The sequence below is a fragment of the Gastrolobium bilobum genome, unplaced genomic scaffold (assembly GCF_033153095.1).
Source record: "Gastrolobium bilobum isolate Gb01-03AN ecotype WA unplaced genomic scaffold, APGP_CSIRO_Gbil_v1 utg187773, whole genome shotgun sequence".
Taxonomy (NCBI): Eukaryota; Viridiplantae; Streptophyta; class Magnoliopsida; order Fabales; family Fabaceae; genus Gastrolobium; species Gastrolobium bilobum.
This window is the reverse complement of record NW_026897680.1, coordinates 1-109,123: the sequence shown is the minus strand read 5'-3', so window position 1 is coordinate 109,123 and position 109,123 is coordinate 1. Positions and strand designations below refer to the sequence as shown.

Sequence of the window (109,123 nt, the reverse complement as noted above, 5' to 3'; positions counted from 1 at the left end):
AAGGTTGTAGACGAGTTTTATGATTGGAAGAACACATTCGAACAAGAAAAGTTACAAGAAGTGCTGGAAGAATGCTGTAGGATAGGGATCGAGTGGACCGTGACACCCCAACAACATATGTCCTTTTCAAGAACCACACTCAAGCCCGAAGCTAGAGTGTGGTATCATTTTCTGAAAAATAGACTGATGCCCACGTCTCACACTGAGACGGTATCAAAGGATAGAGCAGTCCTGCTCTGTTGTCTGTTGGATGGAAGGCCTGTTGACGTAGGCCGAATTATTCATTCTGAAATCTTGGCTTGTGCCAAGGCTGACAGTGGTTATTTGTGGTTTCCAGGTTTGATAACTCGTTTATGCAGGGAAGCCAAAGTGCCAATTGGAGAGGAAGAGGAGAAAATCAAAATGAATGGAGAAATCTCCCCTGCTGCTGCAAAGAGAATATCAAAGAAGGCTGAAAAGTTAGCACAAGGCAGTGCTACTGCAACTCCTCAGAAAATTGATGACACAGCACCACTGCTGAAGGTGCTGAATCAATGGAGAGGATTGATAAGAGGCTGGACAAAATAGAGAAAGACCAACTGGAGACAAGGAAACTTGTGATGAACAAGTTGAAAGAAATAGACAAATTCATTTTAGGCCAGTTGGGGTTCCTCAACTATGCACATCTAGCCTCAGATGCAGCAAGGGAGTGATGATGAAGAAGAAAAATAAGAAGAAGAGGAAGAGGAGGTTGAGCAAAAAGACGAAAATATGGAAGACAACCCCTCGGACCAAGAAGAGCAAGATGAAGACTAGATCATAACTTGTAATAGTTTTGATTTAGAAGAAAAATATCTAGGTTGTATTGCTCTTTTATTTTTCTTTTTTGCTACATATGTAATCCCCTGCATCACTTAGAAAATTAATGAAAAAGAGGAACATGTTTGCTAATTAGATAGTTAGATTCGGTAAATTTAATTTCTGTTTTGTATGAATAAAAAAGTTAGGTATATGTTACAACATGAAATTAAGAAAAAGAGTTGGAAGAATAGCCTCGATAAGGGTAACAAGAAGTTAGAAACTAATGTTGCATCAACAAGGTGAAACAGATTGCATCCTTAGCTATGTTGTTATGATCCCTTTTGCTGTAGCAGGATGGCAGTAGTTACGAATGAGTGAGAGTAAGTGTTTTTCAAGTTGAACTTGCAAAGCAATAGAGGCGTGAATTGGAGGCTGACATGATCAAAGCAGAAAGCAAATGAAGTGATTGAACATGCAAGCACAAAGAATGAACTTGAAAGCAAAAGAAGCCGAAGGAGTTGATGGCGGATGAGGACTTAGGATTCAAGGTTTGATGGATTTGAATCTTACCATATGAGTAAGTCTTGAAGGCTATAAGGGTGAAAGAAGCCGAGCTAAAGCAAGTGCAAAAGCATGAGTGAAAATAAAGCCCCTTACAAAAAGAAAAATCAAGTCAAAAGCAAAAAAATAAAATAAGTGCCAATGCACATGAGCAAAGCTCACAAAATAAAAGAGGGAGCCAAGGTCAAAAGATAAGCAAGCAAGGTGGACACTCGTTCCTTCAATTCTCTACACATGGGTTTTGATTCAAGTTTGGCAAAGTATGGATACAACAACTAAGTCTTATGATTCTTAGTTTGATGCTCTCAAGTGGATTAAGCCAACAAGGAAGTTCTTTACACACACACTCAATACTTTAGAAGCAAAAAGCTAAGAGAAGTAAAGCTAACAAGGATCCCAAAGTTGAAGTGTAAGCCAAGGTTGAAAGACAACTCTCACGTGTACATTGCTGTTGAAATGCTACATCAGAACTGCTCATCTCAGTAATTGTCATTGCTGCAATTATGCCACCAAATTTATGCAGACCAATCAATCAATTTCTTATTTGTTACTCGGGGACGAGCAACGTTTTTAGTTTTGAGTGTGATAACTCTCCCATATGAGAGTTAATTTGTTATTTTTATGATGAATTTGTTGCATAAATTCCATATAAGTTAGCCACTTTGCATGATATTTGAGCTAATTATTGTATATTTATGATTAAGTGCTTTGAGATGACTAAGTATGGAAAATAAGACAATATCCCTTGATTTTGCGTAAGAAAAGATGACTTGTTGAATGTTTGTCTTCGCAGGAAAAATTGACGTAGGAATGCTGTAGCAGAGAAGCTGACGAAGTAATGATATAACAAGCGCTACAACATGACAGCGTAGACAAAGGGACAACCGAACTTTTGAATTTCAAAAGTTAGTTATTCTTCAACAATACACCAGCAAGCAAAGGAAGTTTCTGGAGATTTAGTTCAGAAATCACAAGGGTCAAAAGACAAATTCAAAGATTGAATCTTATCCAATCCCCAATGAACAAGGACAACAACCTTGATTCGGTCAACAACATTGACACAAGAAAACCAAGAAGATAAAGATCTTATCCAATTAAGTGCCAACAAATCCGAAAATCCCAAGGATCAAGGACGATTTCAAGGATTGAGTCTTATCCCAAAATCCCAAAGAACAATGACAACAAAACTCTTGTTCGGTCAACAACAATATTGGCACAAGATAATCAAGAAGATTAAGATCTTATCCAATCAAGTGCCAACAACCCAAGAATTTAGGGGTAAGATAAGGCTGCAGCAACCGGATTCAACAATATCCACTTTTAACTCCTAAAACTCAAAGCCCAACTATTTTTCCTATTTAAGAAGAGCTCCTCCACGAGAGAAACACAATTCGAAACACAGTTAGAGAGGTTCAAGGTTCAGAAGGTCAGAAGCAAGGAGGAGAGTTTTAGAGGGAGATAATGGGGTTCTTGGAAGAGGAAGAGTAGTGCTGGAGCAGTGCTGGAGCAAGGCAGTGACGACGTCTTTCTACAGCAATTGTTTTCAACTTCTTTTCTGTTTTCCAATGAATTCTTTCTTTATTTTCTCTGTTTTATTTAATTTCTTTATGAGCTAAATTGCTCCATAGGTTAGGTGATAAAGTACCTATGCTGTAACATTGAGATGTATGCCTAAACTTTGTTTATGTTAATGTTTAATTAGTTATTCAACGAGTTTGCTTAATCTTATTCATGTGTGCATGTCGAGAGATACATATGTGATATTGAGGAGGTTGGGGCCGAGAGGTTTCCGAATCCAGACCCTTGTTGAATAGTGTGGATTAATCGAGTTAAATTAACTTAATTAAGTTGTGGGTAGAGCGATCATTCACACCACATGACCTAGAACTTGAACTTAACAATTCAGTGATTAGTTTGGCCATAGAGATGTGGGAATTAGTTATTGGGTATATATGTTAGGTTGGCCAAAAGCCCCAACATACATTAGTGTTTGGTTACTAGTTAAACATCGATATAGCATTGTTAAAGCATCAGATCAGTATTGTTGTATCAGGGAAATTGATCCTGACCTATATCTCATCCATTATCTTAATACCTATTATTTTAGTTTCTTGTTTTCTTATTATTAGTTGCCTTTTCTTTTACAAAACCAACAATCATAATCAATCACTTTTCTCACTTTCTTCACCTAAATAATCATTACTTTACACTTATCTCCGTGGGAACGATACTTGGACTCACACATCCCTTTATTACTTGTGACACGTGCACTTGCGTATTTGTGTGATTAATTTAATTGATTGCAAATTGCACAACATTAATTCATTTGTACATATGTGACTCTTATATAGAAGAGTATAACTAGAAAAGAGAAAGATCTAGAATATCTCAATTAAAAATAAAATAAAATATTTATATCTCTAATATAAAGCTAAAAATAAGATTTCTCAAACAAACGCTAAGTCAGATCCATATAAACCCTCATTTGCAAGTGATAGTATGATGACTTTAGGCCTTCTTAAGTCTAGGAAGGTAGGGTTTGTCCTTATGTAAGATAGAAAGGTAATTGCTTATGCGTTTAGAAAACTTAGACAACATGAAGAAAATTACCCTACCCATGATTTAGAGTTAGCAATAGTAGTGTTTATATTGAAAATTCGGAGAAACCACCTATAAAGGGGTAAGATATGAGATATTTAGTAGCCATTAAAGCAATTGATACCATTTTCATTATAAAGAATTGAGTATACAACACAAGAAGTGGATACAATTCTTAAAAGAATACGATTTTGAATTAAATATCATCCATACAAGCTATAATGGTTGACGCTCTTAGTATAAAATTCCTACTCATGTTTCACATGATCATCATATTATGATTATTGACACGGAGATGGTGAAGAAATTAAGGGATTTAAATCTCTCAATGACCATGCCAACTTATAACTTAAATTAGGAAAATACTAGCTACGTGCCATTTTTCACAATTTTTAAAGGGAAAATCATTGATGCTTCTAAAGCAGAAAAAATGATTTCTGCCATTGACTCATTTCCTCTTCTTCTCTCTCATTTTCTCTTTCTCTTGCTTTTCTCAGTGGCAGAGGGATGATTTCTGCCACAACTGCAGAAATCATTCTCCCATTCCTGAAAGATCAAAACTATTTCAACAGGGCAAAAGATGAAATCATTCTTTATCAAGGAAGATTATGTGCCCCTAAAACAACACTTTCAAGTGACAAGAGTTTAGAGAAAGCTAAGGATATGCATAACAACTTTTCCATAGATGTTTTATTTTAATAGTCTTGGGCAACAAAAATGGTTAGAAATAATGTTTAAATAAATCTAGTTTATTTTATTTTCTAGAAAATGAATCGATTGCTCAAAACACAAATTGGTAGAAATAAAAAAATGTTTTACTTCTCTTATGTAGTAGGAGAGAAGTTATCTTGTGGGACCTACTAATTTTTAAAAAAAATAAGCACATCTTTTACGTGAGTGTAACATGAGAGAAAAATCTTATACAACATGACAGTATAATTTTCCAATAAAAAATTATTTTTTCTTATCATAGAATGTGTAAACAACATAAAATACACATTATTTATAAAAATAGTATTTATTGAATACACATTCTCTCTCTCGTAAGCCACATTCTCTCTCTTTTAATATAAAAATAAGTTGTGTTATGAAACATTATTTTTGCTTAAAATTTTTATCTCAAGGATATAAATAAAAAAAATATTTATTTTCAGATATAGTGTCAAAACAAAATTATTATTACGCATACCCTTATATACCTGATGCAACTTAGATGTGTCAAGATATTAGAAAAATGTAACAGTGATCCGGGATGGAATTTTTTTTCCAAATAATTGTGTCATGAAAATCTAGCAATAAAGTATATTTTCACAGAAGATTTACCTATAATACTTTACAAATAATAACTAATTGTATGGTTTTATTTTCCTAATTAATAATAAATTAAAAAATCATCAATTGTATTCCTAACACGAAATCACAGTCGACATCAATTATCACTAACACTTAGATGACACAAATAATTATGTAATATGTATTCATATTAACTAAGGGCCAACTAAATCCTACAATCGGGTAAAAAAAAATCAACATAACATTGCCAAAACAGTCAAGGTTTTATCAAGAGATAACAAAAAAAATTATCATTCACCAAAAAAAAAACTTACTACTAAACTCCATAAAAAAAATCTATTCCTTACTCTACAATTAACTTTCCCGACTATGCAGTGTTTGTGCTCTAACTGCTTCCCCTTTTATGACTGTACCGTTGCCTTTTAAGAATTGACATTAAAACCCTGATATATTCACAGCCCAACAAAATATGAACGTGATAGCTTCTTTAACTTCATTTAATTATGGGCCCATATCATATGATGTGAAACCATGGGCTAGCATACCCATTCAAATTTTTTTTTTAAGTATAAATTTTTCCTATGTTTTTATTCTTCTTTTATTTGACTGTGGGTCACAATTGGTATAAAGTAATTTAACCAATTTCTTCCAGATCCAACACTTGTATGTGCACCCAGCTTTTTGACTTCATCATTTTAATTCTATGGGAAATCATTCTCTTATTTTATATATGGGTATTTGGTAGAGGAATTTTTTTTAGATATCCAAAAAAGTGAGGATGAGTTTCCAAGAAGACCATATTTGGTATCATATTTCAGAAAATTTATTCAGGAAAATGATTTACCTGGGAATTCGTTTTGTGTATAAATTGTGAATGAAAATTCCATCCAACAATACTACCCAGAGCTGGGAAAATAGAAAAAAAGTAGGTGAAAAAGCTAACAAAAATCTTATCAAATATTCCCAGTATTATTTTTTACCTACCAAACAACATTTTGGTAATATTTCCGAAAAGCTCACTTTTATATCATATTTCTAGGAATTATGATTCCCGGATAATTTTTTTTCTCTCTCTACCAAACGCCCCCTTAAATATCTAACATATTTTTTGGATACAAAGTGTCTACAAATATCAAAATTAGAACCCTAATTAAAGAATATATTTCAACCATAAATAATTCTTGTGAGTGTCACACTCAACGGAAGAATATTCCTTTAAAAAATGTGTCACTCACTAATAAGTATTAGTGACTAGATTTGTTGGTAAAAATTGAAACAAATATCTCATATATAAAATACACGAAAGAAGATCATGAAATAAAATGAATAATGCTTTATAAAAAGATGTCAAGATAAAACTTTACATCATACTTCAAGATCAATTATATACACAATAGTGTACGAGGGAGGGGCTAAGATGGGCACTTGCCTCCTCGAAACTTGTACAAACCTTTAATTATGAGCATCTATGTTGCACTGATATTGGCACGGGACACGTGACACGATACGACATGACATTCCGACAAACTTAATTCTAAAAAATGTTAGATTTCGATACGTTAGGACACGTTTTAATATTAAATAATATTTTTAATTTATGTAGTGTATTTTATATTTAATATTCAATAATTTAACAAAAAAATGAAACTAAACTTATAATATTCATTAATTTTGCAAAGAAACATAAGATATCCCATATATTTATATTAAACTTAATAAAATGGTAATCGTAATCTAACAAATCTAATAGTTAGAACTAAAAACTCAACGTAACGTAACCTTTGAACCTTTTTTTGAATTTCTATAACGCGTGTTGAAGTGTCGGGGAGTGTCGAACACGACACGTCAGGATTTTTGAAGTGTTGATGCTTCATAGATGAGCATCATTAGAGAATTGTTAGCAATGATAATAATGTAACTATTAATCTATCATGCATTATCCTCATCCAATCTTTAAAAGACTTTGCACACTCATAAGCATCATTAAGAGTTCCTGTTTTTTGAGAATATGTTTACTTTCGAGTCTTATCCAACTCAAAATTAAGATGCTTAATAGCCTAATATGCTTTAGGTTCTAACTCAGCAAGGAGATGACATACCTTATCATAATTAAAGACTGTATGGAGATATTCCATAAATGACTTAAACGTTGTGTAGTATGCCAATGTGCGTCATCTAGAGGTAAAGACTAAACAAGTCTATATATGTCCATACATAATTATGATCATGTAATTTACCAGTTTATTAGTCTAGTGATCTTGTTACTTGCCATTTTGTGATGAACTTTTTTTTAGTTTTATACTTGTCGTTTTGGATGGCAGGAAATTACTTTACCTCGTGAGGCAAGAAAAACGATAATTCCGTAGAATAAATCATGTACTCATTAATTAGATTATGGATCAAAGGTTAAATTATGATATTAAACAATGTAATCATACAAGATGTCCAACCCAAAGGTTGATCAAGATATCATATTTAATTTCATTGGCCCTAAACATATAGAATGCAAACAATTACAAGCAGTAACATGAAATAAAAGTCTTAATCTTGTTGTTCAATAACTTTTGTATGTCAACCATTTCTTTTTGCACTGTTTTGAAAGTAATATGTTTACACGCTCTGTACTCAATTTTAAAAAATAAATCAGATGATTGAAGTGATCAAATTGCAAATCAAATATATTTTTCGACTCAAACATTATATGATTTAATCACAAATCTAATTTTAGTTAAACTAATAGAAACATAGAAGGTTCTATTTTAAGTTCAATTTTTAAAACATTACTTTAAAATGTTATCTAGCTCGAAGGAACCAAGTTGAAAACTTATTCCTTTGGTAAAAAAATCTTATCATCATTTGTACCAAAAAAAAGAAAAAAGAAAATACTTTTTGGGTCCCTAACAAAAAACATGGTCTCTACTTTAGTTCTTTATAAAAAAAATTAGTCGGTTGGTCTCTATAAAATTCAAAGTTGATCCATTTTAATCTTTTCGATGAACTAATATGGGTCTTTCTTGAATTTGTGAGAGATCACAATTTCAATTAAATGAGTCTAGTTTGAATTTCTAAAGGACTTCAAGACTAATTTATTTTTATAAGGGACTAAGACGAGTATCGTGTTTTTTTGTTATGTACTGAAAGATATTTACTCAAATTTTTTTTTGTCTTACCTTATTATATTTTGAGGTAGGATATTCATACTATTAAATTTTTCTTCTAACATTTTACTATAACACCGATCACCATTGAATTAGAGGAAACGTTAAACGAAGATAGAGAAAAAGAAAAGAACTTTTAAATTGAACGGTGGTGAGAGTGGTACGCAGTTAAATCCACCATACCATACTATAGAGAAAGAGTTGCCACTTCAATTCTGCTAAGCTTTATTTGCAATCTGAATTCATGTTCTCTTGCTACTACACAACAAGGTAAGGTTTCACTTGATCTCTTCATTGCTTCAATAGTTTTTATTCTCTTAGTTTAAAAGTCAACGCTTGTTCTTCCTTTTATTCAGTTAGTTATTTATAACTCTAATCACTCCCTATATTAAAGTTGGGTTACTCTATATATTTCAAATGCAATCATTCAAACAAACAAAGCAATGATCCTTTTTTTTTCTCTCTCTTCAATCTTAGGTCTCAGGGAACTAGGAAGTTTGTATGGACAGTGAAAGGGAAGAAAACAAATGGCTGAAACTGAAACTTGTTGGTTCTCTCAGTTCAAGTTTTCTGCTTTGTCTTTTCTTTGAATCAACATGAACCTTCTTGTTGTTGTAGTTGTTATAGTTGTCCTTGTTTTATATTTGGTGAAAATTTTGCACTCAATTTTCTGGGTCCCATGGAAAATCCAGAGTCACTTCAAGAAGCAGGGGATATATGGCCCTGGCTACCGTCCGATCTTTGGGAATTCATCAGAGATCCGACGGCTGTATGCAGAAGCTAAATCAGAGGCAACCCCATTTGACCATGACATCTTAAAAAGTGTGGTTCCTTTCTACCACAGGTGGTCTTGCATGTATGGGAAAGTTTTCTTGTACTGGTTCGGGTCAAAGCCCCGGTTGGCAATATCTGACCCGGATATGATTAAGGAGGTGTTGATGAACAAGGGTGGTGAATATGGGAAAGTTCCCTACAATCCACAATCTAAGTTGCTTTTTGGACAGGGACTTGTGGGGTTGGAGGGTGATCAATGGACATTTCATAGAAGGATAATAAACCTGGCCTTTAACATGGAGGTTGTTAAGGTGAGACTACATCTTATGTTTTGGGTATAAAGGACTTATGTTGGTGTCTGTGTGTAAGGATTTGACATCATTAATGACAGTGTCATGGAAACTGTTGTAGGGGTGGGTGCCAGATATTGTGGCAAGTGTCACTAAGATGCTGGAGAAATGGGAAGATGAAAGAGGAGGAAGAGATGAATTTGAGATAGATGTGCACAGAGAGCTTCATGATCTTTCTGCTGAGGTTATATCAAGGACTGCTTTTGGCAGCAGTTATGAAGAGGGCAAGCATATTTTCACCTTACAGGAGCAGCAGATGCATCTTTTCTCACAGGCTGTTAGAAGTGTCTATATCCCTGGATTTAGGTAACTATACAAACTCTTTTTAGAAAGGAGATTTTTTTTTTTTACCAAAAAAAAGTAAATTATTATTACATTAAAAGCAATGAGGAGTGGAACGACTGCTCCTTTGTGACTAAAAAGTCACAGGTTTGAAATACAAAAATAGTCTCTTTGCAAAAATGGAAGAATAAGGCTTCAATTAAGGATTTTCTCATCTATACTCTCTCAAGTTGGGGTTTCGTGGGAAGTTGGTTTTTTATTATTTCAGGTTATTATTTCAAGTTATGGTCTCACAGATTGACAATCACTATAAACTACCATAGGCAAATTTACAGTGATGCAGTATGCATGCTAACCACCATATGAATTAGTACAAGTACAAATAACTAAATACCAAACAAGAACAGTAGGTGGGTGCATGATACTTACTCTATCAAAACTAGGATCTTATGCCCACCCCTTTCCTTTCCTTTCCTTAGAACCAATCTTATTAATCAAATTAGGTAATAAAAAACCACTCCCCATAAAACCCGACTAGTAAGTGGGGGATGGAGTCAATCCTTGTACGCAGCCTTACTCTTACATAATTGCAGAAAGGTTGTTTCCTGGATTCGAATTCATGACTTTTCAGTCATAAAGGAACAACTTTACCACTGTTCCGGTTCGCCAATCAACTTAGGTAATAAATAAGAAAAAATCATCATAACTAAAGATGTTGTCCTAATAGACCAACTGCGGGTCATTTCTTGATTTATAATATAAGTGCCATAAATTTGAAACAATAGTTTATAACTTGTGGATTGTTCCATTCAATCTCTTTTTTATGCTAAATATAAGATGAGAAATACTGCAACATATAATTTATTTGTCGCAGGCTTTAAATGCTGAACTGTAAATCAAAAATCTCAATTTGGTTATAGATGTCTCCAAATAAAGTCTATGGCATACCTGGTCTATTTTGCCTCCTTGACTATAAGATATTGAGTTTCACCCTTTTTTTTCCTGAAATTCTGATAAAAATAATAGATATGTGCCAACTAAGAAGAACAGAGATAGGTGGAGGCTAGATAAAGAAACTCGTGAATCAATTGGCAAGCTGATTGAGGCCAAGAGCAATGAGAGAGAAAATACAAGAAATGTACTAAGTTCATTGATGTGTTCCTATAAGAATGAAGTTGGTGGAGAAGACAAGTTAGGGGTGGAAGAAATTATAGATGAATGTAAAACTATCTACTTTGCTGGAAAGGATACAACAGCTAATTTGTTGACTTGGGCACTTCTTCTATTAGCAAAACATCAGGAATGGCAAAGTAAGGCACGTGAAGAAGTTCTTAGTGTCATTGGACATAATGGACTTCCAGTTACAGATAATTTAAATAACCTTAAGATTGTAAGTTCAATTTTCATAATCTGACTTGCCTTATCATGTTACATAAGAGAATCAGTAGAATGCATCTTTTTATATCATTGTTAGCATGAACATTACAGTACATTGAAGTAATATTTTTCTGCATTGTATAAATAAACAAACAAACAATCGATCGAGTTCATAGACTAATCCAGTGCTCATGTAATATGATTGAATACAAAATTCTGTTGTACTTTTTTTATTGATTATTATTGGTTTATATTTTCCAACAGGTTAGCATGATAATTAATGAAACACTTCGGCTTTACCCTCCGGCTGTAATGCTAATGAGGCAAACCTCTAAAAATGTGAGGTTAGGGAGCATTGATGTTCCTGCTAAGACTCAACTCTACTTGGCATTGACTGCAGTTCATCATGACAGAGAGATATGGGGAGAAGATTCTCATAAGTTTAATCCAATAAGATTTAGTGAGCCTCGGAAACATTTAGCTGCATTCTTTCCTTTTGGATTAGGCCCTAGAACCTGTGTTGGGCAAAATTTGGCAATGGTTGAGGCAAAGATTGCTCTTGCTTTGATAATTCAACGTTATAGTTTTGTGCTATCTCCAAGCTATAAGCATTCTCCTATACTGCTTATAACATTGCAGCCTCAATATGGTGCACAAATCTTCTTTAGAAGGATTTCATATTGATGATTTGCCTTTTTCATTTTGTGTGTGTCTGTAATTTTGAACTTTGCATGTGGTAAATCATTGTAGCTATAAACTTTGACATGTAAAACATGTGAAATCTGTGTTGATAACTGGTGAAAGTTTTTCAGGTTATAGCAGCATAATTTTTATTGGCTCATCAAATGTATATATAGGTTTGGTTCGTATATTTACTCTTCCACTTTACTCCTTTGAAGGGTTTGTATAAGGAGGTGAAAAGAACATAAATTGGTCCAACTTAAATTGGTCGAATGCTTCCATCTGTCGAAGCATAGCCATAATTTAACTACGCACATTCAGACAAGTCCACATATGTACATCAGCAAATATCTTGTATAGGAAAAAGGAACAAAATGTCTCAAATGGTATCTCTTAAAAGGAACGAGTAATGACCACACATGCAGCTTGTAATTGCAGAAGCTAAAAATAACTAAAAAATTTAATTTATTTTCCAAAATACTCTAAATTTTTAGATAACTTGAGCAATAATTCTTGAATCATTTTTGAAAGCATTCTCAACAATGTTTGTAGACTTTTTCATTTTTTTCTTTTTAATATGGAAACTAGGTGGCAGTGGCAGAGCCACTTAGGGGCAGGGTGGGACCTTAGTCCTAGCTAAAATTCAAAAATTAACTACATTTTTAACGTTACTAAACAACTGTGACTAAATTCTGAATAAAATTTAGTGTTATGTCTCACCTAAATTTTTGTTGGCCTTAGCTCAATAAATGAGTTGGCTCCGCCACTCTTAGGCGGAACACTTTTTTAAAATTACTCTCAAATTTTTCTCACCAGGTATGTCAATTTGTTTATTGTGAATAATTGCCATGAATTATGGCATCATTTTCTAGTTTGTTGAAAATAGCTTTCGGTGATGTTATGCCAATTTGTTTGTGATCCTAACATTTACTTGACATAAGATCTAATGTGTGAGAGCGAATTAACTCTTAGAATAAATATCATTTTTGGTTCTAAAAAAATTTCACGATACTCACTTTAGTTCCTAGCAAATAAAAAGGCCCATCGTGATCCCTAAAAAATTCAAAATGGACTCATTTAGTTGAAATCGTAGTCTCTCACAAATTCAAAAAAGACTCATATTAATCCTTAAAAGGACTAAAATGGATCCGTTTTGAATTTCTTAGGGACCACGATGGGCATTTTTATTTACTAGGGACTAAAACGGGCATCATGAAATTTGTTGAAGATAAAAAAGTGTATTTACTCTAACTCTTATAGGACTCTAAATTTCCGTAACTTAAGAGATTCTGACGTTGAAATGCTCAAATAACATAAATGTTAAATGTAAAACAACAAAGGAAAGGAAATAGTGTCTAACTGTAGAGGTGCTTGAAAGTAAAGAAGAAAAATAATAAAAAGTGCTTGAATATGAAGTGCGGGAGAGAGAGACTAACTTGATAGTAATCAATAATTTCTAACCAAAATCCAATTCTATGTTGAAAAAGTACAGTTTTTTTTTTTTTTTTTTTTTTAATTTCCTTGCTTTTCTTTTCTTTTTGGGTTCCCCAAAGTAAAATTGCTGTTACTACTAAGGAAGCAACAAATATCCAAAAGAAATAGCTTACCAGTGAAAATTACATGGTACAGAAGGAAACTTAAACCTGCTAAGAAACTAATGCCAACAGACAGATTTCCATTTTCATTTCCTTTGAAATTAGTAAAGTTAGTAACCATATAATTATTCAAATCCCAACTAGGCAACAGCTTAAAAGTTAATTTCCCTTCTCTCAGCAAAACATTTTCCTATGATTGTTTGGTCAGACAGAAGGGCAAGCCATACACCAGTATCAGCTCCTTCCTCAACAGTATTATTCCCTGCATAACCTGTAAGAGCTGTCTTCACCCAACCTGGGCAATAGCAGTTAATATAAATCTTCTGACCTTCTGGTCTCTCTGAAAGCTTCCTTGCCATAAGCCTTGTATAAGCATTAACTGCAAGTTTTGACAGTGAGTAATCAGTATATACTTGAGGCCACCCACCTGATGTCCAAGTTCCATCTTCTACTTGTTTTAGAAAAGTAGATAAAGTCCTTTCAATCAGTTCCTCAGAAAGGGTCTCCACATCACTTAGTTGCTCCCTCAAAGCTATGTTGCTGATTCTCTGTCACTCAAGCAACACATTATCAGTTTTACATCTAGCAGAAGTCATATAGGGCACAATGGATCAGATACAATCTTAATGCAGCTAATAAAAATCTTTTACCACAAACTCTATGTTTTAATGAATTGTTTAACAAATACATCACTAGAGAATGTTAGAAGGAATTGCAACAATTCAAAGGATTTTTCATTTAATTCAAATAAGAATATAGATCTAATGGTAGGAATTTTGGTCCAATATATGCAATTCAGAGTACAGTTTCTGTAACCAACTATTTCACCATATTATACCATTTATCTCAGAAAGCAATTTTAAGCGATAATACCGTCCAAAAGGAAAAATGTTGTGCATTTTTATATTTCAGAACGTGAACATTTATGTGTGAAAAACATGTTCAGCTTATCCCCTATAAGAACACAGTGAGATGCTTTTTTACTTTAAAGAATGCAGCAGGAGAAGCCTGAGCAAGAAAATGAAAGAACCGTGTATACACAAGGGAAAGAACCAAAGATCAATTTTTTTTTATATACATTGTTTATTGATTATATGAATATATTTTTTTAGCAAACAGTGTTAAGAGATTTTACTTACATTTCGTCTTCCATTTATTCGACCTAGACGTGAGCTTACATTTACAATACGAGCACCAACAAGTGATGGTTTCATCAATGGAATAATAGCTTCAGTCACACTCTTGGTGCCATAGAAATTGGTTTCAATAACCTTATGAGCATTTTCAACTGAGTTATCAGACCCCAGATTGAAATTAACGCCAGCATTGTTTACCTACAGGTAAAGATAGTGCTTAGAACTTACAAGCATAAAATAAGGAAATGTTTAAACCACATTCTATACACTTCCTTGTAATATCTAATTCAGTATCTTTTGTATTCAATTTCATGTTTAGGATATATAGATAAAAATAAACAAATTTATTTTGTGAATATAGTAGAAGTTGACATAGAAAAGGATAAAGATAAGCCAGAAGTAATCAAAATGTATAAAACTATTAGATAGATCCCAACAGCACTTGATAATTTAGTTAAAATCAGACTATGAGGAAAGAAAGCACATTTTAGAAACTGACCAGAATATCTAAACCACCATAGTTTTCCCGTAACCACTCAACAAACTGGTTGATGGATGAATAGTCTACTATGTCAAGTTGATGATAAATCACATCCAGGCCACCTTCTTGCAAAACCTTAATTGATTCAACACCAGCACTAGCATCTCTTGATGTCAGTATAACAGTCAATCCATGAGCAGCAAGTTGTCTAGAAATCTCAAACCCAATTCCTCTATTTCCACCAGTAACTACAGCAACGGTTTCCTTGGACCACCACCTATGTAGGTATGCTCAAAATTAACAAAAATCATAACAAGCAGATACGATTTGATCAAGCAAGATGTATGAAAGAAAGAGAAGTAGGGAAATATTGCCAAGTGCTGAGTCAGCAGGAAGTTTCTTAACAAAGAATGTTCCAGAAGCTGGTAAACTGAATTATGTTAAATGGGGAGATTGAAAATGCTTGGGAGTGGAAATGCGGGAATGTCCACACTACCCGAGTTGAATCAGATACAATTTGAAGGATTTTGTAGGTTCATTGATCGGGGTTTAACAGAAGAACTTGCTATTTGACTCGAATGATGCTTATTCCCCGGATACCGTCATTGTTTCTTTTCCGGGAAAAGAAGTTCACGAAGGTTTGGAAGTGGTGGGAAGAGTGCTGGTTAAGTAGGAAAATGGGGTATTGCATGGTCTTGGGAGAGTCCAGAGTCTCTCCAATACTCTGGGTTACCATTTTCTTTTATGCAATTTTCATATTCTGAAATTTCCTTTCTTCGTTAGCGTCTGTACTGTTCTTGATGATCCATACAAGAATCAGTCATAGTTAATACAGATTCCTGTTTTCAATTTTTTTTTTAATCTGTTCTGGTATTGGTTGGATCCTATCACAAGCTATGAAGAATAGTATTCTGTAATTCCATAAACTATGGATGGTTAAAGGCTGAAACAAACAACAATCTTAGTCAAAACACATGCTGAGAATTACATGCTTGCCAAGTGGCAAACGACAATATTCTCAGTTTGAGTATCCCATGTAACATTTGGACATTCACTTGAAGCTAAACAATAGTTTTTTCCTCATGACGAGAGGGTCTGTGGCAAAGGTCATAACTAAGAAGCCTAACTCAGTGTGAGTAGGTATAAAAATTTGTAGATTTCAAAACCCAAAAAGGTTTTTAAAATTCATAGGGGGAATTCAACAATCGTAAAAATCTAAACATCAGAAGGGATAATTAGACAAAAAAAGATAATTGCAAAATAAAACGATATAAACCTCTGTTCATCAGAATAGGGAATGGTCCTTAGAAGCCTTATCTCTTGTTGCCTCTTTTCTCTTCGTTCCTTTGCTTTTTCTTTGTTTCCCATCTCTCATCTCTCTCTCTCTCTCTCTTCCACGACTCTGGCAACTACGCAGCAATAGTGTTGCAGTCAAGTGAAGCACAAGGGATGAAGTGCATTTTAACATTAAATCACAAATTTATTTTTAAGCCTCTTTTTTATTTACGACTGTTAAATCAAAATTCAAATCAATAGCTATTATTTAATATTATTTTATAATTATAAGTATAACTTCTTTTATTATATTATTATTCAAAAATACTGAGTAAAATATTTATAATTTTAAATGAGATATTACTATATCATTTTAACTGAAACGCTGCCTTTCAATTTAAAAGTCATTCATATCCCTTTTCTCGATATCTCTTCCCGATCCAAATATCTTTTCATTATGTTCATATTCTTATTCTTTCTTACCAAACTTAGAAAGTGTTATGTTTTTTTCCCCCATAAAATTGTTTTGTAAAATAATTAATAAAATAAATGTAAGTTTCACTTTTTCTAGAGTCAATATAGATAAGTTATCTACATTAAACCCAAAACAACGTCGTTTTGAGACGAAAATCAAAGTATTTTTGTAATTATAATTTATTACAGGGTTATAATAGTCTTTTTCATTATCATTTTTTAATTTTTTAACCCAAAACGACGTCGTTTTGGGAGCGAATATAGATAACTTATTTACATTCAGTTTAAAAACGTTAAAGCCATAAAGGTATTATGAGTCTTTTGTATTTTAAAAGTTAAAAGTTAAAATATAAAACAAAAATATTCTAAGATATATTATTTAAATGAGGGAGGTTATACTTACTATCTATAACATTTCCCTATTTAAATTTGATTTTAAAAACTAAAAAATAATTATAATTTTTAAAACTATTTTTATAAAACAGACTTTATCAAATATTTTTTGTTCTTAAAATAAAAGAAATTGTTTTTGAAAACACAATTCAAACATGTCCTTATTTTCTCATCTTTCTCTCCTCCGTTCTTAATTCAAACTATTTTCTCATCCTTGTAGCCATCACCAAGTTCTATTTTTGATCTATTGAATCATGTAGATAATCTCTATTCAATCACAAAATGCACCAACAAATATTTTATTCAATCACAAAATGCACCAACAAATATTTTAAAAGGTAGGATCATACCTAATAAATTTGTCATCAAATCATAACTAGGGGTGCTAAACGAACCAATGGCCTTTGCCTCGACTCGTAGAGGCCTGAGCTTACATGTTTAAAATTAGTTGTTGACATCAGGCTTGAACTTGTATAAAAGCTCGTTTAATATAAAGTCTTCAGGCTCCAATTCAAAAGCTTGGCATTAGAGCCTTTCAGGTTGACCTAGTATATTATTATTTATTTATTTTTACAATTTTTATACTATTTGTAATAGCTCTCTCTTTTTCCTCAATCCATTTCACCCCATTTTATTGATTAAACAGAGTTTTTGAATGATTTTGTTCTATATTATGTTGTTTGAATATACATTGAATTTATGAATATTTATAGAATTATTAGTGTTGTTGATTGTATATTCTGTTTAGATAAATTTTTGTTGTCTTATTTTTTTAATAGGCTAAATCAGGCTTTTATTTTTTGTAAATAAGGCAGGCCTCATGCCGATAATTATATTTATAACAGGTAACAGACTTGGTCAGGCTAACACATTTAAACACAGGCTTAGCCTTTTAAGACCAAAGCTCGACTCGGCTCGACCCATTATCACCTCTAAACATAACAATTAAGTTTTTGTTGTGCTTCATTGAAACGGAAAAGAATATGTTTTTCTTGGAGTAATTTTTTTTTTCATTCAGACAATATATAACCAAGCTTGCTGGCTTGGTGAGCAAATAATTTTCTCATATATGTTTTCCTTTTCACCTTGGTAATAATATAAAACAGTGTTTTAAAACCTCGCCCCTCCCCAAGATGGACCGCATCGGGTCACTGACCCCCCTCTCTCTAAGGATTCAGATTAGTAGTTAGACCCTACTTGCAAATTGACCCCTCTAAACCCCGAAACCCCCTTGTTGAACCTGTGACTTCCGGGTCAAAATGGTCACTGCATTTTTAAAAAAATAATAATAATTATACACAAAATGACATCATTTGATGTGTAAAAAAAAACACACTACTGCCTAGATTTAGAACTAGATCTGAAATCTGAATCGTTCTTCATATGATTTTCTAATCTTCTATCCCAGACCCAGACTCAGTCTCTCTGATCCAGTGATCTCCTCCATCATACTGGTTCTTCTCTCCACACCGTTAATTTATTGTGCCGTCGCCACTCCTCCGTTATTCTCTATTGGGTAAGGGATCTCTTTTCACGTATTGTTGTAGGTGCATGAGAAGGACAAGAAGGGCATGAGTTTGATGATATAAATTTTTATTAACTCCGTTGGATTGTATGTTTGATACTTTGATCGTTTGATACTTTGATTAGCTTGTGAATATTGACGTGTGGATGTAGTTGGTTGAATTATGTTAAGTATATTTCGAATCTTTAATGATTTGTGGTTTGAATTTTTCTTATAGGATATATATTTAGATTTTTTAATGTATAAAATCGGGTAAGTGAAGTGACCCCGTGACCCCCTGGTTGAACCTATGACCCCTGACCTCAGCCGAGTCGATGGTCGGGCCGGATTTTTAAACACTGATGTGAACAAGATCATGTTCATATTAATGCAAGGTTGATTGAATGACGATACCAATATTTTTTTTATAAATACTTTAACGCCATGGAAACCCGCCAGAAGTCTAGCTAATTAGTAACGGAGGCTATTGGAAAAGTAAAGATTTAAATAGTGACATAAACACTACTTCATCTTCTTTTATGCCCCATTAAAGTCATAGTTGACATAAACACAAGCCAAAAAAACTCAGTGATGGGGTCTTTATAAGAATGTTGCTCTTTTTGAATATTTTTTATAGAATCTTTGAATTGAGGCCTTCTGCGCTTGTTGACAATGAATGTTGTGGCCAAGTATCATAAAAAGTGTGGAGCACTAGTTAGGATTGCATTTAGATACCTGGAAATGAGATCGTATCTTGGATAAACCAACATTACAAATACTAAACCCATAAGATGCAAGAAGAAAGTGACCCCAAATGAAGCATTTGACCAGTTTGATCGAGATAAAGTATAACAACTAACAAAAATCCTTTAAGTAAGCAATGGCATTCAAGGAAATAAGAGATAAATCAACAAGGCATACTTGTCCTAATTAAATAGATCAATTATCTGTGATCTTCCATTTTTATGGTTGAAAAAGATGAACAGACTCCAATGCATCAACTATTTTCTCCTTTGCACTTGATTCGAAGGTGATGTAAAATTCTGCAACAGAGTTCACTGCTAGTGAGTTTATTATAGAGTTAGATCTTAAATACAACAAAATGCAAACTTCCATAAGAAAAAACAACAAAAAGAAATACTAGAAAAACAAACTAATCAGTTCAACTCAAAGTTGGCTGGGCCTAATCACACCCAGTTGACGTGAAAAGATATTGATGAAGAGAATGAGAGATGTGTGTATTGTTGCTGAGATGCTGGGGTGCTTGGCGAGATGGAGGAATGCTTTGCAAGATGGTTGGACAACACTTTGTGTATATGGGCAATTTGAGAGCGACTAGGGGTATCAACAAAGGCACTTCGACGCTCAAGTCAGTTTAGTATTCAAGGAGGTTCAAGTATTCAAAGAAAGATATCATATTGGGCTAAAAACCTCTGTATTTATAGTGCTTGAGCGCCTTTGTTTCTCACTGTCTTTCATAAGACGATGTTCACGTTTATTGGTGAAGAAGGGTGCCCTCTCTCAGGCTATTTCTTGGTGCACAAACCTATATTCAGTAGATATAGTGGCAAGCATGAATTGTCAATCATTCAATGGTTCCCGATGATGGCCAACTTGCCTGAGCTACTGGTCTCGGCAATGATGGTTCCTTTCAGGTTAAGTCACGTTTGGCTTGCTGGCCAAGTTAGTGAGATCCCACACTTCCTATGTGAGATGAATTTGCCTTGATGGTTAAGTCACATGGGTTTTTTGGCCTCTTGGGCCTTTATATCGCATGTAGTAGGTACAGATCACAAACTTTTTGTAACAAACAATGTAAGGACAATTCTACGATACTATCTCAGTTTAAAGTGGGATTATATATATGTGTGTGTGTGTGTGTGTGTGTGTGTGTGTAAAAGAACAGTTAAATATCCCAAAGGTCTCAAGTTAGTTACTGTGTCTCCTCCAAACATACAAATAACTAACTTGTTAAATCACAAGACAATTTCTTGTGTTGTACTTGTTTGATAACTGTTACTTGTTGTGATCATTGCAAGTATACTAGTCGTACAAGTAATAAAGTCAGTGAGTAGAGTTATCGTTCTCATGAGAATTGATTTATCAAGCAATAATTTATCTATGCGATCAAAGTTGGATTGACCGAAAAAGTTGTTGGGAATATGATTGAAATATAAAACGCAAGCTAAAACTAACAATTAATAAACAAGAACAATAACTAAGAATGATGTGAAATCAAGAATGTAAAACATAGCTAGGGTGTCGGTTTCTCCAACGTCTTTCTAATGAATCTACCATTTCCTATAACTAGCATTCAATTCATGTTATTGACAATTCTTTCTAACAATCCCTTGGCAATTCATTCCTTTACCCTATTCAAAATCATATTCCTTTAGTGATCTTTTCTAGGGCAAACATTAGGGCAAGTTTGAAGTGATGTATAAGGCTTGATAGTATAAACTTATACTATATGTTATGATATTTTTATTTGTTTGGTGTGACCATCATATAGTATAACTTTATTCATTATAATTTCTTAATACGTTAAAATGATGTATAATCTAATCAAGTATTGGAAGATGGGATTAGACTTGATAAGAAACTGATGTATTAAACTAACCCATTCCTCTCTTTCTCTTTCCCATTGTAACCCCCCATTCTCCTTTCTTCCCCACTGTAACCCTTATTTCTTCTTCTTCCCTCTTCCAAGTTTGTGTTCAACGTTGAAGATAACGAGCCTCGATCAAACTCGCACCACACATAGAGACACCAATGATTCCAATCGAACCATAGCCATGGTCATATAGCTTCACTTGGATTCCGTGGCTGCTTCAATCGTTCTTCGGTTCCTTCTCTGCTTCGTCGCCACCATTTCCTTCAGCTTCCTATGGTAGTTCGTTCTCGTCGCCTCCCCAAAAACCTTTACTCCACCGCCGTCGATATTTTTTGTAAGAACCCGCACCGTTAATTAAGGAATTTAATTAATTAATTATGCAAAAATAGAAAATGATTTCATAATTGACCCTAATAATTATTATAAGGCTTATATAAATATAGTAAGTGGTTAATTATGCTGAAAGTCGCTTTTCGGAAGAAAAGTGCAGATACCGATTCTGCTAGTCGGTATAAATGCGTACCGAAAAAGTATCCCGGAAAATTATTATAAGTGCATGATAATTACTAGAATAATATATAGGACTTGTAAAACGATTTTCAAGTCCAAATAATGAGGACTGGTGCCAGGAACTGATATTGGCTATGAAAAGCGCGTACCGAAAAGGTGCTCCGAAAAATATAATAAAAATATGATAATTCTTGTAAAATTGTGTAGTTTAAGAATCCTGAGTGTGGGATTAAAATGCTAAGCATAACTGTTAATGTTAATACTGTGTGTTGGTAGTTAAGTGGACTATAAATAAGATCTTTGCACAAAACCCTAGGCCATGTGTGATGTGCCTACGTGAGTGTTTGCTGATTTTTCTTCAGCCTTGAGCCTCCCATTGCCACCTTCACCTTCCTTCCCTCTTGTGAGCCAAAGGTGTCACCTTTCTCCTTGTTCATGCCACTTAAATACTTGTGTATTGTGTGAGGTAGCCTTGGTGGTGAGTTGAGAAGCATTTCTGAGTCTTTGTTGTTGTTGGTTGGGAGTGTTTTGAGGTTGTGTTGCTGAGTTGTGAGGGAGAGACCTTGTCATGGCATTTTGTGGTGCCAAGAAGTGATCTTTTGGCTTAAAAGACCAAGCTTGGTGTGCCATTTTCGTGTCTTGCTTTAGTCTGCACCTTGGTGCTGTGAAGAGTGCTCCATTTGTGTCTCATTTTTGGAGTTGTGAGCCTTTGAGGTATACCATGATCACCTCTTTGTCATTTTGGAGTTTAAAGCTTGTTTAATCAATTAAAAAGAGGAACTTTAACCATTTGAGTAAAAGAATGTGTTGTTGGGTTCATAACTTATTGGTGATTATCTGTTTAGGGAGTCATTGGACTCCCAATCGCTTTTGGACCTTTAAATTTGGGATTATGCAGAAGTTGGCTCGAATTTCTGCATTCTGTTGAAGGAGTATTCGAATACTTTTCGTGTAGTATTTGAATACTTATTCATCAGGTAGTCGAATACTCATTGCTGGAGTATTGGGATACTTTCTGGGAAGAAAGTATTCGATTACCCTTGCAGAAGTAGTCAAATACTTAATAGTATTCGAATACTTGGGGTTTGGTATTCAGATACCTTGTGGTATTCGAATACTGGAGTGAAATTATTCGGATACTTTCTGGAGAGCTGGAGTATTCGAATACTACTCGTGGAGTATTCGAATACCTCCTGCAGAAATAGCATGTAATGAGTTAAAATGAGTAAGAAAGACTTAATCACTTAGTGTAATCTGTGCTATGATTATTGATGATTAATTATGGTATGGGCAGATTGTGATTGTGTTGTTTGTGGGCCTTGAGATAGTGTGGACTCTTGGCTTGGATAGCTAGCTTGCAAGGTAAGCTTTCGTATCCTTGGTTTAGCCATGTTGTGGTTCCACCATGTCCCATGGGGGTATGGTTATATGCGTGATGTGTTACATGCTTTTGATGTTTTGGAAATATTGTTGAGTTGTTATATGCTAGTGCCCTTATGATATACATGTGGTGTTCCACCTATACGGTAAGCCTGAGTATGTGGTACATACAAGATGGTGAGGCTGTGGGTGAGGTGCAAGCGGTGTTCCTTGTACTACGTGTGGATAATAGACGTATTTCTGCATTTCTCTGGCCAGTAGAATAGTTTAAACACACATGACATGAATATCTGTTGCACTGCATAGTTTTGGAACTTATATTGATATAAATGCTTTTAGGACTTATATTGCACATGTAAGTGAGCTTGGGGTGGAAGATCTTTGAGGACCCCTTGTCTTACTGAGATTTCTTGTTAGAGATCTCACCCCACGTTTGGGGAATGCTTATTTCAGGGTCAGGTAATGATGAGACCTCAGGCGGCAGAAGGCCGGAGCTGAGTTAGCTAGTGATGACATTATATGCTGACATGTTGGATGCTGGATATGCTTGCTGTTTCTATGCTTTTGCTTCATGTTATGATTTTGGATTATCTTGTTGAGACGCTGTTGATTTGGTGAGCATAGGGATTGTCCATGCCAGGTAGACTTGTTATGTTTTGCTTTTATTAGAGTTGTATTAATGTATCAGAGTATTGTCCGGATTACGTGATGTAATACCGTGACTTACATACTCACTTTATTTTTATATTGAGGTATTTCAGTAGATGTCTTATTGCAATTTACATTCAGGCGATATTTTATGAAATTGATTAAGTAATCAAGTTGGTAATTGATGATGACGTCATAATTGAAAAGAAAAAGAATATTCCGCATTTTTAATTAAGCGTAGCTTAATACGATGTAATGATAACACTACCGGATATATACAGGGTGTTACATTTTACTCTCTCACCTCTGTATTGGTTATTGTCTATGCTGTGGGAGTCTCTTTGTTGGTCCAGTTTAGGGTAGATGGGGTTTGCAAATCGATCATAGTGGTGGGTGTGATTTGGTAAAATAAATCATTTCACTCTTAGTATCTTTTTACCTCAGATTCTTTATTTTTCTTTTGTTATTTTAATAATTCATGTAATGGATTCCTCAATTCGCGACTCTAATTTTACTGATTAATTTCAATATGCACCCTTTCAATTTTTTTGTATATGGATGAGTTTCTTCATTTGTTTGGTGATGTTCATCTTTTTAATTATTTTGTAGAATTAAATTTATATTGCCTAGTATGGTTTAAAGAATAGGAACAAACAGGAACTGAACTAACAGAAGCTGAGATACACAAAGATACACAAGTACTAAGGGGGTGTTTGGTACAAAGGAAAATTTTAGAATCCTGGGAAAGTTGAATTGGGAATGTTATTTTCCCACGTTTGGTACAAGGAAGAGTAAATTTTTTCCAGGAAAATTAGATTTCCTGAGATTCCAATTTGTGAAGTAAAATTCCAAGTTAGAATACCACCGGGTGCGTGGTATTTTTGAATTCCCACCTGGTGGGAATATTGAACAAACTTTTTCGGACAAATCTACCCTGTCTTGTTGGCCCAGCCCTAAAAGATCTTCTCTATCTTCTTTTTTATCTTCATTTCCCTGATAATGTTTGGGATATTGAGGCCAATAGAGAAACGCTTAGTTGGATAATCAATGCCATAAGGGTATGAATCGACACAGGTTGTGGTTATTGGGTAGTTATTATTGCCATTATCAACAAGCAAATTGCCAAAAACAAAAAATGCTCGAGCCTCAGCTTCTGGAGCAACAATGCTCAGAGTGATCAAGATAAGAAAATTGGATAAAAAATTAGATTTAAACACGATAAAAGTTGTTTTGTTTTTTAACTTATTTAGAATTAGGATTTAGAAATTAGATATAAAATAAATTTAAACATTTTTACATAATAGCATCATGTTTATGATTTGTGATATTGAATATTATTTTGAAATGTTAGATAGAGAATTGAATATGAGAAAATTTATTTAAAGAATGAGATTCAATAATATTATTTATTATTCGAAATGAATTGACTCAAACAATAAGTTGATTTGTTAAAAAATTTATATATGTTTTTGGGATTCATGTTAGAATCTCGTAGCCATTACCGGGGATAACTGTCTAGGTGCACTTAGTTTGATATATTGATACTTTATTCCGGGAGGAGAGAGCTATCCGTTTGATGGACCCGCCTCAAGGGAAAGGTCACCCTTTAGAGGAGAGGGCTATTAGCGAGATGGAGCCGCCTCTGATAAGATATTATGATTTGACCTGAATTGAGAAAAGAGAGGGCTGCCCGTTAGATGGAGTCACCCCTATGGGAAATGCCACCTTAGGAGAGATGGCGATCAACGAGGTGAAACTGCCTTAGACTTTATTCTCTCATGAGTGATCCATACGCTACTAAATTATGACTTTTATTTATTTTATTTTCTTGTTTTGAAAATGACATTTACATTACTTTGTGAATTTTTATCTTTTTTTTTTTTTCGTAAGAACATGTTTTATTGATTTTATTCATATTATTTATTTCAATTATCCTAACATGTTTATAACTCATATGCAAAAAAAAAGAAAATCACTCGTTCATATTAGGTTTCCCCTTCTTGTTCATTGTGATTATTATGCCCTAGCTGAGTCTATGTGACTTACCCACCTTTATTTTTTCCACCCAGATTGTCAGGCAGCTTGATAGTAAGTTGCTAGGAGTCGCAACTTATCTTGTAGCTTTATTTGTATGGTCTTCCCTTGGATAGGTACTCTTTGGTTTTATTTTGGAGCTTTGAGCATTTTGCCACTATGAAAAGTTCGTTAGTGACATCTTTTAGATTATTTTAAGTTTCTAATGTCTGGATTATATATTTTATTGTTGATGTTGTTGGCTGGTGCTGTATACTTTGCATATCAAGGGTTGGATTTGTGTTGAGATGTTTGAAATACAAATGAGACTCTATCAAAAATTTTATAAAATTTGGAATACGAATTTGTGGAAATTTTATTTTATTTTATGGGTTCTTTGTGGTAGATAGGCTTGCCAAACTTCGGGTGTTTGGGCTACCTTAGCCTGTGCACTTGTCATGGCTCATTTTTAGGTCATGACAGACTGTCAGTCACCACTATCCATCAGCCAGCCGCTTCCATTATCATGAGCTACCAACCACCACCATTGTCACCACCTCCTACCACCACTAACCACCTCTGTCGTCAATTAGCTCCCACTAGTCATCGCTAACACTGTCACTCCCGCCTGCCACCATCGCATCTACCACCACCATTTATCTTTTTTTTTTTTTTTACCATCTCTAAATAAGAATTAATGCATAAATAAGTACAAAAATGTTTAAAAATCAATTTTAAAAAATTATATGAAATTTTATTAAAATGATATTTTTTTTTGTATTTATATCATATCTTAACACCATATATTATATTTCATATTGAGTCCTCTTTTCATTTTTTACTCTTATCGAGTCCTCTTATCCTATCAGTTCGTATTATCGTATCCACGAAATATCCAATTACATAAATTTTTATTTTAATTATAAATTTTAAAATTCATATAATTTCGCCCCTTAAAAAAAGAAAAATCCTGACTCATCATTTTGCACCCCAATAATCCAATTCATGAGATGGATAAATAAATTGATAACGTCATCTACTTGTAATTTTTATTTTTGTTAAAAATTTTAGACCACAACGGTCAAAAAGCTGATTGAAAGTGATTATTGCCTCAATAAGGCAAGCCAAATCGCTCAGAACGTTTCCTTTAATTTGGCCTTATGTTGCTTATACTAGATACTACCTAATTACTAGCTCTAATCGGTTGTTATTTTAGGGTCTTTTCCCTCTTTCACAGAAAAAAGAAGAAGAAGATGAAAGCCCTACATAAAGGAGAAGGAATATACATATAGCACAAAACCAATTCCATCTCAATCAATCATTCCCCACTTGCCTACCACGCGCAGTCTGTCTTCCTGAACAGCACGTGTTCTCGTTCTAATACTTCTCATTTTTTTTTATTTTTTATTTTCCTTCATTTCAATTCATCCAGGCTCAAACATAAAAAAAAAAAAAGAAAAAAAAAGAAAGAGGAAGAAACACGGTCATTGTTCTGGGTGTCTCTCACCCTCTGCATTTTTATTGCAAAATTCTGAAAGGGTTAGAGAGAGAAAGATAAGAGAGGTGCGCGCGCACCTTAATTATGACGTGACGTTTTGTGAAATTTTAATCACCAAATGTTCCCATACAACCGGCTACCCAGCAGTGGACACTCCACGCCGCCGTCGCCGCCGTCCTCGCCGCTCCGGTCGCCACGCCTACGCCATGCCCGCTCCAAGGCTGGTCGCTTCTCCCCAGCCCAGCCGCCTTCTCGGAACGTCGCGCAGCGCCTCGCCTGGATCTTTCTCTCCGTCTTGCTCCGCCGCCAGGGCGTGTTCCTCTTCGCGCCTCTCATCTACATCTCCGGCATGCTCCTCTACATGGGAACAGTATCCTTCGACGTCGTTCCCATCATCAAGCACCGTCCCGCGCCCGGCTCCATCTACCGGAGCCCCGAGCTCTTCGCCAAGCTCCGACACGAGATGGACGCCGATGGTTCTTCCGGCGATGCGGTTCGTGTTTTCACTATTTTGTTGCCGAAATCGAATATTGTTGGTTCTTTGATTTCGGTTTATTGTTGAATTTTGAGGATCTCGTGATAGGGATCTCAATATATGCAAAAAATTTAGATTAAGAACCTGGAAGATCAGATAATGCGTTTGTTGTTTGTCTTGCATTTTATGGTTTGGATTTTGGAATGTTCAGAATCAACTCTTTGGTTGTTCTAATATTACTTCGTATTGTTACTACGTTGATATCAATATATAGGGGCTAGTTATTTGTGGAAAAGTGATTTGTGTATTAGCTTCTTTGGTTTGTGTATTAGCTGGCCTGTTATTTGGACATTTAGGGAGTAGAAAGTTTGGCCACGTTGATGTAGAAGCATCTAGCTTCTTTATTTATTTTGGTGATTACAAGGGAGGTCTTAAGATCTGGTGCTTGGACAGGGAAGAGCTGGCTAAGTTTCATACATTGAGACTTACTGGATATCAAACTTAACCCGAGGTGCTTGGTAAGGAAGTTGGGTGTCACTAGGATACAACTATACAAGCCATTGGCAGAAGCATCAAAGTCCTTGATTGCTGTTTACTTATGTGCTTAACTTCTAGTTATTTTTTCCCTGCTTTAAAACGAACCTGCCTTCCCAAGGTATTCGCATAAGATGATAGTAATGATTAACAAAATAAGGAAAAGGGAATTCCCGTTTATGTTTTAGAGTTTGTTAAAATATCATGATGTCTCTTGTCAGAAGTTGAGAATTTATTATACCTTCACTTATTTAAGAAATGTTTCATGTCTGATAGTAAATATTGTTATATATTTGTATATGTAAAATTCTAAGTTGTTCTGGATTATTGGAACTTAAAATAATGGCTTGTATAGTTTTGTTTTCCTATTTTTTTTTTTAATCATCTATATGGGTCATCTTTTGAATCTTTCACACCATGATTCTTGATGTAGAAACCTTCATGCTCTACGTCATGAAGGGGATTCGTCTCATCCAAACACCTTTGGAAAACCAAAATAAAAAAATAAAAAAATTTAGTCTTGTTAATTATTTCCATTTTACTTTACAGATCTTCATACTTTTTACTTCCAGTTTGTTTTTCTGTTAAATTGGATACTTTTAGTGACAAACGCAATTGACTTCCTTTCAGATATCAACAATATGGAAGAGTCCGTCTAAAGGTGGTGGTTGGAAACCATGTGTAGACAGATCTTCAGAAGGTATAATATGATTAGTGTTGATGCACAGTATGATCAGAATTTCCTTTCTCTCTCTTTTCCTTTTACTTATTTGGTCTTTGGAGTCTATTTCTCATTGGAATATTGACTAAGTTTTATGCTTCTGTTGTTAGAGTAATATCTAATGCATAGGTACATCTTGTTGGTGTTACTATTAATAAAATTTAAAATATTCATTCAACTTACTTGTTGCCTGTCATATTAAACTTTAAAATAATACCTTATTTATTTGTCTAGAAAATTTCTTCGTTATCTCTCACAAAATTCACCTGTGTGGATGGAATTAAGGACAGTTTTCCTAATACTTGGGTCAACATCAACTAGATTTATGATTTATCAAAGTCAAAGAAACCATGGAAAGAAAATGAGAGAAAGTGGAAGAGAGAGAGAGAAAGTTTCTGTATTATTCAGAAAATGTTGAACTAAACTAAAAGATTACACATAGGCTCCATATATAGATCTCTAAAGATGACAAAATGCTGAGTCTTCTCAACAGAAACTAAACTAACCTGTAACCAACCTAACTAACAAGAAAAAATGATCTGCTACATGCAGATGCACAGTAGAAAATAAAGTACATCAAAGAACAGTAACAGTAAAGGCTAAGCAATATAGTATATGCCATTACACCCCCTCAAACTCATGGGTTATTGAGGGGCTGAGAGGAGTCAATGACCGAGTTTGGTCCTAAGTTCAGCAAACCTTGGAGCTGATAAAGACTGTGAATGAATCTGCAATTTGGTCTGAAGCTGGAAGCCATCTATTCTTTGGCTATAACCCTCTCACAAACAAAAATGACATCAAACTCCATATGCTTGTTTTGAGCATGCAAAATAGGGTTATGAGATAGAGCCACAGTACTTAGGTTATCTCATAGAATCAGAGGAGTTTGCAGAGGAATCTGAAGCTCACGAAGCAAGGATTGAAGCCTGAAATTTCTGCTGAGGTAATGGCCAGACTTTTGTATTCTGCATCAGTGCTTGAGCGGGCAACCAGGGATTGTTTCTTAGACCTCCATGAAACCAAATTAAGTCCAAGAAAAAGACATGCAGAGTGACAATAATCAGGATCACTAGCCTAATCCGCATCGCAATAGGCTGTGAGAGAAAGAGTTTGATTCACTCTAGCTGACTGTAGCATTAGAACATGAGTAGTAGAACCTCTGAGATATCGTAAAATACATTTAACAATCTTCCAATGGTCTTCTAAAGATTGTGACATAAATTGACACACCAACAACATGGCTTATTTCAGGTCTAGTAAGTGGCATATCATAATGCTCTGATACCATGTCATGCAAGAAGCTCTCCCAAAAGCTTAAGCTGCTAGAGGAGGCACGCAAATGATTTTATTATATCTCTTAACACGCCCCCTCATGCGAGACCTTTTTTTTTGGATTGGATAATGCAAAGGCCCATTCTTTATTTTTGGTTCCCTTGTGTTTAAATCAACTTTTTTTTTATTTGATAAATGGGGGCGTATAGGCTCTAATTCCATAATCGAAGTGGAGAAGAGAGAGAGAGAGAGAGAGAGTTTCTGTATTATTCAGAAAATGTTGAACTAAACTAAAAGATTACACAAAGGCTCTATATAGAGCTCTAAGGATGACACAATGCTGAGTCATCTCAACAGAAACTAAACTAACTTGTAACCAACCTAACTGAGCTAACTAACAAGAGAAAATAATCGGCTACATGCAGATGCACAGTAGAAAATAAAGCTCATCAGCGAACAGCAACAGTAAAGGCTAAGGCAATATAGTATATGATAATATGATTTAAATACTAAAAATGAAGTAAATAGAAGATTAATGTTTATTTTATGCCTGTTATATCCTAGTTGCTTAGTTGTTCCTCATATCAGAGGGGTGATCTCTCCTTGATTCAAGTGCAAGGGATATTGTAGGATATGACATGTTATATGGCAACGATTTTGCATTAGATTTTTGTGAGTACGTGATTGTGTGGTTTGTTTTCAAGTTAAATCACCCAAGTTCTTATTACTCAAGCTAGGAAAAGATTAGCAGCATATTGTCAAACATTCTGACAAAGTGGGCTGTTTTTATTGCATTACCTGGGAAATTATGTTTGTATCTTCTGCCAATAGACTGTTTAACTTATGTTTTTAACAGGTCTTCCTGAATCAAATGGATACATTTATGTAGAGGCTAATGGTGGCTTAAATCAGCAAAGGACATCGGTTAGAGTTTTGTGTATATTCCTTTTTGTTTGTCTTAAGTGTGCTTAATATAGCACTACTCACGACTTATTTATTTAATGAATGACGTGCTTCACAGGTATGCAATGCTGTTGCTGTGGCAGGCTATCTCAATGCTACACTTGTGATACCAAATTTCCATTATCATAGCATATGGAAAGATCCTAGGTTTGTATGTTTTCCCATCTTTTAATTTTAGTGGTTTTCAGGACCTAGTGCTTTATGTTGGCATAGTATTAACTAGGTAGTGTTTGTTACTCAGCCTTTTCTTTTAATTTTAGTGATAAAAATTATTTATAACAACATAGTCCTTGACTGTCTATTTTATTTAAAGGAAAAAGGCATCTTGACACCTGTGTCATTGTGTGCCAATCTGTATTTGTTTTAATAATACAAATGAAAAGAATTTTTAAAATTTTAAATAACTATTTGGTCTTCAATCAGTTTAGCTTCCCTTTTTTTTTTAGGAAAAAAGAAAGATGAGAATAACTACTCCACTAACTATAACTTCCTGTATTTTAGAAAAGCTTGCATGGTGGGAAGATGGTAAAAACGTGTTTCATTATGTCTAGGTTCAGTGCATCATGTAAATGTTGTAATTAGGAAAGTTTGTATATTTGTATTTATTATATTCATTTTATAAGAATCAAGTCCTTGGTATAGTTAAGACATACAGTTCTCAGCATTTGCTTCTCTTTTCTCTCTCAACATGGTATCCAAAGCTTAAAGAGAGGCAATTCAAAACCGGGCATGCCTGCCGAACGCACTGTCCATTTTCTTTTTTCTCCTGGGCCGACTATAATTTGACTCCAGTTTGCCAGCCTTACTCTGCCATGCCACTTTCCGGCAGAGAACCTCTATGTTGACCATTGTCTGCCACCGTTCATCACTATTCTGCCAACCATTCTGGCTGGCGAACCCATCATCAAACTTGCTTCCATCTACTCAGTCATCCACCAGAAAAATTGCACATTTGCACATTCCTACTAAAATTTGGCTCCATTACTTAACTAAAACTGTTAAAGTTAATCATAGAAAATTGGTCCAATGACGTAGGGTGTACCCAACATGTTACCAAAAATTTGAAACAATGAATTCTATAACGAAACAACTCCATAATCGAAATATTATCATAAAATTTATTATAGGACATTCCTTTACTCCCTTTCCCACTGTCGAATACTATTCTTGGTTAAGCTGTTGTGTTAGATGGAATATTTTGTATATATTAGTTCTTATCGGAAGTAGTTAATCTCTCCATTTCATGGCGCTATAAGCTGGTGCGGCATGTGTTGACCACAGGCTGCTAGCACAGCTTAGTCATGGAACACTTTTGTGTCATGCCCGTGGCTCATTTTGCGGCTGTCAACGCTGCTACAGGAAACATGGGAGCTATCTGAAACATTTTCCTGCCAGGTCTACCCTTTTTGCTGCCACATCCTGGCCCTTTTTCTGGCAGTCGCATCCTCTGTTCACACCTTCTTGTTTGACAAGAAACGAAAATGTGGACTTTTTGCACAGCTCTGCAATTTTCATAAGTGATGACGTGAACCTTTTTTTCTTTCTATCTTTCAAAGATTTGATAAGGCATCACTGCCCTTTTATTGGAAATTGACTTCATTGTTATTTTTCTGTTTATATATTTTATAAATAGTCTTTATTTTCTATTTGGTTATGCTTTTACTTGTCTGACTTTTTTTTTGGGCATAAGTAGATGGGTTCAGCTACCAAAACTTGTTAGATTAGTGTTATTTCACTTATTTGTAACTTGTTAGACCATTATTATTTGCTACTTGCCATTAATTTAGCAAGTTCTCGGCTTCTGTTATTCTGTTTTTGGTCATGCCTCCTTTCATGTGTATCTTTGCTCTGTTTTAGTACTGATGATTGTGCCTTTAAGCTATGAATTTTGATTGATGAAACAAATTTTGAGTATTTATATGTGTATCTATCCACTATTTTAAGTGTAGCAGCCACTTAGCAATCCGCTATAGCATTTTTGGGATTGGCTGCACTGCACCATGATTTGGGATTAACTACTATGGTTCTTATAAAATTACACTTTTGTAGTGACTAACGGGTTTGTTGGTAGTTATATCAATGTTGATCAAGGTGTTTCATGTTCAAGAGACTAAATTGTTTCATAATGTTTCAACTTTCCAGCAAATTCGGTGACATTTATGATGAAGAATATTTTGTGAATACCTTGAAAAATTATGTACGGGTGGTTGACAAGATTCCTGATTACCTGATGGAAAGATTTGGAAGCAACATGACAAACGTTTACAATTTTAGGATCAAGGCATGGTCATCCATTCAGTATTACAGAGATGTGGTACTCCCAAAGTTACTTGAAGAAAAGTGAGTGTATGATATTCGTTGTATGAGTCTATTACTTATTGTCATTGATCTCTGATAGTTAAACACAATTGATACTTGTCCATGGTATTTGGAAGAAGGAATACAAAACGTTGTGGTGTTGTGGCCTTTTTGCTGTAGTATTGTGGATTTTACTCTAGTGAAATGCTATGTTTTTTAGCTATTATTATTATTTTTTTCTGATAAGAGAAGAAATTTATTAAGACAGAGAGGAGGAGAATACAAAGGGAAAGGAGGATAAGAAATCCTCCTTAAAATAGAAGAAAAGAAAAATCAAACAAGAAGGAACAAAAGACATTGATGTAGCAATGTTGCCCAATCACTCATCAAATCTGAGTGGGACACCCCTTTTAGAAAACCATGTGCTTTACTCTATATGAAAGGAAAACGCCTAATCTTATCCCACAGCAGCTACTTATCTTAGGAGATATCCGAAAAAAAATATAGTTAACTCCATCCAAATGCACCAAAGTGTAGCAAATATTGAACATTACCACAAAAACATTGCCTAATTTTGACAGTCCCAGCTTGTGCATCAAAGCATTTTGATATACACAGAGATTCTGCTAATTATGAAATATGAATTGATAGTCATTTTATTAGTTTGTTATTCTACTATTCATTTATTGTCAATACATGTGCAATTCAGACCTGTATGTGTTTGCTTTTCAGATTGAGTTTTTATGAAATGTTGCTGGGTGATCTCATATCATGGTTATAATTTGGCAAGAGGAAAACTATTATGTTTGCTGTATTAGCTTACATATTTGTCTATTCAATCTTGCAGGGTTATAAGGATTTCACCTTTTGCAAATAGATTGTCATTTGATGCTCCTCCAGTCGTCCAGCATCTCAGATGCTTAGCAAATTATGAGGCTTTACGATTTTCAAGTCCTTTATTGACCACGGGTGAATCTTTGGTTGCAAGAATGAGGAAACTTAGTGCAATGAATGGCGGCAAATATGTCTCCGTGCATCTACGTTTTGAAGAGGTTGGTTTAAGTCAGATATAAATGTTGCTTTAAAGTATGAACGGTGACATTACATATTGATATTTGCTGCAACTTTTTTCACTTGCTTTCCCATGCGCAGGATATGGTTGCTTTCTCTTGTTGTGTTTTTGATGGTGGAAAACAGGAGAAAGAAGACATGGTTGCAGCAAGAGAAAGAGGTTGGAAAGGGAAATTTACAAAACCTGGACGAGTTATACGTCCTGGAGCAATCAGACTCAATGGGAAGTGTCCCCTCACTCCATTAGAGGTATTATCTCCGTAAATGTCCAGTTATCTTGATCTGTAAGAAGAGCAAGACAATTAAAGGGAATAACTTTTCTAAGTTGTTAGTCCTTCCTCCATATCTTCAGGTTGGCCTTATGCTGAGGGGAATGGGTTTCACAAAGAACACATCTATCTATTTGGCATCTGGAAAAATATATAATGCTGAGAAAACAATGGTCCCGTTACTGGAGATGTTTCCTAATTTGCATACTAAGGAGACTCTAGCTTCTGAACAGGAACTTGCTCCATTTAAGGTATATATTTGTACTCTACCCTACCCATCCACTGTAGGATTAAGTGCTATGATTTTGACTTAAGTTACTTTTAGAATTATTCTTCCAGGATGGCTGCTATAGACTACACTGTTTGTCTTCAGAGTGAGGTGTTCGTCACAACTCAGGGTGGTAACTTCCCTCATTTTCTACTGGGCCACAGAAGATATTTGTATGGTGGACACTCTAAGACAATTAGGCCTGACAAGAGAAAGTTGGCAGTACTCTTTGATAGTCCCAATATTGGGTATGTATTGTTACTTCGGTATATATTTCCTCCTGTTCGATTTTGCTATGAAAATTAGACATGAATACACTAGAAGACAAATACCCTGACCTTTTTTTCCTGGTCGAAAGTGATAGGGAAGTAAATATATTTGAAGATTCATGATAAGTAATACAATTGGGAGTTTGTTTCATAACAAGTTCATGTTTGAAGAAGATATGATTGTTATTGTTACTGTTAATAGGAAGGTTATATTTACAATCTCTTATAATTATTTTTCGTTGGATCAAAAACAAATCAATGGTTATGAAATAATATCGAATGAGAGCTGTTAACATGATTCTGATTTAATGGTAACAAAGTGGTTGTACGAGATTATAAAGAAAAAAAAAAGTTATAAGTATAACCTATCTCTATAGTAATAATAATAATAATAATAAACACTCATTGAGCGGGAAGAAATTCACTTGGAATCTCTTGTGTAAATGGGGCTAGTAAGAAACTATGCCAGCCTTGGCCACCAACAGATATCTTATAGAAAATTAGAGCTACATTGCAACTCTTGCATTTCAAACTATGCACAAACTGTACCTCTGACTCCATTTGAGTTCGGAGGAAAGAGTTAAGTCGGGGCATCTAAATTGAGATAGAGCCACTTGTACTCAGTTGTGAATGCAGTACATAGCATTCCTCCTTTTATAGAAGATGTTCCTTTTTTTAGTACTTTACAAATAGAATTTTATCTTATTAGTAGAAAGTATCTTAACTCCTTGTACTTGATTACTTTGCAGATGGAAAGGTCTCAAGCGTCAATTGCTGAGCATGAGGTCTCATAGTGATTTCAAGGGAGTTGAGCTCAAAAGACCAAATGACTCAATATATAGCTTTCCATGTCCAGATTGTATGTGCCATGCAAATAGAACTGATGATTCAAGATCTTCAGCAACTTGATCTACTGACAGAATTTTATGGGTGTTTCTGTTTCCTATGATTTTATGAGCATACCTTGCTGCTGACTGCCTTTTACCGGTATTGTGATTATTTCATTTTTTCCCCTTTCCATCTGGTGAGAGGGCATTAAACCCAATTCTCGGAGGTTAACAAGCTTTTGTTGGAGGTCTCATAGATCTGATTATTTCCTGTGATTGGATTTCAAGGGAGTGGCATCTTTTTTGCACATGATGCCAGTTGAGGAGAGTCAAAATTGGTCAATTGCAGGACTCTCCCAGAACATTGACTCAGCTTTGTTTAATATTGAATTAGCTGCTGCTTTGTCTAACAAGCTATGAAAAGACGACCTCACATTTCTTCACACCCTGCTTGTACATTACCTGGAGAATGATCTCCGGGTGTTAAGGCTGTAGCATCTGATTGTTCTGTGTACATTAACAAAATTCAGCTTATGTTGAAGTTTTGTATTTTCTTTGTTCCTGTTATAAATTTTCTTTTTGTTTGCCCTCATATTGAGGGCCCCATTGTTAATTTGTATGTCTGTATCTGAGTACATTTGTTATTCTTTTACATTGGTACCCCATTGTTTTAGTGATGATACCAGTGAATGTAATTAGTTGACCACTAGTGACTTGCAATTGCAAAAGGCTCAAAAGATGTTATCTTTGGATTTCCAGGTTGATTTGTGTTTTTCATGGAAATAATTTTGTCTCTACATAAAAGTGTATGAGGTCCATATTTTCTTTTTTTTTTCTCCTCTTCACGAATCACATGGTTCCATGAGTTTCACATACTTTTATGTATATTTAGGAGATAATTTTCTCTTTTTCAACATAAGAAACATTAATTTCATATATATATATATATATATATATATATATATATATATATATATGGGTATTATAGTTCTCCGGAAGCATCACTTCTCCTGTTGCAAGCACAATTTTTTTTGTGGGGGCCATTTATAGTTTAAAAAAATCTCGTTGTGTCTCTGCAGGAAGGGGGTGAGTTCTCCGGTAAAATGAGAAACTCAACCCCCTATATATATATATATATATATATATAGGGTTTGTTTTTGTGTGATGAATGCAGATTAGTTATCTCTATTGAATCAAAAATGACATCGTTTTGGGATGAAAATCAAGATCTTTGTGTAATTATTATTTATTCTTGGATTATAATAGTCTTTATCATTATAATTTTTTAATCTTTCAATCCAGAACGACGTCATTTTGGAAGTGAATGTAGATAACTTATCTGCATTCATCGTAGAAATATTAAAGCTATATATATATATATATATATATATATATATATATATATATAGTTTAATGTTTTTGTGTTTGCTATAATTTTTTTTTTCTGCCACACTCATGTAAAAGTGAATGTGTTCCACTAACATTTTCTTACTTTTCTTTACAATGGGATCCATTCACTTTTATGTGAGTAACAAAAAACCTTTTTATGTAGCAAAAGCAGATTTTTTTTTTCCGTATATATATATGGGGCAAAATCTTCTTACACCGGTGTAAGAATAATAAGTTTTACTTCAAATCTTAACAGTTGATTTTCGTGCATTTAATAGTTGTAATTAATTGATAATTAATAAGTGTTATTTAATAAATTACAACTGTTAGATGCACGAAAATCAACGGTCAATATTTTATATCAAACTTTTTAGTTTGACACCAGTGTTAAAAGATCATCTCTCTCTATATATATATAAATATAAATATAAATATATATTTATATGTATATGGGGTATGATCCTTTGAAACGAGTCTGTCACGTAAAACGCTTTACTGGTGCCACATAAAATGTTGCACAATGCAGCGACTTAGAGTTTGCCACGTAATCTCACTTCACTGTGCAGAGATATTACGTGGCTTTAAACTTGCTGACACGACGTCACGTAATCTCGTGACGTGACATTTTGACAATTTTTTTTCTAGTGTAACAATTCGATAAATTTTTGTCAAAAAAGTGGCAAAATAGTCTTGTCCCTACAAATCATGATCTTAGAATATATCCTTAAGTGAACAATATATATCATAAATATATTATATTATTAAACAAAATTAAAAGGCTAGCTTCTAGGTTTTTAGACTAAACTTTTTAAAGTGGGTCTATATACTAATTTTTAAATGAAATTTTCTGAAAGCGTAAACATGCTCTATTTAAAAAATAGAGTATGGAAGTTGAGGCCTAAGATAGGTCAGGCTGTAAGCCCTTACTCTCCTAGTTGCAGAGCTTGTTTACATGTTTACAAAACCTTTGTAGCATTTTATTTCCAAGCTGGGGATGTATGATATACATGGCTCAGCTTGTGGGAGTATTGGAGAATAAAACTCATCTTTCCACGTCATCAGCATTCACATCAGACGTGGATAGTGCCCTAACAAATTTGCATCAAACTAACTGCTTTTAGATACTTATCAGTTTTCTGTTGTAACTTTCGTTCACTGCTTAATGTGATCGCTGGTTGAGCAAAAGCTCTATAAATGTAATGTTTTGTAATCGATTGATTGAATTCAGATACCAGATTTTATGAGAAACACCGCAAGAGTTGATAACCACGTAAATACTAGTTCTGTTTTTTTTGGGATCAGTTCTCCTTTTTTATTTTTTATTTTTTTATTTTTTTGGTATGACGATATTTCAATCAAAATCGGATTATTAATTAAATAAAAGGTACACGCTAGTCATTCTTATTTTTTTCCTTTTTTTTTTTTTCTCTTTCCTCTACTGCTTTTGCTTGTAACTAGAGCCATAGACATTAAATCTTAAATAGCTTTTCATTTGATTAGTTTTTGTTTATAATGATGATTCGGAAATTAGTCAACTATATGTACATCACCAAATATCATCATATCATATATTTCAAATCTTCAGAAAATCAAATCATATTTAATGAAAAATTCAAGAGCCTCCATAGAAACAATATCCCAACATACAAGTTCAGATACAAATTATAATTAAAGAAGTTTTATAACTGCATGTTCATCAAACAAGATAATTTGCCAGTTTTTTGCAGCACAAATCCCTTTCTCCAATGAATTTAACTAATGACAATACAACTAGAATTGGAGAAGGTAAAAAATAATGGGGAACCTAGTTTGGATTGAACTTATTTACAACACAAACCTAATCCAAGAGGATAATGTACTACTTCATAATCTTAACTATTACTGATTATAAGGTAAAGTCGGCAAGTTATGTTGATAATATTCTTCGCTCAGCAGAATGCATGCTTTCCAGCTTTCGAATAGAGTATGCACACCTACTCAAGAAGCTTATTGCAGGTGCCTACACCAACAGCAGCAGCAAGATGCCATGCAGCATGAAGGTATGGAGTTTGAGGAAATAAATCATCGGCAATAAAAAGCATACCACCCATTAATGTCGACATCTTATGCACTGTGTGAGCCATCCTCAAGTCTGGATCTTTCAATGCCCTTTTAGCAAATGCTACCTGAAAAAACAATTTTTTTTCTTAAAGGAGAAAAGCTTAACTATAAACAAGTTTGCTTTTATTTACTGACAAGATCTTTCTACTACGTTCTCGCAGGAATAATATTTGAAGGGTGACTATAATATATCACAAGCACATAACCTCCGGTTATTTACATATATACACTTCAAGACTAGACAAGAGCCGCGTTTGTGTGTAAAAAAGCACTGGGCACCAACACTTTGTATGCGACCTTGAAGCCTCTAAAGAGTAAACTCTCAAGACTAAAAGGCACTATAACACATTAGACTTCTTATGCCTAAACATGTTTAAAACATACTAGACATATAGTAGATATACTTTCATATACTACAGTAGACATATAGCATCAACATTGTCGCACGTTAGACCTAAGCATGACCGATTTGAAAAAAGAAAAAGAAAAATGTCAAATCAAACGGATCACATCTTGAGATTGGACTGCTCATTCATAGTCTGACTAAAGCTGCTGAAGATACTGAATATTTGGAAACAATAACCCACTTCTTAATAAGTTTTGGGCTTTACTACTTTCATTGTAAAATACATTCTAAGATAATGGGTATATCTAAAAAATTAGAACAAATATAGAAAAGCATAAATTCTATTTCAACAGTAATTAAAAAACAATCACAGACTTAGTTTTGGAGAAAAAAAAGCCTTAAAAATATAAAAGTGAAATGCTTTTAAAGAATTGGAGTTGGCTTAGCACAAGCAAGATAGGAGTCATCTTAAATATAAAATGTAATTCAAACTCTCTTCTATTATCCAATAAAATTTCAAAACCTCTATCACCATGTTTGGAAAAATGGTAATGTAACTTCAAATACAAGAAAGCTAAAACTTCAAAAATCAGTTTGAAGTCAGGATATTTAAGGAAGTTGCATGACATTAGTTATATCTAATAACCAAACCCATTACAAATATTATATTAGCAAAAAATAAACATTTTGACTTCTCATACCCTTAAATATTTGGTCACTTGATTCACACTAATAAACCTTTGCAATTATTTCTCTTCAATTCAACAAAAGATAACTAAACTTCCGAGCATCTGCTCGAGGAGCACAAGGCACAATAATGCTTAAAGGGGAAGCCTGGATGCATATGGTTCCCCAACTTTGCGAGGATAGAAGTGAAAGTCAATCGAATGCAGCCTTATCCTTGCATTTTTGCAAAGAGACTATTTCGCAAACTCGAATATATGAGCTTTCGTTCATAAAAGAGCAGCCTTACTCTTGCTCCAAGGCTTGCCCTCAAATGCACAATTAGTCTTAACTTTCAATAATGATATGTTTAGAATTTGCTACTGAAATAAAGTATTATAATTAAAAATATTTCCATCATGAAAAGCTCCTCTACACTTTGGAGTAACATGGGTGACTAAGTAGGGTGTCCTGGCATTCAAGTGACTCAAAAACATTCGAGCTTCAGTAAACAACAGTGTTTGGACCTGATTTTGTTTTATGGTTAAGTCCATGTAAGTCCAGGAGGAAAAAAAAAGTTATAGGCCAAAATTATCATTAATTATCCTATAAAATAGGATCTTTCCCTATAGCTTCATTGCTAGCTTTGGCTGATCTTCTTATTAATTCAATGACTAAAACCAAAGGATGAGGTGATAATAAAACTCAACCACAACAAAAGCCAAATTGTGAAACTGACTCTAATTTGTTTCACAGTTGAACTTGTCATGTTTCATTATGTATATCTTGATAATGTTTGTAATACATTATGGTCTCAGAATCAATGAATCAACAAATCAACTAAGGTCAGTGGTCTTGTTAATCACTAACTTGGTCAGCATGCTTTTCTGGAACAACACAATAATCTATTACAGAGATGAACACTAAATTTTCATAAATAAATAGTAAAAAACAAGTTACCTCCATCATCCCAGTGTGAATAACTGAAACCATCAAAGGATTAACTGGAAGAAATGCTGCAGATGCTGCCATCAGTAACTTTGGGTTCTCACTTCTGAGGGCCCTTGACAGACACTGCAGAATGATTTTATATTCAAAGATGATTTACTCATGGAAGAACCTAAAGCAATATCAACCAAGGCAATAAGGAAAAATGCAAAACTCAAAATACAGGGAAAACATTTTAGATTGTCTCATGCGTATACACACACTGGACTTAGACAATGTTAGTCTCGAACTCTCGTTAGTTCTAGGAGGGGAGAGTTGCAATCGGAGGAAAATGCAGGCAGGCTAAAATTCAATAATAATATTTATAAAAATAAAATTAAGAAATGATTTCATGGGCAGTCAATTATATGAAATTAAATTTTGAAAGACTAAAGGTAGAAGTTAGAACCATTGAATTTATTTAAAAATTAACAAGGCATCTTCTGGATAAAATTGTTTAAACCACATAAAGACACAGTATGTAGACTAGTATTCACCAATCAGTCAACACTAAATGAAATGTATCAAAACAGATCAAAATTTAGCACATGGATTCATGTCTATTTCAGCTGTGAAAACAAAATTGCTATATTTTCAGTGGTAAGCAAGAAACAACTTATTGGTGGTAAAATAAATAAAGGTCAATCTTTTCTGTTTCAGTTCATCTAAACCAATTTAGCTTTTCCCAAATGCAAAGTGCAATACATGGATAGAACATGTCTGAATACACAAGTGATGAGTCTTCAATATTTCTTTGTAAAACTTAAGCAGCTCAACACGGAAAACAAATATATTTAGGGAAAAGAGGAGTTAAAAAAACAAGGCAGAACCAATAAGACCTTAGTTAAAACACTGAAAATTGGTGATTAAGAATATCGCAGAATGATAGTCAGACCTCTCACTCAGCATTGTTATCGATATAAAAGAAATACAAACATGTTGTAATCTTTAGAAACCACCAACTGTAGATCTGCTCTCTACAAAAAACTAGATATAAGAACTCAATCAATATGCTAGAAGCACAATTATTGGCAACAAGATTAGCTTTAAATATTGTAAAAAATATACAAGAAACTTGTCCACTGAAACAAAACTTAAGGAAAAGGATATTTTAAAATTGAGTCGATGCGTTAATGATCACAACATAACTGAAGAGAAAATTCAAACTCAGTTCTTGTAACCAAGATCCAATAGATTGACTATAGTGACACACTTTCAGTAACATGGTTTATACCATATTGACAAATGCTTCCAAGTCCAGAATATAGCACATATAGCTAGGTTTTTGCATGTTATTGAATAGCCTATAATTATATCTATCTATGAATGTGTCACTTACCACAGATGTTGTGGCTATCATTGCATAGTCAACCCATCTCAAAAATTTCCTCAACTTCCCTCTCGAAGAATGGTACATGCTTGAGGCCACTCCAACTCCAATTAATGAATTAGCATACAACTTCGAACTGAGATTCTTCCTACATTACACAATTATTCATAAGACAACAATGATGTTTTTCTAGTAAAAAAAGAGAGCCTGTGTTTAGTAACAGATTAAATCTGGGAAATAATTGCTTTTTTTTATCAAAAGCTCTCTCAGGACGCAGCTAGGAAAAAAAGAGATTATTTTCCCAAAAATAAGCTAATCCAAACACGAAGAGAATTTAATATGCTTTGAGCAACATATTACCTGGGGGCATGTAATCCAAGAGCTATAAAAGGAATTGAAGTAAGCACATTAGCAACTGTTTCAGCAACATGCTGATCACCTGATAAGGAGATGTAGTAATATATCAATTATTTATGTGAGATTGGATTAATTGCAGGGAAACAATAATGTAACATCAAATTGAAAGGAAAAATTTCAATAGTACCATGACAACTAGTACAATGGATGGATCTCAAGCATGCTGGTCTTTGTTGCCATACTCGTCTGAAGAACATGTATTTAGTAGGTTATTGTGCATGGCTTTTTTAATTTTCAATTCCTTTTACTATCACCAAAAATTACAATCAATTAAAAATTTCTGATGGATATATATTTCACTCACTGCATTAACAGCAGCCGATTTTCTTCGGTAGTTGAAGTTCTACATGTTGATGGGTGAAGGTCCCCACTTTGATTAGTTTCTGTCAGAGCAAATGGTGAATGAGGAGCCAGATGGACCCCATGGACACCCTCAAGGGCTCTACTGCGATTCAGTGAACTCTTTTGACTCATGTGCTTGCCCACCCGAAATGAAGGTCAACTTGAGTACCAGCAAGAAACTGCTGGCACCAGTTGGATGGAGAGTGCTGTGTGCTAGCCAGTAATGCTGCAATAAAAATAAAGTATTAGTATATGTACCCTTAACATCAATTTTTTTTTAAACATACAAGCATGAAAAACAGCTAAAGATGGTGATTGTATAACAAAGTATATAAGAGTTTAACTCAGATGAACCTTCCCGTATTTGTTGAAATCAATTTTCATTTCGTTGGCCCCGAAACAACCATAGGCTAACAAATGGTGTACATATCAAATAATTCCCCATGATCAAAATTAGGTTCACTTCCATCTTAAAAAAAAAAATGTCATGACTTATTTTGAATATATATATATATAGGGATATGTTATTTTACCTATATTTTTTTCATGCCTATCTTACTTACCATTCTCGAGCACCGTTAGATAAGAATCTTAAAGGAAGCGAAATGATAAAGGTTAGCTAAGATTCTGATCTAACTGTGTTGAAAAGTGACAGGTAAAGTAGGCATGAAAAAAGATAGGTAGAATAACGTATACTATATATATATATATATATACACACATGCAACATGAAATGAATATCCCTGATTTTCAATTCAAATTCATCCATATGAATTTATAATTCAGCCAACTAAAATGTGATTTTCAATTCAAATTCGTCCATATGAATTTATAATTCAGCCACCTAAAATGTGATCCCTTCCCACATCATCTCTCTCCAGATTGTCACAATAATAATAGTAAAACTAAATAAAATCCCCAGGTAGGCATGGATCATAGGTCGCTACTATATGTGACACCTAGCTTATTTAGTTCACAATTCCAAACCCAAAATTTCCCTTTCAACGAACTCCAACAACAATAAAACCATAAAAGTGACTTCAACTAACAATCAGAAAAAAAAAAAAAAAAGACAATTAACAACAAAAACAACATCATTGTGTTCATGCGTGAGTAGAGAGAGAGAGAGAGAGAGAGAGAGAGAGAACCTGAGGGAAAAAGCTGAGAAGAAAATAGCAATGCAGGAATATGTATATATAGGAGAAGAATGAGTAAGGAAGATATGAAAGTAGATGTTGATTTTCAGTTGATAAAAGGACGAAGCCTTTTGAAAATTGAGAGAGGAAACAGAAAAAAACAGAAAAGGGAACAGAATAAGAGAGAAGAAGATGCTCTTTACTCAAGAATCTTCCTCTTTCCCTCCACGCATATTCGCATCATTGCTCGCATCGCACACACAACTTACAAACACGGAAAAACACCCACTTCCTTTAAAATTTTTATTATCCATAATTGGGCTTTTGGGGTTTCATTTCAACACAACTAAATGGGGCTATTATATGACTTGGCTTTCTCATTCTTCTGACTACAAGTCAAATAGTTACGCAATATTACTTGGCTATTTCTTAATTTTAGGGCCATTTTTTCAGGTTCCTTTTCTTTTTTTAAGGGTTGAGGTAGTGCGATTGGTCAAACACTTGTGTTTTTTATTATTATTATATTTAATAAATTTATAAACTTTTATTGGAAAATCAATAATTTATAAATAGTTGACATTTTTTTATTTTTATAGAGAGATGAGATATTGTAAGAAATAATTAGAGCTTATTATCGATTAATTTCATTGTTAGATTGATTATATTGATCCAACGGTTATATTTATTTTCATGTTATGATTTTCTATTTTTAATAAGAGTTTGGTGTTTGTCATTTTAAATGATATAAGTTATGTCATTTTAGGAGAGAGATAAACACAGAAAAATAGAAATAATGGGAGAGAGAAAGTGAGTGATTTTTTTAATTTAAAATTTAAATAATTTTTTTTCTGTGTCTGTCTCTCTCTTACAAGAACAGAGTATTATGTCATTTAAAATGACAAATACTTTTTCCTTTTATAATAAGAGATTTATTAATCTCATGTTACATGAGAGTATTATCTTATGTAGGTGATACAAATATGTGGGGTCCATAATTTAAAAAAAAAAATTGGCACAAAATTCTATGAGTGTATGATATGAGATAAATATCTTATGTAACATGAGACTATCATTTCCCTTATAATAATTACACGTAAAGTTTAAAATGTTAAAATGGAGATTTCCAAATGCAATGACTCCGTAAAGTTTCTTAAACTACTATTCAATTATGTACTGTTGCCTTATTGAATTTATTTATTTTTAGAATAATTAATTTAAAACTTACTATTTTTAATAATATAATAATACATTATTGAATAATAATATAAAAACTATATTAAAAATACGTAAGAATTAAATTGGAAAAAAAAATTCCATGGACATTTTGAAATGTTGGGCGGTTTCTATCCTACACCTTGGTAGGATTCATCTTGTAAGTGTAGATTCAATTAAAAGTGAAATTTATGGGTCTTTGATGGATGGGATATGATAAGCAGAGATAGGTTAATAGAGTTGGATTGAGTAAAAAAAAATAAGAAAATATCTTAAAAATGGATCTTCCCATATTAAAAAAGGGCTTATCGTTTCTCAAACCGTCGAAGATAACTTTATTTTCGGCTACTAAATTATAACCGTACAAAGATGGATCAATGGTGATAAAAGAAGAGAGAGAAAAAAAAAATCATAATCATTTAAAGGTGAATCAATTAATATAAGAAAATAAATAAATAAAACGACATAGTTTTGAGATGATCAAAGATAAACTTATCTCAAGTTGCCGGAGAAATGTTTTTTCCTTAAAAAATATATGATATGGTCATGTGAACAAATCAGAACGGTAAAAAGGTGAATCAACGGTTATAATTTTGTAACTATCTATTTTAATATCTTCTTTTACGTCATTTATCATCATTTATCCACTTTTGTATGTTTATGATTCTACACATGAACATGTCATATTTTTATTAACATAAGAGGATCCAAATCAAAATATCTTATTCTCTATTTGTTGTGCAATAAATAAACATGGCCCGATATGATTATATTATATTATTTTATGTTTGAAATAAATTAGATAGTGTTAGAATATGATATAAATTGACAAAAATATTGTTTATGATGTAATTTTATATAATTTTTTTTAATTTTTTTCTTTTGATTTATTTATAGGAAGCTCCTAATTTAATTTTTTTAAAATAAATTATAATTTTAAATAAAATATATAAAAACATATAAACTAACTTCTAAAATTTTCCAAAAATAAAATAAAAAAATAAATTTTAAACTAATTGTCAATTTTTATGTACATAAATAAAATTGATTTCAATAATATTAATAAAAATAATAATTCACAATATTTATATATAGTTAAAGATTTGTTGTTTAGTGAAAGTTAATAATTTTTTTTTTCAAACATAAATGTCATGGACTCATGGTGGGCGGTGACTAGCGAGTGGCTGATGGCAATGTTTGGTGGTGATGGTGGCTAGGCGATGTTGGTAATGGCTTATGGCTAGCCGGTGCCAGCAGTGGCTAGGCAATAACGATGGTGGTAGTAGGGTTGGCAAAACTGGTCATCCCAGTCCAACCCGTTTGCGGCCCGAAAAAACGAGCCGGGTTAGGGTTGGCTCGAAAAAAAAATGAGCTAGAAAATTCAATCCAACCCAACCAGAGTCGAGTTAGGATTGACTCGCAGGTTGGCTTAAAAATGACTCACATGAGTTGGCTTGTAGGTTGGTAGAAAAAAGGGTTTTCAAAATTGGGGGTTTGAGTAGCACATCAGCATGCTGCAAAAACCAGAACATCTTAACTACTCAAGCAGATCAACAACAAGAAGTGAATGAAAACCAAGACTTGAAGATAAGTATGGTACCCACATGCGACAAAACTAACAACAAAAAACAAACAAAAATAGAAGATAAGTATGGTACCCACATGCTTCAAAATTGACTCGATTTTTTTCGAGCTGGCTCGGGTCAGGCTGAATCGAGTTGTCAGCCAGCTTATTTTTTGCGAGTTACGAAACAGCCCGACGGGTTAGCTCATTTTTGCAATCCCTAAGTAGTAGTAGCAGTGACATTGTCAATGTCTAATGGTCGATGGCCCATGGCGCTAGGATGAATCTTACGTTCTTAGGATAGCTTACGAGGCTATGGACCACATAAAATGAGATAACATGATAAACTTATCATATCTTGTTTGTTCACCGAATAATAATAAGAATGGAATATGATAATTTATTCTATTTGATCTCCTTTATTCTGTACGGACTCAAAAAATCTTTTAAACCACAAACCCAAACATGTTTACGTGGATTTATGAGTAAAAAAGGTTGCTATTTAATTTGTACAACTCAAAAAATAATAGTTGTAAATTAAGTAAAACCAATAAAAACACAACTTCGTTTTTGACATAATTAACATTATGCCAATTTTGATACTTTCGTAATTTAATATTATTAATTTTGTTTCAATAATTGACATGAATCATGAGAAATGTTAGTGTATATATATATGGTAATTCACGACCAAACAGAGCCGCAGAAAATAGAACCAAACCGCAACTAATAAACAACATTTCAGAGCAACTATAAATACCAATCATCGAATGGAAAACAGTATTTATGGATGCAATCCATAATGACGTAGGTCTAATCTAAAGCCATGAGTCCATAAACACAATGGTTATTTATATTCTGGTAGTTCCCATTTGAACTTCTAGTGAAAGGAGGTTCAAAATAACAAAGTATCACAAATTAAGAAACCTTATTATTATGCAATGATCAAGATATATTAACTTAATTCGTACTTTGCTTATAGTCATCCCGTAGTAAATCCAACATAATTTCAATTTTTCATTTAATCACATAATAAGAATCGGCAAAATGGATTTGATCTGACGGGTTAGCCCATTTAATCTATCAAATTTAATGGGATGAGTTATAATTATTAACACATCAATTCATAATAACCCACCCCACATAAATGCAGGTTGAAATGAGTTTGTGTGAGACAAGTTAACCCATTAGGCTACATTATTATTATTATTTTTTAGTAAATGGTTATATTTTTTTTTAACAAGTTCCTTAAAGTGTATTAGGGGGATTTTATGTTTCCTCACTTTTCACATCTAACCCTAAATTCCTTAATTGACCTCTCTACCTCTTGACTCACTTAGTCGATCTTCACCTAAATAAATTGTTTCATTAGTATAGTCGATCTTCACCTCAAGAAAAACAGATGGCAAAGCACGTGGAGAAAATTTATGGCGAGTTGTGGGAAGGGTTGAGCTGTAACATAGGCATCCAAAAATTCGAAGATGATCATAGGAAGGGGATTTGTGGCAAAGTAACTCAAAGAGGGTTTTGAAACCAAGCAGAGGAGATGGTGTTCGATTAATGAGGTAGACAGCAGTGGAGACACAGTCTTGCCAATATTGGAGAGGAACCTTGGATTGAAAATGAAGGGCACGGGCTACATTAAGGAGGTGCTGGTGTTTTCGTTCAACCACAGAGTTCTGCTGGGGACGTTCGACATAAGAGTGAAAAATCTGAATTCCTTTACAGGAAAAGAAGGAAGACAGATTGAGCTCAGAAGCGTTATCACAACGAATCGATTTAATGGGAACCTTATACTGAGTAAAAATCAGAGTGTAAAAGGAGGGAAAAATAACAGAAAAATCAGACTTATAACTCATGAAATAAGTCCAAGTAAACCTGGTTGAATCATCAACCAAGGTAAGAAAGTAACGAGAACCTTCAACAGAGACAGTGTTGAAGGCCCCCCAAATGTCACAATGGACAAGGTCAAACGGGGAAGAAGCAAGTTTAGGATCTAAGATAAACGGAAGGCGTTTTTGTTTCGCCAAAGGACAAATAGAACAATGGTGGTCAACTTGCAAATAATCAGAAAAACCCAAAGTGCTTTTCATTGAATTCAAAACAGAATGAGAAAGGTGACCCAATCTCGAATGCTAGACAACATTATTCTTAACAGAAATCGAAAAACATAGGGGATGGGGAACACAATCAGTGGGAAACAGATTCGTGGTGTCCAAAATGTAAAGGTCACCAAGGCGTTTAGCAATCCCAATCATCTTCCCTGAAGCATGATCCTGAAGAACACAAAGAGAAGAAGAAAAATTAGCCAGAATGGAAGAAGCATGGGTCAAGGCACTTATGGACAAAAGGTTGAAAAAAAAGAAGGAACGTATAAAACGTTAGAAAGCAAGAGAGAATCAGAAATTTTAACAGAACCTTCAGAAGATACAACGACCGAGGAACCATTAGGAAATGAGACAGAAGAAAGAGAAGAAAAAAATGAAAGAAAAAAATCAAGGCGGACACAGACATGGTGCGTAGCACCGATGTCCAAAACCCAGTAAGAAGGGGGAAAGGAGATGGGATGCTTACCATGGAGACTAGCCACCGAAGGGGAGGAATCGGTGACAGAAGATGTGGTAGACGGAAGAGACAATGACGAAGTAGAAGAAGCAGAACTCTGTTGGAGAAGCGAAATCAGTTGATTGTACTGGGATGGGGTGAAAGCAAGGGGAAAATCATAGGGAGGAAGATTAGGGTTCGGATGAGGGAATGATTTAGGGAAAGTAGGATTGTGAGGAGAGGGTGAAACAATAGAATGGGCTTGGGCTGTGGGTTGGGCTGGTTTAGTAAAGTAAGTGGACTTAGGGGTCCTGGGTGTGTAGCCTGGTGGATATCCATTGAGCTTGAAACACTTATCACGAGTGTGGCCTGAAAGATGGCAGTAAGTACAAATTGGATGGCGGCGTTGGAAGGCAGCCACCGTGGGCGGCGGACAAGAACCAAACGAATAGGAGCCTTGTAGAGAACCAAGCAGTGGTGAGTCCGAAACAGCAGGCGACGACAAGGAAAGTGACAGTTGACGTTGCCTCTCCTCCTGAAGGATCATGGAGAAGACCTTAGCAAGCTGTGGAATGGGATCGATCATCAAGATCTGAGCACGCGATGCCGAGTATGAGTCTTTCAGGCCAATTAAAAACTGTAGAACATGATTCTGTTCACGATGAGAATGAATGTGACGAAGAGCCCCACATGTGCAAGAAGGAAAGGGAGCATAATCAAGCAATTCATCCCAAAGTGATTTCAGTTTAGTGTAATACCCGTTGACATCCAATGATCCTTGACACAGAGAGGAAATCTGCTGCTTAAGTTGGAATATGCGAGGACCGTTTGCTTGAGAAAACCGTGTTTTCAGATCTGCCCAAGCTTCATATGCATTCGTAAAATATAGGAGACTATCAACAATCTCCTTGGTGACAGAATTCAGGAGCCAGGAGAAAACCATGGAATTACAACGATTCCAAAAGTTCAGTGGAAGAAGGACGGAGGAGGTTACCGTCAATAAAAACCAACTTATTTTTGGCTGTCAAGGCAAGCATCATAGCACGATACCATGAATTGAAATTGGAACCAGAAAGTGGAGTGGAAACCAAAACAAGACTTGGATGGTCACTGTTATGTAAGTAATAAGGACTAGAGGAATCATCCATGGTGGTGGATGAACCTGAAGACGCAGAAGTTGCATCAACCTGAGGCGGGCGATTAGTGCCTCGAGCCATCAGAACAGGAATACTACTGATACCATATTAGAGAAATTGGCTTACTGAAAAACTGAATATTCATATTGTATTGATTCAAGTGAAAATTGAATTACAAGAGGCCACCTATATATGAGCCTTAACCAAAAGAAGACGTAACAGAAATAGGTGTGACCATGTGCTCACACAAGGTGCAAAACAGAATCAGCTCAAAATATAAAATGTACACCTCAGCAAGTTAGTTACAACCACAGATAACAAAATAACAAAAGAAAATAATATGCTAATAATATTTAAGTACTTTCATTTTTTTGTTGTTGTGTTGAGTGACTTTATTTTCTTTTGATTATACTAATTATATTGTTTGACGAAGAAAAATTGAATCTTGTTTGATATTTTATTATTTTAAGTGAATTAACCGGCTAACCCGTCACGAAATAGAATGAGTTGGATTTTTCAACCCATTTGCAAAAGAATGTCATGCTCTACCCTTTTTTTTTGTCAGGCTAAAGGTAGTACGCGGTACAAAAAAGTGTCAGTGCAAAGGTCACTTGCTGGAACTCTGGCGCGAAGTGTTTGCAAGCAAAACCAAAGAAGCTTACATGAAATATGTGGCAGATTTAGATGCCCAATTTTGAAGTCATTCTTCCATGGTTCTAGATGAGTCTAGAAAAACTAAATTGACACTCACATGAAGTGGGCTCTAGCACCACCCATCAACAAAGTATAGGCACAACACAGTAGCCAAAACACGTCCATAGAGCAAAAGATAAGATTAGGGTGCTTCAGTGGGGAAGGAGACTTGTTACAGCGCAAATCTCTTCTTATAATATAAATTCAATCTTTTCTTCACTAAATGAGTGTGCATGTTTAATTTTTCTTAAACAAATCTTGTGATTTATTAAAAAACAAATAAATGAAAATAAATTCTTTTAAAAATAATTAATATATTTTATCATTTCTAATATTAAAAGTTCATGTAGATTGCGATTGCCAACTAAGCAAGGTGATGAATGTGTTACGTGTCTCACGCTTACACCTCTCAAGTGGAGGTTTCTCTAATGTGTCAACTAAGCGTGTCGGCACATAGCTTTCTGTAAAATTAGTAACCTAACCATGGCTTCCCACTCTCCCTGTACATTGTGCTCGTGTACCACACCCATCTACCTCGACCCATTCAGAACTACTTCTTCTTCTTCTTCGTATTCTTCGTATTCTTCTCCATTTATCTACTCAATCAACACTTCCAGCTCCAAACGTCGTCGTTTTGCGGCATGCTCGTTGCACCACCACTCTTCTTCTTCTTCTTCGCCAATTACATCCAGTTCGGATCCCAGGTCGAGCAAGCCGGTTATACTAGACGCGAACCCGGGTTCCACCCCCACCGATAATGAGGAGACCCGTTTGACTCAAAACCCGACCCGTTTAAGTGAAATCCGGACCCCAAGTTTCAAGTCTTTGTTCGGATTCGGAGAGCGGTACCTACGGCGGAGGATCCTGTTCAGATCGAAGAAAGTGAGAAGCATCATTTTGCTCAATGTCATCACTTTTGTTTACGGTAACCTACATTTGCTTTCTTCCATATCCTTTGTTGTTCTTTATTTTTATGATTTGCAAAATTGAGATTTTTGTAGGATTAAGAATGAGAAAAACAATTATGCTTATGCTACTACTCATGGACATTGTAAATTACTGCATGAGTATTTCTCGTCTTTGCAAATGGGGGTTTTATTTTATTTTATTTTAATTTAGGAAGGAAAGGGGAAGAGAGGGTAAAAGTAAATTAATTAAGAAATTGGATGGAGCTTAAAATGTTAGGTCTCTGTAAAGTTCAATGGTTATTCTTGAGACCCATGCCACATTGGATGTTATTACTCTTCTTGCTAGCTATGCTTACTTGAGGAGTTGATCCCCTCCTGCTCATGTAACTTCTTCCTAATGCACACCTTCTTACTAGGTGGGTATCTGTCAGACTTGTCTCTGTTATAAAGGTGATGTTAAAATCATTATGAGAGTATGATCTGTGTTTAAGAAACTGCTTCAATAACATATGAAGTGTCATGCAATGCACACAAGAAACCAAAAATGAATTAATACAAAGTTAAAGCGTACTATATAAATGCAACAAGGAAAATTCTAAGCCCAGTGTTAGATACTGTATCCTCAAGCTTCTTATTCATAAAAATAATTAATTTAAAAATTAATTCCAACAGTCTCCATGTGCAGATTGGGGAGTGTTGTAAAGTATGAGTACAAGTGTGTAGCGTATGTTAACTATATGAGGATGAGCTTTTACATGTCATGGTGCTGTGTGGCCATAATTCTTTATGCCCTTTGGACCTAAAGTTGCAATGAAGGTTTTGGCAACAGATTTATTTTTGGTTACCAAATGGAAAGACATGACCTCCGTTGCGAACACAACAAGTATACCGGTTATTCCAAATAATAAAATGATGAGTAAAGTATTCACATGAAGACTAATTACAAACAATAATTCAATGTTTTCTTCTAAGTTAGACAATTCAAAAGTGATTTGAACAAGTAACCAAATTTAATTAAAAATCAATTAAAGATGACAGTTAAAGAAATTACTCGAAGACGAATTTAATTCAAGAATAAAGATGCAGCTAGGGTCTACTTCATCTTTGATTCCCCTTAAGTGAATTAAATTAATTCAATAAAATTTCAACTCTATTGTTATCAAACGATTCATCATCTAAATATTAATTGATTAAATCCATAATGTTTTAGTTATTTAACCTTTTAACCTAATTAGAATCCTAATTTCTTAGAAACCCATTTTAGATTAATCCTTGAACGCGATGAATCTCACACGTTTACAAATCTCACAAGTCTATGTCTAGAACAAGCAAAAATCGGTATTTATCTTAGTTCAGATTAAAATCCCAAATATTTCTACTTAGAATCTAACCCTCTTTATTCCTATATGGTTGATCAAGTCATATAAGAAATTGAACAAATAAATCAGGATAAACACATAACAATTGAGACAAATTTTATTGAAAAACAATTAAAATCAATATAAGAGTTATCATTGGATCCATATCCCTAATTACAAAAAGAAAATTAGCCAAACATAGACATATTTGGCTTCAACAAAATATCAAAAGAAAAGAAAATTAAAATAAATTTCTGGACGAAGAACGATGATGAATCTCCATGTTTCTGCTTCTATCCTCCTTCAGTTCGTTCACGGTCTCTGGTCTCTGTATTCTTCTTCCTCAGCTGCGCTCCCGTGCCCGAATTAATTTTGCTTCCAAATTTTTTCTCTTTATATTGAGGAGAAAATTTCCTTAAATCCCCCCAATTAAATCTTCAATCCAATCCTTAAAAATCTTCAAATTCTCTAATTGAATCTTCAACCAAATAATTGTTTCACAATTCGAAAATCAGCACTTGAGGACGTGGCAATTAAAGTGGAAAGCTTGGCGCTTTTTGCGCCAATCAGAGAAAGAATTTGGCGCTTTATGCGCCAACCAGGAAGGAAAGCTTGGCACAACATGCTACATTTTGTGAGGAAAGTTGGCATCTTTTGCGCTTGTAGAAAGAGGGCCTTTGAGCACCTGTTGGTAAAAAGATTGAAGCTTTGTGCACCTGCACTTTGACCTTTGAGTTGGCATGGAAAAATGGGACCTTTTGCTTTTATTGATACTTTGAGCTCTCAAACTTGCTTTTCTTTAATGAGAAAAATTCCTACAAAATATGAGCATTTCTTGTGAGAATATTAGTGAATGAAATAACACTTTAATTATAATTCTCATATTTTTTTTTTTGATTATTTTTAGATTAATTTCATACTCATTTTAGCTCTTAAAAGATAGCAAGTTAGCAGCTCATCAACCTCTTCTGCCTTTAAGTACTTTTCTTTAGAGTAGTCTATCAAGCAAAATAGTGGCACTATAGTGGAGGAACATTGCGTCACAGTTCTCTGCCACTCCATAACTCTTATAGTGTTGTGATAGTCACTGGATTCACCCAACATCCTTGCAAATCGTGTATCAAATTTTCCATAAACAAATTTTGGTAATGTAATCATAAGAAAGAAGTGACAAATCACATATTGGTACCTGTTAGGATATCTTTACAAAATATTGATTGTGCTTGAATATTGTAGAATATGTGTTGTGCAATTTCGCATTCAAATAATAATCACTCAAATACGCAAGTACAGGAACATTTAGGGGAATAATCACACAAATACGCAAGTACGAGAATGTGTTGTTCAATATCGTAGAAGTTGTGCAATCGTAGAATATGTATTATATAAAGCTACGACTCTATGTGAAGCAATAAGAGTGAAATAATTGTTATGGAATAAACTAAGATTAAACTAATAACTAATGACTAAACTAAGCTAAGACTACTGACTAAGTACTAGAACATGATTAAAAGATTAAGTTTCAAGTATCAAAAGATAGATTGAGATCTATTTTTCCAATATTGTAACTTCACTAGAATGCAGTAACAATGTTATAGCTATCCTCCATCAGTAACCAACACACTTGTGTATGTAGGGGCTCTCACCAACCTTACATGTATACTCAATAACTAATTATCATATCTCTATGGCTAAACTAATTACTAAATTCATTAAGTGCAAGTTCTATGTGGTTTTGTGATGTGAATAATCTCTCTACCCACTCTTAACTAACTTGATTTAGTTAATCCACAATGTTTAATAAGGTTCCGGGTTCACCTATATATCTATACCCCAAATCCCATAACACTTGCAGCTCTCTCTCGATAATTCAACAAGATTAGGAATGAAGTATTTTATTAAACAACTTAATGGAAAATAACATAACAAAGTTTAGGCAAACACAGTTACATTACAATACGGGGGTACTCATTCACCCAATCCTAAAATTTTTAGCTCATACTTGAAAAGAAAGAAACAACAAAGAATGATAAGACTCCATAGAACTAAGATAAGATATACATGGGCAATGTTGTAGCTCTGCTCTAGCAGCAACTCCTTGCTTAAAGCCACCATCCACTGTCTCTCAGCCACCAAAGTAGTGCAGGGATCAACCAGAAGTGATCTCTCTATTGGACCGTAGCTTCACCTTTTGACCCGTTGAATGTTTGTAGGTATCTCTTTATATAGAAAATAATGACTTGGATGCCAAGTAACTCCTTTAATTCGAATTCCCTAAAAAGTAGATTCTTAAGAGGATGAAGGTTTATCTTTAAGCATCAGTTTTATCCTCTTGTTAGTTGAATTATAGGGATTGGAGAAGATATGTGCTTATCCTTACTATCCTGATTCGGTGCTATAATTGTCTTATCTCTTCGTTTTAATTTGGATTTCAAAAGTTAGTTATTCCATCTGTCTTGAGCACACTGTTTCACTTAAGCACGATTGCTAAAGCTCTGCTACGGCTCTGATATGCAACACAAATTCCAAAGACAATTAATAACTCTAGCACTCGAAATAACATCAAATATCAATACTTAGCATATTTCTCATTCAAAACATAAAGGGACAAGATTAATGCCAATATCATATAAATCTAAGGGAATTAGGCATAATATATGGCACCAAATCATTAAATAAAAGCCTAAAAATAACTCTCTAAGGGAGAGTTATCAATATGTTTGTTTCTTCTTGAGCCTTCACTTAACAACTTAAGCTTCTTGGAGAGTTGGTCCTTGACCCGTCTTAATGCCAAAGTTGACATTTGAACTTATTTTGGGGCATTCTTGGGCAATCAGGGTGCAAGCGAGAAATAAGTGAAAGAGTAAAATTTGCTTTTGAAGGTTGTAGGCGGATCACAATTGCAAAATAATCAGATGTGCAGTCTGTGCAGCTTTGATATTTACAAATGGAAACATATTCTCTGCTGACTCTGTAGGTTACACATTTATCCAGTAGCTGAATCTGATGAAATATTGATGGAAGAGAAAATAAAGATCCTAACATTTACACGTTTGGACATCACTCTCGGAGGAAACCGTTGAGTACAAGCAGTATCTTCTTGACATGGTTTTGGGACAGTATATCACATGTTTTTGGGAAGCTTTTAAAGTTTTAACTTTGAGGCCTGAACCTTGTTGCATATCGAACAAAATATGGTTCAGTCATGCTGTATGAATTTCTACAAGAAAAATCATGGAAATTAAAAAAGTAAAAATATCAAATTAAATAAAATAGGAAAATTAAACGCTAAGCAACTTGTTGCGCTTATTATTCCTTGTAGAAGTTTTGATCTACTATACACAGACAAGAGCATAAGCTTGAACATTTAATAAAACATGCAAATTTAAAGCTAAGCAACTGAAACTTTAAATGAAATCATGAACAATATATGGTTTAGTCATGTTTTGTGCAGATCTGATTTGCAAGTATATTTCTTGCATTGGGGGAAATTAATATTAATAGAGACCATGAGTACAAAAAATTAAAGTAGTTTTTGAAGTGATCATCGTGTCCTTGTATATTTCATAATCTTACTATTTCCTTTTCAATTTATGTCTAGCTAGTAACATTCCAGTTGTCAAAGAGGCTGAGGCAATTATGAATCCAGCAGCTTTCACATTTGTGCGCTTCGCTCTTTCTGCCATTCCTTTGATGCCATTTGTATTGCGAGGATGGGGAGATTCTTGTACAAGAAATGCAGGCATAGAGTTGGGTTTCTGGATCAGTCTTGGATACCTTTCACAGGCACTTGGACTGCAAACCTCTGATGCTGGTCGCGCATCATTTTTATCTATGTTTACTGTAAGACCATTGAATTTTCTAGTTATGTGAATGGATTTTACCTTATGTTGGTACTTGAAAAAAGTCAATCGTGAATATCTCCGATGAAATAACAGGTAATTGTGGTTCCGTTACTGGATGGGATGTTTGGGGCAGTAGTTCCAGCTAGAATCTGGTTTGGAGCTTTTATGTCTATTGTAGGAGTTGGAATGCTGGAATGCAGCGGTTCGTCCCCAAGTGTAAGTTTTATCTTCATCATTATTTCTTCCCCATCTTTTCTTCTCATTTATAACGAGGCTTATAATATACATGATGGAGGACTATGGATTAATAATACTTGTGTCACGACTTAAATTCTGAGTCATGACCTACACACAAGTCAAATTAATCTAAACACCACTTTGCTTGGCAAGCCTATCTAGCACAATAAAATAGTTAACAAAATAATATTCCAAATTATTATTTTCAGCTGCTATATTTATAACATTCCACAAATGATAAACACCTGCTATAGAATATATATACTAGCGGCCAGCAACAAGAAGAAACAAAATATCTTTCAAATATGAAAAAAATACAACCCACAATAATTTCAACAACTAGTTTCCTATAGTTGCAGAACGATAAATCAAAAGGCCATCTATACAATAGAAGCCTACCAAAACAACACTACTAGAAGATTTACAACTGCTAACAGCTTGCTACTTAGTTGCCTAGTGATTTGGATGGAAAACAAGAAGGTAAGTCACATAGCCTCGTGAGGGCATAACAACCTCAATGAACTAGAAGTGAAACACTATGCACGGGTGGTTTACTTTTTTCAAAATTGAGATATAAACATGTTTGAATGATGAAAGGAAATAATATAAACAAAATCAATAAAATTTGTGTGAATGGTAAGTCAAGAAATTTATAAAGCAATGTAAAGATCATTGAAAAACAGAATAAATTCGGAAGTTTAATATATAGGGATCACACGAGAGAACCATATTTGAGGCAGCTCCACCTTTGTGATAGCCCGCCCTTTCCTCCTTAGAGTGGCTTTTCCTCTAGGGGCTGCTCCTTCTAACATGTAGCCTTTTACTTAAACAAGTCACATCATATCAGCTCATTGGGGTGGCTCCATCTTGTTGATAGCCCTCTCCTCTAAGGGCTGGCTGACCTCTCCTTTGGGAGGGGATAATGAACGCAAAGAATGACAAGGGAGAGAGAGATAGAAAGAAATGAGCTTTTCTCTTGGGGAAGAAGCTTTTAAAACAACATTTTTAAAGTCATATGGTGTGTTTCTACCTGAATGCCTAGTTCCTTGTTGATATGCTTCTTTTGTTTCCTATAACTTCATTAAATATTGTGCTGAATTCAGGTTGGAGATTTTTTGAACTTTTTAAGTGCAGTGTTTTTTGGCGTTCATATGTTAAGAACTCAACATATATCGAGAAGCATAAGTAAAGAGAAGTTTCTACCCCTCCTAGGATATGAGGTTAGTTACTTGTCCATTCATCTATATATATTTGTGTATCAAAATATATGCCTTCCTGTTAACCTTTTGCATTATTAATTTATCAAAGTCTTAATTGCAGATTTGCATTGTTGTTTTCTTTTCTGCCATATGGTATGTTGTTGGAGGTTGGATAAATGGTTCCCAACATTCCTTACCGTCATCTTGGACATTGAAAATGCTTAAGGACTGGATGGTTGGTTTTCCATGGCCACCTGCAATTTATACAGGGATATTCTCAACTGGTTTATGCTTGTGGGGAGAGGTAAAGTTATCATTCTTGGCACACGTCGGGGGTGTTTAGTTTGTTTTCTATTTTCATTTTAAGTTGATGTGTTTTCATTGATAATTGCCCTTGTTTTTATTCTTGATTTCAAAATTTTGTGAAACAAGAATGAATACAAGGTGACATTGTTTTAGTTATTAAGGAAAACATATTAACTAAAAATGAATGAAAAAATCAACAAAAAATATCCTCATTCCATGATTCTGTTTTTCTTTCTTAGTGGACTGCATTGATGAATTTTTCGGAATGTGTTTTATTTTATGCCAATGTAAGAATAATAAGGTCTATAATCTATATCTGTCTGGGAAGAATCGTATTTTCTGAAGCTCTTGGGTCCAGAACTTATCTTTCCCCCTCTTATTTGTATAAATTGGTCAATTGGATAATATTTATTTATGTTGTGTAGCTTCACAAGTAGTTTGGGTTTATATCTGTTTCTTGTCTAACATCATGAGCTTACTGTCAGATATTGTTCAAGTGTATGCGTAGTTTCTTGATGTGGTCTATGGAACTGATAATGAATTTGAATATTGGAGACCATGGTTAGATTTTCTACTGTATATTTTCTCTTTCTGTACCCATTTGATTGTCTTGTTTCTTTTGGCAGCTGGGTACCACTGCACGTGTTTTTGTTCTGTATCACATGAATTGTTTCCTGAATACGAACACTTTGCTCTGACTCATAAATTTGGAATCAAACTTAGTAGAATATCCTCCAGAAATATTGTTAGAAATCTATCAATATGAAAACATTATCACTAATTTTCAGTAAATAGTATGTTAATCATCAAAACTTAAGAATAAGTAATTTATCAAGGGATTTGGGGGGCTTACAAATGCTAGAGTTGTTTCCTTCCTTCAACAATTTTATGGGGTGAAGTTATTTTTTGGGTTCTTAGTGAGTTTTTGCTCGTGGCATGGTTTCAAAACCGAGAACTGCCCGCCCAGTTAAGAGTGGATGAAAACCGAGAACTGGTCCTTCCACGAGTCCAGTCAGAAAAATGGTCCTGAACCTTCTTTGCCATATGAATGGTTCTCAGTTCACTCATTTCAGTCACTTGAACCTGTTCAACCTTTTTTTATAGAAGAGAACAGTGTAAACTTTTGCACTAGAATAGAGGCCTGTAATGCAGTAAGAGTTTGGCTTCAATTTATAATAAGAAGCTTCACCTTTACATATTTGACGTGGGACTATTATAGGATGATAAGATTAAGCTCCCTTCTCTTTTACTCATTCAACGTGGGACTAATATAGATAAGAAAAGCATGCTGGTAAGTGGTAATAGCATAATACTTTTAGTTTAATACTTATTGTGTGATAAATCATTTTAATTATGTTTGAAATAGATTCATTTTATTTGAGAAGATTCATTTTTCTGACAGTGAATTCTAAGATGGATTCAATTGCAGATGGCTGCAATGTGTGATGTATCGGCCACAGAAACTGCTATAATTTATGGTCTGGAACCAGTCTGGGGTGCTGGTTTTGCATGGTTTCTTCTTGGTGAAAGGTGGGGTCCCACAGGATGGATTGGTGCTGCGCTTGTGCTAGGTAAAATAACTTATATATGCAAGATATTTTATTTGCTACTTTCTGATCATCTAATTCTATGACCACCAAAATTAGATATTGCAGTGAATAGTAAGGCTTGACATACTGGGATACATTAATAGTGAAACTGTTAGTTCATAATTGAAATAAACTCAATCCGACAAATCTTTATAGCATGAATTGTACTCGCGAAACTGCTCAGTTGTTGACACATTCAATTCGTTCCTATATTCTCTTGTGCACACTTCACAGTTCACACAGCTCAACCCCTCCAAGGAATCATAATGCACATGCTAAAGTCAGCTGCAGAATATTATGAATATTAGTAATGCTATTGCAGCATCTTTGTGGTCACAAGAAGACACTTTTTTGTGCCATTGATTTGACAAACTGTTCCCCTGATCGATGGCATAGACGCAGAGTTGTTTTTTCGAGTTAGAGTTGTGGCAATTTCTGACATGCCTAAATTTTATTTTTTGCTTTAACTCTGTTTTATATTTAATATTTTTGCAGGGGGAAGCTTAACAGTGCAGATAGTCGGAAGCAAAAGTAATTCTGTGGAAGAACAAAAACGATGAAAGAAAGGTGACAACCCAATGGTTTCGGAGAAAGAGAATGGTTTATCTCCATCCACAATAATCCTTAATTCGATGAAGGATGCCTCTGATTTTTTTGAGTAGGGGTATCACTAATAACGTTCATGTATGTGTTTCTTATTGACTTGTATAAGGTGTTCCTGTTATTCTTTTAGTTCGAAAATCAGCCTCTTGGGGAAGGGAGTTAGAGTCCCAGAGCCTTCCAAGGAGAGATTTTTTTGTGCCATGCTCCCTTCTAAAAGTAGAAAAGGAAAAAAAATTAGGAGGGAATTATAAAAAAAAAAAGAGAGATTTAAATGGGATTATTTTTTTCTATTTTGGGAAAAGGGATCATCAAACTTTGGTGGTCTTGAACCACTAAAAATATTTTCCTTGTCAAGTATGTTTATGCTATGCCTGTACTCCTAGCTCTTTCCTTTATTCATTAAATTAGAAAATTAAAATAGTAAAAGTAATAGAATACAATACATTTATGGGGAAAACTTTTCTTATTTTACATAAATAAAAACCTTACCTCCTGTTGAAACAAAATGGTGGGGCCATTGTTTTTAAAAAATAATAAAAAATAAAAATAAATTTGACACATAGTTCCATGTATCAGTAGAAAAAAGCTCTTATCACATGTGGCTGAAGACAATCCTACATTTATATACTGTATAAATAAAAATTGGAAAATAATACTCTTATGCTACATAAGAGTACATTATTTTCCTACACTAATTCGTTTTTCGTGTCAATTAATTTTTCTTTTCTTTTTTAATATAAAATATGGGACCCATATTTAATTTCTCTCTACTTTTTTTATCTCCTACAATCCTACAACATAAGAAAACTTAAACCCATAAAAATTATTAAATGCTTTCGCAAAATATAATCTCATAATTCACTTATTTACTACCCAGTTTAAAACAAAAAAGAGATGTGATTCTCAATTTTGAAGTCATTTCACTCTAAAGAACGAAAATTCTATTTTATAATATAATGACGGATTATCTCATGGCAGAACTATATATATTTGGCATGAGATTCTTTTACCTTATAAATGTTTATTAAAAATAAAACTTGGTAAAGCTTCTAAATATTATGCCAATTTAGAATTTTTTAGATTTTAGATATTTTGTCTTAACTCTGTAAGGAAGAATTTACGTAAAATGCTTAAAAATTAAATATATTCATGATAATATATTAAATTTATAAATTTCAATAGTATTGTTGTATTCACTCTTTTTTAAATTTTATAGTTCTGTTTCATTATTAAATTTAATTGAGCCATTAGGATTAATTAAGATTAAGGGACACCAATTGACGTTAGTAAGTACATATATATATATATATATATATATATATATATATATATATATATATATATATATAGAGGGATATGTTATATTTATTATCAATTTTATTATCATTGGATCAAAATTAAATTAATGATTATAAAATAACATCAAGTGAGAATTAAATGGTAGTAAAAAAATATAGCAGTAACTATAACCTCTCTCAGTCAAATCTAAAAGTTTGGTATCAAATTCTAACCGTTGATTTCTGCCAATCGATGGTTGTAATTTATTGGATCACACTTATTAAGTAATTATTAATTTCTAATAAATTATAACTGCTAGATTGACAGAATTCAACAATTAAGATTTAGTGTCAAATGATCTTGTCTATATATATATATATATATATATATATATATATATATATCATTCAATAACTCTTTTTAGTCTAAAATTATTTAGTTATACTTTTCAAATATAAAAAAAATATTTTTAATAATTTTGTAATTGTTTTTCGATTTTTACAAAGTTTGACATATACGATCAAATATAGTTCAGGGGTTGACTACATTTACAATACATGTTGAATTATAACAACCAAATTTGTGTAACTAGATGGATAGAAAAAGTTGAGTCTCATTCAGTGCTCCCGTGACCAAGATCACACCATTAAATACTTACAATGAAAATCTGTTTCACGCTTAAAAAAAAACAAGTAATGGCACGAAGTACAAGAGCACAACCATATAAACATATAAGATTTGTTTATTGGTCTGCACGTGTATTAGTGCATCTATATTAGTATAGGACACACCTGAATATATCTCTGTAACTAATCTCTTAGAGTTTGTTGTATGGTTAGTATTGAGCCCTATCCGTTAGTATTGGGCCTGACCCATGATATGGGTCAGCATCTATCTCTATGTATAACTTTCTCTTTGTATATGAAAATAATAATAACAATATACAGATTCTTCAAACACTTCAATGGATTCACTCTTCTCTCTCCTTGTACTCTCTTTCTTACACGTTCTTCTCTGTTGTGGTATCAGAGCCTTCGATATGAAGGCCTGATCCATACTGAGCTAAACCATGACTTCCGCATCTCCCAAATCAAACTTGCATGCATCAGATTCTCCTGCGATCATGGTTGTCAAACTCGCGAGTTTACTCGCAAAATCACACGAGTTTACGCTTCAACAACCCCTCAACGATCCTGTTTCTGCTCTAACTCGCTTTTGGCCCTCAGATGATAGAAGCGACGAGTTTTTTGGCAAACTCGTTCAATCGTACGAGTTTAACGATTAAACCAGCAAAAAAAAGTGACCAGTTGACCCGAAAAACCATTATATAAATGGCTTTTTTTAGCAAAAAAATCCCTAAATCACCTGATTAGTTTCAGCCACCAGCATTCCATATCGTGGGAGACGACTAGGTGACTCGCGAAGATGCCTCAAGCCACCGTCTTCTCCGGTCGTCCCTCCCTTGCGTGCTACTACTTGGTTGCCTTGCCCTTTTCCGTTCGTAGCTTCTCCACCATCTTCGTCGTTCTGCTTCGCTGTCACAGGTTAGTGCTCTGCTTTGTCTCTATCTCTTCTCTGTTTCGTTTTTTTTCTTGGCCGCGCGTTTGGTTTTCCTTTTAGCCTCTGTTCGGTTTCATTTATAAATATGGGATAAAAAAATCATTTTATAAATGAAACCAAATTAATAAAGCAAATTAATAGTTTTGCCTCTGATTGATTTTACAAAGAAAATTAAAAAATTATTTATAAGGCAAAATAATACTTTTTGCCTCTGTTTGCCAAACCAAATTAATAATTCATCGAATAATAAATCAAATCAGATTTATTTGATAAATCAAACAAAAATTAAATTACTTCATCTATTTGATAAATCAAATTTATTTGATATATCAATACTTCATCTATTTGATTTTACATTCATAAGAAAAAATGAAATTAATCCAAATAAAAATTTATTTGATAAATCAAATTACTATTTTTTTACTCATGTTTGCCTCCGTTTGATTTTACATTCATAAAAAATAAATAAATTAATCCAAATAAAAATATGCATATAAATATATTACTTTACTCATGTTTGGTTGAATTAAATTTGCTTATTATATTATTTTATGTGCATATAAATATATATAAATATAATTTGTATCTTGTGTTACGAGTCTACGATCCATGTTACGATTCTGCGATTTACGATTTTGGTTCACCCTTTCGAGTTTGCATAGAATCTCGAGTTTGACAACCATGCCTGCGATAGATTAGGAATCGTCACAAGGAAATCGAAAAGCATCTATAGAGAATCGCACATCAGAAAATCGCGCAATGGAAATCAGAGCACGACAAATGTTCAATCAGTCGATAACTTTGAAATTGATAGAGAATAACTACTTGTTATGGAATTAGATCATAGATCCAATTATTACTTCGCACCAGATGCATCATTTTTTGGTAAATCCAAAAATACCACTTCAATTTCAGTCAAAGGAAGATCGAATCAGTGGAATTCAAAATCCTGCATATGTTGAATGGATAACACATGATTCCATGCTTCTCTCATGGCTTCTCTCTACCATATCAGTGTAAACACCCAATTTTACCCCAAATATTAAAAATATAAAAGAACAAAAAAAAATAATAAATTGTGAACCCCTTATTATTATTATTTTTATTTATCTTTAATATAAGGAAAAAAACAAGAGAAAAAATAAAGGAAAGAAAAGGGCCGTTGGCAAAATAAAGCCAAGCCAAGCCAACCCAAATCTACTTAATCTAAAGGGGCGTTAACCCAACTCAGCATCTTTGCTTTTGTTAAACAAAACCTAGATTTTTTATTTTATTTTTATCTTTTTCATCCTTTCCAAGTCACGTTACAACATTGGTCTCATCCTTTCCAAGGGGCGGCAAATGCCTCACACTTCTCCAAGCACACGCAGGTGCTTTCATTCACTAAGAAGACCTGAGCTGCACTGCAAACTTGCCATCCACAGTCACCGCCTCAACAACTTGGCCATTTGAACCAAACCCTTTATATGAAGAAACCTCAAGATCTCTCCCTATAAATACCAAGAGGCTCACATATAAAAAAAAAAAAAAAAGGAGGAGGGGAAGCGGTAAGTCTGAAACAGAAATTTTTATGTTTTATCTGCTACTTGTCCTCATATAATTATTTGCTCCTAATCTATTATGTTCATAGTATTTTTCTTTTGTTATTAACTTTTTTTTGGTAAACCTTTTGTTATTAAATTTATCCATTAGGCAAGCTCAAAAAGTTTTCCCTTTATTCGCTATACTTTGTTGATACTTTGCAGTTTGCACTTATGATTTTAGGTGTTTCGCTTACATTGAATAAAATAATGATAAACACAAAGTGGGTTGCATTTCCCTGCACTTGTCTTTATACATTTGAATTGTAATCCTCATCTTAACAGAAGTCAGTCTAGCTAATAAAGGTAGTACGAAAGATTCAACCAATTAATCTGCGTATGAAATCATGATGCTATCTTGACTTGTGGATCCATTTCATTTTTTTTTTGTTTTCTTCGTCTGTATCGAAAGTAGATGGACTCAACTTCGCATGGGATATCGTTACCCATTTGATTCAATGATAGATCGTATTCTTACCTCTTAAGGGCTAGATCGAAAAGTTTAAAACCTTTTTTACTTCTTGTTAAAAACCTAGACTTACATGATTCCTTGATGCTAAAATTAAATATTGGGCGATTAGAAGAAACCCAAGTATATGAACTCTCTTGAGATTAGAAAGATAAAGTAACTAATAGTTATAAATTAAGGGAAAAATGTTTCCGCAGTTAATGCAGAGAAGTTATCTGTATTTATTCCCAAAACGACGTTGTTTTAGTATTGAAATCTTAAAAAATTATAAATATAAACACTATTATAACTCTAAAATAAATTAAAATTACAAAAACACCATGATTTCCGTCCTAAAACGACGTCGTATTGACTTACTGCAGATAACTTATCTGCAATAACTGCAGAAAAAGCGAACCCATAAATTAATATAGAAAGTGGGGAGTTAAAAATTAAAATTAAAGCATATTAGTTAACTTAATATTTTGCCTATTATTAATTGCTTCATTATTACTTTATGTAATTTGCTCTGTATATTTTTAAAGTTATAAATAAAACAAAAATTAATTTTTTTTTCTTAACTATAAAAAGAGCTAATTTAGCTGAGACAGCTTGTTAACTCTTATACCTTTATTTTGGATCATTTCGGTTGAGACGACCCCTAGTAAAATTAATTGTTAAAAAAAAAGAAATTTATATATATATAGTAAAATTAATTGTTAAAAAAAAAGCACATTTCCTCTTCTATATATATATATATATATTATATATATATATATATATATATATATATATATATATATATAAGCATAACACAATAAAGGTTAGCTGAGCCGTGGCGACTTGTTAATCTTGTAAAATTTGTGTCAGGTTATTTTGGCTGTGAAAACCTGATTATCCAAATTTTCTTTGAAAAAAATTAAAATTATAATGAATTTTTTTAAATTATTAATTAAAGTATAATATATCAAAGATTCTTGATTTTACATAAAAAAGGATTAACTAAGTTGAAACAGCTTGTTAATCCTACATCTTTGCTTGGATCATTTTGGTTGGGACAACCTGATAATCCGAGAACATCGAATATAATCAAATGAATTCTTCAAAATTTAAATTAATAAACACACAAATATTTTTCTTATAAAGAACGACGTAGCTTTGAATTCCTCACTGTACCGGAGGATACGTCGGAGCGGAGCTCTTTCCGTCGAGCTAAGATAAAATTTACTTATTTATCATAATAAAGGATTAGCTGAGTTGAGACAGCTTGTTAATCCCGCAATTATCATTTATTTTAGTTGTGACAGCTTGGTAATCTGAAACTTTTAAAATTAAATCAAAATAATCAGTACGCAAACAAAAAGAACAACAAAGTTTTAAATTCTGCACCAAAGGATGCGTCAGAGCGAGAGTTTTTTTCCTTTCGTCAAGCTAAAATAAAGTTTTTTTTTTTTATTTAAATTATTTCTCTTCTTAATCATATTGATATTTTATGGGGAAAAGCAAATATTTTAAAAGCTATTAATAATTCGCACAATTAATTTAAGGTAACCGTTTTTAAACGGATGTGTCAGGGGTGCTGTGGGATTGAGCTTCCACCCTTCCTTGCGCATAATTAGACTCCTGAACCTTTGATCTATAATTTTAAAGACCAGTTTGCAATAAAAGGTTTTTCAATTTTTCCAAAGTAAATAAAATTGGTGGCGACTCCATTGTTTTAATTATTTAAAATTTGGGGTCGTTACAATCAGAATTTGTTGTGAATGAGATTCTAGGAGTGAAGTATTCTCATGAAGCCTGGGATAAAATACACAAGTTATTCCAAAGAATGATGAAATCAAAGGCGAGACTACTAAGATTTGAGTTGCACTCAATCAAAAAGGGATCGAAGTCTGTGAAAGAGTATCTCTCATGAATCAAAGCTATCTGTGATTCCTTGAAAGCAATACGAAGTCCGGTAAGTAATGAGAAGCGTACTGATATTGTTCTTGGAGGTTTACCAACTGAATATCTTGCTTTTGTGACAACGGTGCATGGACGTGAGAATGCCTATTCTATTGAGGATCTGAATATTCAACTAATTACGCATGAAAAGATTCTGCCAAAACAAGCAGAATCGTTGATCTGTGACTCAACAATGGTAAATCTGACTTAGCAAGGATCAGATACTGGAAAGCAGAGCATTGTCAATAACGGTGGCAACAGTAACACTTTGTTTACCCTTGTTTTACGCGATTCGTAACAGAACACTGATTTCCATAATTCCAGTCGTTCTTTTCCATCCAATAGAGGATGAGGTCGCTATGGAGGACGTAATAATCGAGGCAGAGGACGTGGAGGAAGATCCAATGTTTGTTGCCAGCTTTGTTACAAGTTTGGACATGACATTCATACATGTTGGCATAGATATGATGAAAATTTTATTCCAACACTCCCTCCACCTAATAATGCTTCTAATACACATTTTTTGCCTCAGTTTTTCCCTCAGGGCTCACAGCAACAAACCCGCTCCTGCCTTAGAGTGGTATCTGAATTCTGGTGCAACACATCATGTGACTTCCAATCCACTGAACCTTATTCAAAGTCAACAGCTTGCTGGTGCAGATCAGATATTGATTGGAAATGGTCAAGGTTTGACAATCATAACTATTGGTTCTTCCAATTTCACTGCACCTCTTGATCCTCACACACCATTACACCTTAAAAATCTTCTTCTTGTTCCCTCAATTATGAAAAATCTTGTGAGTGTCAGTCAATTTGCAAAAGACAATTCAGTATATTTTGAATTTCATCCCACTGTTTGTCTTGTAAAATCATATGGGTCACACAAAGTTTTACTTGAGGGGACTCTTGACTCCAGTGGTCTCTACAAATTTGATGGAATAAATCTTCATCAAGCTTCAACTCGTGCCCCACAGAATGTATCATGTGTTCCTCTCAACTCCAGTGGTGTTCCTACTATTTGTCAAGATGTATGTAGTGATAAAGTTTCAGTAAATAGTGGTTAATCTTGTGATATAGGAAATTCTGTCTATTCAATGTGGCATTATCGTTTAGGACATCCACACAAAGATGTTGTCAAGTCTGTTCTTCAAACTTGTAATATTCCCTACAATAATAAATCAGTTGACAATTTCTGTTCAGCTTGTTGTATTGGCAAAGCTCACCGTTTACCTTCATCACCTTCCACCACTGTTTACAGCAAACCATTTGAGTTGATATATAGTGATTTATGGGGACCTGCACCAATAAAATCCATTATGAGATACCTATACTACATTTCTTTTGTTGACGCACATACTCGTTTTACATGGATATACCCACTGAAATAGAAATATGATGCACTTCAAACGTTTAAAAAGTTTCACACCTTCATTACCACTCAATTTCAATTGCCAATTAAATCCATACAAACTAACTCGGTAGGGGAATTCAGATCTTTCACACAATACCTTCTTTCTAATGGGATTAACCATAGAGTAGCTTTCCCACACACCCATCATCAAAATGGGGTTGTTGAACGTAAACATAGACATATTATAGAGACTGGTCTAACCATGCTGTCTTCTGCCTCTTTGCCAATGCAATATTGGGACTATGCTTTCCTTTTTGCTGTGCACCTTATTAATATGTTGCCAACAACTTCTTCGGAGTTTCAAGTTCCTTACACCAAGCTATTCAACATAGTACCAGACTATAAATTTCTTAAAATTTTTGGTTGTGCACGCTTCCCTTTCCTTTGACCTTACAATAAACATAAGTTGGAATTTAGGTCCCAAGAATGTCTATTCCTTGGCTATGCTACACATCACTAGGGTTATGTATGTCAAAGTCCTGATGGCCGCATATACATCTCAAAGGATGTTTTATTCAATGAAAACAGGTTCCCATATCCTTTATGGAATACTTTGTCTACTTCATCAGCACACTATTCATGTTCCCTCTCTCCACCCCTTGCTGTTTTGCCTAACTTTAACCATCATTCTTCTGCTCCTTTTGATCATGCCACTGCACCAAGCTCACACTTACATCAGAATTTACATGTTGGTCATCTTGTTACAACTCATACTCCCATTACTCATAATGTTGAATCCCAACTTGTTCAATCTATGAGATCATCCTCTTTAAGTCCAGTCATGTCTGATCAGGTCCCTCTCTTGCTCCAAGTTCCCACTCATCTTCTATGTTGTCTTGTCAGTCTTATTCTTCCTCTTTATCCTCTTCACCTTCTGAATATCAACCGTCTACTAGTCTTAGTCCTCCTTCACCCACTCATTCTATCACCACACGGTCTAAAACAATTGCCAGATCTCTTGCTCTTCTCACACACATGGAACCAACTTCTGTCAAACAAGCACTGGCTAGTCTTCAATGGCTGAATGCTATGAAAGCTGAGTTTACAGCCTTACAAGCTAATCATACATGGACTCTTGTTCCTCTTACTTCTAATAGGAAGGCTATAGGATATAAATGGGTGTTCAAAGTGAAGGAGATCCAGATGGCACTATAAACAAGTATAAAGCTAGATTTGTTGCTAAAGGTTTTCATCAACAAGAGGGGTTTGATTATACTGAAACTTTTTCCCCTGTTGTGAGACCAGTGACTGTACGGATAATGCTTACACTTGCCCTTACCTTTGGTTGGTCTTTAAGACAACTAGATGTCAACAATGCTTTTCTAAATGGGGATTTGGCTGAGGATGTTTACATGCAACAACCTCCTGGATTTGAGGCAGCAAATAAAACTCTTGTTTGCAAACTGAACAAGGCACTATATGGTCTTAAACAAGCTCCTAGAGCTTGGTTTGACAAGTTAAAACAAGCGTTATTTTTGGTTGGATTCAAGTCCAACAGTTGTGATCCATCCCTCTTCATTTTTCGTCAAGACAACAACTGCATATACATCCTAGTTTATGTGGATGATATTATTGTGACAGGTAATGATCTCTTGTTCATCAACAACCTGATTACAAATCTGAACTCAAAGTTTGCTCTCAAAGATCTTGGTCCCTTGGACTACTTCTTGGGTATTGAGGTAAAGAAGCTCAACACTGGCTGCATTTTTCTATCTCAATCCAAATATATTCGTGATCTCTTGGCTAGAGCAAACATGTCTGATGCTAAGAGCATAGCCTCACCTATGACCACTGGTTGCAAGTTGACCAAGCATAGGTCCAATTATGCTACTATTATCTGTCCGGAAATTAGCTTTGCTGTCAACAAGGTTTGTCAATTCATGTCTCATCCTTTACTTGCTCAATGGACTGCTGTTAAGCGAATTCTCAGGTATCTCCAAGGGACTGTGTAACACCCCAAATTCTAACAATTTATAATAGCATAAATAAATTCAATAATTTTATAAATAACAGCGGAAGTTCAAAATAATCGAATTTGGGAAGTGTTACCGCCGCACCTGTACAGGGACAAGTGCAAGGCTAACTCTATTACATTCAAATAAAAATCTAAGACTACAGTTTTTTTTTATACATAATATTTATTACAGCTAGAAATCCTGAGTCGTATCCTCACTGCCCACTGCTAGCCCCATCCTTGCAACCTGATTTACTGAAAATCTGCTCCCCCGCAGCCGCAGGATCATTGCAGTCAACAAACACAAAAGTCAGCAAAGCTGGTAATCCCAATCAAGATACAAAACGAAGATAATATAACCCAATATCAATCAAGACATTTATTTAAAAATAATCAACATAATCAACTCAATTAATATTTCGAATATGTCATTTATTCATAACTCAAGCAATATTCAAATATGTCATTTAATCATAATCAAGTAATAATTCAAATAAGAAATTTAATCATAAATCAAGCAATAATTCAAATAAGTCATTTAATCATAACTCAAATCAAGTATTAATATCATTATTAATCATGTTTAAGATTATTTAGTCCATTTAGTGTATAAGGGTAATTGTCAACTAACATATTTAGCACAACATTAATCATAATATTACATAAATGGTAATATTCACAATTCAATGACATTCATCATAATCAAATCAAATAACGTTTCATTATTAATCATGTTTAAGTTCATTGTACTTAGTGGGAAGAGAACCATGGTAGACCCGGGAAACCCTGCCAGTCTACCCCGTGACCCGGGAAAAAACCACTGTTACCAGCCACGTATAATCAAAATTGGCCATAATCAATTCACATCTTCCTAGTGTGCACACCTCTTCCCAAAGTTGCTACTAGTACCCCGGGAAAAAACCACTGTTACCAGATACCACTTTGGGAAGAACGGATATAATCTTTTTCACATCGGAGGCATAAAGCCCAAAAGTTGTGTTCATCACCTTGGGAGGTACCATCCCAAAGCTATCCTCCCACTATTTAATTATTTACAATCACACTCAATCATCATATCACATTCAAAAATTTCTTCTTTCAATATATCCATTACTCAAGGTCATCATAACTTTCCAATTTATTCAAGGATATGATAATTCAAATCTTCAACATTCATCACAGTAAAATCCAAATCTGATCCTCATCATAACTTTCCAATTTATTCAAGGATATAATAATTCAAATCTTCAACATTCATCACAGTAAAATCCAAATCTGATCCTCATCATAAGTTTCCAATTTATTCAAGGATATAATAATTCAAATCTTCAACATTCATCATAGAAAAATTCAAATCCAATCATCGTCATTCAAATAATCCCATCACATCAATTATCATAGTTATAAATATTCAAATTCAATCATTAAAACACATATTTGGAAAGTTTTTCTTAAAGAGTATTATAATTCCATAATTTTCATAATTATTCAATAAGATCCATATATTGCACATGAATTAAATTTTATACCTTACATTGCACATAATTATAATTTCTAAAATAATAACATTTTATATCATATATTGCACATAATCATAATTTCTAAAATAAAAGTTTATATCATATATTGCACATAATCATAATTTCTAAAATAATAAAAATTTTCCAAAAATATTCTAATTATCATATGTAGTAATTTAAATTTAAAAAAAACAAATACCTATATATATAGAAATGTTCATACCAAACTATTAAGAACATCTACGGATTACATATAAGGATTATGCCCAAATTTCATATAATATAGATAACCTAAACACCTAGGGATTCAGATTACATCCAAGTTTTATATAAAAGAAATAACCTACGAATAGAATTACATATACCAAAATTCATATCAATATAATCTATAACTCTCTAGGGATTAGGATTACTATTAATAAACTTCAAACAAAATTATAACCTAAGGATTATGATTACACATATCAAACATATAACTACCTAAAGATTAGGATTACCTAGTCTCCGTTTTTGCTAACTTCTAGAAGAGAATAAATTGGGGCAGAGAACCGGTTGGTAACCAAAAGAATATAGAAAATAAAACAAATAAACTTTTGAAGTAAGGAGAGAGAGTAATAGAGGAGAAATGTTGAAGAGTGAATTAGTTTGTTTAGGCTAGGCCTCTATTTATAGTTGAAGTTTTGGGCTCGGATATGGGTTTCGTGCATTTATTTCCTTTTTCTTTATTGATGTATTTGATATTGGCTTCATACACTATTTTATTATTAATTTCTTATGGCTCAGATTAAACCTAACTTATTTGCTGACTCATTATTGACTCATCATATCTAATCAAATTACCAATCAACATTAACAATCAATCATTACCAATCAAACATTATCAATCAAACATTATCAATTGAACATTATCAATCAATCATTATTAATCAATCATTATCAATCAAACATTACCAATCAAACATAAATGCTTAAATCATCAATCAATTAATAATCCAATTAATTACAATTTATCATCTAATATATATATATATATATATATTTATATATATGTATACATATTAATATTATTTTAAATAATCTAGAGTATTACAAAGTATCAAAATTATTTTCCAATAGCACTCATATCGCACAAAATAATTTTATCAAAAATAAAATTAATATTATACTTTGTTATCTATCACCATATATATATATATATATATATATATATATATATATATATATATATATATTACTACTAATTTATTGTTTATTATTATTATTATTTTATTAATAAAAATATGGGGTATTACAGACTGTCTCATACGGGCTTCTGTTGCAGCCTGCATCTGCTCACTGTTCTTTGTCTCTCACAACATTTTGTGATGCTGACTGGGCTAGTGACCCTGATGATCGCAGGTCCACTTCAGGTGCTTGCCTTTTTCTTGGTCCAAACTGAGTGTCTTGGTGGTCCAAAAAGCAAACTCTTGTGGCCAGATCTAGTACTGAGGCAGAGTATAGGAGCTTAGCTATTACATGTTCAGAAATCTTGTAGATCCAGTCACTTTTTCGTGAACTTCATCTACCCTTAACCACTCCTCAGGTGTTTTGTGACAATTTAAGCACTGTTGCACTTGCTCACAATCCAGTTTTACATTCCAGGACTAAACATATGGAATTGGACATATTCTTTGTCAAAGAACGAGTACTCTCCAAAGCTCTGATTGTATCTCATGTACCTACATCAATCCAGCTTGCTGATACTCTAACCAAGCCATTGTCTGCTCCCAGATTTGCTGAACTGAGGACCTAACTCAGAGTTATGGATGCTCTTTAACTCCAAAACTGCTGAGTTTGAGGGGGCATATTAGCATGTAAACATATAAGATTTGTTTGTTGGTCTGCACCTGTATTAGTGCATCTATATTAGTATAGTACACACCTAAATATATATATGTAACTAATCTGTTAGAGTTTGTTGTACGGTTAGTATTTGGCCCTATCCGTTAGTATTGGGCCTGACCCATGATATGGGTCAACATCTATCTCTATATATAACTCTCTCTTTGTATCGGATAATAATAATAACAATATACAGATTCTTCAAAACATTTCAACAGATTCACTCTTCTCTCTCCTCATACTCTCTTTCTTATACGATTCTTCTCTGTTACAAACTAAGTGGACTTCAATGGATAAGTCACTTTGGATTCAAAGATTGGTTATACCTCTGTCCCAAGCCACAATCAAGGTTGCACTTAGTCCAGTCATTCAGGCAGAAAATACATGATATTTTATGCTTGAGAAAAAGAAGAGACATAAGAGAGCATGGATTCAAATTCTGGAAAGGATTTTTAAGGCGATAATTGTGATGCCGCTGAACTCGAATTAATTTTTTTTCCTCGCTCGGTTGTAGGAAGACTTGTAGGAATACATGGAGAACCTAACTCGTTTTAAAGGAATAATTATGATTGAGTTTTTTTTAAAGTAAAATATTTATCACGGTTCGCACTTCGCAGTGTGATTAAATCGCACATGATTAAATAGTACTAAAATGACCAAAACACTAGGCAAATACCACATGAGATGTGGTATTTTGAGTAAGTGGATATTGGAAAATACCACGTTTGGTTTAGATTTTTGAAAAAAATACTAGGCAAATAGAATAGATGGGAAAATGACTTTTGTGTTGATTTTTGGATAAAATTCACTGTTACAGAATACCACTTGAGATATGGTATTTTGAGATAACTGAGGAAGTGAAAAAACAGGTGCAAAGTTTCTCCTGAACATAGATTTTGCAAATTTAAATAAATTTCCCTGGTAATATTTCGGTCAACCAAACAACTTTTTTTACATTTTCCTACCAAACTCACTTTCCAACCATTTCCCTAGTAATCACATTTTCCTAGTATTCAAAAAAAATTTCCTCGACCAAACGCCCCTTAAATTTAATCTTAACTAGAGTTTGTCGTAAAAATGTTAAAGTCCTCTATATATTCTGTCTGCTAAAATAAAATAAAAAATAGATTAACGATTACGTCAATGTGTGTCAATATGCTTAATCCAGCAGTATATAAAGCATCATTCCAGGTAAGAAATAGTATGAGAGCATATCGTGTCTTGTATTAACTTTTCCCCAAATTTATAAACTTCTGCACTTCTTGCTTCGTGTATTTTTTTTTTTTTTTTTTGAGATATTCCAATCACGACTAGTCTAATTTGAAGTAAGTCCGAGACTGAGACTTTAAATTCCTAGCGCCAACTAAATTACCATCATTTGATTCTTGCTAATGTAGTTGGATCTAGGGTTGGCAAAATGGGCCAACCCGACCCAACCCGCGTTCAACCCGGAAAAAATGAGCCTGATTAAGGTTGACTCGAAAAATAAACGAGGCAGAAAGCTCAATCCAACCCGACTCGAGTCGGGTTAGGGTTGGCTCGCGAGTTGACTCGAAAAAATAGAAAAATAAAATAAAATTCCATTGATGCTATAACTTTTAATTTTTTTTTCTAAATTATTAATTCATTCAATTCAAAGACATTATACTGATAAACCATAGAAAATTTTGCATTTGGACTTGGACTTATTGACAGTTGGCACCACATTCACACTGTCACACATACTATAAAAAAGATGATCCTTAATGCACGGTTTTGGACTTATTGGCAGCAGCTGCAGAGTATTTTTGTTTGGGTCTTTGGAATTGAGATTTTAAATTTTAGCTTTCCACTTTACTTTCATTAATTTTTATACTTTTATATTAAAAAAAAAAATATAACCCGCGAGCCAATCTGTTTGACTCATGGGTTGGCTCGGTTTTTTTCGAGTTGACTCGAGTTACTAACTAATTTTTTTTTAACTCAATCTGAATCTTTTTAGCTAGGTGACTCATTTTTGCCGAGCCTAGTTGGATCCAAGTTGGTTGAACCAGTTGCATCTTTGTACCTTTATGCCCCATTATGTTCTCTCTTTGATATTTGGGATCACGATCCTAAGCGGATTAAAATAAGTGGTTTAGAAAATTTATTGTTAAAATTAATTTCTTATATAATAAAATATAAAAACTAAGTACAAGTTATTGATTAGGAACCGTAAATCTAACATTGCAGTGAATCGCGATCCCTATCATTTCGTACCAGTATTATGCTTTTGTGTAGGCCGTTCACACTTGTCTGCCATTTTCCGAGAATTTTAGATCATGATTGTCACTTTTTTTTGCTATGTGAGCCCTGTAGAGCCATATTATTGCAAGCATCTTTATCCTAGCCAGATTCTTAAAAGGAAATGCTTCTTCTAGTGGTGGTACTGGTAAGTGGTAACATCTCCAAGCATAAATTCCTTTAACAACTTACCAATAAAATATATATTAAAATGCAGCATTATATTTCCTTTTCAATAGTTATGCAAGTTGCAAGGGACTCAATAGATACCGTGGTAACAAACTAATTATTCGAATCGAATAGTGCTAATCAATGGGCATATGGGGAACGGGCCAATGTACATTTTCTGCAGTTTTTTAAGTGAGTTTATCAATAAAGTAGACAAATAAAGGTGTGTTTATCTTTGATTTAATTTACAGTACCTCACAATTTTTAAAAAAAGAGAGTAATGATGTGTTTGATCGTGTTCTGATTTTTTTAAAACTATTTTCTAAAATAGTTAATGAAATATGTGTTTTATGTGTTTTTTTTTTAAAGTTAAAAATCCCAACCTAAAACAAAAACAACTGAAACATAGCCTATATATATATGAATGTTGGAATTTGACACCAAATTCTAAATGTTAATTTTCGTCGATCAACGATTTTCATATATTAGGAATCAAACTTATTAATTAACTATTAATTCTTAATAAACGATAATCGTTAATTGGCGAAAATTAACGGTTAAGATTTGGTGTCAAATTTTAAAATTTGACACCAATGTCAAAGGATCTTGCCTATATTTATCGTATAAATAGAATTAACTTAAGAATATATATTAGTAATTTCACCCCGTTATTAAATTTTCTCGTTCCGTCGTTTTCAAGGGTGTTCAACATTAGCTGAAAGTTTTTTTTTTTTTATAACAAAGCTGAAAGTTTTTTAATTAGCAGGTATCTTGTTTTTGTCAATTCTTGGAATTATGGATTATTTAAAACTAAACCAATCCAATCAAAATTGAAAAAAACCATCTGAATAACTAAAAATTGAATAAACCGAAAAAATAAAAAATAAAAAATAATTGAATTTGATTAGTTTTAAAATAGTATTTCTCCTAATTTTTTTTTCATGTTATTCATACTTATTTAATAACTTCTCTATTATATTTCAACCATCCCCCCTCTTAAATTTAGACATAAAGTGTAAGAATAGTAATATTATTTAGACCTTGTATTTTGATGTATTTGTTTAAACTTGTATTTAGTATATTTTGATGAATTAATTTAGACTTGTATATGATATATTTTGATAAAATTAATTTTTCATATTTTGATGAATTTATTTATTGAAAAATTCTAACAAATTCGCGAACATTCTAATATTGAATTTAAATCGTTAGGACCTATAATATATTTACATATTGATCTTTCAAAGATATTGGTTGGACCAATAATTATTGGGTTGGGCCTAATCAGATACGGTTTAAGATAAATGATATTGATGAAGAGAAGGGTTGTTGAAGAGTGGATTGCCGAGATGATATCCTGCTTGACGAGATAATTGATCTAGTTCTCCTAGAGTTTGAGCAATTTGAGGAGACTAGAGGTGAGAACCTGCAAGACACTCTGACGTTCGAGTTAGTTCAGTATTCAAGGATATATGATTTTACCTGGGCTGAATGCCTCTATATTTATAATGGAATGATGTCTTGCTCCGTGTCGCCTTTCTATGGCGATATTCATTTCTAATGATGGAGTATGGTGTCCTTTTATAAGCTATTTATTGGGCAAGAAGCCTACATTCAGGCTAGCCCTAGTAGATGTAGCGGCGAGCTGGTGCTGCCCTTCATTCTTTTGATTGATGTGGAGGTCAAGTTGCCTTGAGCTGCTGATCTCGCCAATGATGTTTCTTTGCATACTAAGGGTGTGCATGACATGCAACCATCCGAGAATCATTTTTTTTTAATTTCTGTTCCTGGGAACAGAAACTGATAGAAACAGTGTTTGGTAAAACCAGTTTACTTTTATGTTCCGGAGATGAGCCAGTTTAATTTTTGTGTTGGGGAATAAAAAAACATTTGTTTCTCCGTTCCAGGGCACAAAAAGAGAATCATTTTTCTGCTTTTTTTTTTTTTGCATTCGCCACTCTCAACCTTTTCTCTAAAAAAAAAATGACGCCTCCTGCTCCTTCGACGATTCTACCTTCTATAAGTTTTTTTCTCTTCCCCTCTTTTCTCCTTTGGTTTTTTCTTCTAACATTCTTCTCTTCTCCCCTACTATCACAACTTCTCTGTTTTGTTGTTCTTTATTTTGTTCTTTTACACTGTTGTTGTTGTTTCTTGCTTTGCTTCATTTTTCTACCGTGATACCAGGTAAATTCACTCTCTAATTCAATTTTTTATTTGATAAATTTTGATTTCTTGTTTTGGGGTTTTTGGCAGGAGTCGATTTAATTTGATTCTCGGAATAAAAATAAAATGTGTTAACAAACATAATTCTGATTCTCGGAACTCCAAAGCACATAATAAGAAAAAATTTGTTTCATCTTAGAAATAGTGTTGGGAAACAGAATAATTATCATGCACACCCTAAGTCATTCTGGCTATCAGCCAAGTTGGAGAGATGCCATACGTAGGATGAACTTTGTTCCTTCGAGGTTAGATTTGTGATTTTTGGGTCTTCTGGGCCTTTATTGGATTGAGCTTTCTTCTCACATATATCAGGCCTACATCAGATATATATATGATATCAATTTGTCCTTTGTAAATAACTAAATCAAATTAATCTTCCAAAAGATATAATTATGGCATCAAATTGGCTATCTAATTATAACATTGATAATATGACTTATGATTACGGTCAAACTTTATTTTGCTGAAATAATGTGAATTTGACCGATCAAAATGGTTTATATATATATTTTATTATACTTTTATCCCTTCTTCTACCTTCACTGTGGGTCCTTCGGCCCCGGTACCACAATGGTAGAATAAAGAGATCAGCTTCAAATAAATAAATTAATTAAATAAAAAGTAACAGCAACAGTGTCAACAACTTCTATTCTATATATGTAGCAGATGTGAAACTATTCTTCAACTTGAGCTTGTGTAGAATTTTTCAGGGCAATTGTTGAGTAGAGCTTGTAACTGAGGTCATGGCTCAAGTTTGTGTCCTTGAAGCAAAGGTGCAACTCAAATCATGTCCTGAAAAGTTCTATAACTTTCTCAAGAGCCAAAACCAGCACATTCCAAATAATGCACACAGCGAAAACATGCATGGTGTTGAGATTCATGAAGGCGATTGGGAGACTTCTGGCTCTGTCAAGCTTTGGAAGTATAGCTTAGGTATATCAATTATTATTATTATTAAGTTAATACACACAAATTATGTATGATATATACAGACTTTCTTTTTTCCTTTAATTAATTTGTAATATGACATATATATGTGAGGGTAAGAAATAGCATACACTCCAAAACCATTTCTCATTTTAAAAAACCCATTGTAAATTTTCAAGTTTAGATAAAAGCCCTTAAACTTTCAAAAACTTGTAATAAACCCTCTCCATACATAAATTAACAAAACCATTCATATATAATATGAATTATTGATTAATATACATGATAATTTCTGATTTGATTATCGTACTTTTAATAAAATTGAAAAATCTTTCCTCATTTTAAGTTAATTTGCTTTTAAATTCAATATTTTAGTTGTAATTAAATAGGAAAAAAATAAAAGGGATACTTTGCTCAACATAATGGATTAATTTGACATATTTGTGTGTCTTAATCAATTTGCATGCATGAACTTTAGCTAAATAAGTGGACATGAGGATGTCCATCTATACATTTTCTCTACATGTGAATTTGATTTTGTCAAACTAAGAAATTTCAATATTGTTTTGGAGGGAGGTTATAGTTATTATATTTTTTTCTTACTACCAAATCTTAATCGTTGATTTCTGTCAATTTAACGGTTATAACTTATTGAGAATTAATAGTTAATTAATAAATGTGACTCAATAAATTATAACCATTAGATTGACGAAAATTAAAGATTAAAATTTAATAGTAAAAGATAGTAAGAAAAAAAAATAGTAAGTACAATATCTCCCGTTGTTTTGTATTGCATATTTATCAATATAATAAATGTGAAAGCCGTGAAGCCATAAACCTGGTAGACAACAGAAAGTATAGTTATTGAAAAATAACGAACAACTTTCCAAATCATCCCTTGATTCATATTTTATTTGATTGGGTAAACTTAAAATATTGTGATATCTAAAAGCCAAAGTCAGGCAGGCTATTTTGTCCCATATTATCTGTCATTATTGTTTTATCATATATTTTTTTTCATAATATATTTATTTATTTGCCCTTTTTGGATTTACATGATTAAATATCTCAATAGAGTTTATAGTTTTCTTCATTGTTTGTACTTATTGCAGAAGGAAAAGAGGAGATATTCAAGGAAAGGATTGAAGTGGATGAAATAAACAAGACTATAACTTATGTTGCAGTGGGAGGGAATGTTTTGGAGTTGTACAAAAATTACAAGGCCATCGTGAAGGTTGAGAATATTGGAATATTGAAATTGAGATTAGAATATGAGAAGCTTAATGACGACATCCCACCTCCAAAGAAATACCAGCAGTTTATCATTAATATTGTTAAAGACATTGATGCAATCTTAGTCAAAGGTTAAACTGTGATATGTAAGGTGTAACCGTTGAGTTTTATGGCGGCGAACTCAAAGGTGGTTGTTCTGCGCTTTATATTTGAAGCAAACAACTTTTATATATATATATATATATATATATATATATATATATATATATATATATATATATATATATATATCAATAAATGGGTGACTCTCTGTAGGGGTGATAAACGAACTAGGAGCCTTTGGCTCGGCTCATGAAGGCCTGAGTTTATATGCCTAAAATTGATTGTTGAAACCAAGTTTGAACTTGTATAAAAGCTCGTTTAATAAAAAGACCGCATGTTTCAATTCAAAAGCTCGGTCTTAGAGCCTCTCAGTCTGGTCTAGTATATTAATTTTTATTTTTATTTTATAATTTTTATACTACTTGTAATAGTCTTCTCTCTCTTTCCTCAATCTATTTCACCTCATTTTATTAATTAAACAGCAGACATTTTAAATGATTTTGTTCTATATTATGCTGTTTGGATATACATTGAATTTATATATATTTATGAAATTACTAGTGCTGTTGATTGTACATTATTATAGTAGAGAATTTGTAACTTAGCTTGTTTGATGACAAATCTCCCCCTACCATGGGCTTCCCTAATTACCCAACAATTGAAACGTTTTTCGTTGAAAAATAATTTTTATTAGAAAAAGAAAAAAAATGTTTCTCGCTCATTGGAGATTAAGTTATGTTTTGAACTATCAAATTACATCATTTTGAAATTTGAGAATAAAAAATATAGGACATTTTAGAGACTTTGGCTTCTCTCTTACAATGAGTTTCTTCAAAATGATATCATTTAGGAATCATTGGAGATAATTATAGTGAAAAAAACAGAAACAAAATTTATAGTGATCGAAATCCAATTAAATTTAAGGAGAAATAATTAGACTGAATTTTCACCGTTAATACGAGATCAAATTAATTAGATTAGATAGGGATTCGTTCTATTGTAATATTGATAGAATTGCCCAAATTTAAATAAAATTAGAACTAATTAACATCCATTTATATTGGTTTTAATCTTTTTGTTTTTTTGTTCATATATATAAAAGAAGATGAATCATATTTTTTTCTCTTTTTCTCTCTCTTCTTTTTATAGAATCCCATCCTTCTCATAAGTGTGTAGCAGAAATATTATTCCTATTAACCCCCAAGGATAGCTCAGTTGGCAGCTGAGCTCCCAAGGGATTGCTTGGTGCAGGGATCAAATCCTGCCTCAAGCAGTTTTCTACCCCTACAATGAGGGGCTAGCCCAAACGGGCCGTGCCCGGAGAAGGTTGAATGGGGATACCTCCTGGCAATGTACCAAAAAAATAAAATAAATATTATTCCCATTTATATTTTATATCCGTTTATTATTGTAGTGAACCCTTTCACATATATTTTACATAATCAATACATCAGTAGGCATCTAATTCAAGTTTACTCATTACAAAGAAAAGAAGCAAACATCCTTATTCTTTATCCAAGTTCACGCTACTTATTTAGAAAAGCACTAACCTCAAGCCAAACCCACTATTCTTTTATTCCTTACAACTTTAATTTGGTGCTATGCCTGGACGAGATGAGTATCAATATCTTTAGTAATCTTGGTGAAGAGGTCCACATAGCTATAAGGAGGTTCAACTTTCTCATTGATCTTCTCATATTCAAAAGTCCATTTAACGAAAGCACTACCATCATCCTTATCAATAGCTTGAAAGATGAGCTTCAAGGTCTTGAACTGCTGACTTACATCTCCTTCAAAAACGTTGTATGTGATTATCATGTTCCTTTCGTCAATGGCGTCAATGTTATCCTTGCATGTTACAACCTTTCCATCTGTCATGTCAGAAGTAATTAATTAAGATCAACAACAAAAAAAGATTAACCAATCCTTTTGCTATTTACAACAATAATTAATATAAGGAAAAAAAGAGAACATAGTGCACTGGACTCTAGCGAGAACATAGTGCAAAAATATTACAATGATGTTCTCTTCGGGAGAACATAGTTATAATTTTACTATAACTGTGTTCTCGCGAGAGAACATAGTACACTGGACCGATTGTTACATCGAGTCACTATGCTCACTAAACCCTTAATATAAATAGAAGCTTAATCACCTATGACGTAAGTCCAGTGTCTAACTGAACCAATGTTATACCAGTCCCCTTGCTGCAACTTGGTTTGATGCACTCTTTCAGTAACGTTCTGAACGTGGTGAAGTTGCTTCAAGACAAAGTTGAAGAACTTTGTAGCTGTTGTTCGGATTCCATGTTCCGTACTCACTTTACCACTAAGACTAACCATGTCTCTGGAAACAAAACAAACAATAGGAAGTAGAGACGGATGAGAAATGTGGATGGATATTCAGCATATAGTTTGACCTTATATAGAAAATAGCTTACCCACTAGTAAAATATGAATTTTAAGAAATTCTTGGTTATCATTTTCCAGCATGTATGCAGTTGAAGAACTAAATTTTTTTATTTATATCTGCATAATTAATAGTGGGGTTGTGGGGGGAGGGCAGGGTCCTCGAATTTTTCTTTTAAAGATACTGTGAATAGTTTTGCATATTGTAATTTTTTTTTTTAATAATCATAAAGTAAGCTACTTCTAGAGGAAATTTTTTTGGGTGCTCCAGCCCCGTGTGATCCTTCTAATCAGGGAGTATCACTTGAACAAAAATATATTTTTCATTTCTCCTTTATTCTTTATTTTCAATAGTTGTCTGATTTTGATTGATCTGGATCACTGAGTTAATAGTGGTCCGAGACCACCGAAATTTTTCTCCTTCTAGAATTCTAGTTACAGTTTTGCATCTCCTTTAAAAATGTTAAATTTTTAACTAGTGATTTGTGGCTATGATACAATGGAATGAGACCATCGAGCATTTGTTCTCGGTGGCTACTTTTTTATTTTTTCTTCAAAAGTTCATCGAGTATTTGTGGCTGTGATACAATGGAATGAGATCATCGAGTATTTGTTCTCATTGGCTACTTTTTTTTTTTTTTCTTCAATAGTGTGTGCACACATGTAGGTAGTATATATTCACATAAAAATGCACACACTTGCAAGTTGCAACAATGTAGGTAGTGCTGTATATATGTCATAATGTTTTTTTAACAACCAATTGTTCATGCAACTCTGGACTAGAATAATGGTTAAATAAAGTCATATTCACATGAACGATTGTAAAATTTGAATCCCTAACATTGCTAGTAAGTTTCGTCCGAAGTTACAAGTTATTTCTACCGCCACTACAAAAAATGCGGTGATTGGGCACACTAATTTAGGCACATTTTGTTTAATTGTAGCGAAAATGAGGGAAGGAGGAAATTCTTGAAAGATCTTAATCACGTCACAAACTTTTTCTCTTATTGCTTAATTTTTTAATTAGAAGCTGAAGATCCAAAATTCGACTCTCTCATTTTCTCCCCCTACTTTTCTTACTCTTGATTGTCCACAAGAACTAGATTTCCCTAACTTTTTTCTATTGGTTTCATCCCCATCTTCTTCCTCAACCTCCATCGCGAGTTTGTGGTCGCTGACAAAGTCCATTCGCAGCGTCACCGTGAGAATCTTTGGAATCGACCACTTTAAGAATGTGAAACTATATTGAATTCTTTCTGAGATATGCTCAAATAAATGGTTATTTTCCATGACAACTCGTATTTCTTGATACCATCTGGTATATTTGTGGCATTTGTTATCAGGCAAACCATCTTTTACTAAGAAACAAACAGATCTGTTCTTCCCTCCGGACTTTGCTGATGACTTTCCTGTATCGATGCAGGTATGTGTGCAAACTTCAATAACCATTTAATATTCTCTGTTCTTCTTGATAGACATGTCGTTAAATGTTTGATATGTTTTTGTTGTGCAGATTTCAAATAAATATGGATTGATATATGTTATCACAAAGCTTGGGCTTTTATTTGTCTATGATCTGGAGACTGCAACAGGAGTTTATAGAAACCGAATCACTCCCGATCCTATATTTTTGACATCAGAAGCATCATCAGTAGGGGGTTTTTATGCCATCAATAGACGTGGCCAGGTGTTGCCTTCTACTGTAAATGAGGCAGCCATTGTACCTTTTGTTAGCAGCCAGGTAATTTGTGATTTTTGGTTAAATGGAATACATGGATCCTACTTCTAAATGTTTCTTTCGAACTTTTGCGGCTAAACAATTTAGAACTTGCTGTTAATCTTGCTAAAAGAGGAAACCTCCCTGGTGCAGAGGAATTGGTAACATGAGTTGCTTTTGGTTAATTTTGTGTTGTTATCAATGTTAAACTTCACAAATGGACTTTCGAAACTGGCTGACTTTATTGAGTTGGATGATTGTTTTGCTATAATATTTTTCAATTTTTGGTGTATGATGCTCTTTGCCTTAATATATTATAGTTGTCTGAAAAGTATTCCACCAGTATGATGATCTAGAACAATTATCAGCAACGCAACTAGCATAAAAGTGCAAAAGAAGTATAAACAATATATTATTTGTTTGTGGTAGATGCTTGTGTGCATAGGTTTTTTGACTAATCATACTAGAAAGGTCATTTTACAGTTTTTAAGTTCTAGGTATTTGGGGGAGTCTTGATAAAAAATGTGCCAAAGAGTATAATATTGGTGAAATTTGTGCAATTTAGAGACATGAAAAAACTATGTAATCCTGATGAGAAGTATCTACAAAATTAATCTCACTAATCTTTTTATCAATGAAAAGATAAAAGTACTCCTAGTAAATGAGTAGTCAGCAAATAAGTCTTGATGAGGTTAATACTCCCTTGCACTCACCAATTTATCCTCGTGCCATTTAGAGAAGCATCGCAGGGCATCCCTCATCCAAGCATGTCGGCAGCTTCCACGTGCCTCTGATATAGTCAGCCAACTCCTATTTCTAGTACTTTGCTCAGGCCATTACTCAAGTTCCTCCTTAACAAATAAGGCAAACATTGCTGCTCTACATAAACCTTTTGGACTGAACTCATCTTGGTGAGTCTTACTTCTAAATTCATAGTACCCAAGAAAGTCCTGACACACACAATAGCTCTAAATATTAACCATTGGTTTGCATGCATCCATCCATACAAACAACATCAAAAAACAACATATAAAGATCCAACAGCGTTGTTGTCAGTTGAATTAAACAAAATCAAGAAACTAGGAATTTCAAGGGACATCAGTTTAAGAATATGCAAGGTTCAAGAACAGGCCTAATTCAGATGAGACCAAAACCATATAGTACCACTGATTTTTGCTCAAATCTGAAAAATTGCCAGTATATAAGAACAATTATGAGATAATTTACCAATACTATTTCAGGCTCGAATTTGGCTAATATATTACCTGATTCTTGCTCCTTATATGTTAATGTGGCCTTAACTGGCTACACATAGATGTAAAATTAGCTCAAGTTTTTTTTTTTATTTTGGGCAAAATTTTGTTGCCTAAAATACAATTTGTAAAAAGGCAGGAGGAATAAAAAAATAAAGTAAAAAAACACAAATAGCATGTTGATCTGTTAAACCATGTTCAGTGACATGGTTTAAAGAAAAGAACAAGGATTATAGAACCTATTTTTTGTCACTGACACAAACTACGTAAATAAAAGACAGTCACATTAACTAATGCAGTGGGTACTTACACAAGCTGCAAACCTGAAGATGCTAAACTATCAGGTATGGAACCCTTTAACTGATTGTTGGATAAATCCCTACAGCAAACACTACAAATAAAATAAATACAATATAAAATAAATAATAAAGTTATATTTTGTTTTTGGCAAGACCAACAAGCATCCCTACACCCTTTAGGTGTGGGACTAGACTATTTTTTAATATAGAAGACATGGATGCATCGTGATATTAAAAATGACTTAAGAATTTAAATAACAAGTATTTTAAGCTAAAAATAATTGAGCGAAAAAACATATAGACTCTGCATATACCGTATTGGGTAATATGATGACTGTTGAATATCATAGATACAAGAGGAAATGATAGTAATCCTTGTTATGTTAAACTACACAACATTGGTGCTATTATATAGCAAACCAATTGAAGAATACAAAGAGACACACTCAATGTAGGACTTCTACACTATTAACACTAACACTCTTAACACTCCCCCTCAAGCTGTAGCATATAGATCATATGCTACAAGCTTGATACATAAATAATACTCCCATTAGTAACCAAAAACAACAATGCTACATCAACGAAATGAAATGACCAAGTACAACAAATCAACTGGAATGACCATCAGTCTGAAGAGCTGATAAAGAGACCGTGCTGGAATGGACATCAGAGCATGGATGGTGCCGGAATTATCATCGGCAAGACAACTGAGCTGACCAGGACATCAGCATCAAGATCCCTCTCAAACATTTCATTTAACAGTTGGTGAGCAGCCGTGGTTTCCCCTTGACTATGCTACAAGCTTATTACAAGAAAGACCAAGTAACATAACATCAAAATAAATCTCCTAAATGAGAAACCAAAAATCAACAATGTGCTAAAAATGGCGTCGAAATGAACATCAACATGGATGGTGCCGGAATGATCATCGGCAAAGACAATTGTGTTGGAATGACCATCAGCAACATGGACGGTGCTCCCCCTCAAGAGGAACTTCTAAACAGTGCCGAAATTATCATCGGCAAAGACAATTGTGCTGGAATGACCATCAACAACATGGACAGTGCTCCCCCTCAAGAGGAACTTCTAAACTGTGCCGGAATTATCATCGGCAAAGACAATTATGCTGGAATGACCATCAGCAACATGGACAGTGCTCCCCCTCAAGAGGAACTTCTAAACAGTGCCGGAATTATCATCGGCAAAGACAATTGTGCTGGAATGACCATCAACAACATGGACAGTGCTCCCCCTTAAGAGGAACTTCTAAACAGTGCCGGAATTATCATCGGCAAAGACAATTGTGCTGGAATGACCATCAGCAACATGGACAGTGCTCCCCCTCAAGAGGAACTTCAGTGTCGAAATTAACATCAGCGGAGACAACATCAGCAACATGGACAGTGCTCCCCCTCAAGATGGATGATGAATCGTATAAATACTCCATCTTGGGAAGAAAGAAGATTAAAGAAAAACAAAGCTTCACGGAATCGGAAAAGTCGCCGGAGACGGCGGTGGGTCGTCGGAAAAGTCGTCGGAGACGGTGGTGGATCGCCGAAAAAGTCGCCGGAAAGTCATCGGAAAAGTCACCGAAAAATTCGCTGGAGACGGCTGTCAACGGGGGACGACGCGGTCAACGGTGGTCGGTCAACGACAACGGTGGTCAACCCAACAACTTCCCAAGGATCATTCTTTTCTGATGTGACAGATCAGTCTAAGCTGCAGTCACAGAGCATACTAAGAAAAACCCGAAAAAGAAATAGCAACGGGAATCCCTCAAGGAGGGTGATATCTCTCTATAACCATATTGAAATTATAGAAAATAGAACTAAGTTAAACGGATTAAGATTCCTCTTGTTAGGCTCTAGATACCATGTTGAATATCATAGATACAAGAGGAAATGATAGTAATCCTTGTTGTATTGGAAGCTGATAGTAAATTAAAATAAAATAAAAGTCCACTTATCCACTCAGTTTAGTTCTGTAAAGCATTTGGATAACATCTAAAAACCACAAAACTTAGCAAGTAACTGTAACTAAGGGAGATAATATCATATCCTACAATTGTTTAGGGATATTTTACCGAGTGCAGAACGTATTTCACCCTCCAAGGAATTAGAACTTAAGTTCCTATAAAATTAAAGAGACGTTACCAATAACTAAAACCAAAATGAAAATGAACAAAGTTAATGTAGGAAAACACATGCTGCATGCAATAGAAGACATTTATGGTACATCATGGATACAAAATTATGGCCAACATGCATATAAATATAAGATTGAGGCTTGCACTAGAATCTGTAAGGAATTCTAGTACTCAAATCCACACAGAAAATTGCAGAAACATGAGGAAATAATTTAAATAATACTTTATCATTCACATATGCATTTCACCGAGCAGGTGGACTGCAAATTTGAGAGCAGCTCAAAACCACATCATTCATGCTCATTAACTCCCAACGGTTCATCACTATACAATATTCAATCAAAAACAAAACAAAAATTATCCAATTCTAAAATAAAATCTAAAATTAGAGCAACTAGCACTGAAAAAACCTAAAATAAATAAATTATTTTCAGTATTATCATTGTATTCTTATTTTATTTGACCAAGCAAACATGAGCATAAATCGAAATGGAGAAGATCAATTAATTAAAGGAAGGAAGATGAAACTCTACGAACCTGGATTGTCAAAAATTTGATGAGATTGAAAGCTTGTGGAGGAAAAAGAATTACCGAAGGTGATTGTTTTCAATTCGATACGAAGAAGAGGAGGATGTTGCTTGGGTATGTTAGAGCATAAAATTTGGGAGATGGAAAAGAAATTTCTGCAAAGAGAGTTTGGGCTTCGTTACTTAAGCACTTCAGAGAGTACCCCTTACTTGCCTGATAGCTTTCTTTACTAATTTTGCCACATGTAAGAGAAGTGTAGGTAAGTAAATATATGTACTCGCCGATTTTTTTGTAGTGTATATTATAAAGGGAAATTGAAGAGTTATGTGGCGGGAACATAAAATTTTCTTGTCACATATACATAGCAAACAACGCTAGCTTTTTTTTTTTTTTTTTAAAATAAAGCGGACCCCACAACCATTGTGTCTGTCAGGAAATTGGGGTCTTGTACTGTACTGTAACATTACATATATATACCTCATATATAAAAGTAGATGAATCATATTTTTTTTCTTTTTCTCTCTCATCTTTTTATAGGATCCCATCCTTCCTCTAAGTAGAGGTGTTCGAGATTTGAATTGAATTTGTTTTGAAAGAAAAAATATCGGATCCAATTCCTTCAGTTTGATTATGTAATCATCTATTCGATTTGAAATCCGATCCGATCCAATCATTTTTTTTCGGTTTGAATTGGATCGGATCAGTTTTCGATTTTTTGAAAATCTTAAAATTAGTTTCATGATTATTGTGCAAAAAACATCCTTTGTATATATTGGATTTGTAAAAAAAAAAATTTGAAATATAAAAGTATAAGTAAACGATAATATAATTTTTTTTTTGCAATGAGATATGAAGCTCTACACAGATAAATTTTGTTGATAAGATGTGATTAGATTTTTTTTTGGGTTTAATAGATGAGTTAATGGGTCTTGAGTTTATAAATTTTTTGGATGATTGGAGAAAGACCCATGTAGATAGAAGGGAATTAATATATTGGATCAGTTTGGATTGAATTAGTTTTCTTCAACCAATCCGAAAACCGATCTAATCTAATTAAAATTTGTAGTTTTTTTTCGATTTTTGATTTATTCGGTTATCGATTTTTCGGTTAGGTCACCACGGTTTGAATCGGTTTAAATTGGTTGATGAACGTACTACCCATAGCTGTGTAGCAGAAGTATTATTTCCATTTATATTTTATATCCGTTTATTATTTCAGGGAACCCTTTCACATATATTTTACATAATCAATACATCAGTAGGCATCTTCAAGTTTGCTCATTACAAAGAAAAGAAGCAAACATCCTTATTCTTTATCCAAGTTCCCGCTACTTATTTATAAAAGCACTAACCTCAAGCCAAACCCACTATTCTTTTATTCCTCGTATACAACTTTTGGTGCTATGCCTGGACGAGATGAGCATCAATATCTTTAGTAATACTGGTGAAGAGGTCCATGTAGCTATAAGGAGGTTCAACATTCTCATTGATCTTCTCATATTCAAAAGTCCATTTAACAAAAGCACTACCATCATCCTTATCAATAGCTTGAAAGATGAGCTTGAAGATCTTGAACTTCTGACTTATATCTCCTTCAAAAAGGTTGTATGTGATTATCATGCTCCTTTCGTCAATGGCTTCAATGTTTTCCTTGCATGTTACAACCTTTCCATCTGTCATGTCAGAAATAATTAAGATCAACAACAAAAAATGATTAACCGATCCTTTGTTATTTACAATAATAATATAAATAGAAGCTTATAAATCACCTATGACGTAAGTCCAGTGCTTAACTGAACCAATGGTATGCCAGTCCCCTTCATGCAACTTGGTTTGATGCACTCTTTCAGTAACGTTTTGAACGTGGTGAAGTTGCTTCAAGACCAAGTTGAAGAACTTTGCAGCTGTTGTTCGGATTCCAAGTTCCGTACTCACTTTACCACTAAGACTAGCCATGTCTCCGGAAACAAAACAAACAATATGAGGTAGAGACGGATGACAAGTGTGGATGGATATTCAGTATAGTTTGACCTTATATAGAAAATAGCTTACCCACTGTTGCAAACAAAATGATTTAACAAAATATCTTAGATATTTTAGAAAACTAACGATTAGTTTTTAAGATTTTTATTAAAAGTAATGATTAGATTTCTTTTAGGGGCCGTTTGATAGAACAATTTTTTTTATCAGGGAAATATAATTACTAAGAATATGGTGGAAAAATGAGCTTGGTAGAAAAATTTTAAAAAAATTGTTTGGTATGCCAAAATATTACCGGAAAAATAAGTTAAGTTTTTCGAGTCTATATTTGGTTGAAGGTAAAATATTGATAGAAAAATGGGATAAAATTACCAAATTAACCCTTGACTAAATATAAATAAGACTCTCTCTTTTCAAATTTCTTTTGGCACGCTTTTTGAGAAGAGATATTAGTGTCCATTGCTTTTTTTTTCTATTTTCTTTTCTGAGTGGTATTATGAAATGGTAAGATTTTTCAAATTTACACACAAACTAAGATTGCTATGCAAATTTGAATGATGGACAAATTTTTTAAAATCTCCTACCAAACATGATCAACTAGAAAATCCATATCAACTTTTCCAGTCATCCTAAAATAACCTCGTACCAAACTCTCCCTAAGAGTTTTATAAAGGTAAAGAAGGAAAGAGAAAGAGAAACAAAGAAAGAAAAAGAGAGAGAGGAAGAGGAGCAAGAAGAAGAAGAGGAAGAGCAAGAGAAAGAGAAAGAGAAAGAGAAAGAAAGAAGAAAAAGTAAAGGAAAAGTAATATTAAGAGTAAATAACTTATTCTCTCTTTTATTTTTAAAAGTTGATTTTTAGATATTTTAGAAAACTATTTTGGTTCTATTTTTATCTATGTTATGTTGAAAGTTGGTATTTTAAAATTATTTCTTTAAAAGTTGTAAAATGTCGTTACTCTGCCAAAATTATTTTATGAATTCTTTCTACTCTTTTACTTTATTTTTTATATTTGACTTTGTGAATTTGATGAATTTACTTATATTAGATATGAAAATGATCTTGAATCAAGTTTATAGAAATTATAGAATTTCTTTGGTACTAAATGGATACTAATGAAATATGTAATTTTTTACTGAATGATTCTGATGTGACTGACCCACGAGGGTATCAAAATGATTATAGGGTAAGAGACGCCTTATAATGGCTTGAGCTCCTTAGAGTGATATTTTTCACTAAAGTGATTGGATTGATTATAGTTCGAAAACTCCAATATTACTGAGATTTATCGCACATGTTTTGTTTTTATGATACCCTTTTCAGAGTAGACATGACAGTATATGTAGCTTTGAAGTAGGATAAAACACTATGGTTAAAAACTTTGAAGACTATACGGAGTTCAATGGAGCAAATTAATAGAAAGAAAAATGTTTCTTTTCACTTTAGACTATGATGTATTTATGATGTAATAGTGATCTTGACTCTGTATAATTAGATTTTAAGAATACTTTGTTATATGCCTTATTTCGTATCCGTTGCATTAGAATTTCATTGTAATTCTTGTTCTCTTATTTAAAATAAAATTTAAAAATTATTGTGAAATCCTCTATGTTAGTAAGTTACAGAGGATGTCACGGTCTCTCCATAAATTTTGCATCCTGGTAAATATGAATTTTAAGAAATTCTTGGTTATCATTTTCCAGCATGTATGTGATAATATTTTTTAACAACCAATTGTTCATGCAATTCTGGACTAGAATATTAATGGTTAAATAAAGTCATATTCACATTAACTGATTGTAAAATTTGAATCACATCTATGTTGCACTAACACTGACATGGGACATGAGATACGACACGATACTTCGATACATTAATTTTAAAAAATGTTAAATTTTGACATGTTAGAACACGTTTTGATATTAAATAATATTTGTAATTTATGTAGTGAATATTATATTTAATATTCAATAATTTAACGAAAAAATAAAACCAAACTTATAATACCCATCAATTTTGGAAAGAAATATAAAATATCCCAAATATTTATATTAAATTTAATAAAATGATAATCGTAACACAGCGAATCTAATAGTTAGAACTAAAAACGCAACATAATGCAATCTTTAAATCGTTTTTTAAGTCTCTACCATACGTGTTGAGTATCACGAAACGTCAAACACGACATGTCAAAATTTTTGAGTTGTCCATGCATCATAGCCACTACAAAAAATGCAGTGATTGGGCACACTAATTTAGGCACATTTTGTTTAAGAGGTAAGATATTTTTACTATCAAATTTTTCTATTACCATTCTACTACCACTTCAATCATGGTTGAATTAGAGAAAAAATTAAATCAGGAGAAAGAAAAGAATAACAAGTTTTGAATTCAATAGTAAGTAGAGTAAGAATATCCTACTTCATTATTTAATATTGTAGCGAAAACGAGGGAAGGGGGAAAATCTTCTAAAAGCTTAGGGAGCGTTTGGTTGGAGATTTCTTAAAATATAGCCAGGCAATTGAAAGTGGGATTGTGTGCTATCCATGTTTGGTACAAGATATCAAGTTTTTTTCCTAGCAAACCAATTTACCCAGCTATTGATGATTGTTTGCAAAATCAGATGAAATACACTATGCTCAAATCCCACTTCCAATGTGGTATTTGATGTTAGTCTGCTAAATGAAAAAAAGATAACGAAGGAGATGCCAAAATTACCCTCTTCTAACATTATTTTCTTGCTTCAGCTTTAATGGCGAGTGCTGAGTGTTCTCAAAACAGCATTTAAATCTTCAATATTTGCATGCTTCACCGACTCCTCACAAACAATACCCATAACCCAAATAATATGATTTTCTGAAAATGCAAATTCAATTGGAATTCTCATCACAAAGGAATCAACTTTTTGATTTTTTGCAACCTCTGAACCTAACCCAGATGGCTAAAGAGTTGTAATCTGTCATGGGGTTCTATTTTTCAGTCTCATTGAATCAATATCTCAAATGGGTTTTCTGATTCTTGGACTGCTGTGAATTTTCTTTTGTTATTTTTCTTCATCTTTTTATTTGTTGTTCTTTCACTTCTTTGTTGGTTTCTTGGTGTGTGAAAGTGTTAAGATGGGGAAAGAGATGATAGAAAACGTGAATGATGATGGAGAGCTTGATGAGGTTGAGATGTTGCTGAATGAGATCCGTTAGATGACCCATTAACCACCGACAACATATATGGGTTTGTACTGGAAAAAGAAAAGTAAAGGGCAGGTGATTAAAAAAAAATTAAAAAGAAAGATATTTTCGTAATTACAATTTATTTCTCCATCTATATTTTATCTCAAATCATACATAGATTTTATAAATCTTACCTAATTTGTCCGATAAATTTTTTTCTAACCAAACAACTTTTTTTACATTTTCCTACCAAACTCACTTTCTAACTATTTCCCTATCAATTACATTTTCCCATTATTCAAAAAATTTCCCCTCCAACAAACGACCCTTAATCACGTCGCAAACTTTTTATCTTACTGCTTAATTTTTTAACTAGATGCTGAAGATCCAAAATTCGACTCTCTCATTCGTCTTCCTACTTTTCTTACTCTCGATTGTCCACAAGAACTAGATTTCCCTAACTTTTTTCTATTGTTTTCATCTCCATCTTCTTCCTCAACCTCCATCGCGAGTTCGTGGTCGCCGACAGAGTCCATTTGCAGCGTCACCGTGAGAATCTTTGCAATCGACCGCTTCTTGGGGGCTTTGGGCTTGGGATTCGAATTCAATGTCTTCATCTGCCTCCTTTTTTCTCTCATCGCCTGCACAAGGTAATTGTCGATATGCATATTCACAGCCATCATTGTTGTCGCGTTAAAAACCCTACAAACAGCACACACCATCTCCAATTTCTCCTCCTCTTCCACTAAATTCTAACTTCCTTCTTGGATTAGAACGATTTCCGAAAAGCATTGTAGTGTGTAGTATGTGGAATGTGAGATCCTAAACTTCCTATCCGCATTAATTCTGTTTTTGCTTTGCTTTATTTCATTGAAGGTTGCAAAGGTGTTACTGCGTTTTGTTTCTATTTTGATTTGAATAAATCTTTCTATAGTTTATCGTTGATTATGCTTATTTTTTCATTCTATGATGATGCAGAATTGAATGAAATTCATCCTATTATCCCTCAATCCTTGGTGGTATGTGAATGTGAATAAATTGTTGTCTGCACTTTGAATTTCTTATTTGGCATGGTGAATGGGTTTAAATAATAAAAAGATTTAGTCATAAGCTGGTCAAACAAGACAATCTGTAGTCACTGTTTTAACTTTCATTGTTCATGTGTCAGTGTGGCACCGTTAAAAAGAATAACTGGTTTAATTGTTTTCATAAAAATATATAATGCAGGAAGATGTGCGGCTTATGGTGCTATTACTTTGTCTTTGTACTAAAACGGCATTACAACTTTAACGTTAAATATTTTCTTTTTAATTCTATATGCAGTGAGGATTGACTAGTTGATACTCTTTCTTCATTGACCAAGGAGATTCAGAGGAGCTCTTTCTATTCTGCAGGGCTGTCTCTTGGGTATCATGTGAGTTGGGCCTCCTTTGTTAGAAGAAGATAAGGATATGTGTAGACGTCGTATGAAGGTGAACGGACATTGTGGTTTATGTGATTGTGATAGTGAGGAATATGGGCAGATGCGGTGTGTGTGCATATCTTAACAACTTCACATGCAGTCTGAGATTTAGGTTCCTCAATTTATGCTTAATTTATAGTTGGTTTAATTTTTTATTTTGATGCTTTAAGAATGTGAAACTATATTGAATTCTTTCTGAGATATGCTCAAATAAATGGTTATTTTCCATGACAACTCATACTTCTTGATACCATCTTGTATATTTGTGGCATTTGTTATCAGGCAAACCATCTTTTACTAAGAAACAAACAGATCTGTTCTTCCCTCCGGACTTTGCTGATGACTTTCCTGTATCAATGCAGGTATGTGTGCAAACTTCAATAATCATTTAATATTCTCAGTTCTTGATAGACAATGCATTTTTAATCTCTTTGGTATGGCCCAAATCCTAATATTGTAGACAATATAAGCAAGAGATTAATAAGTACATAGGAGCATCTTAATTATATCAAGGAAAAGAAGCAAAGATCCATACACAAGAAACATATTATAGAAAAGGAAGGAAATAAAAATGTTCTTTACGGAATTAACAGTCCGCCACAAATAAAACCCAAATTTCATAAAAGGACAAAGATATTATGCACCCAGAAAAGGGGCAACAAACCATAAAATGAGAAAAAAAAAAAAATACACTAATTCCATTCTAATTAATAGCTAGCTTCTACCTAGCATATTATGCATAGTAAATTGAACTCTTGATAAACTTTAATAGCCTTCTAATTGTATTCTATATGTGTAATATGTTTCTCAGAATTCATTTGAAGATAAATAACTTGGGGAAAGAAACAACCACATCTATAACAGGATGTGGTTAAATGTTTGATATGTTTTTGTTGTGCAGATTTCAAATAAATATGGATTGATATATGTTATCACAAAGCTTGGGCTTTTATTTGTCTATGATCTGGAGATTGCAACAGGAGTTTATAGAAACCGAATCAGTCCCGATCCTATATTTTTGACATCAGAAGCATCATCAGTAGGGGGGTTTTATGCCATCAATAGACGTGGCCAGGTGTTGCTTGCTACTGTAAATGAGGCAGCCATTGTACCTTTTGTTAGCAGCCAGGTAATTTGTGAATTATGACGTGTTTTTGGTTAAATGGAATATATGGATCCTACTTCTAAATGTTTCTTTCGAACTTTTGCAGCTAAACAATTTAGAACTTGCTGTTAATCTTGCTAAAAGAGGAAACCTCCCTGGTGCAGAGGAATTGGTAACATGAGTTGCTTTTGGTTAATTTTGTGTTGTTATCAATGTCAAACTTCATAAATGGACTTTCGAAACTGGCTGACTTTATTGAGTTGGATGATTGTTTTACTATAATATTTTTCAATTTTTGGTGTGTGATGCTCTTTGCCTTAATATATTATAGTTGTCTTAAAAGTATTCCACGAGTATGATGATCTAGAACAATTATCAGCAACGCAACTAGCATAAAAGTGCAAAAGAAGTATAAACAATATATTATTTGTTTGTGGTAGATGCTTGTGTGCATAGGTTTTTTGACTAATCATACTAGAAAGGTCATTTTACAGTTTTTAAGTTCTAGGTATTTGGGGGAGTCTTGATAAAAAATGTGCCAAAGAGTATAATGTTGGTGAAATTTGTGCACTACAAACATGATTTAAACTGAAAAGATTTTAATTGTGTTAGCATATAATTTACCTCTGCCACTTTTTTTTTTTCCTTGTTGATTTGATCAGTGGGAAGCTTGCATTTTATTTTACTATTATTTTTATTTACCCTCAGTGATCGTTGAGTTTCTGTTTTTTTTCCTCAGGTAGTTAAGCGGTTTCAAAGGGGGCGAACCGGAGTAGTGGTAAAGCTGTTCCTTCATGACTGAAAGGTCATGGGAGTGGTTTTTTTGTTTTGGTTAAGCGGTTTCAAGAATTATTTGCTGAGACCAAATATAAGGAAGCTGCTGACCTTGCTCCAGAATCTCCCCGAGGAATACTTCGAATTCCTGACACTGTTGCTAAATTTCAGGTATACTTCGAGCTCGGTGACCTTGTAAAGGTTCAGATAGAAATTCAAATTGATTCTCTTTTAGTCTCTTTATCATTTGAACGTATTTATTAACTTTTTTTAGGGTTGGGAGTAGGAAAATACAAGCTGTTGCCTGTGATCCCTGTCTCCTTTGCTCATTGAAAATTCTGGTCATGATTCATATAAATTTAAAACTAATTATTACGAAGAAACAAAAGCAGTTTTTCTTTTTATAATTGGAAATAGAGAACACTGTCATATAAATAAACAATAACGGCCCACCTCTTACACCCACTTCCTGGCTACTAGTGTGGTTTACTTTGAGGCTACAAATATTATGTTCAAACTCTAGGCCCTGTTTGGATGAGCTTATTAAAATAGCTTTTGAAACCCAAATAATGTGTTTTGGGCGTATTTTCATTAGCTATAAATTGAAGCTTAAGAAAATAAGCCGTTGCAAAAGCTAAATACAGCTTTAGGAGATAGTTTATCTTTGGGAGAGGTTTAAAACCTTAATCTTGGACCCGCTCTGAATCGGACTAGTCACGAAGTGATGAACCGATTGGAATATTTTCAAAAAAAAAGAAGCTTTAGGAGATAGTTGTATCTGCATTAAGTTTTGGTTAAATTAACGTTACCAAATTATCAAAATTTCATTGCTATTTAAGCACTTATTGAAGTATCTATCCAGACACTATTTTGACTTATTTAGTTGGACTGCTGTTATGACTGTAGAGCTTATTAAATAAGCTATACTGAACTCAGTACTTCTTTAAGTTGTTTATCCATACAGGAGTTTAGTTTATCTCCCCTTCTTTGGATTTTTTACTTTTGATGCTTGGATTTCCATGTATGTAAGTACTCACAAGCATACGCTCTTGCACACAGAACATACATTTATTTATGTTACTGCAGGGGGAAGTAAATTCTATTCAGTTTTCATTATATTTCTTTCATCTGTCCTCCTAATGTTATGAGACATGCATATAATGCAGACAGTGGATAATGACCTTGCCTTGAAAATATATATCAAAGTCAAGGCCACACTTTCCCTTGTGTGTAAATATGCTATGTTTTTCTACACTTTCCCTTTTGGAGTGACTTTGTAAAGAACAGAACATCTTGTAAATCACTTATTTCTTCATTAATGGTTGTGTTTCAAGTTGCAATAGTGGTGGAGCCAGAGAGAGGTTACGAGGGACCTTTTGTATTATACCATATTCAGACTAAAGATAAAAGTAATGTAATATAAATTTGCCCCCTTTCAAGCTCAGCCTTTACACTTTTATCTTATTATGTATGCTAAAAACTTGTTGAGTTTGTCAAATCTGGCTACGTATTAACCTAGCTACTGCCATGTTACTTTTCTTAAAGTTTGTTTGAATCATACTTCCTTCATCCGCTTTCACAAAATCTCGTTTGCATTGTAGGTAATAATCAGTTGCAGATCCAAGATTTTTTGTGACGGGGACGTAAATAAAATATCAAAAAAAAGGGGAGATAAACTAGACTCCTGATGGAGTTATTAAATAAAATATCAAAAAAAATCTTATTTAATATCAAATAAAATATTAAATAAGATTTTTTGTAACATAGTTGTGAACTATTTTACCAAGCTGTATTCAGCGGATGATGGAGAGATAGAGTTCTTCCCGATCAGGAATGCTTTTCCTCGGCTTGAAGAAGCTGATCTGTGTAGAATTGGAGTTATTCCTGCTATGGAGGAATTCCGTAGGACAGTATTTGCAATGGGGAAGTTTAAAGTGCCCGGTCCTGATGGCCTGCAAGCTGTTTTTTACCAATCTCAATGGAGAAGTTTAAAGCGCCCGGTCCTCTTTTGGTTTAAAGATTCTGACTTCCCTTTGTGGGTCAAACTGGCCACACCTCCTTTGTCTGTCCCTTATGAGTCTCTGAAACCGGGCCTTTGGCATCCTTCTGTACGTTCCCTGTGGCTTCTGACGCTTCTAAGTTGCTTTTTTCGAGAGCCTATTTGGAATACTCCTCCCCTTTCCGGCTAACCTTCATCGACGTAACCTTGTTGGCCCCATCCAGTACTGCAAAAAAATTTCGTCCTCTGGCCGCTTTTTTAACCACCATCCATGCCCCAAAGGCATTTGGTTCTACAGACTTCACCTCCGTTCCCAAATTCACAGCCCCATAATCACCATTATTCCCCTAAGAAACATCTGCTGCTTCTTTCTTATACAGAGATTCGTTTTTCTTTCCTCCATCTGGGATGTCCTTGGAATAGTCTAGGCCTTTATTACATGCTTCCTTCTTGTGTCCATACCGACCACAAGCAAAGCAGATCATATGTAATCCTTCATACCCTACATTTAGATATATAAACTCCTTTTGAAAGAAGTCCCATAACTTGAACCTTGAGATAAAGCTCCTAGGGAGGTCCACTTCAACGCAAATTCTGACAAAGCGAGCTCTATCTGTTATCTCACCCTCGACACCTTCAGCTCTCTGCAAGGAAATCTTATCCACCTTCAAAGTTTTCCCTAGCATATTGCCTCTACTCCATAGGTGTTGGGAGGTGTAGAATTCTATGGGAAGGCCAGGTATCCTCAGCCAAACCGCCATCTTCTTCACCTTCTCATCATAAGGATAAAAAAAAGGTCTCCACCTTTGAACAATGACATAGTGATCGATACAATCCACGGTCCCTCGTGGAGAATGTAACACCCCGTTCTAGAACCGGTTTGTTAACATCGCATTATGATATTAAGCGCAGTTACAATCACATGGGTTCAATTAAAATCCGGATAAATTTTTCATTTTAAAACGTATCGAACTTATAATACCCATTTTCGTGATCATAACCATATTACCTTGCGAAAACAGATAAATTAAGCTTAACATCATGTTCACAACTTCTACTATATTGTAGGTTTCTTCATTAGCTATGCGTGGCTTCAAACCGCGCTCAAATCGGAGCACTGTAGCCCAAGTTAGGACAATTTGAAGCAACACAAGAGAGTATTGGTCACAGGCCCCGCGCGCTTCAGCGCGCTCTAGCGGGCGCTAAAGCCTCCATCTGGGCGCTTAAGCGCACGGAGGCAGTAAGCATCAGGCATTCCAGTGTGGATGGGCGCTTAAGCGCGCAACAGGGCGCTCAGGCGCGCTATCCTGGGCGCTCAAGCTCCCACGGGGACGTTTTAGCGCGCAGAGACAGAAGCATCTCCTCCTTCAGTGGCGAAGGGCGCTTAAGCGCGGACCAGGGCGCTCAAGCGCGCAACCCTGGGCGCTTAAGCCCCACCCTGAGCGCTAAAACACGAGGGGGCAGTAAGCCACCCAACTTTCTGCAGCAAAGGGCGCTTAAGCGCACGCCAGGGCGCTCCAGCGCAAGGAGGCAGAATGCATTGGCACTCGCAGGGGCAGCAGGGCGCTTGGGCGCGCTCCTGGGCGCTTAAGCGCGCTGCCAGGGAATTCCAATTCCCACATTTCTCAAGTCCAAGCCTAGGGGAAAATGCATCCCCATTACAAACCCCAATTGTCCATGCCCCAAAACTAAATCCTAGCACTCATCCAACCTCTCCTCATGAGATTTAGCTAGAATTTGGGCAGCATGACCTTTGTTTTCTCATTGTTTACCAGTTTAAACAAAAGGGTACCTAATTGATTTTCAGCCCAACCAATTCAACAACTCAATACATAACAAGCATGCATATATTGAATTTCAAGTAGGCATCATTTACATTACATATCCTTTACAAATCATAGAACTTAGCTTACAAAACACTATGATCATTCCCTTGGCTCCCATCAACAAAAGGTGTAACCAAAGGCATGAGCATAGGCTAAGTTCATCCAACGAATCAAGATATACAAATGACCATGGGCTTTCAAAATAAAATCCTATACATGTCAACTACAAAAGGCATGCATAAACTCAAAGAAATGCCATATTTCATGCATAATCCAGATATGGCCACTTGCCACCAGAGGCTCCTGCAGCATCCTTACCTGAAAGGGGGTCCCCACAACACGGGGTGAGATATACGAATATATCCAGTAAACCAGGGGTCCTTGGAGCATCTCTCCACCCCACAGTTCCATATCAGTGTAATAGCAATAACAATAATAATGCAGTAAATACATATCTATGCAAAGTGCACTACATCTCCAGGAGAAATCCCTCGAGCTCTCAAGCTGTCCTAAGGAAACTCAGATGCAAATAGTCCTACTGGCCAGCTAACTACCAAGTATGATTTACGCATCGTCATGCAACATACCACATAGGGAAACACCATCCTATGCCACACCAAATGCATACACATACGTATAACAAAGCATTACACTATTTCATTGCATTTATATACACTATAATCACCACTACCCTTTCAGGGCTTGGTGGAACAATCAAGGGAATTACACCCAAGGTCCGAAGGCTTACCTCAATGCCTCAGTCGACCTTTGTTCTTCACCAATGTCAACAATACTCTACTCCAAAACCAACACCTACACATGGTGTAATGCAATCAACACATTGCATCCAAGAGTATTTCACAATCAACCATCAAATACTCAATTCAAAACACCACACAAGTGTGAGCTTACCAATTCCAATGAGCTACTCAAGCTCCATAGCTTGTTCAAGCGGTTGATCACTCACGGTCGGTCCAAATGTCTCAATCCTAGACATCATTAGGACACAATCATCAATCAACCAAGCCATACCATTTATCAACAATGCAAGAAATCCAATATCAAGCATCATATTCTTGCCATTTTACAAGTATACTCATTTAGCTATCTAAGCTCATTTTCACCGATTAAATGACATTCCTAGCATTTTCCATAACATGCTCTAAGCTCCATTCTTCCTAGAACATAGCTAATTTAACAACATTCATCAAAATCCCTAAAACACTATTCATAAACCCTAACTCATGCAATTTTCAAGGAATCATGAGGTTCAAGGGTTAGAATCTTACCACCAATGGTCACACAACCAAGGATTGATGGCTCCTCAAGCTCCCATGGAGGTAGAAACTCTCAAAACCCCAATTTTCACCAAAGGGCCAAATTTTTGAGAGCCAACATCTCACCACACAAAGCTCCCCACTTAAAACTAAGCTTGGATTATGAAAGAGGGCGAGATTCTAAGCGATTTAGGCTTTTGAATCACCCAAAACCGTTGGGATTTGCTCCCTCCTCTCTCTCTTCTTCTCTCTCCCTTTCTCCTCCTTCTCCTTCTTCTTCTTCTTCCTTTCTTCTCTGTTTCTGTCGACGGGAAAGTGGGGGTTTGGGGTTCATCTTTTGGCTTTTAGTCACTTAACATTGGTTAAGTGGCTTTAAGCGGGTATTGGTTCATCTATCTATTCAACTCCAATAATTACCAAACTTTAACCAAAAGTCTGGAATATTATTCTAGGAATATTACTATTTTTATTTTTATATTTGGGTACTTTTGCCAGTACTCATTTATACCCCTTAATTTTCACTGAGTACACTTTTTAACTCCAAAGTGACTCAGATTCATTTAATTAAGCCTTATACTTAATTTCACTCACTAAAACATGTTTAATTAATTAATTACACTAGATTTACTAATTAATTAAGTTGGGCTATTATAATCACCCCACCTTTTAGCGATTTTGTCCGCAAAATCAAGAACGTACCTGTCCTTAAACTCAGGATATTGCCGGAGAAGCTCATCTTCCCGCTCCCAAGTGGACTCTTCAGGCGTCCTTCCTTCCCATTGGACTTTCACCATAGGAATAGATTTATTTCTCAGCTTCTTCTCATCTCTTTCAAGTACCTTCAGTGGCCTAATAGAAGTCTTCAAATTCTCCCGGATTTCAACATTATCAGGTTGAACCACATGAGAAGGATCAGCTACATATTTCCTCAGCTGAGAAACATGAAACACATCATGCAAATTTGCCAATTGCGGAGGTAAGGCAAGCTGGTAGGCAACCGGTCCCACCCTACGAAGAATCTGGTAGGGTCCAATAAATCTCGGACTCAGCTTCCTCACTCCAAGGGCTCGTCCCACACCCGTAACCGGTGACAGCTTCAGGAACACATGATCTCCCTCCTCAAACTCTAGAGGTCGATGCTTGAGATCATAGTAACTTTTCTGACGATCCTGAGCCTTTTTCAGACGATCCCTAATCATTTTAATCTGCTCAGTAGTCTCCTGAACAAAATCCAATCCAAACCGCTCTGTGTCTCCAACCTCTGACCAACAAGTAGGTGTCCTACACCTGCGACCATACAAGGCCTCGTAGGGAGCCATACCCAGACTAGCATGAAAACTATTAATATACGAAAACTCAACCAGCGGGAGATATCGATCCCATGCAGTACCCTGCTCCAGGGTGCAAGCCCTCAGCATATCCTCCAACGTCTGAATGGTCCTCTCAGTCTGACCATCCGTCTGTGGGTGATAAGCAGTGTTCAGTCTCAACTGAGTGCCAAGAGCCTCCTGCAATGCTCCCCAGAAGCGAGAAGTGAACTTCGGGTCCCGATCACTAACAATGCTTTCAGGCACCCCATGAAGCCTCACAATCTCCTTCACATAGAGCCTAGCCAATCTCTCCGCAGAGAAATCTACCCGAACTGGCAAAAAGTGTGCGGATTTTGTCAATCTATCCACAATCACCCATATAGAATCATAACTAGCCTGTGTTCGCGGCAATCCCACTACGAAATCCATGGAGATACTCTCCCATTTCCATTCAGGAACATCCAGAGGTTGTAACATACCAGAAGGCTTTTGATGCTCAATCTTTACCTTCTGACAAATGAGACACTTAGAGACAAATTCGGCAATATCTTTCTTCATACCAGGCCACCAGAAATTCATCTTTAGGTCCTGATACATCTTTGTAGCTCCCGGATGAACTGTAAAATGACCCTTATGGGCCTCTATCATCACTTCCTTCGCCAACTGCCTAGGTACAACAACACGACCCTGATATAATAGTATACCCTCATCATTGCAGGATACACCACTCTGACCTTTTAGTCGTTTAGCGCTTTCATTTTGCAGTTGAGCTTCTTTGATTCTGGTCATCAGCTCATTCTCAATGCTTGTGATTTCAAAGCCACAAATTTTACATGGAAAGATTTTAGATAATTGAATATCTCTGAACCTCTCTATCACATCATAATCTCTAATCATCATGCTTGATATGCTCACAGATTTACGGCTCAGTGCATCAGCTACAACATTAGCCTTGCCAGGATGATATTTCAATTCAAAATCATAGTCTTTTAGGAACTCGGTCCACCGTCGTTGTCTCATATTCAGCTCCTTTTGATCAAACAAGTATTTCAAACTCTTGTGATCGCTGAATATTGCAAATTGCATTCCATACAAGAAATGCCTCCACTGCTTCAACCCAAAAACAATTGCAGCAAGCTCAAGGTCATGGGTCGGATAATTTTCTTCGTGCGGTTTCAATTGCCTCGATGCATAAGCTACCACTCGCCTATCTTGCATCAGTACACATCCCAATCCCTTCTTGGAAGCATCGCTGTATAGCTCAAATTCACCTTCCGGGTCGGGAAGTACTAACACCGGAGCGGTCGTCAGTTTCTCCTTAAGGCTCTGAAAGCATTCTTCACATTCTTGTGTCCAAACAAATGGAGTATCCTTCCGGGTCAAACGGGTCAATGGCAACACCATGGCTGAAAATTCTTTAATGAATCTCCGGTAATAACCAGCCAAACCCAAAAAACTTCTTATTTCTGTTACTGTCTTGGGTCTCTCCCAATCAACAACTGCCTCTATCTTGCTAGGATCAACTGCTACTCCCTCAGCAGAGATAACGTGACCCAGAAATTGCACTTGAGAAAGCCAAAATTCACATTTAGAAGGCTTTGCATATAACTGTTTCTCTCTGAGAATTTGCAACACAGTTCTCAAGTGGCCTTCATGCTCTTCCTTACTCTTGGAATATATCAGGATATCATCAATAAACACAATCACGAATTGATCCAGAAACGGCTTAAATATGCGATTCATGTAATCCATAAACACCGCAGGAGCATTAGTGAGTCCAAATGGAATTACTTGATACTCATAATGTCCATATCTAGATCGGAAGGCAGTCTTCGGAATATCTTCCTGCCTAATTCGGATTTGATGATAACCCGACCTCAAATCAATCTTTGAGAAAACACAAGCACCCCTCAACTGATCAAGCAAATCATCTATGCGAGGGAGAGGATACTTGTTCTTAATGGTAACCTTATTCAACTGACGGTAATCAGTGCACAATCTCATGCTACCGTCTTTCTTCTTAACAAATATGACTGGTGCTCCCCACGGGGACACACTTGGCCGGATAAACTGCTTAGCCGAAAGCTCTTCAATATGTTTCTTTAACTCGGCTAATTCCGGTGGTGACATCCTATACGGAGCCAGAGAGATAGGCCCCACACCAGGCAATAGATCAATCGTGAACTCAATCTCTCTATGAGGCGGAAGTTGTGGAATTTCATCTGGAAACACATCCACAAACTCCCTCACCACGGAAATAGTGCCAATCTCCTCATGACTTCCGCCTACTAAACCCCCCACAAAGACATATCCCAATGCCCCGGCCCTCAAAGCCTTTCTAACCTGCAACACAGATAGATATGGGGAAGAACTAGTAGCAGAATCATCAGCATCGAGCACAATCCTTTTACCACAGCAGTCTATCATAGCACAGTTCTTTGACAACTAGTCCATACCCAAGATAACTTGAAGGCTGATCATAGGTAAACAAATAAAATCCAGCACGTAATCTCGGCCTTCATATTTGAATTCGACATCTTTACACAACAAGGATGTATAACACTCCTCTCCAGTAGCTGTAACCACTTTCATTGGAGGGCGAATGTCATACATTTGCAAATTTAGACCAACGGCCATAAAATCAGACATACATGAGTGTGTAGCTCCTGAATCAAACAACACTTCAACATCCATATTATCAATGTAAATTGTACCTTTCACTAGATTCGGAGCCTTCTCCGATTGTTGACGGTCCATGGTATATACTCTACCAACCGTCTGAGACTCTAGCATAGGTTGAACAACAGAGACCGGAACAGCAGTAGCTTGAACTGCTATAGTCCTTGCTTCGTTCTGAGGACACTGCCTGGAGTAGTGACCGGATCTTCCACATTTAAAGCAAATCACCTCACCAGTAGCACATGGACCTCTATGCTCTTTGCCACATCCCTTGCACTTGGGAGGAGGTCCTCTATCAACAAACTTCTTCTGAGTACCGGGTTTTTTGAACAAGTCAAAGGGCTTATTCGCATTCAGCTTCTTGCCTTGCACCTTCCTGTTCTTCCAATAACCTGAGCCCGTTGCTTTATTGGAACTAGGTGCCTGGGCCTCAGACGACTTCTTGGTTTGGGACA

General features: G+C 34.3%; 9 protein-coding genes across 25 annotated transcripts; 5 read left to right on the top strand and 4 right to left on the bottom strand.

Moving 5' to 3' along the window:
• Positions 1-8,584: 8,584 nt before the first annotated feature.
• On the top strand, positions 8,585-11,878 carry LOC133309293 (cytochrome P450 734A1-like). Its single transcript, XM_061510055.1, has 5 exons — positions 8,585-8,660; positions 8,868-9,475; positions 9,576-9,820; positions 10,823-11,186; positions 11,438-11,878. The coding sequence occupies exons 2-5, from the start codon at positions 8,987-8,989 to the stop codon at positions 11,855-11,857; spliced, it is 1,518 nt and encodes a 505-aa protein (XP_061366039.1). The 5' UTR covers positions 8,585-8,660; positions 8,868-8,986; the 3' UTR covers positions 11,858-11,878.
• A 1,522-nt stretch (positions 11,879-13,400) lies between these two features.
• On the bottom strand, positions 13,401-16,478 carry LOC133309288 (uncharacterized). Its single transcript, XM_061510050.1, has 4 exons — positions 16,343-16,478; positions 15,085-15,343; positions 14,589-14,783; positions 13,401-13,997 (listed from the first exon to the last, which is right to left on the bottom strand). The coding sequence occupies exons 1-4, from the start codon at positions 16,432-16,434 to the stop codon at positions 13,602-13,604; spliced, it is 942 nt and encodes a 313-aa protein (XP_061366034.1). The 5' UTR covers positions 16,435-16,478; the 3' UTR covers positions 13,401-13,601.
• Positions 16,479-27,352: 10,874 nt separating this feature from the next.
• Positions 27,353-37,069, top strand: LOC133309284 (protein ESMERALDA 1-like). Of its 2 annotated transcripts, none has more exons than XM_061510035.1 (10): positions 27,353-27,868; positions 29,015-29,079; positions 31,226-31,301; positions 31,399-31,487; positions 33,483-33,680; positions 34,486-34,690; positions 34,791-34,958; positions 35,062-35,229; positions 35,304-35,494; positions 36,265-37,069. In XM_061510035.1, the coding sequence occupies exons 1-10, from the start codon at positions 27,494-27,496 to the stop codon at positions 36,422-36,424; spliced, it is 1,695 nt and encodes a 564-aa protein (XP_061366019.1). In that variant the 5' UTR covers positions 27,353-27,493; the 3' UTR covers positions 36,425-37,069. The 2 variants fall into 2 exon arrangements, with proteins under 2 accessions (XP_061366019.1, XP_061366018.1); XM_061510034.1 differs by having other exon boundaries at positions 29,015-29,084; positions 31,234-31,301.
• Positions 37,070-39,356: 2,287 nt separating this feature from the next.
• On the bottom strand, positions 39,357-45,364 carry LOC133309289 (uncharacterized). Of its 2 annotated transcripts, none has more exons than XM_061510052.1 (7): positions 45,256-45,364; positions 43,879-44,142; positions 43,702-43,760; positions 43,518-43,596; positions 43,167-43,305; positions 41,801-41,914; positions 39,357-39,896 (listed from the first exon to the last, which is right to left on the bottom strand). In XM_061510052.1, the coding sequence occupies exons 2-7, from the start codon at positions 44,046-44,048 to the stop codon at positions 39,705-39,707; spliced, it is 753 nt and encodes a 250-aa protein (XP_061366036.1). In that variant the 5' UTR covers positions 44,049-44,142; positions 45,256-45,364; the 3' UTR covers positions 39,357-39,704. The 2 variants fall into 2 exon arrangements, with proteins under 2 accessions (XP_061366036.1, XP_061366035.1); XM_061510051.1 differs by having other exon boundaries at positions 45,065-45,338.
• Positions 45,365-52,618: 7,254 nt separating this feature from the next.
• On the top strand, positions 52,619-62,626 carry LOC133309286 (uncharacterized). Its single transcript, XM_061510048.1, has 7 exons — positions 52,619-53,126; positions 58,069-58,310; positions 58,406-58,528; positions 59,653-59,769; positions 59,870-60,052; positions 61,484-61,625; positions 62,139-62,626. The coding sequence occupies exons 1-7, from the start codon at positions 52,685-52,687 to the stop codon at positions 62,201-62,203; spliced, it is 1,314 nt and encodes a 437-aa protein (XP_061366032.1). The 5' UTR covers positions 52,619-52,684; the 3' UTR covers positions 62,204-62,626.
• An 18,590-nt stretch (positions 62,627-81,216) lies between these two features.
• On the top strand, positions 81,217-82,771 carry LOC133309294 (MLP-like protein 328). The gene is made up of 2 exons (XM_061510056.1): positions 81,217-81,408; positions 82,515-82,771. Exons 1-2 carry the CDS (start codon positions 81,219-81,221, stop codon positions 82,769-82,771), a joined length of 447 nt encoding a protein of 148 aa, XP_061366040.1. The 5' UTR covers positions 81,217-81,218.
• Positions 82,772-84,101: 1,330 nt separating this feature from the next.
• Positions 84,102-85,313, bottom strand: LOC133309290 (MLP-like protein 43). 2 transcript variants are annotated; one of them, XM_061510054.1, is made up of 3 exons: positions 85,178-85,313; positions 84,893-85,083; positions 84,102-84,608 (listed from the first exon to the last, which is right to left on the bottom strand). In XM_061510054.1, exons 2-3 carry the CDS (start codon positions 85,077-85,079, stop codon positions 84,337-84,339), a joined length of 459 nt encoding a protein of 152 aa, XP_061366038.1. In that variant the 5' UTR covers positions 85,080-85,083; positions 85,178-85,313; the 3' UTR covers positions 84,102-84,336. The 2 variants fall into 2 exon arrangements, with proteins under 2 accessions (XP_061366038.1, XP_061366037.1); XM_061510053.1 differs by lacking the exon at positions 85,178-85,313 and having other exon boundaries at positions 84,893-85,140.
• Positions 85,314-85,886: 573 nt separating this feature from the next.
• On the top strand, positions 85,887-101,002 carry LOC133309285 (clathrin heavy chain 2-like). Of its 14 annotated transcripts, none has more exons than XM_061510040.1 (8): positions 85,887-86,346; positions 86,489-86,568; positions 86,659-86,886; positions 97,560-97,810; positions 97,981-98,060; positions 98,600-98,827; positions 98,910-98,975; positions 99,543-101,002. In XM_061510040.1, exons 5-8 carry the CDS (start codon positions 98,055-98,057, stop codon positions 99,603-99,605), a joined length of 363 nt encoding a protein of 120 aa, XP_061366024.1. In that variant the 5' UTR covers positions 85,887-86,346; positions 86,489-86,568; positions 86,659-86,886; positions 97,560-97,810; positions 97,981-98,054; the 3' UTR covers positions 99,606-101,002. The 14 variants fall into 14 exon arrangements, 12 of the variants coding, with proteins under 12 accessions (XP_061366024.1, XP_061366023.1, XP_061366022.1 ...); XM_061510039.1 differs by having other exon boundaries at positions 85,887-86,379; XM_061510036.1 differs by having other exon boundaries at positions 85,926-85,993; positions 86,090-86,568.
• On the bottom strand, positions 92,261-93,087 carry LOC133309287 (MLP-like protein 43). Its single transcript, XM_061510049.1, has 2 exons — positions 92,861-93,087; positions 92,261-92,764 (listed from the first exon to the last, which is right to left on the bottom strand). The coding sequence occupies exons 1-2, from the start codon at positions 93,045-93,047 to the stop codon at positions 92,493-92,495; spliced, it is 459 nt and encodes a 152-aa protein (XP_061366033.1). The 5' UTR covers positions 93,048-93,087; the 3' UTR covers positions 92,261-92,492.
• Positions 101,003-109,123: the final 8,121 nt, after the last annotated feature.

Excerpts from the sequence above, each read along its gene's own strand:
- LOC133309286 (XM_061510048.1), top strand. The coding sequence starts at position 52,685 with ATGGCTTCCCACTCTCCCTGTACATTGTGCTCGTGTACCACACCCATC. Across the intron at positions 58,529-59,652 it reads GCAGCGGTTCGTCCCCAAGT|GTTGGAGATTTTTTGAACTT; the intron begins GTAAGTTTTATC and ends TGCTGAATTCAG. Across the intron at positions 59,770-59,869 it reads TACCCCTCCTAGGATATGAG|ATTTGCATTGTTGTTTTCTT; the intron begins GTTAGTTACTTG and ends TCTTAATTGCAG.
- LOC133309288 (XM_061510050.1), bottom strand. The coding sequence starts at position 16,434 with ATGGGAAACAAAGAAAAAGCAAAGGAACGAAGAGAAAAGAGGCAACAA. Across the intron at positions 14,784-15,084 it reads ATGGTGGTTTAGATATTCTG|GTAAACAATGCTGGCGTTAA; the intron begins GTCAGTTTCTAA and ends CTTTACCTGTAG. Across the intron at positions 13,998-14,588 it reads GAATAAATGGAAGACGAAAT|AGAATCAGCAACATAGCTTT; the intron begins GTAAGTAAAATC and ends CTTGAGTGACAG.
- LOC133309287 (XM_061510049.1), bottom strand. The coding sequence starts at position 93,047 with ATGGCTAGTCTTAGTGGTAAAGTGAGTACGGAACTTGGAATCCGAACA. Across the intron at positions 92,765-92,860 it reads GCACTGGACTTACGTCATAG|ATGGAAAGGTTGTAACATGC; the intron begins GTGATTTATAAG and ends CTGACATGACAG.
- LOC133309284 (XM_061510035.1), top strand. The coding sequence starts at position 27,494 with ATGTTCCCATACAACCGGCTACCCAGCAGTGGACACTCCACGCCGCCG. Across the intron at positions 29,080-31,225 it reads CCATGTGTAGACAGATCTTC|TTTAACAGGTCTTCCTGAAT; the intron begins AGAAGGTATAAT and ends TTAACTTATGTT. Across the intron at positions 34,959-35,061 it reads GTCCCCTCACTCCATTAGAG|GTTGGCCTTATGCTGAGGGG; the intron begins GTATTATCTCCG and ends CCATATCTTCAG.
- LOC133309290 (XM_061510054.1), bottom strand. The coding sequence starts at position 85,079 with ATGGTTAGTCTTAGTGGTAAAGTGAGTACGGAACATGGAATCCGAACA. Across the intron at positions 84,609-84,892 it reads ACACTGGACTTACGTCATAG|ATGGAAAGGTTGTAACATGC; the intron begins GTGATTAAGCTT and ends CTGACATGACAG.
- LOC133309289 (XM_061510052.1), bottom strand. The coding sequence starts at position 44,048 with ATGAGTCAAAAGAGTTCACTGAATCGCAGTAGAGCCCTTGAGGGTGTC. Across the intron at positions 41,915-43,166 it reads TGATAGCCACAACATCTGTG|TGTCTGTCAAGGGCCCTCAG; the intron begins GTAAGTGACACA and ends ATCATTCTGCAG. Across the intron at positions 39,897-41,800 it reads TTCACACTGGGATGATGGAG|GTAGCATTTGCTAAAAGGGC; the intron begins GTAACTTGTTTT and ends TTGTTTTTTCAG.
- LOC133309293 (XM_061510055.1), top strand. The coding sequence starts at position 8,987 with ATGAACCTTCTTGTTGTTGTAGTTGTTATAGTTGTCCTTGTTTTATAT. Across the intron at positions 9,476-9,575 it reads TTAACATGGAGGTTGTTAAG|GGGTGGGTGCCAGATATTGT; the intron begins GTGAGACTACAT and ends AAACTGTTGTAG. Across the intron at positions 11,187-11,437 it reads ATTTAAATAACCTTAAGATT|GTTAGCATGATAATTAATGA; the intron begins GTAAGTTCAATT and ends ATTTTCCAACAG.
- LOC133309285 (XM_061510040.1), top strand. Across the intron at positions 98,828-98,909 it reads TACCTTTTGTTAGCAGCCAG|CTAAACAATTTAGAACTTGC; the intron begins GTAATTTGTGAA and ends GAACTTTTGCAG. Across the intron at positions 98,976-99,542 it reads TCCCTGGTGCAGAGGAATTG|GTAGTTAAGCGGTTTCAAAG; the intron begins GTAACATGAGTT and ends TTTTTTCCTCAG.
- LOC133309294 (XM_061510056.1), top strand. The coding sequence starts at position 81,219 with ATGGCTCAAGTTTGTGTCCTTGAAGCAAAGGTGCAACTCAAATCATGT. Across the intron at positions 81,409-82,514 it reads GCTTTGGAAGTATAGCTTAG|AAGGAAAAGAGGAGATATTC; the intron begins GTATATCAATTA and ends TACTTATTGCAG.